General features: G+C 45.1%; 6 protein-coding genes across 19 annotated transcripts in view; 1 reads left to right on the top strand and 5 right to left on the bottom strand.

The window, feature by feature from the left end:
• The window catches only part of cps1 (carbamoyl-phosphate synthase 1, mitochondrial), a 35,082-nt gene extending 31,071 nt beyond the window's left edge, over positions 1-4,011 (bottom strand). Inside the window, exons 1-10 of one of the 3 annotated variants that reach the window (XR_009957001.1) lie at positions 3,672-4,011; positions 2,742-2,851; positions 2,429-2,573; positions 2,219-2,308; positions 2,065-2,121; positions 1,885-1,977; positions 1,706-1,795; positions 879-1,007; positions 661-767; positions 165-306 (exon numbers count right to left, since the gene is read on the bottom strand). Coding sequence is in view for 1 of the 3 variants with exons in the window: in XM_037489089.2 (XP_037344986.2) it covers positions 165-306; positions 661-767; positions 879-1,007; positions 1,706-1,795; positions 1,885-1,977; positions 2,065-2,121; positions 2,219-2,308; positions 2,429-2,573; positions 2,742-2,851; positions 3,672-3,779 (1,071 nt within the window). In the remaining 2 variants the exon portion in view is untranslated. The remainder of the gene's footprint in view (positions 1-164; positions 307-660; positions 768-878; positions 1,008-1,705; positions 1,796-1,884; positions 1,978-2,064; positions 2,122-2,218; positions 2,309-2,428; positions 2,574-2,741; positions 2,852-3,671) is intronic. The other 2 variants (XR_005121577.2, XM_037489089.2) reach the window with 2 other exon arrangements.
• Positions 4,012-10,846: 6,835 nt separating this feature from the next.
• Positions 10,847-15,082, top strand: myl1 (myosin, light chain 1, alkali; skeletal, fast). Its single transcript, XM_037489317.2, has 6 exons — positions 10,847-11,050; positions 11,832-11,859; positions 13,261-13,404; positions 13,949-14,122; positions 14,225-14,302; positions 14,558-15,082. The coding sequence occupies exons 1-6, from the start codon at positions 10,925-10,927 to the stop codon at positions 14,584-14,586; spliced, it is 579 nt and encodes a 192-aa protein (XP_037345214.1). The 5' UTR covers positions 10,847-10,924; the 3' UTR covers positions 14,587-15,082.
• Positions 15,083-16,517: 1,435 nt separating this feature from the next.
• Positions 16,518-71,493, bottom strand: map2 (microtubule-associated protein 2). Of its 10 annotated transcripts, none has more exons than XM_062565075.1 (19): positions 71,340-71,493; positions 70,995-71,070; positions 57,179-57,231; positions 50,139-50,274; positions 43,049-43,312; positions 37,344-37,433; positions 36,983-37,057; positions 34,690-34,905; positions 32,754-33,071; positions 28,435-31,389; positions 28,065-28,307; positions 27,423-27,539; positions 26,538-26,599; positions 24,859-25,000; positions 24,624-24,680; positions 23,998-24,299; positions 18,553-18,634; positions 17,411-17,523; positions 16,518-17,147 (listed from the first exon to the last, which is right to left on the bottom strand). In XM_062565075.1, the coding sequence occupies exons 5-19, from the start codon at positions 43,260-43,262 to the stop codon at positions 16,926-16,928; spliced, it is 5,208 nt and encodes a 1,735-aa protein (XP_062421059.1). In that variant the 5' UTR covers positions 43,263-43,312; positions 50,139-50,274; positions 57,179-57,231; positions 70,995-71,070; positions 71,340-71,493; the 3' UTR covers positions 16,518-16,925. The 10 variants fall into 10 exon arrangements, with proteins under 10 accessions (XP_062421059.1, XP_062421058.1, XP_062421060.1 ...); XM_062565074.1 differs by having other exon boundaries at positions 43,049-43,315; XM_062565077.1 differs by having other exon boundaries at positions 17,009-17,151; positions 43,049-43,315.
• A 1,591-nt stretch (positions 71,494-73,084) lies between these two features.
• Positions 73,085-85,777, bottom strand: kansl1l (KAT8 regulatory NSL complex subunit 1-like). Of its 2 annotated transcripts, none has more exons than XM_037489184.2 (16): positions 85,460-85,777; positions 83,852-84,922; positions 81,101-81,236; positions 80,695-80,847; positions 80,226-80,305; positions 79,705-79,876; positions 78,803-78,959; positions 78,448-78,576; positions 76,697-76,843; positions 76,377-76,474; positions 76,003-76,115; positions 75,641-75,767; positions 75,440-75,549; positions 75,009-75,129; positions 74,021-74,250; positions 73,085-73,558 (listed from the first exon to the last, which is right to left on the bottom strand). In XM_037489184.2, the coding sequence occupies exons 2-15, from the start codon at positions 84,850-84,852 to the stop codon at positions 74,047-74,049; spliced, it is 2,748 nt and encodes a 915-aa protein (XP_037345081.2). In that variant the 5' UTR covers positions 84,853-84,922; positions 85,460-85,777; the 3' UTR covers positions 73,085-73,558; positions 74,021-74,046. The 2 variants fall into 2 exon arrangements, with proteins under 2 accessions (XP_037345081.2, XP_037345080.2); XM_037489183.2 differs by having other exon boundaries at positions 81,101-81,239.
• Positions 85,778-97,597: 11,820 nt separating this feature from the next.
• LOC134132844 (uncharacterized) lies at positions 97,598-110,298 on the bottom strand. 2 transcript variants are annotated; one of them, XM_062565242.1, is made up of 2 exons: positions 102,979-110,298; positions 97,598-99,480 (listed from the first exon to the last, which is right to left on the bottom strand). In XM_062565242.1, the coding sequence occupies exons 1-2, from the start codon at positions 104,453-104,455 to the stop codon at positions 99,413-99,415; spliced, it is 1,545 nt and encodes a 514-aa protein (XP_062421226.1). In that variant the 5' UTR covers positions 104,456-110,298; the 3' UTR covers positions 97,598-99,412. Both variants share the same exon structure in this region; 1 of them encodes a protein (XP_062421226.1).
• A 9,806-nt stretch (positions 110,299-120,104) lies between these two features.
• On the bottom strand, positions 120,105-122,115 carry LOC134132824 (uncharacterized). The gene has a single exon (XM_062565070.1). It carries the CDS (start codon positions 121,592-121,594, stop codon positions 120,641-120,643), a length of 954 nt encoding a protein of 317 aa, XP_062421054.1. The 5' UTR covers positions 121,595-122,115; the 3' UTR covers positions 120,105-120,640.
• Between the last annotated feature and the right edge of the window lie 4,085 nt (positions 122,116-126,200).

Genomic DNA, 126,200 nt, shown 5'->3' on the forward strand with positions numbered 1-126,200 from the left:
TTTTTTCATAAATGTTTTATTTTGAGATTAAAGTGTGTAGACTTTATTTCGCTCAACTACATTTGGTCTTTAGGAGACACATGCTTTTTAAATCCATAAACCCCAAAAAAGGTTAATAATATAAGAAGATTGAAGTAGACTGTGACACGAAAAGTGAAATCAACCTCATTGGTGCCGTCATTGGCGTTGATGAAAAGCGGGCTCCAGCCTGGGGGCAGGGACTCGCTGTCTATGCCGTAGCCGTGGTTCTGCGACGTGATGAAGGCCTGGCCCGTCATCACATTCAGCACCGGCTGGTTCTGGCCTCTGGGGAACCACAGACACAACAACACAACATTATTTTTCATCAGGCTGTGCATTTTGGGTCGGCGAGAGGACTGTGAAACCATCCGGACTGATCAATTGCTGGCCGGGAATGTATAAATAAGCAGCAATTCTTCAGGAATGGAGACTGCAAAGTTAGTAATCAACCATGGATTTAGTAATAATTCAGCTTTGCAGATGTTTTATGAGGAATGGAATGCAGGCTCAGAAGATGCACACAATGCTTTTGGCGAGTAACAATGTAAACCTATGTTTTGTTGTTGTTTAAAAGAAAGTAGACTGGGCACATTTACATCTTCATGAGGATGATTTAGGGGGGGGGGGTGCGTTGTTCACCTGTTGCCCATAGGCAGCTTGTATGACTGGGCTCCGGCAGCCAGAGCAGTGATCTGGTTGCCCATACAGATCCCAAACACGGGCTGCGGTCGATCGCTGTCCAACACCTTCACGGGGCAAAACACATACAAGTGGTGATATCAGTATAATCCTTCTTTAATAAATCTCAAACGTTGTTGATGACACAATTAAAATGTTCAGACTGCATTATGTTCTACCTTGCGGACGTTGTGGATGAGCGTCTTGGCCAAAGACGGATCTCCCGGTCCATTGGAGATGAAGAGGCCGTCATAGTCGAGGCTCTGAAGGTCCTGATCCCACGGCACCAGGTGGACCTCCGCACCCCTCTGCAAAAAGAGACACTTGGATTATTTTTAGAATAGATTTGTTCCTTTGTTCTATCCATCAATTTGTACACATAGCTATAACTAAAATTAAAGATAAATAACAATACGACTTTTAGGAGGTGAACTGTACTCGTTTAGCTAAAACAACCACACAGTCGCTGAAAATATTTACCAAAGTTTTCCAACATCTTTAATTATTATATCAGAATTAGAGAAAGCACATAGTCTTATTTTGTCCAACAAACTTGGTCCACAGAAAACCAAATATGATCGTAACGCAATATCATCAGAATGTCCAGGCCACTCGATACTCAACAGACTCATAAAAGGCAAATCATGGAAGGATTTTTTTTTTTTTTTTTTAATACAGACAACTGCATTAGAAGTCAGCAGGCCGCTTTTCCTTACTTTACAAGCTAAATAACCATCAATAACAACAAACCATTAAATGGAGCATAACATCAAGAGAAGCCCCCTCTCTTCCAGCTAAATGACAAACACCTATTGAAGGGTGTTTTTCTGTAGTTTGTTAACCCTTCCGTTACCATCAGATATTTTCTAGTTAAACTACATATTAACATGTATTCTTTTCTATATTAGGACATTTTTTGCCCCACGATCAGTTTAAACAAATGAAGATGCACAATCATTAACAAGCATGTTTTTTTTTTTTTTAACTCGACATAATTTCTTCTTACCTTAACCAGTAGGCGAATAATGTTATGTTTAATACCGCAATCAACAGCAACCACTTTTATTGGGTTTCCTTTTCCAAAAATTTTGATTTCCTAGGAGGAATGCAGAAAAGAGAAGTTAAACACCATTTTTTTTAAACAGCTGCTTTCTGATGTTAAAAACAATATTTATTATCCGTTACCTTGGTTGAGACCTCTTCTACCAGGTTTTTCAGGTTGGGGTCAAATATCTCAACAGGCTGCCCATCAAACTCGATCTTCCCCAAAGCTGTGCCCTGAAGAGCAATAAGAGGCAAAATGACAGTGAAGGGGGGGTCGACCAGCGTACCTGTGAACGTGTCACACCTTTGTGGTCAGCGCACCTTGTCTCTGATTATCTTGGTCAGCATTCTGGTGTCTATTCCAAACAGCGCAGGGACCTAATAAAAAAAAAAAAAGTTCATTTTGTAATGTGGCAGCAGAATCCTCCTCTTCTCCCTGAGTGTACAACAGATACGGGATTGTGTCACTTCGAACCTTCTCCTCTTGTAGCCATTGTCCCAAAGACTTGACAGAGTTCCAGTGGCTGAACTCATTGCTGTAGTCTTGAACAAGAAGACCCGATACCTAAAACACCAAACCAACAGAAATATATGCAGGGTCAAAGCAGGAATTAAACAGAAATACGTTGCAGCAAAGAGGCCTCCAAAAAGGCTGACACTTCAAAAAGCCTGTGGATTTTACTACCTGGATGCGCTCAGACTCCACATTTTTTCTCAGGCCTAGCTGGTCCAGTTCCTCCGTGTTCGGGACCCCATAATTTCCCACAATAGGGAAGGTCAGGGTCAGAATCTGACCTCTGTAGCTAGGGTCAGTCAGGGCCTCGGGATACCTAAAATCACAGAAACAGCAGGGTGTTATGATGCAAAGCGGCATGTCATTGACTCAGGGCCCATCATAAAAAAAACTTGTTAAACTAAACCTAATCTTTATTTTTTTTCGATGTCTGCATAATTGTGTCTTTCATCCAACAGTAGTTTGACTTTCATCTCGCTCTTACCCCACCAGGCCGGTATTGAAGACGAGTTCCCCAGCCACAGAGGCTTCATGCCCAAAGGAATACCCTTTCATCCTGGTGCCATCCTCCAAGACCAGTTGGGCCGTGTGGGCCTGGAAGTTAAAAGAGATCAGGCAGAGATGTTTAATTCTCCCTAAGAATAACAAAGAATAATTCCCGTCATATGAAGCCAGTTTGGATAGACCAAAGGCAAAAGTTTGAGTGGGGTAGACTTGAGTTTAAGGCGAGACTCTGGGATGCCCTGCTCAGTTTGACCTCGGACCAGTGGCCATCACAAGAGCTGTTAGTAGTCAAGTGACCCCTCGATATGAATCATGCTTGAATAGGAATAAGCACAGCTACATGTTGAGACAGTTGGGAGAAGAGAAAGTCAGATGTTGAGCAGGGCACACCTCAAAGCATGACGCAATTTCCCATGGAATTGGCTCACGTAACTATTCAACAGAATTTGATCAGTTTAGACGCTCACTTATAAACAAGTTACTTCCTGCGTTTCAAGTCAAATAACGCGTAGCACCAGTCAAATTCGGCGTAACGAGACACACCCGAACGTCACCTTTTCCAACTTCTTTAACCGCATTTTCGCTGCGACACGCAGGTGACGATGCGGAGGTTTGCCAACTCCCCAAAACCGCAGCACTAGTTGGAAATAAGGTGAAGCAAGAAACTGTCTCTTGTTCGACAAACACGCCGATAGTGGAAGTGGCTCCAAAAGCAACTTTTGCACGTGTGCGTACGGTCGTAGCATCGCAGAATTTGCATTTATTTTAAGAGGAATTCGGGAGACGCGCAGCCCTCGACGTGGCGTCAACGCCGCCTTCCATATGGAGGGGTTTTTAATCTGTTTTTTTTTGCAAGCCGACAACTGCAGTTTTAGTTTTTTGCTTCTCGCGCGGACACCCGTTCGCTTACCTTCACACTAAAATGTTTAGACACCTGAAGCCCCGGCCACGCGGACGCGTGTGCACATCCTCGTCTCACAGACTTGACAAAGTTGTAGGCTGACAGGATCTTTGTCATGTTCGCCTGAACGACTCTGTGGGTGAAGTTGCGCGGACTTGAATGAGAAGTTTCCAGAAATGAAGAGGATTACGTATTCCCGCTGTGTTTTTTTCTAAAAAAGGGTTCAGGACAATTAGGCTACTTTGTCATTTCATAAGACGGTCCAGGCGAGGTTCGGGGTTGCCCCTCGTGTTGGTAGAGGTGACGCAACTCAGCGTTGGCCGGCGTGGCGCAGTTTTGCTCTACGCACGCGGCGCACGGCCTTCGGATTGGTGCGCGCGAGGGAAACGCCCACTCCGCCAAAGTAGGGATGCACGTGGATTCACGTCAGGTTTAAATGTTACAACGCACTTAAGGGCTGACAAAGTGAAAGTGTTCTCCAGGCTAAACTTCTTGTCTTACACACATCAGTCCATATGAAAATACATTTCGAAAATAAAGTTTATTGTGTACCAAAGTGTCGAATTTATTAAAAATACTCATCGTTATTTTTTTGTATAAGTTTGCCGTTTATTTAGTTTTATACATTATTATTTTGTAGTTGACCTTCTCCTGGACGCTGTCTTTCCTTCTGCTTCCACGATGACAACAATAAACTGTTACACAAAATAGTGTTTACAACCCACATTTTAGGGGCCACTGGAAGGAAGTGCATGCCGGGTGAGAATGAAAGGACCTGCCTGCAGTAAACTTGTGTGTGGTGTTACCACTGCAACAAACTCTTTACAGTTTTTTTTTTTCTTTCTTTGAGGCCAGTTGCCTGCAAAAGAAAAGGCAAACTGACCATGAACAGACTGCCGAGTGGTGGGATTAGAGTTGTGAGTGTATTTGCTGATCGCTGCAAGATCGCTCCTGTGTGGAGAAGGCTGCCCTGACTGTGACTATGCTGGGTTCAGCAGTCTGAACAAAGTGTGTGTGTGTGTGTGTGTGTGTGTGTGTGTGTGTGTGTGTGTGTGTGTGTGTGTGTGTGTGTGTGTGTGTGTGTGTGTGTAATAGGACTTGTGTGGATCAGGAAATACCTCCACAATCCTGAAATCAGACTTGTACAAAGAGACAGGGATGTCACTGAGTTTACTTTCACATATGATAAGTATCCACTTATATTATATTTCTGGTCGACTTCAGTGTTGTGTCGCCCTCTGCACTTTTCCAAAGCCCCTTGTTAACTTCAGATCACATGCAGCTTGGCTCTAAAATTCAGTCCGCACTTGTTCAGTAGATCCGTGGAGCACTGGTGACATCCAGTGGTAATGCATGCTAATAAAAGTTCACAGGGATTTGGGGTCAGCTAACAGGCTCGTGGTGGCACGCTTGGTGCATGGGTGACAGTGCGTCTCGACATGTATGAGTTGCAGTAAGAACTGAGAGGAGTCTAATTTCATTTAGCTGCTGACGTGTCAAGCTTTACGGTTGACATGAATTGTGTATATTTTATCCCACATTAAAGTAAATGATAAGAACCATTACTCTGATCGCTACAAGAGAACTGATCAGTGCTGGTCCACGGCTTTTGTATTAGTAGGCCATTTTTTGTTGGATATAAAACTAAGTATTACCTGATTAACAAAAACTGATAGTGATTATGAACCCGTAAAGGATGGTTAACAGATTTCAACGAGGCAGCTTATTTTTGGTGTTGTCCATAAAATGGGATACAATGAAGTCCATTCTGTTTAATGAGACTTAACCAGGTGATGATGACTGCATATGCAATGTACTATTAGAATATTTAGCTTTTTGGCATTTAAGTGTATTCATGGACATTTTAGATTCTCTGTCCCCACCTAAGTTAGATAAAATATTAACATTGAGCCCACTTTATACTGTTACAGGAAAACAAAAAATAGTAACAAATCCAACAATCTCCATTGTTGGAAGAAATGCACTGTTGGTTTTGCAAGAGACCCACAGAAGTTGAGTGAAGGGGGGAATGTAAAAATAGGAAGTGCATTAAACAATACTGCAGTAGAATAAAGCAAATAAATGTCCTTGCTAACCCATAAACTCTTTGAGATCATTTTTATTAACCATTTTCATTTCAATATACAAATTTTTATTTTCTAAAAGTTGCAGTTGCTGCAGACAAGGAGCACTGGCTACTTACTTTCGACAATGAATCTGATACAGAGGAACATTGCTCCCCCATGATTGGGAGAACCCGAGAAGCCCTTCCGACATACTGCATGGCCCTTTATTTTGGGGGGGGGGGGCTGTGATTAGCCGCCATCTAAATTCCTCCCCCGATTGGCCGCTGCGCGGACTAATGAGCCTCAGTGTCTGTCCTCGGCAGAGAGACCTCACATTGTCTGCGGTTTCAAGAGTGAGATTCAGATGGTGACCGAGCTTAAGAGAGGACGTGAATAGACGCACGAATAGGCTCACTCGCCTTCTGTGTGCCAGGTTTCCAAGCACAGTCTCGGCCCTGAGATGACGGTTGTTTCAAGTATCTATGATGGGGTTTGTTCAGAACCGGATTGGACCGAGATACCAGTTGAAATGTTAAATGTTACATATCATTTTATTTGTGTCATGGTTCATAATGTTGTGGCAGTTGAGAATTGCATTTTGGCCCTTAACCATTGGGTCTTGAAAAAAAAAAATATATGTTTATTTTCCATACCACCTAGAAAGTGAGTGCAACACATTTGAGAACCGAAGGGAAGTGCTGGATTTAAAATGATAGTGAGTTGTGCTAGTAGATGGAAGTAGTATGATGTTGCGCTTTAAATAAGTCCTGTTCTACATACAACCTAATAGATTTTTTTTTTTAATTCTCAAATACTTGTTGCAGCATACCATTCTTGTTTTTTCGTGTGATGACTAACTATACCCTGCAAAGTTGTAAAATGAGGGCTAAGAAATCAGCTGGAGGGAGAAGGAGGAGAATGTCTCTTTAGGCCGGCGTGGGATTCCTTTCCTCTTTGTAGTGGGGGTGGTGTCCCCAGTAAAAAAGGGCAACGGGTAGCTTTGTTTAGCCTGGCCCCTTCTAATTCATCTGTGGCTGGTGGAGGGCTTACAAGAGAGAGAAAGAGGCAAAGACAGCATGCATCAGCCCCCTTAAGGAGCCCTGGCCGTCGCTCTTAGAAATCCCAAGAAACTTCACACCTCTCTGTGGGGACTATAAATAGGCTCCATCTGTGCCCCCAGGCTCAGTTACAGCCTCATTCCTTTTGGTGCGGTTGGAGGGCAGGGAAGGAAGCACGTCGGAGGGTTTGAAAAAGGGGGAGGAGGCTACAGAACCAGAGTCCAAAGTCGACTTTCTAGTCATCACACGTTGGGTGACCTCCTTCTGCACTTCTTGAGGCAAAGGAAGTCCATCGGTGCTCCGTGCCACCACAGCAGCCCTCTCGACGCTCCCGCTCCCCGTGGAGCCAAAATGCCAGTGTCCCCGGGAGCACGGGGCATCTTCGGAATCTCACACCACACCGCAGTCATCACATGATATTTTCTCTTCACATTTCATTAATCAGGCTTAGCATAGAGAAGGTCCCCTATAGGTTGAGACAGGCACCGTCTGTCAGTGCCTGCGTCGTTTCTCTCTCCCAGAATTCAACTGTACAGCTCACGTTTAATGTTGGATTCTTTAGTCCTGATACTGGTTAAATAAAATACAATTATTTCTGACAATTCTGTCAAGTGACGGTGAATTTTAAAGATCGATATGCATTGTAGCAAGCGGGCAAATGCTAAATGCTCATGTTTGCTGATGCTTTAACATCCCAATTTTACTATAATGTTCACTGATGTTTCATCTGATCTTATTCCCAGCTCTACATAATATGCTTGAAAATGTTTGAAACACATGCACGAGGGTAGCTAGAGGTTGACTTTTGTGCATGGAAGGCAAAATGGGTGCCATTACTTAGCGAGTGCAGAACACACTCGATTTCCATTACATTACATTGAGTTTTAAGAAGCAGTGTGGACACGTAGCACAAACACTGCTGTAGTTCAGTTCTAAATAAAAACTCATACCTGGTTGTAGAAAGGGTCAGAAGACCCTCACTTGTAGAGCTCATGATGGTCAGCTGTTAGACCTGACGGCCAAAAAAGGAACACAGGTCAAATAAAGATGAATAGCTCTGACAGCTGTCATTCATGGGCTATAGGCCCTTACTAGGATACGTTTATAATCAGCATTGTTTGAACTTGGACCTATATTTGCATTAATTGTATTGTACTCAGTGGATAATAAACAAGCAAATTCATAAAAATGCAAGCTTAATTCCATCCTAATTCAATTAGCCCTTTATTACCAAACTCTTTTTTTAATATCACTAATGGTAAAACTGCATCTTTTCCCATTGAACAACATTTGTGACGCTGTGATAGTGTCTTTGATCGGCTCGTCCTCACCTTTGGTCCAGAATTGATTAATCATTTTTGATGAACACTTAGTTCAGATCCATATGACTCATATGAGGTGATCCCCTTTTCCCCCAGCATTACTATTTCTATTTCTAAACAGGAACTTTGACCTTTGAAAAGCACTTTTTAAGGCAGGCTAAACTTGTGAGATTTACTTTGCCAACATGGTAGCTTAACATCAGTAATCGTTTCTTTTAAATGGTATCTGTATTGCACCATTTATTTAACTGTTGATGCACACACAATGAGAGCAGCCAAATCTGGAGCTGTTATTGCATTGCAATAAACATGTTGTACTATAATGGTGAGTGTTACCCATGCCTGTGTCTTGGTTGTTAGAGATGTAGGATTTGATCAAATGCAACCAACTATGTTAAAGTGGCTTCACACTGATCTGAGCAAAGCATTTCACCAACAAACTTTCTTTCTTCAAAATGATATCTCCTCTACATCAATGAAACTCCAATTAGAATAGAACTTCAGCGGCGTTGATTTGCACTTTTTTGATTGGGCATGTGATGCTTTGTGAGACAAAAGCTTTAGAAAACATTAAAAAAAGACAGGAAAAACAGCTTCTGACCAGGAAACTTTTAAATTGGGTCTCCTCATTCTGCCGTCACGTTTAGCAGGGCCGCTCACAACGGGGTGGTTGTGGAAAGTGATCTGGGCAACGGCATGTGGCTCTGTTGTGTCCTTAATTGTGCAGTTGAAGCCCCTTAAACCTTTTAAAAGGTCTGACCTCACCTCTCCAGAACCCCTTTCCAAATGGCGACGGTGAATTACAACGCAAAAGGGTGACACGCTTATTCAGAAGGTCAAGATTGTTTACCATAGCTAATGCAACACTTAGAATGACACTTTAGAAAACCTGTTTGTTCAGGTTGCTGGACCTCCAGTAGGACTCCGTAGTGGAGTGACTGCAGCACAGGTGCAAGCACCGGGGCAGAGTTTCCAAAGGGGGAGGGGGGTGATGGCAAGTCAGACTTCGGAGAAGGTGCAGGGGGGGGGGGGGGGGGGGGGTGTCTCGGGTGAGCCCTGATGACAGCTGAGGGACTGAGGCTTTCTCTGGCTTGCCCTCGTGGAGACGGGGTCAGTGAAAGCAGGGGGGGTGGGGGGGGGGGGGTGGATCGCGTGGTCGCCGTAGGGCGGAGGAAATTATGCGGCTCCTTCGTCACTAGGCCCTGTCACGTCGGTGGGGGCATGGCTCCACCGCTGGCACTGGGAGACAAATATAGACAAGAATTAAGGAGACAGAATTGGCACTCTTGGCCTTGTCTGGGTAACTGACATCAGCAGCTGAGAGCTCCACAACATCTCCATGGTCCTGTGCTTTTTACGTCACATCCGTCTTGGGAGTGGGAGCACCAAATTGAACACAGGTGCCGTTCTGACCAACTCAGATTGTCAGCGACTGGAAATGAACAATGACTTATTATTAGATCTCACAGACAACTCTCCCACCACCTGTCCACCTAGAGCCTGGTCCTTTGACAGTGGCTCAAAGTGAAGAAGAAGTTTGATTAGTTTCTTCTTCACAGTTTTTCTTTCCACAAACTTCTATTTGCGTTTGTTGGTTCTTGCTTTTTTCACACTATGGCATCAATACCTATGTACAAAAAGTGATGGTGTCATCAGTGAAGCCAGATATGAGATGCAGAGTACGACATTCAAACACATGTCGTGTTCTACGTGGCTACATCACATGCAGATTTGTTGAGCATCATTGTATCCACATTTTATTCAAATTGACCCCAAATTCAACCTGATGTTAGCTAATATACTTTGTCATTTTGGAAACCCTGGGATATATGCAATATTGCAGGTAACGTTCATTGCAATGCTTGGCTACACAGCGGTTTAAGATGGAGCCTGTGATGAGCAGCAGAGTGCAGTCACGTATGAGTTATACGCCAACCTCGATAATATTAAACCTGAATAGAAAAAAGGGTCTAATCACCATAGGGAAACATATATTGGCATTTTAAAGCTGCTTAAGCTGTCAAAGAGACACATGATTCCTGCAGATCCGGCTTAAAGGATCAAGGTGGATAGAATCATCAAATTAGGCGAGACAACCGTTTAGCAGAAGCTGCCTTAAATTACAATACGTGTCAGATCTGCAATGATAATGGGCATAATTATGAGCATGAAACTCTTCTCCCCTTTTTTGAAAACCCTCTTCATTTCATCTCCAGTATCTTAGTCCTGACTATTCATTGAAACGTTCATTTCTACCTGACAGGGACTGGTGTTTGATGAGCACCTCCACATTTGATCTGGTCTTCACTTTATTTCCAAAGCCTTCTCCCTCTTTCAGAGCTCAATTTAGGCTTTAATGCTTCGTTTCCTTTGAGGGGCTATTAACGATTGAGTTAGTGCTATTCATCAAATGAGATTATAGAGGTGGAAATGGGCCAAACTTTATTCCTCTTTTAACTTTGCAAAAGTGTAACTGTGTTCCACAAGTAAACTTTCACGCCCTTTTTCCAATGTTTTCGTGTTTTTTTTACTGTTGTTTTTTTTAGATATGTGGCGTAAATAAGCACTTTAGTGGGCGGCAGCCGGGTATTCCGTGTTTGGGGAGGGCACACACCCCTTCCCCCCGTCATCCAATCCTTACACGGGGACAGCGCCGCGCAGGGGGTCAAGTGGAAAAAATAGCCTCCCATATATACGCCCCAGGGGTGATACTTGCTCCGAGTCCACTCCACGCTGAGCTACACTCCTCGTGTTGTCATCCGAACCGGGAATTGCCTGTGCGTTAGGAACGAACAGTTCTTCCACCATCAGCTGACATGGCACCCAAGAAGGACCCCAAGGCGCCCGTCAAGAAGGCCGAGCCTGCAGCGGCCCCCGCACCGGCACCGGAGCCCGCTCCCGCTCCCGCAGCGCCCGCCGCTGTCGACCTGTCCGCCGTCAAGGTACGATGACTGACCGTGAACACCTTTGGGACTGGTCCATAGATTTTGCATGACACAAGTCGAGCGGCTTCAGTGGTTTTCCAACAGGGTTCTGGAGGGGGTGGGGGGGGGGGGGGGGATGCGCGGCACAGTCGAGATTTTATTTTTGCATTTCTTTTTCGCACGTTTGAAGGAGGGATGTGACAAAGGTCTGCTTCTGTTGTAGGGGGCAAGGCGGTTGCAGTGCAACTGCAGACCAAATGTAAATCCAAAAAGGATTGGTGTTTGTGGTTAAAATCTAAATTAGATTAGCTTTTTGGGGGGTTTGATGCACATGCATTATAACTTTGCCAAAGCCAGGAAGAAGGAAGCCAACCAGTTATTTTTCTTTGAGAAGATGCATAAGTAAGGAGGTCATCATAGCAGGCGGGTTTGAGGCGGTCGACTGGAACCATGGACAGCTCACCGTGGTCTAGACCACGCCCCCCTCCCACCTCTCACCCTCTCCCCTCTGCCCTTTGGATTGGACTTAAAGAATGGTGACGAATGAATGACGGCTGTGCAGGGTGACACCAAATGTGGACATGTTAATGTAGCTAAAGATGGACCTCCACAGATCAGATGCCACCATGTGAAGTTAATTTTGGCAGAGAGACCAGTTATATCCTTCTCTAGACCGGATTGATTAGTCTACAATACGTATGTAACTGCTTGTAGTTGTGCTGTTGAATAGTTTGCATGTACATGTACTCTGGAATTTGTTTGTCTTGTAGTAATATGGCTGTTTTGTTTTGGCTTCTAGGTGGAATTCAGTCCAGACCAGATTGATGGTACGTACACCTCATTTTGCCCCCCCCCCCCCCTTGCTACCATGTGACACAACATACGGCCCATAAAACTCAATACTTCCTTCCCTTATATATCTCTTCGCCAATTATCCGGACATCTACATATCCATCTGTATTGGAGAGAAAAACAATGTAGATGAGGATGGTCATCATTGTGCATTTGACATGTTTCATATTTCTTGGTTGAAACAGATAAAAACTAATGAATGGTAGTAAAATAATATGTCCCTGCTGAATTGCCTAGTTATACAAGGCAATGTGCAAATCAAGCTTCACCGGGAGGCTGCGGCTGCATTTGTCAGCTTCACACCACATACGGAATGTAGAGTGTTTCCTTTACTGTTTGATCAAAAGAAAAACCCAGGTGCTATTGGACCCATCCGACCCTTGACAGGACACCACCTGACCACACTCGTCATCTGACCAACTGCCTGTTAGGCTGCAGTCAGCATTCCCTACTTTTACTCAGCTCGCCCACACAGGGTCTTGCCTTTAAAAGGAGGGGGCTCATATTCTCAGCTATGTTTATCAATTCCAAGGTGGTCTTTTAAATGGGACCATAGTGCTGCTAAGAGAGACAGAGACAGAGACAGAGGGACAGCTGCGATACAAATAGTAAGCGGTGACAGAGTGGGGCCGTAGTCAGTCCATAATTGCACATCTATAGAGACATACTGGCCCTTTTTAAATGTCGCCCTTACTATAGTTTCCCTTGTCAAGCTGTAGGGAAGCTGCCTCCACCTGGTGGCAGGTGTGCAACAGCAACAGCTATTCTTACTGAAATGTGGGAAATACACATTTAACATAGATACTAGAACAAAATAATATTATTAAGTTTTTTATTTTTGTGTACCCCTTGGAAATAAGATACGTAGAATTGATGTGTTTCAGGTACCTTAGAATGAGTCGGTAACATCTACATTCAGAGCGTCACAATGTTCCTCATTGACAGAATCCTCCGCAAACTGCTTGTCAGTTCTATCAAGAACCAGGTTTGTGGTGTCCGCTCATCACGAGTGGCTTTTGAGGGAGATGGGTGCGCCTTGGCAACTTTATTGCTGGATTTAGAGATTTTTGGAGCTTCTGCAGCTGGCTGCTTTCATCAGAAAGGAGTTGTGGGGGTTTTAAGATGGATGATTTCTTTTTAAATTTAGGGCACTCCGGCGTACTCTAGTTTCTCAAGATTACCAACACTGCCTCAAAATGTGAAATGCTACTGAATAATTTAAAGTCCCTCTAGCTGTTTTATTAATAAAAATGGTACTGTACAAAATTATGACATTACAGGGTTCAGCAGGCCTTTGCACACTCAATTCTGAATACCTTTCACACAGACCGGATTCATTTAGGCAATCATGTATCCTCTTCTCCTCCATTCTGCAGACTACAGGGAGGCCTTCGGTCTGTTTGACAGGGTGGGGGACAACAAGGTGGCTTACATCCAGATCGCTGACATCATGCGCGCTCTGGGACAGAACCCCACCAACAAGGAGGTCGGCAAACTGCTTGGAATGCCCTCCCCTGAAGGTAAAACACATTTACAGCATTTGTTCGAGATTTTTGTTACATAGATTAAAAGCTTTGACTGTACTTGTTTTTTTTGGTGCAACAAAGCCTCTCTTCCAGTCAGGAATGTGTGATGTTGTGCCTAATACTGCATATTTATCAGTGTTTTAATAAAAAATGTGTTCTTCTCGTGTGTCCCTTTGTGTCCCTCTTGATCTGGTATTTGCTCACAGATAGATGTAAATTCTCTGTACCCTTTAAAGTAAAATAGCACCATGACGCTCAATCATTACTGACTGAGCCGGTGTCGAAAATACGCATCAGGATTATAGGTGAGGAGTCAAGAAAGATTTCTGAAGAACTTTATAAATACCTAGTAAAGACAGTAAAGAAGCATCACCTGCAGTAGAAAGGGGCCGGTGTGTAATTGATGCTGTAATTGATGCTATAATTGATGCTGTAATTGACGCTGTGTTGAAAACGGTTTTGTCAACACGTGACGGTCGTTGTCTAGAACCTTCCTGGGTGGAACCGACTGTGATTTCTCTGCCCCTGTCGCCTGCAGACATGGCCAGCAAGAGAGTCGATTTCGAGGGCTTCCTCCCCATGCTCCAGAGCATCATCAACAGCCCCAACAAGGCGGTGCTCGACGACTACGTTGAGGGTCTGCGCGTCTTCGACAAGGAGGGCAACGGCACCGTGATGGGCGCCGAGCTGCGCATCGTCCTCGCCACACTGGGTGAGTACGGCCCGCGGCGCTGACGGGGGGCTCCCGTGTTGCTCCCGTGTTGGTGTGCGTGTGTGTTATTGACACTGGTTTTGCTCTGCGTCTCCCATACAGGAGAGAAGATGAATGAGGCTGAGATCGATGCTCTGATGACAGGACAGGAGGACGAGAACGGCTGTGTCAACTATGAGGGTGAGCCACAGCTTGCAGGGTTACAATTTTCACCTTGACGTTGCGTTTAATGGAAGGTTATCGTTCTCTCTTGATGTCGTCGAGCCACAACATGGCAAATGTTCCACTAAATGTCTCAATAACGACATCAATGAAAGTGCAATGATGTCTTGTAATGTATAAACTGATTAGCTAATGAAGCTGTCGTTCTCCTCGCTCATGCATTTCCCCTCTCTTCTTTTCCTCCCTGTGGGCTGCGCTGGTCTTCATCTGCAGCCTTTGTCAAGCACATCATGTCTGTGTAAGGACACCCGCCGCTGCGGTGGTGAGCATCGTATGTGCAGACCCATGGTGTTGGGACATCCACTCGCTGTTTCCTGTGCCACCTGGGAAGCAGGGGAACAAAGGACTATGAGATGTCATTTCTGAACCCTTTTGTTTTGTTCTACACTTTCTTTTGATTTTTTTGCCAACCGGTGCTTTTTTTTTTTCTTCCCTTCTCCTCCTGCTGTTCGGCAAGCCGTCCTGATTTCCACGAGATTTCCTCATTTTCATTTCACACCGTGTCTCTTTGGGGATTTCTGGTATCACTGGCTTTCAAAGTGGAGCAGTGATGGAGGGGAAGATGGGATAATGACGACCACCCCCCCTCCTTTCATTTGGAGCCTGGCCGACTCCATCTGCCAGTGAAGAGACAAGTTTGCCCCAGGACTGGCTATAAAAAATATATACACTCCTTACCCAACCCTTCCATAGGTCTTAACTTATTGTATCCTCTGCCACAATAAACCTTTCACAAACTCCTATTTCCAAATTTTTGACTCTATTTATCTGATGCTTAATTAACTCAGCCAGATTTGTGTTAAAGTGAAAGTTTTACATTTCTGGAAATATGGGTACAGTTATAAGAAAAGATGTTTACCCCTCTCAAGTCTGTCACACAGCTAATAGTCAATTGCATTTGTGTTGTTTTTTTTAGGTTCAAGAAATGAACTGTATTGATCAGAGACATCTTCTCATCTGACTCAGAAAGCAAATAAAGACATTTCCATAAATGTACCTTCTGATCATTAACATTATCCATTGTAATCCAAATAGAGAACAGTTCGGCAGTATCACCTTTTGTCTTTTTTATTGTCATTAATGATTGTAACCAGTGTCATATCAGCAAGAGAAAAAACTGCGTACATCTACTTGACTTTTTAAATACATTTACAGTTGCTGGGGGTGGAGCAGAAGGCAGGGTGGGGGCACATATAGATGGGGTATGCAGAAAAAAACACAGTAGCAAACAAACATTTGCGGGTGAGGGCAGTAATTTTCGCAGGAGGAAAGGTTTACAACAAATGTCCAAAAAAGAAACTAGATCACCCAAAAACTTTTTCCAAACAGACACTCCCTCGGCCACCTTGAATTGTCTTTTTCGTGGATTTTTCAAAAGATCCCCGCCCCCCCCCCCCCCCCCCCCTCCTCCTCTTTCATCTTACACATATTGCAAACAAAACATCCAGATACGGTAGCATACGTGGTAAAACGGCATTGGATCGGCACCAGACGCACACACACAGACAGATTTCAGAGAAGCCACACGTTCTGCTAAGCTGCGGTGCAACATCAGCCTGTGAGAGCCGAGGAACGAGTTCATCATCTGCAGCTCCAAAGACAGCACACTTTAAGCTGTAAGGTTTGTAGAATTAGCTCCAATGTTTAACACTGTTCTGATGTTTAAACAGGCGTCTTTATTGAACTTCTGAGCAGGCACCAGTGTACGATGCTCCTCAACAGGACCGAGATGCATTCCTTAGCGACACCAAATCAGCTGTCTGACATTGTCACCAAGCGTTACACTGTAAACAACTAATAACTACAAAACATGAACTTGTTTAATCCCTATTCCATAATTGGAAATAACATACTAAAATCCTTTTTTTTCACTTACAAAATAGCCTCTTTTAACATTTGAATCAATACATGCTTGTCATAACATGATCTAGTTATTGCAGTAATGCAATTGTACATGTAGTTTTATAGCCATATTGTCACTTCCTTTTAAAACGTTTTAAGGACATGTAGATGGTAGATGGATTTTTATACATGTTTCTATATATATTTTTAAATATGTTGTATATTGGATGACAAGAATGACTTGCAGTAAGGATGCTCGGTCTGTTAGGGGGTTTGGCGTCCATGCACATTCACCGAGCCAGAGCAACACGTGCTGCGTGGTGTGCCGGCCACATTACTTCTTACTAAATGTAGAAAAAAAGGCTGTAGCTTCTTCAAAACACTGATCCAGGACCAGTTAAGCCAATACCTGGTCCCCCACTCTGTTATGCACCACTACAACTACGACCAGTGCTCAGACTGAACTATTCTACTGAATGTAATATCATTCAAAAAGAGAGGCCAACTAAATTAATCAGAAATAGCATATATTTGAAAATTAAAGAAGAACAAAGCACAGTAGCTCCTAATTTGAGTCTCTACTTAAAGTGGAGTGATGGATCTTGAAGTGGAGGGAAGCTGGTGTTGGCCTCGGGGGGGGGGGGGGGGGGGGGGAGTTGGCAGGAGTAGGTAGAGAAGTTTTGAGGAATCATGGTGAGGATGTCCTGGGTGCAGAGCAGGGATCCAGAGGGCCCAGTGTTCACAAACCCTGCTTGGCCAGAGCTGCGGTGACATCCTCGGCAAGGGTTGCTAACTGAGGCGACTCGATCACGTTGAGACTGCCGCAGGATGATAGGTTGCTGTCCCGATGGTGCCGGGGGGAAACCAAGCTGGACAGGCCTGGTGACTGAACAATGATATCAGCTCCGTGGTCCACTCGTGCTGTGGCGTGGTCACGGAGAATCTGCCCGTGGCTCTCAATCTATCTGGCACGGGCAACGTGAAGAAAGATGGGGATGGGGAAGAAGAGATAAACACTATTTTCACATCACGTAGCGTTACAATTATTTTGTGTATTGTGTCTGAGGTGGTCAGCTTTGGAAAAAACTTGACTCAAGGACTGAATCCTGTGTTACTGACATGGAATAGATACATACCCAATAGTATACATACATACATATACACTAGTACCACAGTCTCCCAAAAAACCTTTAAATCATGGAGCTGCACGGAGGTGACACTCACCGTGACGCGGCTTCCACCAGGAGTATGTTGAGCGTTATCCAGGGAACCCACCTTGGCTTGGGCTTTGTCTTTAAAGTCTAACTTCACAGTCTCTATACGCACGTTACCGCCCCCTGGGGAGAAGAAATGGAAGTGCCAAAAGTGTGCAGGGGAAGAAACTCAGGTTTTCCCATGGATGCCTTAATGCAGAAAGAAATAGTCAAGGGGGTTTAAGGTTTGCTTTGAGCAAAACCGTATTGTGTTGAAACAGATTTCATTGGCAAAGTGAAGGCGTAATGTTGTACTGGAAGAGCGTGCATGCTCAGCAAGCATCTCAGTGAATACAGGTCATACGGTGGATAGACAGAGAGGCACCAGAAGATGGTGCTGCAAGACCTAAAGTAGTCATCACAACATCATTGAGGTGGTTCTTAGATGCTTTACGTGCTTTGTTGACTTTAGGCCTGCAGTGTTTTTGGAACAACAGTAACGTTATTGCTTTCAACACAAGTAACGTTGGGAGGGCCGGTTCGCCTCTAAAAATAGACCAGTGCAGTTGTCCCTAATCCAAAAACCATTTACTGCAGACAGTCTTCTACTGTGGATGGGTGTGTGGGATCATAAACTGACGGGGAAACGAAACATTGTCCTGAGACCTGCCTCCCTGAATGCACGCTGGAGGTCAACGTCATAAACAAAGTGAGCACAGTGTGTGATTCTACAGTTTCTCTCACAGTCAGTGATGGCCCTGTGCAGGCTCGACCCAATCCAGTTCATCAACAATTCATAAGCGTCCCGCTCCACACATTTAGATTAGAAACCCCCAGGAATCACACCACCTCCCACATTTGGCCGTCTGCGGATGGAATTGTATTAGATTGCGCTTCATTACAGCTAAAGTGCATTAAAGTTTATGTCCTGTTTTTATTATTTACAGTTAGGTCTGATACCTAACCTGTGGGAAACCCGGGCCCCATTTAATTTTATATTTAGATACTGATAATGAAATCTGAAACATTCTGCATTGTTTTTATGGTAGTGTTGAGAGAGTACTGGACATCCCTCTATAAACTTGTATCGTGAGGTAGGGGAGTGCAACGGCAACCTCCTGTTCACCCCGGGTGTGACCCCTCAGTACCTCTCAATGAGCGCAGGCTGATTACCTGGCCGATGGTGGATGTTGTCAAGAGAGCCACACTTGGAGGTGACGTGGCTCAGATCAATCTTCTTGTTCTGTATCATCACCTGGAAAAAAAACAAAGTCAGGGAAAGACGAGGTTAAGAGCTCCCAGTTTGCAATGCAGAGGTAAACCCCCCGCTGACCTCAACTCAAGCTTTACATAAATGATCCAAACAGCATCTTTCCCTTTCTCAATTACACAGAGGGATGCAGCACTAAAGTGCAGCTGCTGTTTGAAGAACACAATTGGGTATCAACTTGGAATTAGAGGTTGCCTTCGAACACGGTGATATCTAATTGCATGTAATTATTTGAAGAAAAAAAAGGCATGAAAGCAAAAGGAGAATTCGAGTGACTGTTAAATAACAGTCTTTAAATATTTCTGGTAGTGCAGAACTGCTGGTGTATATTATACCAACAAAACTAATGTGGCTGTAACTTGTTCTTGATAAACATTTTTTTGCATATTTTGAAAACCTGTCGAATAAGCACTATAGCAGTGAGGGAGAGGCAGGGTAAGGAAGGAATGCAAGGGGGCGAGCGGGCGGAGGGGGGGGCAGCCACAGCAGAAGAGGAAATGAGAAGATGCTGTAATGTAGAACGCCCCTGGGATCTAAAGAGGAAGCCACGCAGACGTAAGGGCTGACCCAGCAAACGGACCGCAGCAACAGGTTTTAGACGCAGCACAGTGATGGGGAGCAGATGGAACCGGTCCTCGGGGGAACCACTGGGGACAGGACGGCTCGTCTGGCCCGTGTGTTCAGGACGGCACCCGAGGTGACGCCTGTGTCGGCGTGGGTGAACATCATGCTGCAGGTTGGCTCGTCCCTCCAGCGAACATGTTCATGAAGACATCTTTCGACTGTGTTGTTGCAATATTTTGATCGTAATGATTATATTCACATGACTTGAATCCAAACATAATTTCATGATTCATATTTTGCTATTTCCATGAGAAAAACTATGCTGGTATTAGTTTTTGCACTTTGTACAGTCCGCTATGAGGTACAACAAAATAGACCTACATAATAAGAGATTAATATTTGCTTCAGCCGTCATCCTGTCACATTATTGCAATAAGAGGAACCTAGAGCTTAAATACTAAATACATTTTGAAGTGTTTAAATGAAAACAAAAGTCTTGGTGTTCTTCATCAAAATGTGAATTTAAAAGCTTTCCAACTGCGAATTTGAAACCAGTTCACCATGTACAGTAAACAATTAAACATAATTAAGTAGGTTTTGTTTTGTGTGTTAGGGGCCGGCGATCGATTGATTGTATCTTTTCATGCCCTCTGAAATGCAAGAGGAGCGGATTAATCTCCCGCCTTGACAAATGAACATTACATTTGGCCACCACCCAATTATGACTTTTTCATCTTTCCGACTGTCAATCACCCTTGATAATTACACTACGATGCCATTCCGTCTCCAAAAGAGATCAATTCAAGTGATGCAACTCATCCACAAACCCTCTGTCCTTAGCTTTTAGCTTGGACTTGCCTAGTTGATGTGGAAATAAAACATTCAACAGAACTTATCCAACATAATTTCATTGGCATCACCTTTTCTAAATCTCTTGTAAGATGATGCACGTGCCTACAAGCTGTATGACGACAATAAGCTCTCCGGCTTTGTAAGAGATCGTCATCTTTCGCTTTAGATCATCAACTTTCTGAATAATGTATCATGAAGTGATCACAAAAGTAATTTCAATCAAAACATGAATAACAGGGATCAGTGGGATTTTAGAGCCTCCCCCAATCAGAGTAAATATGATATCAGAGGCACGATGTTATCAATTGCTAGAGGACACATGTGACTCGCATGATAAAAATCTCTACTGGGGAATGCCACGTTGATACAGGGAGTGAGGTAGTGAGGTAGTACCTGCATTGCTGCAGTGATGTGTAAGTGACTAAACAATAAAGCCAGGAGGAAAAAGAAAAGGAAAAGCACTAAAATAAACACAACACAATAGAGAAGGCAGACATTAACACTGAGACAGTGGAACTGGTGGCACACAACTCACGTTTCCACCTCCTGCCGTGTAGCCCCGCCTCTCCAAGGACCCACACCTAGACTGAACATGGCTATAGTCCAGCTTAACATTGGGGATGAGAACCTGCAGGGGCGGAGGTGAGGAATGAGGCAGGACAAGGCCCGGCCTCTTCGCCGTGGCACTTCTCTTGAAAATATCTCTCAAAAAGATTGTATCCTCCCACTGTTTGAATAAGTCCTGAGTTTGTTTGACTGGCGGTTCACCTGTTGTCACCGGGGTAACAAGCATTCAATGAATACAGCTACAGTTTGAAGCTAAAAGACAAGATGGATCCGTGCCACCACCCGGCATCAGCCGGGACTCTTAGTGTCAGCCTGGGGCCTGTTCCAGCTGATCGCCTTCACTCCGGCTCATCCAGAACTCAGTATTTCATGTCAAGGAAATGGCCACCAGTGAACATCCGACAAATGGCAGAGACAATACAAAAGCAAGGCATTTGAATTGATTTTAACGGAATGCCATACCAGCGTCTGATCTCTGGGAGCTAACTACCAAATACATGACAGGACACAAAATGCGGTGTATTACAGGATCACACGGGGGAAACCAAACAAAGACAAATGACCGGAGTGAATTTGCTACTTATTTACACATCGCCACGGAGACGCCCTGCCACAGTTAGAGTGGTTGTGCTGGTCAGTCATGAAGTGACCACAAACTAAGGTACTATGATACTACGCCATCAAGCTACCCGGATCTAGCCAGATTTGCACCGCATAACAACAACTAGTAGCTTGTTGCACGTCACTTAATTGGACCGGGACTAAAGACATAGAGTAGTGACAAGCTGGGATCAAATTGTGGTCCTTTCCCTCTAAGGATCAAGTGAGGTATGACAATTGTCCAAGGCTGACGGGTACATACATTGCCTCCACGGGGAGAGCGCTTCAGATTATCCTGGGAGCCGCATTTTTTCAGTAAGTGAATGAGGTCCAACTTCCTGTTAAAAATATGAATCTATGGAGAAATACAGAGAGATTAAGCAAAAGCTGGGATTGGCTCGATTGACCACACGTAGGGTTCTGATAATATATTGATTGACTACATTAAATATTCAACAATCTACTCTCAATTAATTAAGTAACGTGAAACGAGTCATTTTCCGTATTAGACCGAACTTTGCACACAATAATCACATGGTGAGACCATTCGCAGTGCTCAGGTGTACCAGCAGGTGTTGGGTCCAGGTCACACCGTGTGCCGCCGACAGGCAGAGAGTAACGGAGATGAGGCGAAGCACCAACTTCCAGATCCAGGAGGACTTGCGTTTGGCCTCTGCTGGCATTTTCTGGTCCTTGTGCTTCTATGAGGACAACCATCGGACAGGTCAGTGTCCAGGGAAGGGCTTGATATGGGCCGGGGGGAGGCTTGGATAGGGAACTAGACAGAATGTGGAGCTACAAGGAACTAATAGAGGTCAGGAGAGGATTGTTGCTGCTGCAACGTAAAGATTGCGCCACGATTATGGAAGATTCAACCATCCCTACGGCTAATAAAGCCTAATAGAGGCTAATGAAGGCTAAAAAAGACCAAAACCCACCTGAACGAAGAATCAGGAAATGAGTTTAAGGTGCGACTACATTTCACATTATGTCTTACTTTTGTCTACCATGGGTGACACACGTGAGTAAACGGCTGGTTGCAGTGAATTCAAACACAACACAAGAAGGAGAGTGCACAACTGCTACACATGGCTTACAAGCCTCATCCAGTGGCAAATGAAACCTCCTAATGAGCTCTTCACCTCTGTAAGGTCATATAGCATGCTTCACAACATAAGTAGACTGCATGCACCTTATAGCAGCATCATGTTATAGATTGTTACTCTGTGTCATTTAGTTTATGGCCAAAGAGAAGCGGGGAAATCTGTGTGTGTGTGTCTATAAGTGTGAGCTTGTGAGTGTGCACACAAAAGCTGCCTTCACTGTCTGAAAGCAGGACACTTCTGACACTTCTGCTTCCCAGTTCGATACACACACATAAGGCATTACATGTTTTCTCATATATTGACTGATATATTGATAATGTCACAAAGTGCTGCCCGTGTCTAAAGCATAAAGGACAGACTGTGTAACAGAAGCGCACACAGACAAGGGACACAAAGTCCACCTGACGCGGTGGTCAACCTCTTCCACAGCCACAAAATTAAAGCTCACCTTCCAACGGGTCAACAACTAGACCACCTATGCTCACATTGCATCAGGTGATGACCTTTGGCTGCAAGCCACCCTCCTCCCTCTGCATTGTCTTGGGAAAAGCAAATTATGAGCTGGCACGCTTGCACACACAAACGCACCCGCAAACATGCCCAGAGACGCCGCTTTAAGGACCTCCTTCTCCTGCAGAGGACAGGCATGGCGTTTGGAGCTCGGTGCCTCCCCAGATTTAGTGTCTGACTGCACAGAGCGGCGCAGAGAACTGGCAACGTCATAAAGATGTCAGCTAAATCCTTAAGGACGCCTAATCGGGTCAGGAGTGGAGGCTTGTAAGAGCTGATTGATACAGACACGTTGCTGTTCCCCGCTGCAGCGGACTGACTGCGTGTCAGACTGGAACACAATGTTTGTCCAACTGTGGTGCGACGCGTGCACTCCCAAACACCCTGCTATAAGGAAAACCGTCTGTAAGTGCTGTCTTCAGGATGAATACTTCAGACTCGGGGCTCACAAAAGAGTGCAACACACAGAGCCCTCGTGACAGTTACCCCCAGCTCTCTGCAAATGGACAAATGGCACCTCTTGCTTGGAGCAGCTTTCTATAGTTCTATACAGAAATACCGCACCGACTGAATCAAATCTGATTTAAAGAGGATTACTTAAAGGAGTTTAAGGGTGGTCTTTAATATTCATAACTACTCAAGGCCTTTTGAACCTTGTTTGGGCTTTTCGTACATTTTTGTGTGTCTGTTTTCTTTGTTAAATCATTGTCCTTTTAAACTGGTGAGTCAGGAAGTGATATGGAGACTAACATGGGAAAGGGATAGATTAAATTAAAGAAAGTTTGGTGAGGTACGACAGAGGGTCCACGGGAAGTAATTAGATCATGAAGTCAGACGAAATCATATAAAAACACATTTTACGATACAGTTCAAACCAAAACATTCAACTATGAAATTGTTTCATCGTTTGAAGGACAAGATCTAGGGTTTGTGCTGGTAGGAGATGAATTCAATAGTTCTTCGATTTCTGTATGACTCACAACTTCTCGAATAACCCTCTTTGAGACCATAAGTAAAACATAGACATGAAAGAAAAACAGAAGACATGCAACAAGTAGAGATTGAAATGAATCACAGAGGTGAAAGAAACAAGCAAGCAGGTTCGAGAGGAGCAAAGATTGCGGCGCCACCGAGGAAGAAGAGCGTCACCTGTCCTCCCTTTGGCTGGTACTTGATATTCTCTATGGAGCCGATCTTGGACCGGATGTTTTTGAAGTCGGGCAGCGGCTGGTTGATGATGCGCAGCTGCTTGGGGGTGGTTGCAGGTGACTTGGGCGGGGTGCGCACCACGGCGACCTTCCTCTCCTGGGACATCAAGCTGAGGGAGCGTGGGGTCCCGGGGGTCCTTGAGGACGACGAGTAGCTGGGCGGGGTCCCCGGCGTGATGGCCGTGGAACCGGGAGTGCGCGGGGTGGAGTGGCCGCTGCGGGCCGAACGCGAGCGCACCGGTTCTGTTATTGGTGGGGGAGGGATGAAAAAAACGATGATAGGTTGTAGCCGAAAAAGAAAAGGTGTATCCATTAGGTGCAATTTAGGGATCTTTTTTATTGTTTTTTAATTAGGAATCAGAAAGCTGTCTTGCAGCACTGTATATTTGTAAGGTTGAAAGTGCGGGTCGTTCATTAGCATGAAAGAGTAAATCCTAATTTTTGGCTTTAAAAAGACTATTCCAAGACTCCTATTAAAATAGATTAACTTTACATAGAGTTGCTAGTTAATTGAGGTAATCTTTAAAATGTAATACTATATAGCAATCAATAGAAAATCCCATCTACCTGTCATGCTATGGGTCCGTCCGGTCCGATGCTCTGCCCTCATCTCAGTGGGAAACGCTAAGGGAGAAGGAAAAGATGAGGGGCAGATTCAGGGATTCATAAAATCAATTTAGAACATGAATTATCAGCCATTGGTACAGTTTTTGTCGACACATGCTGGAGGCCGATGTTGGATTTATCTTAACGTAAGTAACAATACTTTGAGAAGTAAGTTGATCAGAGAGCGGCGGCCTACATGTGGGTCTGCGAGGAGCCGTGGAGCTGGAGCTGGTGATGGAGGTGGAGCTCTCTTCGTGGTCATGGAACACCCGGCGACTCAGAATGGAGGCGTGTCGCGGCACCGAGGACCTTTTTGCAGGGCTCCAAGACCCGCCGTCCTTTTTGGGAAACAGACACACGAGGTAACGCCTTCGGCCGGTAGCGGGACGACGATTTATTTAGTAATATTCAACTAAATGATTCACACATGATTTTGTGTTCCTTCCCGAACGCTAGCAGCTTACAGGGGGCCACCGGGCCCGTCGACGTACCTCGGCTACGAGTCTCTGCAATACTGGCGAGCTTTGAGGCTCTGCTGAGGGTGGCCGAGGTCTATCTAATGAGGCGGCCACTCTGGATATAGAGGTGGGGATCTTTGTTAGTGGCGAACGATGGACGTGGCACTGAGATAGCACGGCGATTAGGCCCCCGGCGGGTGAGTGGCATGGCACCGAAACACAGGACACAGGATGAAGAAAGAATGGTGAAAATAAACAACAACATGCATCATCCGTGCACAAGATCCCATCGACTTGGGATGATCTTGTGTGTTAAACCTTTCATTACTGCCCTTCACTCCATTCTGGCAAGCTCATTGCAAACATGTTAAAATATTTCAAATGATGAACAACAAAAATGAAGAAAAAAATGGAGAATATATTAAAGCTCATGCATATTTATGTTATGCATATAAGTTCCAATGTACACTGTAGCAGACTTATTTACGGCTGTAAATAAAATGCTTGAATCGAAAGTGGGCTCAGAGTGGCAGATCCCTCTTACAGTATGCCTTAATGACATGACATTTAAGAAATTGTGTTATTTTAGACACAATAACCGTCATCACCACAGTGGAGGAGTAAAATGCACGACCACAGTGCTGGAGAAATGTCACAGGGTGATGCGACACCCACTCGGTAAAAAGAAAAATGCTCTAAATGGATCTGCCTTGTCTCCCTCTGCAAAGACCCATTAAACGAGGAAACAAAACATTTGAAAAATGAAATCAAAAGCAACTAACAAACATTCTTTCACAAAATAAAAACTAACAGTGGTGTTAATACAGAAATGCAATTCCATGGTTTTCATGCAGGGATTACTTGGGTTTGACAGACAGACGGAAGACAGCATTCGCTTAAACAGTTTGTAATGTGGTTATCGGAATAGATGATAGGGTTTCTCTGCGAGTCACGATACAAAATATGGACCAGCTTATAATAAGACTAAATTCCAATGATAAATATTCTGCCTAATCGATGTGGTGTTTAGTGTTTTCGAGTCACTAAATATGCACAACGGCAACTTGTGTGTTCGTTTCATATTAGTAGCAAGAGGTAAAGATTTAATATCTGTTTTGACTTCATCGTGCATTAATTGCACAGTGTAACAACACGCCTGAAAACCGTCTACAGCATGTTCGTGTTTAACAACCCTTCGTCTCTAAAACTCTTACCGAAATGACAACAAAAGGCCGAGGGACGGCAGACGTAATGTTGGAGACTCCAGTTTCCCAGAGACAGGAGCCATCAGTCGCTGACGTTTAGTTTAGTTTTTTGTCTCCAGGGTCAGTTTGTCCTGATCGATGTTTGTTTAATTGCCCCCCTGCCCAGTAAAAAGCTCAATCCGATATTTCTCATTCCATTATTGTGTACTCACCAATGCTCTGTCGCGAGACTTTCTGGCAACACTCAGAGGCTGACGGGTGTCTAGCAGCCCCTCTGAGAGAAAAACGGAAACAGAAAAAAAACAGAAATATTACAACTAGAGAGCGTTCGACATTCATGCGCTTTGTGTGCTTTAAAATTGAGCACGTTTGCTTTGATTGTACTTGTATAGTCGTAGAAAATACAACTTATCACCAAACCTTGGAGAGCTACATGACAAATCAAATGTTTGAAAGCTGTGCTGAGCAGCAAGACATCGCACAGAGGGATTTTTGTTCATATAAGGAAGCCCTGCAAATACGGTCAAATTGGGGCATGCAGCGGTACACTGAGCTTCCATCATCAGTGACACATAATTCAGACCATGGGGGGGAAATGAAGTGCAAAATGAGTCTTTATTATCATGTCCGTAGAACACCAGTTCCCTGGCAAGCACAGGCTAAAACACAGAGTGAGTGGGAGAGAACAGGTCAGATTTTCTTCTTTGTTATTTCACACCAAACAACTATCAGGAAACCTTGAAATGATCCAAAATATACAATGATGTCACAATGAAATGAAAAAAAAAAAAAACGGCTGAAGCTTGTGGGGAAGATGCATTTAAAGAATCTTAACACCAGCTGAGCATCTGTTTTTTGCTGAGGTTGCAGCAGCGTACCAGAACATGATCATTTCATACTTGGTGTTAAGTTCCTCTTAAAAAAGCAAAGAGACAAAAACAAATGAAAGACATGACACATGTATGACATTTACATTTTATTGTGAAATGAAATACAACAGCAAACGCAAACCATGCTAACCAAAGTAAAACTAAAATGGACGACAAAACCAGCTTGGCGCCGACGGTGGAGGCGAGCGGACCGAGGCCAAGTGTCACCTGTGGCTCTCCTGCGAGGACAGGAGTGGTGCTGCGTGGGGCGGGTCTGGCGGGCGTCTGGTTTCATTGCGCTCCTCTTGGATGGGGATTTGGTTAGTTCGGCCTTCCTGATCACAGCTGCCAGGGGGAACGGGGCCGGTGACAAAAGCAGAGACACAACAAAGAGGCAGAGACTCACAACTTTGTAAACATGGAAGGCTTTTCAGTGGTGGTATTGGCATCTGTCATATGCTAAAAACAACTGGCTCATGGTCTGCACACCTTTTGGCACAAACAGCTGTTTAGAGAAACACTAAATACCTGTATATGTTGTACTTTTAGTGACAATGAACCCCCAGCTTCAGGTTTAACAACATCCAAATTGTTAACATCTTTGAGCCCTGGTTCGGTCGATACTTTGCAACACGGGGCTTTGCACTCATTAGCTAAATAAAGAAGACTATTAGGAATTGAGTCGACATTTGTTAGCAGACTGCTCATGCACACACGATGCTGCTCAACTACGGAGTGGGTCGCATCACAGGCCCTCGAGCAAATCACTTGTTTTCTAAAACTAAAAGAAAGGGGGGCACCTGTCCCATTTACAGTCCCGAGTGTGGTGTCATGCAATAATCATAAACATCCATAAGAAATGACGGGAACCTTTTTTCTTCTGGATATCCTCTCTGGGGATGAAGACAGGTTCTTTGCGGACAGGTTTGCGCTCTGGTGTGGACATTCGTCCCTTAGCCCGACCTCCTTTGGCCTTTGGTTTGACTGTTTTTTCTTGTTTCTCTGTTTTCCTTTGTTGGGTATGCTTGCTCTGGACCACAGCAGGCTTTTTGACTGAGCTGGGCACCTTGGGCAAAGGCTCGATGTGCTCTGTCGCCGTACTCTTATCATCATCTGCAGCGTGGCAAAGGATAAAAGAGAAAGACACGAGGCAACATCACATGTGTGTAAGTGAAGCAGAAGAAAAGGAAAGTTGGGTGGAGGAAAGAACAATAGATCTAAACCACGAACAACGTCTCACCTTGTGTGTCAACCCAGGAGCTGTCCAGGATGGAGTCGTCCATCGTGGTTTCATCTCTGTCGTAGCTCTCTGTCGGGGCTTCAGTGTCTATGGTTTCAGCCTCCTTCCCAGGGGAGGCAGGGGTCTCAAGAACATCTACCACCTCCTCTACGCTTTCAGCCTCCACGTCTGGTTCTTGGACCAACTCCACAGACTCCTCCTCCTCTTCCTCTTCCACTTCTTCTTCTTCCACTTCTTCTTGGTCTTCTTCTACTTCCTCCTCTTTCTGGGAGGCGGCACAAAGAACTTGAGACTCGGGTGAACCGGAGAACCGAACGCTGTGTCCCGGCTCTTCTGCTTCATCGATGGTCTGGACCACGGTGATGAAATCGTCTTCTACTGTCACCACTGATTCGATGGCAGCTCGGGTTTCTGGGATCTCCTTTAACACCGCCGCTGGCCCGGCATCATCTAGCACCTCTTCCCTGCCTTCATCTTGCGCCTTTTCGGCCTCCACAGATTCTTCAGCCTCTTTCGCCACAGGTGGTCCAGCAATTTCTTCCTCTGGTTGCTTCGCCGTCTCCTGAAGCTTCTCTGGAACATTTTTGTCCATCTCAGCAACTTTCTCTTTTCCTTCCTTCTCTTTCAGCTCCATTTCTATCTTTTCTCTGTCTTCCTTCTCTCGCAACTCTTTCTCTACTCTTAGTTTTTCCTCTATTTCTCTCTGCTCTCTTTCCTCTTTCCTTTTTATCTCTTCTTGCTCCATCTTTTCCCTCTCTTCTTTTTCTTTCTTGTCTCTTTCTTCTTTTTCCTTCATCTCTCTCTCCTCTTTCTCCTTTTCTTTCATCTTCTGCTCTTTCTCCTTCCTTTCTGTCTCTTCCTTTAGAATTCTTTCTGCCTCTTCCTTCTCTCTCCTTTCCCTCTCTTCTAACTCTTTCATTTCCTTTTCTTTCTTTTCTGCTTCTTCTCTGATTTTTATCTCAGCCTCTTCTTTCATTTTCTTCTCAGCTGCTTCCTTCTCTAGCTCTTCCCTAATTTTTCTTTCTGACTCCTCTTTTTCTTTGTTGATTCCTAACACTGGTGAAACAGTTCTTTTGGGGGAACCATAGACTTCTCTTTGTTTAAGCTTCGAAGGTGAGAGCACTGGAGAGAGCAGCTTATCATCATCGATGATGCTCTCGACGGACGAAGCGGGTGAAGTTTTGACAGGCCTCGCAATCCGGTCCTTGGCCACACCGGTCAGCTGGTACACATCTTCGGCATCCACCTCCTCATATGCCTCCTGGTGGACCAGCTTCACTTTCTCACGAAGCTCCTGCAGTTCTCTCTCCTCCTCCATACTGAGAGGCCTGTCCTCCATCTCCAGTTTGCGAATCTGCCTCTCGTAGTCGGCGATCTCCGTTTCTGACGCTGAGCCTTCGCCACTCGCTTGTCGCTCAGTGTCGCTAAAGGACCTTCCGCCTTCTTCTAGAGTCACCGTGACCGTTGGTGTCACAAAGGACTCACTGGGCTGAACCAGTGGCATCTCGCTAACAGATTTTTTGGACTCTTCCTCTGCAACCTTGCCCTTCTCTTCAGCAGAATCTTTTCTTTCTGCATTCCTCTGGTCTTTCTCTTCAGTTACATTGGCAATTACGGACGGCTGGCTCGCGTCCTCCAAAGATGTGTCTCTGACCGCTAATTTCCTGGCTTGCTCTGCCACTTTTGCCTCCAGGACTGAGTGGGTGAAGACCTGTGGAGAAATGTTTGTCGGGCTCAACACATCTGCCGGTGATGGCATTGGTCCTGAATATTCACTGAACACACAATAGCCCATCTCTTCCTGCTGGCTTTCATTCCTTCTGGCTCCAGTACCAAGTTCCTCTGAAACAAGGCTGCACAGTGGGTCATCTGTCAAGGCTGAAAAATCAGCCTGAATTGACTTTCTCCTGGTGAATTCTGGTTCGGTGTTTTCTGATGCGAGTCTGGAACGGGTGCCAGCAAGGTCCAGCATCTCAGGTAAGTCTTGCGCCATCACTGTGCCATTTTTATCGGTCCCCTGGAGGGGCTCTGGTGATACTGGCGAATCCGGTTCGGTGCTGGGTTTTGAAACTGGGTCAGAGGTCCTTGGAGGAGATGAGGTATCTGAGGTGACAGAGGCCGCAGTCTCCAGGATAAGAGGAGGCAGGGGTGGAGGATTATTGACGGAGGGTGTAGTAGTGACAGGAAGGTAGTCCGCTGACTCATCTAGACTTCCACTGGTGTAAGACATGATATCTGTGGCCAGTGGGGAGAAGTTCCGAGGTCTGCCTTGGCCACTTGGATCCGTTGCTCCAATTGTAATGTTAAGTGAGTAGCTCCTCTGCTCTAAGGCCAGTTTACCCGGGGAAAGCCTGCATTCATTACTCCTGTCAGGAACTGTGAACACCGTATTGGCTGCTGCTATATTTTCCTTAGGGTTGGGTTTATCCTGAGCTTCAGCTAGTGTGCTGTAACTCATCTCCTGAGGCCTGGCATCGACCATAATCTTCTCTTCTCCAGATCTGCTCAGTTCGTAATAGCCTTCGCCCTTACTTTGGGGAGCCACATCAACCTCCATGGCTGACGTTTCAAAATATGCTGACATGCCAGATCTGTCTGTAGTGTCCCTTGTTGAGTCTTCCCCTTGAACTTTGGGCACCTGTGACAAGGAATCAGGAGGAGCACCGATGCTGCTGATCTCCACCACCTCCACTGACGGCTGTTTCTCTGACACTGTGATTGGCTCGCCATAAGTAGGCTGAAGTGTGAGTGGTCTGGCAGCTTCTTTGGCCTGGCTTTGGACATTGGGAGGATCGAATGATGGCATATCCATGGTGGGGCTCTCTGGTACGTCTCTTTCACCAGCAAAGAACCCTTGCATCTGCGGCTCCTCTGGGCGTTTCTCCGATCCAATGCTGTCTGGGCTCATGGAACCACTTTTCTCGCTTCCCTGCTTGTCTGAGTCCATCTTCAAAGCTGAAAGGACATCTGTAAGTCTGCTGTTTTGATCAACATCGAAAAGTAATGCTTTGGCATGCTGCGAGTGGGGTATTTATTAAGCTAGGGACGAGGAAAGCGGTTATAACAGAAACAGGCAAAGCTCTCCTCAGAAACTTACAGAACAATGACACGGCCATCACGGAAGAAATACGGCGAGATTATTGGGCCCACCAAGTCACGGATGGATCAGAATATGGCATGGTATGTGACGGAACCGGCATGAGGCGACTTCGATGCTGATTTATGGGGAACAAGCAATAGTAGATGGGATGGATATCCATGCGTCTTTTCCAACATCAGATAAAAAAAAACATGGCATTTCTGTCATTCTTTATAGTTACAGTGGAAGCAGCTTAAAGCGAGTTCTGCTTGCCGCTTTTATTATTAATGTTTTTTAGATTTACTGTCATCATGTTTTGCCTCGCCGTCGGCCTTATGATTTTCACTGGCTACTTGAGGTTATAAGCATTTAATTAAAAGCACCTGTGGTTTGACGCCCAATGCGAAACAACTGAAGCTGTGTTTCAAGTAGCGTTTGTAACAGTCAATAAAATTCAGTCTGTTACCTTATATAAGTGAAATATTGTATTAGTAAGATGGTGACATGAATGAGAAAATGAAGTCAAAATAAATTGTGATCAACTTAACTTGGACAGACAAGGCCACTGTAAGAGGTTTCCACTGCACAATGAAATGTAATGACATGTTTTCCAGTATAAATCTATTATTATTAACATACCATTCATTTTGGCTACTGAAAAAGTACTTTAATTTGTCTTTAATGCAAATACTATTGTCATAATAAAGAAGAACCGCTCTATTGAATGACAGAAAAATGCCATTAAAAGAAAACAAACTTTGCTGATATGAATGCATTTTAAGAGACAGTAAAACCAATGAAAGAGGTCCTGCAAATGATGTCCTCATGAGTGACCCATGGTTAGAAAGTATGATTCATGGTTACGAAAAGTGCTCCGCCCTTGCATACCAGCCTCCAGCCACTTGTGAACACAACAAGAAACCTGTAAGCTTAGAGCCGGCGAAAAAAAGCACTGCTACGTTCACTTCATCATACCAATACGAAACAGTGCTGAAAACCACAGAAAGAAAGCGCAGATATAGCACAAAATAAAACCAGGTTAAGTTAAAAAATGTGACTTTTTTCACCAACAAGCCTGTGTTGCCTCGCAGCCACAGCGGAGCACAATGAGGATTACTTGCCATTCCACCTGAATAACAAAGCTTTTGTGCTTATGGGGTTCTTTTTGACATATCTGGTGTTCTCATACAGTGGACAATACAGTAACATGCAGGCAGGGAGAGCAGAGGGCAGGACACACCTGTCTCAGGGCTCCCCCCAGCCTCTGCTTCCTCCTCCTCCTCCTCCTCCTCTCTGTCCAGAGAGCTTTCTGCAGCAGCACTAGCTGCCTCGCCCGGCTCCAGGTCTACATCCTGGGCCTCGTCTACGGCCTCTGCCTGCTTTAAGGGCGCAGCTAGGAGGCTGTCCAGCTCCAGCTCCTCCCCGCTCCACTGCTGCTCATCAAGAGCTTCCTCCGACTCTGCTGCTTCTGCACTCTTCTCCTCCTCCTCCTCCTCCTCCTCCTCTTCCACCTCCACCTCTTCCTCATATTCAGCTGTAAGAGCCTCCACGGTCTCTTCTTCTCAAAAACAGGGTGAGAGGGGGACACATTAAGACTACAGGCAACACAGACTTGGGTTATGTGAGAACACAACTTATGGAGGGACACTTTCAGCTCTGGGAAAAAATGACCTACAATGTATGTTTGTTCACACATATAGGTACATTACACAGATAAAACAGAGTGTAGTGCGTGGGTGGTTGTTTATTTATTTTGTATGCCTTTCTAATGTAGGTATTTAGTGTTCGCTGTGTGCAAAAGAAACCTTCTTCTCCTTCTGTAAAAAATATATATATATATATATTTCCATTTTCAATTTCTCTTTTGATTGACCAACCGTTGTTGACAACTGAGGTTGTTAAAGGAAAGTGAAAACATAAGTGAAGTTGTTACACTTCACGGCCAGTACGGCACTATTGCAAAGGCCATGAGGTGGTCAGGCCATTTCTAAAAGACCATTACAGTAGTGCCTCAGATTCTTCAAATGGCACGGACTGAATTTTTAACCGTGCAATGGACAATGGACAATGCGGGTTGGCATACATCTTTTCTTTGAGCAGCCATTACTGTGTCACATGATGAGTTATTGTATAACTACACAGATTCTATTTAGAAGCTTTATTTAAAGCAATGCTTTGCCTAAATCTTTTGCCGGGGGGGGGGGGGGGTTAAGAATCAGACTACTTTAAAACTATTTATAAAAATGATGGCTTACAAGGCCAAATAAGAATAGGACCGGTGACTGACAGGCAATGTGACATGTGATGTTGTAATGTGTATCGGAGTATTCTTTGGAAGTCGACAAGAGTTATAAATGAAGTAGTTAAGTAGGATTCATGTTGTTAGATGGATAATGTAAGAGGGTTTGAATTGCGTTCGCGCCGTCTGAACGCAAAGACCCTGAACTCCCAGGTGCCCACTAAACTGGATCTTGAGTTTTTTTAAAAGAACCGACGTGGAAAGTTACATGCAGGTGCAAGTGTGTGCGAGTGAGTGGAGCTGAAAGTCTTCCCTGATGCCAAAGTGAATTGGTGACAGTAACTCGGGGTGTGTGGAGAGGGTTTGGTATGGTTCAACTAAGAGGTTGAACAGTAGTTTTAAGAAATAAACCAAAACATAACACTGGGAAATGATTGATGCAGATGAGTTTTTCCACGGAGGTCATCAACAATCTCTGAGTTATTCATGAAAGCCATTTGGACCTTACGTCTGTGCCCCAATACTAAATCTTGGTGGCCATGAGGTCTTACTGAGGAGAGCTGTAATGTATTATGTCCATTGAGTGAAACCTACTTCAGAGACACCAATGCTATGGGACGGACTGAACACCATGGCAACCACGAGTAGCATGTCTTTGGGTGAAATAAATTATTTAAAAAAAGAAAGAAATATGACTGGTGAAACAAAAAAGACAAAACACCACAAGGACACACAAACGCACGCAAGGACGGATGAATAGACGGACCGACGGACGGAGAGAGACAGAAGGACAAGAGGGATGGAGAGGGTAGGAGGTCAAATCACAGAAGTAGAGGAATTCAGCGGCAAAATGAGGAAGGAGAGAAACAGAAAGAGAGAAAGGGGAGGTGGGGGGGGGGGGGGGGGGGATGGCAAAGAGGAACCATGCGTGGTTCACCTTCAATCTGTCTAAAGGCCACGGCCTGCCCTGTGGGCCGAGAGCCCGAGTGCGTCCACTCTGGGCTGAACAATGGGTGATCATAGTACTCCTCGTCGGAGTGGTACGGGTCGTCCTCGGGCACGGAAACTGAGATGGAGGGGGCGAGGAACTTGCACCTCTCCCGAGAATTTTGGAAGCGGCGGAGAGGGCCCGCCTCCTCCTCATCCCCTACATCTACAAACAAGACAGACACAAGGAGAAGAACTGCAGGGAAATCTGGACACAGGGACCGAAAGAGAGGGTGAAGAGGAAGGAAAAGATGGAAAGGAAAACCGAAAAGAAAAGGAAAACTGAATAAATGGAAAACACAACAAAGAATGTCCATCTTAATGCTGATTTTACATTGTCTTTCAATCTATTTTATTTCAGAAAACAGTAATAGAATGCCAATGAAGAGGATTTAGCAATTTCATAAAAATAAAAAAACTCAAAATGAACCCTTTTTAATGCCAATTGAGTGCGCCATGTGCACATGAATTGTGGGTTTTGAAGCATGTCAGAATCTGTTGTGTATATAATAAAAGTTAAAATATTCACGGTTGTGAATGTAGGTGGTAGATCTATTGCAAAGAGTGTGCAATCGTTATATCTATCTGGTTTTAGTTCATCTCTTTAGTTCTAGATGTGAGACGATTCTGGATCGTAACACAGTATATCAGTAGTTATCCTCAAGTTACCACTTAAGATGGACATTTTTTAAGGAGAAAGGGAAGTTAAAGCTTGAGGTGAAAAAATGGCTTCAACAAAACAATTCAAATTTAAAACAAAAACGGAGAGAATCACTAGAGAAGGGGATGCAAGAAGAGGACAAAGCTTGAATGAGAACAAGAGAAACACAACACACGGGACATTGATAAGGAGACAGTGACAAGCAAATCAAATGGGGAGAAGCTTCGGGGGCCCAGCCCTACTCTGCGACAAAGGAAATGACTATATTCCATCATTCGAGGAAGCTAACAATACAAACAGCTTCACGAATGAATGATTCAATCTAAATAAAAGACATACAACACAGACACCGAGACAGTGTAGTTGTAGCAGTGACACAATCATTATCATGTGTGTTTTGTCTCTGGCATCACAGGAAGAAGCACCTCTCCGATAAAAAAAAAAAAACTCAGACACACAGCTAATCCGTTTTTGTTAATCAAAGGGAAACCCATGAGTTAGATTAACACCATCTCTAAGGTTGTGACTAAGCCTTTCAGGAGTGTTTTTAATCATCAATACTAATACAATACAACTCCTTATTACATTCTAGGCTGAGTGAGGAAGACCCAGACAGCACGAGGCAGACTGAGCCTTTAGTTACATTTCTGCACCAAAATCAATGCATTGCTTAAACTACGATCTAGAACATGGAGAACCAAACTGTACCACGCACACATACACACCTTTGTATATGTAGTGTGTGTGAATATTAGTATATAGTATGCCAAGTTTGAGCCCTAATGCTCAGCAACTTACCGAGGTGAGTCAGTTTATCAAGACTACACTGCTACAGTTGTAGTTTCATACGAGCTCATCCTTTTATTGCAAGCTTCCATTCTTTGGGTTCAGCTTCACTCTGTGCGTTTAGCTTGAAGCGAGAAATGTTTACAAGTAATGTTCACGGAGCTAAAATCCTGAGCTGTAGCCCTGTCCACCACAAAAGAAACATGACCAAAAAAAATAAAAATTCAATCACAAGAAAACACAACACCATGATTAAACATGCAAAACAACCCAAAAGACAGACAACCAGTTGGAGGGCTACCTAAATGTGGCTGTCATACGCGTGTTGGAAGTCGATGCATGGACGTTAGAATAGGGAAATGGAAGAAGAGGATGGAAAAAAAAAGAGTTGCACTTGTTGTAGTCAAGGTAGTTGTGCAGGTGGGCGCTCTTTTTCTTTTAGTTATAAACCCGGGATGACAATGGAGATACAAGTTGTATCTGTTCCAGGTGTACGATGAGGAGGAAGCAGTATTCATAAACAAAATCAAAGTCTGAAAAATGGAAAAACGTGTTCCTGCTTTTTTTTAGCAACTCGTTTGTGTACGGGTTTCGTGGACGGGTACCAAAGTGTGCGTTGTCCCCTGTCGGCGCAGCATGTCGTGTTTAAATAGTCCCAGAGCCAACCAATGTCAGTACTCTTGTGTGGTGGCGAACACAAAACTCCAAGGCTTCAGTTGGAGAAAAGAAGGACACCAGAATCTCCTCCATTAGAAGACACACACTGTAAAACACACTTTTCGCATTCTTGGCCTACCTTGTTCCAGAGGACCAAAGTGCTGCGCCGCCGGTGATGGGGGGGGGGAGGGAGGCAAATTTGCGGTGTCTTCAACTTCAAAGGTTAGATGAGGAAAGGGAAGAAACAGTACTAGTCATAAATGATCACATATTGTAACGGACTATCTGGAGTATCTGCTTCCATTCACTTACAATACGTTTTAATGACCAAAAAATGACCAATAGAACCAAATATCTATTCCACACATTTTACTCGGTTGTGAAAACCTAAATCTGCTGTCTTCACCAAAGATAGTTTGATTTTTGTCTTTACCCAAGAGACATTGATGTGAAACATTTAAATAATCAAAAACGCATTTGTGTGTGAAAGTGCGTCTTACCGGACGGCAGCCTTTGGGTCTCCTGCTCTCCCTTCAGTACCGCCACCGCCTCGGCCGTCACTTCCTGCACGATCCGCGCCGACACTTGCTCTGAACGCAGACACACGCGCGCACACACAAAGGGGTCGATCAGCTGATGAGATTCACGACAAAAGAAAACCGTCGAGGGAAGTGGACGAGGTTGGGAGGTTCTAGTTATTTGTGTTGTTTGAATCCCATGAAAAGACTGTTCCAGTGCATCAAGGTGTTTGTACTGGGTGCCTTCCAGGTTCCAATCAATAAAATAACTATGTGAGAATGTCAAGCAGGGTGTTTCCTTCTCCATGTCCACTTTACTTTAGGGTATGTTTTGAATAATGTCATTAAGACCTGAGATGAAAGCCCTGTGAGGGAGCTAAAACTGTAACTGCAGGGATGCTAGGGCTCCTGGTGAAGTCTGAGCGTTGCTATGGGAACCCAGCATCCCTAAACGAGAGCAGACTACAACCTAAACCCTGGTTATTTAGATGCTGCCAAGCAAAATGTGTTGTTTTAGCTTCTTCAAGACTTAATTACAGGCAGAGGAAAGGACAGCGGGTATGACATGCGACAAAGGGCCCCGACCGAAACAGACAATGGAGGTTAGTGCGAGATCAAGTGGGCTAGTTGATGCTGGTGAATATGTTCAGCTGTTTGAGAAGCTGTAGTGGACTGTGCACAGGTAGAAGGCAGATACACTTCCTCTTCTACCTCTTTGTTCTGATCAAGTTGACACTCAGGGGCTGTTTTACTTGCTGACACTCATATAAGTGTACACTGAATTCAGCCTCATGCAAGGAAATGTAAGCAGTATTTAGATATACACTTCACTTCATTGTTCATTGTTGTTGTTAGTGTTAATATTGAGTGTTAATATTGAGAAAGCTATCAATACTGTCTGGCTTTCTGACACCGGTAGGCAACAGCATCTAAAAGAGGACAGCACCAAAAAGGTCCAAACAGTGTGTCAGTTTTAAAGAAAAAAGGTCATTTTGTGACATATATACGCATGTGTTTCCATAAATGGGGCTTTGTGAATTAATGTGCCCAACAGACACGATCAATCCAACTGAACAACAGTTTCTGCAATTAAGCTTGCATGTATCAGCTGAAATATAACACGGAGGGGTCACCTGTCGAGTTCTAGTCCAACCGTGACTCATTGGCATATTAACAGTGGTCATGTAGGATCGGGTGGCAGTTTAATACCTTACTGCTGCTGTTTCAGGACCTCTTTCTATCCGACATCGCCCACACAGCAACACAAACAAGCTGGCAGGCATTCACACATGCAATTACAGACACACACACACACACACACACACACACACACACACACACACTTCTTCCGGGAACGATTATCACAGCCCACTCACCGACTCACAGCAGCCATTTTCCATTTTCCAGAGCATTGTGTAATATACGTGAACCACCTTTTTATATAGAAAATATAGCTGAAAGGCGTTCACCTTAAACATATCAAATGCACGCCACAACAAGGAGTAAATAAAAATAAAATTGTGGAAGCAAAATGTTGCAGTTGAAAATAATCATTAGACGATGTTGAAGTAGAGAAGGAAAGCTTCAGGCTACCCTGTCACTGAAACATTACATAACCGAAAACAACATGGTGATCAGTGGCGGAGCGATGAGGATCGGGGAGAATAACCTAATGAAAAAAGTATGGCTCAACAAAACTAAAAAGAATATTTTCTCTTTCTCTAAAGTTTCTTGAGGTCACAGACTCATGACTCAGGCTTCAATCCAGTCAGGGTTTTAATCAATTTTTTTTCAATAAAACATATTTTTTCCATCTGCATAATTCTTCGTTTCCATTCATTTTCTGAATGTTGGTGATTAGATTGGAGAAATGCAGTCCTTTCTGGATCCATCATGACACAAATTAGGCCATTGTGACATCTATAACATGCATCGAAGTTCAATACGGACAAGAGGAATGTCTCAAAAACTCTATCCTCTTGATGCATATGCCTTGGAATGATAAAAAACTAAATGTAGTCTACCTTCAAAAGCAACACTATAGACATTCACATCAACAGATGCACATTCACAGATCCATCTGTGTAAACAGAGACCTTGCCACATCCACAAAGCTAGCTGCAAGTTTCACAACTAGCCTGGTTCGCTTCTCTCAGCGCTTCTCTGACGAAGCCAATGGAGGACTGCCATACCGTTGGCTTCGACTGGAGTTGGAAGACAAATGCCGCTTTCAGAGACAGAAAGGTTTCATCATACCTGCGTGTCTACGTCTATAATCGACAACAAGAGCTCACACACACCCCGACGCACTCACCCGATGAAGTAAAAGCACGTGTTACCTGCAAGACAGGCCGGCCCGAAGCTGAGAATATGCTCCCGCTCTGAGCAGAGACCTCGACTGGAAGCCCCGAGTCAAAGCAACACACAGCCAGCAAAGCGCACACACACACACACACACACACACACACAGCAGGACTGAGGGGGCAATGAGAGAGCAGCAGTGCCAGTTGGTATGATACTAGTCACCAAAAAAACGTGGTAAGCAAGTAGTTGCCATGGCAACAGACCAGCGGGACGCTAATTTGGGACCTCTCAGCCTTCAGTGGATGGCTGTGGCTGATCGTTCATAGCCATGTTCTTCTTATACCTGCCATAATGAAAGGAAACCCAGAAATTGGCCTGCTGAAACATGGGCCATGTCTTCAACATATTTCTTTTTCCTTTTTTTATATAATCACATTAAACCACAAACTGTCTGTTCATAATCTGTGAAAATGCGAAAATGCAACAAATTAAATAGAAGGTTTTTCACTAAACCCGTTAGCCTTAATATTTATTTATGTAAACTTTACATTTCATTTACCTAATATTTTCTCAATTTTTCATTTTTTATTCTAGCTTCTCTGTATATATGATATCTAGTTTCTTTGATTTGGAAGAATAATAAATCCACCTGTTTTTTGTGTAGTGCTATCCAAATTAAGTGTCGAAGAATAGTGTGTTTGGTATATTAGAGCTTAAAGCCATCTGAGGAAAAGTTGTTATTCAGCCCTCACAATGTTTGTTTGTGTCCATACTTCATTTCTTCAAACCTCCGCTCTTCTGCACTCAATCATACCGATTTAGGCGGATGAGATGAAGGGACTTCAACAACAGAAATCCTGCCCAGCTTTCTTCATAATACGACTAGATAGTTGCTCAACCGCACGGACATCAGTCAGTGCATTAACCCTAAAAAACCCCACAAAGACTCCCTTGATTAATTCCGGCCAATCAATCAACCTCCAGAATTAGCTCTACAGCCCATTACATTATTTCTATTTCAATTAACTCTGTTTCTTTCGGTTTAGCTTTCTCCATCTTTTTTCTCTTGACCACCTCCAGTGTGCAATGACTGTCTTTTTCAACTTTGACTCAATATAAGACAAGAGCGCAATTTCGTGCCTCAATAGCTCCATTTGCGTCTGAAAAGCTTTTCACAGGAAGAGAAGGCCTACAGAGTGCTAACATCAGTTGTTATGTCTTTCAATCTGCCCCAGTTACTGAAAAATAAAAATGTACACTGACTAAAGGCTCTACAGAGAGCCTTGGTTACGCAGCTGTTGTGAACATAATTCACTTTTATGCTGATAATTATACTGCAGTGCATGGCTGTTGGCCTATTTGTTGATTATCCTCTTTCTTGATCCCATGATGTTTTGTGGATGGATGTCACATTTGATGCTGTAAGATAAGAAATCTGTCAACCGGTTCTTGAGGCTGATACATTTACAGGATTGATATAAAGTCAGTTCTACTTGCTGATGAGGACCACGAGGAGGAAGTGGAGGCACACTTTTTAATTCTGGGCTAAAACTAGATCACTGGCTTTCCCTCAGTGAAAAACATATATGTTTCCTTGTTGTTATCTTGATGGTATCAGTTTCATACCATTGCTTTGAAGTTGAAAGGAGGCTATTTACAGCTCTCATATTTTTGATGTGCTAATAATGAGCCAGAGGAACACATGAGGTCTTTGCAGTTTCTTATTATGTTCGACCACTTGGAATTAAAAGTCATAAACAAAAAATAATAGTAACTTTTGGTGGCACCAGAAACACTGCAATAATTGTGCATATACTGTCGGGACCATTCTGAAGCAAAGTAATGCGGGAATACAGCTCACTATCTGTGACTAGTTTACTACAACATTCATCAATATGTGTGTTGCAGTTGAGTATAAAATGAATTATTATGGAATTTAATTGGCTGTATTCATCAGACAAATCTTGCTTTAATGACATTATTACATGTCATTTAGCTGATGCTTTTATCCAAAGCATTGCATTATAACTCTTGCGTTACATTTTTCCTGGGGAGCAATTAGGGGTTGGCTGTCCTGCTCAGGGACACTTCGACATGGACAAGGGCAGCCGGGATTTGATCTGCCAACCTTGCGGCTCCCAGCGCATCACTTTACTCCATGTGCCACCACCGCCTGAAATGGCAGTTGAATTGAATAGAAAGTCAATTTTTCCAAATAAAACTGATGAGAAGGTTTCTACAGGTGAGAAAAAATAGCACTACCAAATATTTACAATATACACAATTCACTGAGCAATTTTCTTTTGTGACTTTTCTGTGCCACAAATCTGGTGCCAGTTAGGTCATCACATGCTAAATGGTTTTGTCTGAGGTAACGTTAAGTTACAAGCAAAAAGATCAAAAGCCCTGGTAAAGTCGATTGTTGGGGAGCCGTTTCCAAGGTTACACCATTGGTAGATTATCGTTCTTTCTTCCAGGGTGCGTTGGGGAGGGGTAAGGGGATAGAGACCAATTTCATGTTAATTATAGCACTTTTATTAACAGTTTGTGAGTCGAGTGAGGACTTGGGAGTGCTGCAAACCCACGCACAACAAGAGACATGACACACACACACACACACACATTATCAGGCACAAACACTCACATACACACATAAAACCACATCGCACTGTCAGAAGTTGTAGACAAAACTCACACATGCCCTAACACTCTTTACACACAAGTAAAGACCAACAAACCTGTACAATGCATGGAAGGATAAAAATATCCGGGCTAATTGTTGGCACTTCAAACACAGCCATCAAATGATGATGATGATGATGATCAATGATGAGAATTGAGAGCACAGAAAACTGTGCGAGGAAATCAGGGTCACAAGTTCAACATGTTCCACCCGTTGGAATTCTGCCTCCAAGGTGATCGAATGCGTGTTTAAAAAAATACAATTAAACAACAACAACAAGGGTGTCTAAAAATACATTAAACTACTTGATATAGTCTTTGAAAGAAAAACAAACTTTTCATAGTATATATATATATGTGTGCATATATATATATGCTAATGTGTGCACACTCATACATGCATACAGAAACAAGCACAACTCACATAGAGCGATTATCAAGAAACACAGACCTAGTCTTTTATCACATTTTGAGCATGCCGCAATTCGGTGTCATTATTATGGGAGCACAAAACATTTACCAAATTAATTCATTAATGGACAAGAAGTCTTTAAGCATGCTAAACTGAGGCTTCTGCTTGCTTTAATACAAACACAACCAGCACTTACTCTATGAGTATTTGATTACCATCTGTGTCCATTCCATCCCTCATATTTGAGTAATGTAAAACAGAAGAACTGAATAGCGTGACAATGTCCTACCTGCAGTTATAGCGGGGGCACCAGTTAGCTCCCCATTGAAACCATTCTCCCTGGCAGAGTAGGGTCCTGTGGCCATGTGGGCCCCACTGGGCTGGCAGGTCCTGTAGGCGGAGGAGGAGGAGAAGCCATTGGCTCCATGGTTGCCTGCGGCCTCCTGCCCCCCTGATGGGTCCCACTGGGGGGCACCGTCTTCTGGCTGTCGACTGTCTGCCATGCTGGTGCTAGCTAGCAGCAGGGGAAGGAGGGCAAGGGTTGGGTTCTCTCCTTCTGGCCGAGACAAGGGAGGGAAAAAAATGGAAAAATCAGTCCGTTTTATCGACAGCAAAGTGCCGTAAAGGGGAGTGAAGGGTGCGCCGGCCGGAGGAGCCTCCGGGATCAGTCACATTCACAAACCTCTTCGGTCAGTCATAATCCCTGGCTGCAGCCTCACTGAGCTTCCCTGTCAATCATTCTGACAGGGCACCTGTGCTTGTGTGAGTTTGTGTGTGGGCTGTTGACAGCACCTGGATTAAACCCTATTGATTTGTTTGTTTTTATTGACTCAAATAGCCAGTGGCCCAGATGGAAATCACAACGGGTTAAAAATGAACAGACGAAAGGTTCGGCTCCGATCAGTTTCAGACAAATACTCACAAAGCCGTTCATAATCCAAACTGTAGATATTCCAAAAACAAAGAATGTCCCGCTGCACACACTTGTGTGAGGGGTGTGTGTGATCCGTACAACAGATATGTCCAACATTGATCAGGACCTGTACATGTACTGTACTTGGAATCCCTTGTTGAAAGCAGATGATTGATCAGAACAGCACGCAAAGGAGATCAAGCAGAAGCAGAGGAATGGAAATATTGATCAAACCCCAGGATCCCTGCGGCGGCACCCGGCAAAAGGAACTCTTGCACCGTACTGGGGAGACGGTGGGCATAACAGATGAACGGGTTTGATGTAGATAAGATCGATACACAAGGTTGTTGATGTGAACACTTTAACTGGGGCTCTGCTCCTCTTCTGTCGATATGGAAAAAAAAAGGCTGGATATGTTTTTTGAGCATTTTTCATTTTCAACTTTTTTTTTTTCAAAGATGGCGTATTTGGAGCCGCCTTGGCCTTCAAGCAATCAAAGCAACCTGGCATTGGTGTGAAAGTGCGGGCGCTGACAGAGAGAGAGGGAGAGAGAGAGAGAGAGAGAGAGAGAGAGAGAGAGAGAGAGAGAGACAAAGTGGGATTGTAGCTGGTGTACATCATGCATTCTCCGGGCAGCCTTTGTAGTCGTGCATCAGGGAACGTGTGAAGGAGCAATTTGTCATTTAAGTCTGCAGTCCACAGAGACTCAAGAGACTGGAGGGAAGTCGGCTGGAGAGAAAACAGGAGTCAATGACTGCAGCCTGGGAACAAGGTACTGCAACAGTGAGCACTAGTCACTGCATTCACAATGCGTTTCATTCTACCGCCCACTCAGAGAAAGGAATAGAATGGAGTTCAATATAATAATAAAAAAAAGATTTACCAAAATAGTATTGAGAAAATAGTGATTCTTATATTATGTATTGTACCAACTCAGTCGCAGTCTTGGTCAAAAACCAAAGTATCAGTTGTTCAGAATGACATTGCCCTCTTTGCCGTTGATTTACTTTGATCTCAGGGTTTTAAGCTATTATATATTTATTTATTTAGAACATGAGCTCATCTGACAAAGTTGACAGGAAAAGTTCGAGAACCACTGCGATAGGATCCCAGGAGGGGGAAGAACAGAAAAGAACTGAGTAGAATATGTGATGCCCGTAAGCCCCTTGCAGCCCGTGTGCATCACAGCCGGGAGTCGGTGGAGCTTTGCATGACTCAGCTCTGAGGGGAGCATCATTGTGAATGAAGCCTCCACAAAGACTCCACAGAACACAACACCTCACCGCCTGAAAGCCCCAGCCGTGCACTTTGCGTCGCTGTCACCTTCCCCGCTGTTGCCTATTTTTCCTGCCACTTCCCCCCCCACCTTGAGCCTCGGTGGAAGAGCACTCTTATTATTACCCTCCATAAAACACTGAGATGAGACGGCTGTCCTCATGTCTCACTGCTGTCCGTCTGAGGATGACGGTCACTTTGTGGCTGATTTCAGACCAGACATTATTATTCTGACTGGTGGGCCCGTTGAGCTGCTGGGATTAGACTATGGTGCGTATATTTGGGAGCAGGGATGAGCACCGTGTGCTATTGAATCAGCCCTACTTGATGAAAAACAATAAAAAAGGGGGAGCCATTTCCGAGCGTTATAAAAAACACTGGGTTTGGGGATTAAGGAGGCATTAGGCAACATTATGATGAGAGAGTACGCCATTGTCATCAGCCAGACACACACCCTGGGGCTGCAATGCAGCACATTATCTCACCTCTACTAATTACTTTGCCGTGGTAATGGTTGGTGCAACGTAAGGAAGCCAGCACGACGGGCAGAGAAGAGAAGAGGAGGCAGCTCATAGAGAAGAGGAACAGAGAGGGTTCATGGGGCAAAGGGCGGGAAAAAAGCACATGGGCAGCTTACTGTAAGTATATTGTCCAGGCAATATACCGTCCTCAAGGCGTTGTGTCCAGGGAATGAGACATGTCACGTTAGAGACAGCAGGTCTGTGGCACTTTGCCAGAGGGACGGTTGATGACCGTACGCTGTCTCTCCATGTGGGGGGGGGGAATGGACTTGAATACAGACAAAGACAGTGCTGCCACTGGACATTTTGTATAGTGACTCATAACTTAATTAAAACCCAGTCACTACAGAAAATGCACATTGAAAAAAAATCACAGCATTAACAGTATATAATGGCCTCAAAAGAGGCTTTGGATAATATAATAAGCTGCGTTTAAATGATGTGCTGCTATATAATGCCTTGTTGAAAGGGTAGGGAAGCCCAGGTAACACCTTTGGGACAAAAAAAAAGTCATATTGGTGCACACCTATGTGACGGCCACCTTGAGCCACTGTCAGAGGAGGCAAACAACTCACTTTTCCAATGAGGCCAAGCTGAGGAGGATATAACTGGTGTTCAGGAAAAGGAAGAGGATTTGCTTTCAAGGCCACACTATTACATACGAACACAAATCCGACAATTCCATTCCCAGGGCCTCTATGTAGCAGCTCTGGCTGAAACATAAAAGTTGTCCATTAGGAGATGGACTGCAATATTTTCAAATGTGACTTGTTGCCCTCATCAGTTAGCAGGAAGAGCTCGGTGACGTTTTTTCAAAGGCCAATAGCACTATCAAATAATAGTGCTTGTTGAGATGGGAATAAAGTACCCAAATGGAAAGAAATACCTATTAGCGCGGAAAGCCAGATGAGAAGCTACAGGATGAATGAGACATTTGTAAACTCAGTTTTAACAGCCATTGGTGCCAGAAACAAGTGTGTTGTGTCTAAATTATTTAAACTGAGAGGCGTGTTGTGTTTTGATGGTTGTATTTTTATTTTTTAGATTAGATCAACTTTATTGTCATTGCACAGTACTGAGACAGCAAAATGCAAGAAAGCAGATAAAGTGCAGAGATCTATATTTGATTTGTGAGAGTGAAGCAAACTAACTGACTAAACACAGTGTCTATCTTTAATCTTAATTGTGTTTTAAAAATACTGTTTGAGAGAATTCATAGATTCAAATGAACCATTTTAGCTGGAAAACAATCAGCAAACAAGAGCTTGAAGATATTAGTGGATTGAAGGCTAATCACAGGTTGTTCCTAAAGAACATCATCCTACAGCAAACTAAAGTATTCATGATCAACTTGGCAGCTGCAAAAATATTCGCTTCTTTTCATTTGTTTTGAGACTGTTGTTACTTTGCCAACCCCAGTATAGACTTTATCACAAGGTGTGTCTCGAAGCGATAAAGTGGGGACTGTCATTAGCATGTGAGCCATAATCATGAAGCTTAAATCATTCATTTGTTGCTTCTGTGGCTTTTATCTGCTGCTTCTTTTCTTTTGTATGACTTTTTAGCATCCTTTCACCTACAAATCTTCATCCCACCTGTTCTTTCTTCTTGCCTCCTCATCTTCCTCCACCTCTTCCCATGCCTGTTCCTCCACCCACTCACTCCTCCTCATCCTCCTCCTCCTCCTCCGCCTCTCGTCAGGCTTCATCCTTCACTTCATTCTGGTCTCTCACTCCCCATCTCCCTCCCACAATCTGAGCACTTTCACGCGCCGCCATCTCATTGTGCGCGTGTGTGCTTGCATGTGTGTGTGCTTGCATGTGTGTGTGTGTTCGCGTGTGCGTGTGTGTGAGTCACACAGATGCTGCAATGCAGCGCTCTCCACCCAGGGCCGTCTCACCGCAGGAGCCGAAGAGCTGAAGAGGAGCTTAGGAATTTAAGACATAGTTCATCAAATTGTGTGTGTGTGTGTGTGTGTGCGTGCGCGCGTGTAGATACTGCACACATACATATGTACAAATGTGTGAGTTTGCAAGATAGTGGGACATGCGTATGTCTGTTTACTGGAACAACTTAACAACAACCACCATCGCATCCACAACCCTCCCGTCAACCCTCATCACTACAACATCGACATGATGGACCTGCCCACGCGCTACGGACCCCCTGGAAGCTGCTAAAGACCCCCTGGTCGCTGCTACAGACCCCCTGATCGCTGCTACAGACGCTTCGAACGCGCACACGGCCTCCGGATCCCACGTTGGCTTTCTGCAGTTACACTTTACCCTTTTCAGAAGAACCACCTGCTTTGAGGTAGAACTGGTAGCAGTCAAGGGCGTAGGTTTGCATATGGTCCCTATAGGGATTAGTCTGGCTACACTGGCTATTTTCAGAATAACTGTTATACTTGTAGGAAAAAGGTGCAATAAATTGGCAGGCCCAAGTTTATGTATTATATATTTAATTAATAAATACATTATTTCATTGCTCAGAAATCCAGCACAGATGATTTGGGCCTAGTACAGCGCCATAAAACCTAAACCAATTACCTACACTAACTTCCAAATAAAGAAATGCATTGCATGTACTTCTCATCAGGTTATTGCAGGTTGAGGAAGCAGCAGCTGGACCATCGGGGCTTCAGGTGAGGTCATTCTTCTGGCATTTAGTTAAGGATCACCGTGCATTAGCAATGGAACTGAAGATTTGCAGTTTAGGGAAAGGTCTAACCAACCGGATTTGTAGAAACCTTGATGAAGCCATTGAACCGTACTTTGAAGTTGACGGGGATATTCTGATTCTGTTCCCATCAACGTGTCCAGTGAGCACCACTAGCTACTGGGAGGCTGTAGGAGCTCTCACGGAAATGTCAAGAGAGGTAAGGGGTCTCTTTGGCCAAGTGGAGAAGCTGATTCTTGATGTTTGTGCCTGTTTGAATCAGTGCCAAGTTACACAAATGTTAATATATGTTAACATAATATCAACTCAGTTTTGTTTTTATTATATGGGGGGCGGCTGATAATTGCGTCTCTACCAATGATGAGACCAAACCTTGGAACCAGGGATACTGGACAGCAAATAAAAAGAGGTTTCCTTTAAATGTTTAATTTTATATTCTACAACTCTGTCAGGGTCAAAACCACATTTGAGGCTGTTCTTTCACTGGAGCAGAGGAAACTGGACTATCGTGTAAAAAAATTGAATAAAGTAGTTCAAGGGCGTATAATTTTATCCACAACAGATGCCTTAGACGATCCGTGACATATTGTGCTGAGTCCCTGCAACATTATTCTCTGGTCAGTAGATCTTCACAGTAAAACAAAAAAGAGATCACCTAAAGGTGTCAGATTGATGTATTGAAACCCCCCTGTCAGTGTTTAGTCTTCACGCAGCATCTTTACATGTAAACCTTCCTAAAACCTGAAACGAAAGCGAGCTCATCAAAAGAAGCCCTCATTAGAGCAGCCTTCAGTGGAGAGGTGGGCCGAAGGTGAACTCTAAATGCAGCTTTAAAGGCTTTTCATCTGACAAATATGCTCACGCAGGATTTGTTTTGAATGAAACATTTTTTTTAAATCGACGTTGAACAGCATAGCAGGTATTATGTTGAGTACTGGATGGGCCCTAAAAATGAGAGGGTTTAACACAGAACCTTTTATTACCCTTTTTCAACATGTCGCTGCCTCATTTTCGGTAGCGACAAATACAGCCCGTTGTTACACTTTAAAGCTGAAATGTCTATTGTTTAGAAGAAAAGAAGTGTTTATTTGTGCCAATTTCAGTCTCGGTCTCAGAAGCTTTCAGCCCTACACATAATTTTTCTGATTGCCCATTGTTGCTGCATTTCTCACACACACACACACACACACACACACACACACACACACACACACACACACACACACACACACATACACTCATTGCACACCAGATGTCCTCTAGAAAGATGTATTTCATTTGTTCTCAGTTATTAAGTTTTAGAGGATTTCTTTCACGTTATTTAAACACTTGTGTATGTAGCATATAATCATTCTATAATATAATCATTATACTGTATAATCATTCAGAAAATCAAATAGCTTCCTCAGGACGGCTAATATTAGTTTGTAAAGCTTTCTATGCGCTGTTTCTGACCCTCACACATAGACGCTTACGCAGATGATGGCAGGAACAAATAAAAACACTCTAATCTGCCCTCCATCTGCAACCTCCCAGTACCTGAAACTCTGTCTTTGTACAACCGCAGAAAACAAAGAGAAGCCATGAAAAGCGTGACTGCCTTTCAGCAGGCCTTGTTGCTGATCATCTCACTAAAGCAGCTCTCCTCCACCCACTCGGTACCCACTTCCCACTCGCAGCTCCTAGCAGCACCGCACCCGCACGTACATCCACCCACGCAGCCATTTCATCTGCGGAGGTAACAGGCCTTCTTTCTGCTTCGCTCTTTCCCTTTCTGACAGGTATTCAGCGCATCTCAGATGTTTAGGATAAATGAAACTGAACAGGCTTACAGTAACACTGCGTGAGGTTTACGTCAATGCTTTATTTCTTATTATCATATCTCAAGCTATGATTTCATCCAGCGGTAGACAAGGAGTCCTAGATGGTCATTCATGCCTTTATGAGAGAGAGAGAGGGAGAGAGAGCATCTTGTTGGTATGCGTAATTACCTGGTGAGGTGATCCTAGATGACGAGTCAAGCTGGATGCAAAGAAATCTCCAGATATGAAGGGTTTGACGTCAGGAGAGTCAGAGGAGTGCTGGAATCCAAGGGAGGTGGGGGGGGGGGCAGCCTCCTGGTCACACCTGTAAATCAGGAAGAAGCACAATGACCCTTTTTTTCCCACATCCACATTTTAGGCCGGACCTTTGGTTCCTGATTCAGGAAACAATGCGGGCGATCACACCAAAAGGAGGAGAGCGAGTTTGTTACGATGTGCAGACTCTCTGCGAGCAGCTCCACACAGAAGAGTCAGAGGTAGAATTCAATCGCACCACAACCTGCAGCCTCCGGAATGACCCTTCAGATGAATAAACACCTCGCCAACAAGAAAAAACTGTGACCGTAGAGGTAGGAGTCGGGGTAGGACGGGTGTACTGATGCAAGCTGTGGGTACCTACCAAACTGACGGCTGAGTATAAGCCGACATGTTAATCAATCATCTGGTGTGTTGCTAATCAACCTCCTTCAGGTTGACTCACACATGTGTCGTTTAAGCACTGAACCCAGATGGAGGCGAGGGTGGGATGGGGCGGAATTGCTAATAATTATTTAAACAAAGATGGGAACAAACAAATTACCAATTGTATTTTATATTGCCACAAGCTCTACAAATCCACAGCAAACTGCAGCTTAGACCAAGAGAAAGAAATCAGCTAACCTGATGAATTACAGATACCATTTCCTAGGGTTTTTCTCCGGAACAGTTGCAGGCCGAAGCTGCACATCTCAGTTTTCCCTCGTGCAGCACTCAAAATGTTTTGATATATATATATATCTATATATATCTATATATATATATATAGATATATATAGATATATATGAATTATAATCAAAATATGTATCTGGGGGAAAAAAGTGAAAAAATAATAGCTCGGAAAATGTTTTCAATATGTTATATTGGAAAAGAAACTCTCAGACAGAAAAATATATTCTACTTTTAACTTTTAATTTCTACACTATGCGATCAGGATGACTCACTACCATCACAACCATGACGAACCAGTGGCCTTTACCTGTTTTTGTCATCACATCAATTTGAAAATAATATTTCTATGAAGGCAAAAAAAAGCCTTTCATTTCGTCTCATTGTCTTTGACAAATGCTGAAAAAACAGCTCGACGCAACAAATTTCGCAGTAAGAAAATGAACTCTTCTCTCGTATTAAGGGTGCTCTTAACTCAATCCTTTCTGGAGTTGTACTTTACAGAGAATAGAGTCAGCAGGGGGACTGCAGTCATATCAGTACCAGCCTGAGGCCTCCGAGCTTAGAAACTAACAATATTTACAAAAGCAGGAGACACATGTTTGTTCTTTGCCTCTGTTCAACAACAGCTGAGGATCCCGAGTGAGTCACTCGTCAGACGGAGACCTTGGACCGGCCTGTATGCGCTCTGCGTAAAGTGCCGTTTGGTTCCCACATGGCACTTTACACCTGGACACAGCTCACCTCGGGCAGAATTGTGCTTTCACAACACTTTGAAATCATCTTTTCGTCAAGGAGAAGATAATTTATGCAAAAAAGGCAGTAGCTTGTTTCTATTATTGTTAGTACTATAGTAACAAATGAGTCACTCCACAGTTTGGATTGTAAAGCAGAAAGAAAAGTCTGCCTAAAGAGTTTGTGCTAAAGCTCGCTGTAAGACGACCCACCCCCCCCCTCCCCGGCATCTACATGACCCATGTAACTTCAATTATGTATGGTCAACAGTTTCCAATAAAAATGCAAATTAAGTACCTTGATGGGAAATGCTTCATAATTAATAGAAGGGGGGAAAAAAAGGCTTTCTGGGGACCGTGGTTGAAAATGTCCGTAAAAGCACCAGTGAGTCAATCCACCTTATCGCATCACTGCTGCTTTTCAGAATTTCTTCTGGATAAAAGCTGTATGCCATTTGTGGTTTGATTCCAACACCACGCATGAGGGGGAGCAAGAGGCCCAGGACCCCTGCCAGATGTGTCCGGATCATTCAAAGACACGATTCCACACAGAGGCACCTGAGGGCATCTCTGGCACTGGAGGTGTGTGAAAACCAACTGGAAGATGTCTCCACAGAGACACAATAACTAGTGAATGTGAATAATTATCCTCCACAGTGAACCACGTTCTGTAGCACGCGCTCAAGGTTATAACACCTTATAACACCTTAAAAGCTAAGCTAGGTTTGTTTTTAACAGAGAAGCATATATACTTCCATTGACTCCATTTGATGAATGTATGAATATCAATATCTGTAAAATCCTTCAAATTGCTGTTGAACTCTTTCATTACAAAACACGGCCTGTGACCAAAGAGAAATGAGCAAAGGCAATAAATATGGAGTCAAATGCCATCACAATTCATTCCAGACGGTTATTATACTTTTTTTAATTATTTATGTGACTGGTAGAGATGCAAATGGAGAATAACAGTAATTTCTCTCCTCCACCAGATGATTACCTCCATCACTTTCCTTGTCCAGGGCAGCAGGGCGGACTGATGTGAGCTAAACGCTACGTCAAACTATTTCTGTAACTTTTGACAGCATAAACTATGTGTATGTCATGCATTGACAGTGCAGCGGTGAGAACAATTCTCCTCGAGTACCAGCAAGAAGCAGCATTGATTCTTCTGTCAGTACACTATTATTATTACTACTACTTCTGTAGATTGGGTGTTGCTCTTGTTTCATTATTATGCTCAATTCAAATTTATTGGCTATTGTTCTGTAACAAGTGAACATAACTCTGGATTATTTTGGATCTGAAATGAAACTAGTGTCAAAACATATTTAAATAGTTTTCATTCAGGTCAGTGTCAAATATATTGTATTGGTAGTCAAACACTATCTGAAAGTTACACTTTGTCTGCAACAGGTAACGTGTTGCATTTAGTTGATAACAAATATGATGCCTTTATAAGCACAGCAAGAAAGACATTCTATAAAGAAATAAGGACACGTCTATCTAGGCTCTGTTCTCCTTCTCCTTTGCAAAGGTCCTTTCTGCGCATTCATTATGCATCCCTGCACTCCTAAACACAAACACAGAGCACACAAACACTGATCAAGCACACACAACACACACAGACACACACACACATGTGATGAAAAGTGCTTTGTTCTGTCTCCTGGGACTGCACCTCCAGCAGCTACCTGTCATCCCATATTTGATTCAGTCTGCAGGGGGTGGTGTGTGTGTGTGTGTGTGTGTGTGTGTGTGTGTGTGTGTGTGTGTGTGTGTGTGTGTGTGTCTCTGCCTGTATGACACGCGTCAGTATCAGCTGACGTTGCCCAAAAACAACATTCATTTCTGCACTTGGCCGGAAAACATTTGATTCATTGCTTAATTTCAAGATTTAAACTAATACAACATTTCTCTTTAAGAGTATTGAGGAGACTCAAAGAACCGATAAGAAAAGAAAATGATGATAGTAAGCTTGAAAATAATTCACGAGTGACCTCAGATAGAGGAGACGAGATTAACCACTGCATGCATGGGCCTTCTAATTCAATAGGAAACAATCGACCCATTCTTAACTCTTTCTCTACACGTGAGCCGCCTGCAAAGAGCCATACCCCAATGTAGCGGATACCTAAAATGAAAAATCTGTGAGATTTAATGGACATTTTCCCAGTGTTTAAGTCGGACAAGGTGATTATTCTTCTCTATTAAACTTTCATTTATCAGCCCTCATTCCTCATTAACCTGCTCCCCCTTAGAGTTAGTGGGTGCCGTGATCTATTGGAAATGTATGAATGTGTGTCAGTGACCGTGTGTGTGTGTGCGTGGGAGTGTGTGTGTGTGGATGTTCACTGTGCAACTTTAAGCTTCAATTATTAAAGAAAGATGAGGCAGCCAGGACAAAGTATCCAAACAACACTACTGGGTATTTAACTTGCTTTTTCACAGCAAGATAAGCAAAACTTTTCCTTTCTTTAATAAGTGTAAGCGTTATTTGCCAAATGCAACTACAAACGTTGGAAAGAACAGATTGTTCCTTGGATTCTATATAATTGTTTTATTGGCGTTGGTTACATTGTGATTTGAGAATCGCTAGTTGGTATTTTTGGCTGAAATGTGTTGAGAGATGAGAGGAGATGGTCCTCAGGTACAGCTTAACATGTCGAAAATACTGCAGTTAATTAAATGGATGAAATAAATATTTGCCAATTTAAGTAAGAGTTTATTGTAAACCGCTGTGTCTCTTTATGGTAAAGAAAATTGCCCACAGGCTTATTGCAGTACTTCTAAATCTTTAAGATTTTATTCTTTCAGTCCGTCCGACTTGGTAAATACCGTCCAACAATAAGACAAAAGTGCCTCCAATGAGGAATATGAATATTTGAGAGTAGAAGTAAGCTTATCTAGCCAATAACTTTTCATGAATTTAATCGTAACCTGCCTAAAGCGACGTCCTTTATCAAAACAGTATTAAACTCAGCTTCTGAGGATATAAACTGAGTAGATGAGTGTAAATATTAACTGGTTTTGTTCTTTAGGAATAAATTACTTAATAGACAGGACCCAGCATCAGTCTATAAGTAGTGGAGCTTTTCTGTGCTCAAAGAGATAGAAGAAGGTTTTCCTGTTTCTTTCAAGTATAAACTGTTGTTTTATGTGAATATGCGCAATGTCATGTATCCATGACAACAAAGAGTGCAAAGGACATTGAAGGCAGTCGGGTAGATGATGTAGATGAAAATGAAACAAGGGACAAAGAGATGAAGAGAGATGCAGAGGAATGGTGGTCAAGAAGAGAGAGTGAGGGAAAGAAGAAAGGAAAGTCTAGTCTGGAGGGGTGGGGGGGGCTGGGCCATTACATCACCGCTGCAGTGGCTGACAACATAAACACATGACTAAGACTCCCTCTCACTACCATCTACAGTAACTGCCATCGAACTGCATATGGTTGAGACTTTCTGCCTTTCTTTTCCTTCATCATCATGTCAATATGTGTCAAAATACTATTCAATTAACATTTAAACTATTTTGAGATTTAATGTTAAATGAGGACATTTAAAAGAGAGATATCACATGAAACCTTAATAGGGCATCATACACAAGAAATAAGTAATATTAGGGTGTTATACATTCACACAGAACATTTGGAATGGGTCTAGTAGCTGATAAGAACCAGACAACCGGATCCCTGTTCAATCATCAGTGTGATGAAGGGGTGAGGAGGAGGAGGAGGAGGAGGAGGAGGAAGAGGAGGAGAAAAGCGAGGCTAAACAAACAGGAGAAGGTCAAACAGACCTGCTGGGAAATGCCAGGAGCGGTTTCCCTCGCGAAGACAGCAGGGGACCGAGAGAGAAAGACGGAGGGAAGACTTCCATGTGTCCACCTCAGATACTGTCACTGTGTATGAATGCACACATTGCTGTTGAACACGTCAGCGCCCTGCAAGGCCACGCTGAATCCCAGTGTGGGTGTGTGTGTAGAAAAAGAGAGGATCCAGTGCAAAGAGCTGCAGAGGGAGCTAAATGATCAATATGTAATGCAGAGTGATATAGTTATAGAGTGACAATGTTGCATGATGATTAATCATTTAAATTATTTCTATTTCAAGAAACACTTGTAGGCCTTTTATGTCTCTTATCTTCTCCAAAGAAACTCTAACGCCAATGTTAGCATATTCCAACAGTAATAAAATCACAGCACATAGATTGAGCAGCTAAGTGGGGGATGACAGACCGAATACTGGTGACCTTTGTACTGATGACCTACATGTAGGTCAAAAACAGCTCCCTTTGTTGTGTTCAATACGTGACTGGGATGCACAGATCTGATCTTTTCAGTCCTGATTTACTGAATTTATATTACTATAATTGTAATAAATCTTACATCAAGAACTTTGTGTAAACGTTTCAAATCATCTTAAAAATGCTGACATTACTGTATAAAATGCTGTATTGGTCATCAGTCTGTCATCCCCAGGTCAGAATTTAAATAGGAATAGAAATTCTAGTATACAATGCATATATTATATATACAAAGATTTGAATAGACCAGCCCCACTGTTATGGGGTAAAGCTATTTGAGTCACGATCAGCCTCTGCATTTCTTCAGAATCACCACCATAATTCTCATATATTTCAAATGTTTACACAACAGCTGCCTGTAGACTCCATATACAGGATGAACCGGTAATGGATAATTATTATATTCAGCCATAACACAGTGGTTAGCTTTTATTTGTTCCTAAACTGAGAGCAAGCTGAGAGCATGCTGTTTTATAAACGTCATTTACTTTGAAATATAATTTGATACAATATTAAAATCAGAAAATATCTGCATAAAGTACTAATATTATAATCAGGTGGAGGTCACCACAATTCTGCAGTGGGCGGCTCACATTACAGCTGAATGTAAGGCTGCCATAATTAGGTTATGGCAGCCTTACTACACATGACCATAAATCATCAGCCTGATCGTGCTGCTTTAACTAAAAGGATCAAAGGGGGAAGAAATCTAAGGTCGGTGAGTCCATCTTTCTTTGGACAATTTTGTACTTCACACTTTCGATTTGACACTCGATTAGACCAGACACCAGCAGTCTATTTGGACGGACCGAATGACGCTAAAGTGTCTCAATCGGTGGGGCTCAATCGGCTGCAAGTGTCTAGACACGTCTGCACGCACGCACACACCGACACACACGCCTCACAAAGCCTGATGTTTTCACCTAAACAAAATGCCTGAACCCTATGACCGATAAAAATGCATATGCCCTGACGTCTTGGATGACTAATAAAAGCATGCAAAAACATAAACCTCGCTGTTACACCCACATTCCTCAGCGTGACAAGGTGAGAGACGGACAGAGAAGCATATGGGACAAAAGAGAGATGCATTTGTTATATCTGTTCTCCACAAAATGTACAACGGGGTCTATATGACAGTGGGACGGTGACGCAGCATCTTTGCAGCAGCCCTCAAGACATATGCAGGGAAGAGAGAGAGAAAGAGAGAGAGAGAGATAACACAAAAGCGAGAGAAAGACTCACCTGGCTAGATGGGATGTGGTCCGCCGCTCAGAGGAAATGCTAACATCCGAGACCTGAATGGGTGAGAGAGGATAAGGGAAAAGAATAGTAGTGATGGGAAGAGAGGGAGAGAGAGAGAGAGGGGGGGGGGGGATTAGAATTGGCTGCTAGTAGTTTGGGAGTGCAGTGACAGGTGGCACCACGGGTTAACACACACACACACACACACACTGTCAGCATATCTTTGTGGCGAATGCAAAGGATGGGTAGAAGGCAGATGTAGTAGTAAGAAGTGGCCGGAGGGGAGTGTACGTCGGAGAGGGGCTTCCAATCAGTTGCAGATCTGAAGGAAGCCCGGTGCAGAGTACACGGGAGGGACAGAGGACGAGACAAAGTGACCACAACAAGAAAGGAAGACCTTATCGGTGCAGGTGTGTGTGTGTGTGTGTGTGTGGGGGGGGGGGGTTGAGGCAACATGCTCATTAGACAGCACCCGGAAAAAAAGAGGTACCATGAATCTCCATTTAAGAGATACACAAGGCCAGACACACACACACACACACACACACACACCAACCACCAACCACCAACCTTGCAGCTCCTAGCACATCACGCTACTCCATGCGCCACTTCACCACCTTCTACCTTGTAAAGGAAAAACAATTTACCTTTTTTTCACACAAAATGTAAAAATCCCCATATGAACTCCCAATTATATTGGAGGGGGTAAACAGCGTGTCTACTTGGGACTATCCTTCTAAGCTTCTCACCTGCAGCCACAAGCCAACTCAAACACAGCACTTTCATTTTCAATCCGAACTCATGTTTGTCTTTTTTTCCCCCCCTCAATTAGGCTGAATCTTGTCCCCCTGAAGGGAAGGGGCTAATAGGATTAGACGAAAACGCCCCACAGGACCAGCAGGGAGGAGCTTTGGGTCTTAGATATACACATAAAGCATGAATGCAGTCCAGCCACAACACCGCCGGTGTAAACAGCTGTAACCATAGAAATATGATGCAAGTAGAGCGGACATGTGGATGTGTCAAAGGCATTATCACTAATATTAAACATACTGCATTAAGCCACAGGGGAAAGGAAAGAATAAGCCTTTGTCTCAGGAAATTGGGTCCAGACACCCTTCTAAAAAAAAGTTGACTATTTCAAATCGCAGAGTGGACATTCCCTTTCAAATGAGCTCAGCCATCAAAGCAGTCAACCGACGTCTGTATGGGGCACTGTGTCCGTAAACACTGAGTTGCAGCACATTGCTGACGCAACCACCAAGTGAGCAGCGTAAAGCGCACAGAGGCCCCTCGGCTGCAACCGAGGAACTGAGACTTTTTTTTGCTATAATCTATTGGTAAAAAAAAAAATGGATTCTCAGACTGTTATGAGTGACACAATTTCCAGCCCCAGCGACACATGTTGCCGCCATGACAAGTAGTCAAATGACAAGTAAATCAGCAGTTGTCCAGGAGAATAAAATCAGAGAGACATGCACTGACTAACTAACGATGATATTGTGTAGTTAGTAAGTTAATTATTTTTTTTTTACAAGGGAAAGGTTTATTCATTGAGAAAAAACCCAAGGGAATGAAACTGATGCAATTCCGATTAGATTTAAATCAAGTTAGTCAAGAAAAAGGAGGAAGACACATGCAAAAACCTAATCCAGTAAATGTCTGCATCTGCAAAATCTCCGAAATGAGATTCGGAAATGAAATTGTCGGAAGAGGACATCAACATCCAAAGCAATAACGTGTGGATTCATTACGATGGATAATTAGCAGAAGGCCAAATTCTTCTGTCTGTGGAAAGTCAAACATTCACTTTGTTAACAGAAGACGGAACTTCTTGTCATTGCATTTCTGTCGCAAATTAATATTGTTACAAACAGTGAGAAATCTGGAATGAAATGAAAAAAAAAATACTGCATTTAAAAAACAGAGTCACCCCGTTCGTGCCCGAGAACCTGGGTCCTAACTCGAAGAGGCCAGCGGGTCTTCTCGGGCCTCTGCGGTGGGTTGTGAACCCACAGAAGTCGCCCTCAGGCGGGCTGAGGTTTGAGGGACGGATGAGACGTTCAGCTTTAGCACACATCCCTCACTACAATTATATTGTTGGTTCATCAATCGTTTCAATTAGATGGTGACTCCATCGGTGTGTAGTTCTTAACACCAATTTCTTAATAACTTGACATGTGTCTGAAGAAAATGGACCTGATGTTGTTTGTCTATAGTATAAATTAATCCAATAACTCAAATACTTTATTTTACTTAACATTTGTTCAAAAGAGTTTGTGGCTTTTTATATTGCCTTCGTATGAAGGGGGTTATTTAAGAGACATTAGTATGTAAAGGATGACATACCTTAAGTTTAAAGGAGCTTTTATTTGAACCGCCTTTCCAAAGTAGACAGTTTTTTCTACATAGTAGTAGTGAAACAGTACATGACTCATGATATCACAACAAATACTGTATCCATAGTGTGTATGTTTTAGAAGCATACACATCGTACTGAAGCACCGTGGTGTTTCCAACGCAGACGACCAAAATAACCCCTACTTTGCATTCGTAAATGGAAAAAGAAAAAGAAATAAACTGGGGGATTAAAAATAAGAGAAAGAGAGGGAAACTCTTTTTTGGAGCCGTTTTAGCACCAAATTATGAAAGCCAATTTCCTCTTTCCTGCTGAACTTTATTGTCAGTTCGAAGGCAAAAAAAAAGGACGAAAAGAGTAAAAGCAATAACGTAGCCTCACCCGCACATTAAAGAACAAATGTCCTTGCTCCAAATTAGATTCCCTCCCTCCCCCTCTCTCTCTCTCTGTCGTCCCTTCCCCCGCGGCCGTGTCCTCTCTGGCCCAGCGGCACTTTTCTCGACGGAGAAGCCGCCATATGTGTCGTCCCGTGAGAAGCGATCGCCCCGAACCGGCGTCAGACGCCTCAGACGGCGGCGCTCTTTGCACCCGAGCAAGCGTTTTTCACAGCTTCTCCTTCCTTTATGGGGGCGCGTGGGCTGCGACATAAACAGCTACGCTCAATTATGCTACCAGGGAGCTAGTGAACATTCCACGAAGCCTGTGGTCTGACGCACAAAAAACACACACCGTGGGCACACATACCTACAGGGCGGTCCAACACACACACACACACATACGGTGGAGACACACACACACACACACTGAGAGCTTATGCTTTCCTCCTTTGGTTGCAGAGTGGGCTGTAAGCTGTAAATTCTGCGGCAGGAACGAGCTTCCGATCAGTGTCGTGCTTTTTACCTTAAAGAGCGGCCATTTTTTCTGACGGGACAAAAGGTTCACTGGCAACCAAAATACACGGAAAAATCCCAGAATCCACGTTTGTGTAAATGTACTCTGTGTTTAATATTGGTGTGTTAAAGGGAAACCGTGGTAACAATACAGACAATACGTGAATGCTATGTTTGACCAGCTCTCACATCTCCATGTTAATGTCGGTATATTTGATGAATGGTACTACATTTGACGTACAGCGTTGTAGGCTAACCTTTGTCTGAAGGTCATTTGAATTTGAACTACTATATTAGTAGTATAAACAAAATATATAACAAAACCTGCGAGCTCAAAGCTGGAAATTGGAAGCTAGCAGCAAAACGGCAACGTTCCACTCGATGTAAATTACACAACTTGTTTTCTGCTCAACAATATATTAATGCTTTTAAACTATGTTGGTGGCCACGCATGGCCAGACGCAAAAACCCTTCTTCACAGCTATTTGCATTACTTTGCCATGAAGTTTTCATGAAGAAGGATACAAACAAAAAAAGAGTTGGAGGTTTCAATCCCATAAACAAATTGGCTGAACTGTTTCGCATGTCGAGAATTAAGTTGACTTTAATTGTTTGTGGGAGGCAGACGGGGCAGAGGTCTGGCCCCCGTCCTCAGAGACCCGTTCCCTGGCGGACATTTTGTCCCTCGCCCTGAATGAAACGCACAGGTGCAATAATTAAGGTGAGCGGTAGATGGATTCCATTCAGCTGCTCCGGCTTCACTGCAACGCAGTCGTGATTTTCCATCTACTCGGTCAGCAAGTTCGAACCCCTAATTTGCCGAAACTGTTGCTGATTACAACACTTCAATGCTGCTGCTGCTGCTGCTGCTGCCGTGGATCTCAGTGACATTTGGGCTGAAAGAAACTAAACCACCGGATATGTTGACCTATGACATTTTCAAATGCATAAACGGTGTCGGTCTGTCGGGTTGAAATGAAAATAATACACAATGTCTGTTGTATTCACGGCTCCACTGGGCCTCACCGTGTGTGTGTGTGTGTGTGTGTGTGTGTGTGTGTGTGTGGGTGTGGGTGTGTGTGTGTGTGGGTGTGTGTGAACATGTGTTTGTGAGGTGCCGGTCGAGGGAAGGGGTGGGGGGTTGCTGTGGGTGGTGATGAGCAGCCGCTCAGTTTCCACGGCAACACCCTAACTCAGTCAGTCTCCATGGCAACTGATAACAGCATTAGCTGATTCGGCCGAAGTGAGGGTTCATATCATGGGGAAGAAAATTGTTTTTGTGGTGGATTTATTTTTATTTTTTTCAAAAATGGCTTTTTGTGACAAGTGAATGTGGGTAGTGACGGCTCCTGGGATACAAAGTGAAACACTGACTCATGACGCAAAACATCTTGGTATATTAACTGTTATTTGAAAGGACACTCGTCTTGAGGCTGCCTCTCAAATCTTTCTGTACTGACTGTTGAATTGTGCAGCAGTCGGTGTTTTCTCACCAGAGCAAATATACAAACTGTGTTAGCCAAAGCTAGCCAGCAACGCAAGCTAAGTGTGATTTTTAAACAAAGCATCCTTTTGTCCATTCACCTCTTTACATAAATGAAATCCCATTGAGTCATCGCTCTGTGCATTCTAAAATTAACTGAATGGGATTCTCAGATGTGATCATTTTGTGAAGAACAAAATAGTGTCAGGCTTGTAACAAGAGTGCAATCGCAGAAAACAGGAATCTTAATTTTGTTTTGTGGGTGGTGCTTTTAATTCCATATTAATTTGAGTTACTGGTGAAGATAAAATAACGTCTGAATCAATTTGGGTCTAACAGAGTAATTGGTCAAGCCCAAAACATTCTATGGAACTTCAAACAATCAATACGCAGTCATCGAAGACATTGAAGCATAACGGCATCTTCACCCCTGAACCATGGGAAATGATCCAATTACCACTAAATACAACTGGGTCTTCCATGTGTGAACTTATGTATGAACATTGGTGTTTTTACTTTACATGATTCAGCTCAGGCATCTTTCTCCTTGTCTCATTGTCCATTCTCAGATACACAGGCAATTACACATTCGACACCATGTATCCGTAATGTTTTTTTTCCAGTAAACCTAGGTTTGATAGTCTCGCAGTTATAACAGGTTGTGTAGTGTAGCGCGCGTTAGTTAGATTTACCATTTACCAATTGCGATCTCAAAATTATTGCAGTCAACTCCACATAACAATTGGATTGCGGGTGCCAGGTTGCCATGGAAACAGAAGAGCCCCTTGATTAAACGTCTGAGCGAGCGCGCACACTTGGCAAATTGGAAATATGCACAGTGAGGGGAACAACGAGAGGGAGAAGAAAAAAAAATCATGCTGCTCCAGCCTTGGATTTCTGAGGCTGTAAGAAACGACCGCGGTTCAAGGTGGTTCCGTCTATTGGATTCCTTTGCACCCCCCACCCCTCACCCCCCCCCCCCCCCCCTCACCCCCCTCTCTTCCATCTCTACAGCCCTTGCTGCTGGGAACACGAGGAAGGATCATAAACCATAAATGAATCAAAATCAAAGAGGAGGAGTGCTTGCTGACAAGAAGCGCACAAGACTGTAAGAGAGCAGCGATCTCTCTGTCCTCCATTGGGGAGAAGCAACACGGCTCAATACGTACAGTTTCAGCAGCAGTTAGGGGCCTGGCTACTCGGATCAAAACTGGACAACTCGACAGTTTGTTAATGCGATCATGGCAGGCGATGTCATAGTTTTATAAAATGTTTCATGTTAGCCTTTTACTCGTTTGCCAACACTCAAACCAGTAATAAAAAACCACATGATGGACGTTTACATTTCATCCAGTTGAGCCAATAACATGGCGTACACATTTTGAAACATTCTTTTCGTTAAAATAAGTATTAAACATCTTTCAATGGGGTAAGTAATTGGTTAAGAATTGATTGTGATTTCATTTCTTTATTGTGTCGCAGTAATGCCCCTTGTCTTGTTCTGAAATTTCTCGAATCAATGCATTTTCTCAGTCTTCTTTTGTGAAAATGAGAAGGTTTCAGTCGTGTCACGGAGTCCTGATCAAAGGTCGGCAGATCATTGGCCTCGTTTATTTTGTTCAGTTCTTGAACTGCAAAAAAATCTTCCCTGATAATAATGATAATGGTGAAATAACACATTTGTAGTTCCAAAATATTTCTGATTAAATACAAAAAAGGACTTTGCGGATTAAATTTCAACATCTCTTCTTAGCCATTTTAACCCTTTATCCCAATCACCAAATTCACCCCAAGACTCATCCCTCCGGAGTTAGGAAACTGTGTGTGTACAGCGTGTGTGTGCGCGCTCTGCCTGTACAGTAATCCCATTCTCTGTTCCACTGGTGTAATCTTGTGATATCCTCCAGTTGTAAGGTCCTCACTCACACTTAATCACGTGTAGAGTATAGCTCTCAATCCTGCTAATCTAATTTTGAGGCCGCTCTTGGTCCAGGTCCTTTTGTATGCCCTCACTTTTAAAGCCTTCCATGGTTTGAATTGAGAATAATTCATATAATGATGACCCATAACCTAAACTGAACATGCCTTGTTAAACTCTAATACAATTAAATATTTAGGTGTATTTTATTTTTTTTATTATGAGAGATGGAGCGATCTCTTTCTAATGTTTGGACTTAATTAAAAGGTAAATAAACTTTGAGAAGCTCTAATCCACATTAAAGGAGGGATTAATGGATCACAATTGATACCCGATACCAATGTGTTTCATTTGAAATTGTTAGAATGCATGTCTGGATGTGAAATACAGATTTCTGCGTTTCATCATCACAATAACAACCAAGAAGGAGGGCCAGTTGTATGAGGAATATTCATATAATAATAATTCATCTGTTTTGTCCTGCAGGATGAAGTGAGCAACGTTGGGACTTTGACAGAAGCTCGGCTCTGTTTCCCCCCTTCCCTCCTATTCTTTGACTGGATGGAGGCCACTTCAGGAGGATGTTTGGACAAGTTCCACAATAACCTCTCATTTGCCACTTCTTCTAGTAAATACAGTCTTTCATATGGGGCGCCGTTTGTAAAATGTTGCACGTTCTAAAATCCTGCGCAGTTTTCATACATTTAGCGTTATCATATAAATAAAAAAAGCAGGACAATATTCACATGTCACTTTTTCAAACATTTAGAGACAAAAATAAATACATGCAACAATGTTTGGCAGTAACACAAAGTTGTTAATAATATAATACATGTATATTATAATAATAATATAAATATTTAATCTAAATATAAATGTTAAATGTAAATGTAAATATAAATGTTAAATGTTATATAAAAATGTTAAATATAAAACTAATTTAGATTTACATTTAACATTTATATATAACATTTAGATTTAACATTTACATTTATATTTAACATTTACATATAGCATTTAACATTTGCATTTACATTTAACATTTATTATTTAACAACTTTGTGTTACTGCCAATCATTGTACTTGGAAAATTTGTTGCATGTATTTACATGATTTTGTCTCTAAATGTTTGAAAAAGTGACATGTGAATTTTGTCCTGCTTTTTTTATTCATATGATAAAGCTAAATATAAAGGATTTTAGAACGTGCAACATTTTACAAACGGCGCCCCATAGTTTCAAGGCAGTTTATTCACATGTCTCTTCTCCGTCAATGAAAAAATATATTTTCCTGTCCCTTTGTTTATTGCCATTTTTTGGTCGAGGAGATTTTAAAGGGGACCGTCTTCGAATTTCTAATGTGATGTTTCTCTGAGGTGTTGATCAGTGGATCCATTCAACATCCACTTTTCTGTTTTGGGCATGTGGACCAAGAACTCATCCCTCTGCCAAGCATTTGCCCTCCAACATCAGCGTGTTATGGTCAATGCCTCCGTCTTCTCCCACAGATGGTTTGACTGAGCCGGTGGTTGAGCACACGTGAAACCAGGTGCTTGATCGAAATAGGGTTTGAGCAGATGGTCAAAGATTAAGGAAGAAAGCGGCTTCACTTGCCCCTGGAGAGTCAACCCGCAGGTCGCTTTAGGAGAAGGAGGAACGCACACAATAATGGATCTGTGGAATGGAACAGCCCAAGTGGACAAATCAGAATAAAAGCTCTGTGGTTTATTTCATAGTGTAGATCCTGCTCTGAGTGGACTACCGGAACAAAGAGTTACATCATCTGGCATCTGTAGGACAGCATAGAGATGTGTGTCTCAATGGGTTATGTGTGCGCGCTTCGCTCTGTGTGTGGGTCTGCGTGCGTGTAGGATTGAGCGTTTAGGGGCGACTTGCATCGTCCCAAGATGAAGCGCGACACTTCAGAACAGTAAGCGAATCCTTTAGGTTGCTTTCTTGGGTCTAACTTGTGAGCTTTCACGGCCCGAAATCCCACAGATCTCCAGAACCGCAGAGCAGACACTTCACAAAGCGTCTGGTGACACAATAAACTGGGTAAGCCAGCACACCAGGCGAGGAAAATAAACACGAATCACATGTTAGCTGCGGCCAAATGATGACTCACCGTTTTGTCCTTTTTTTATTAAAAAATGTACTCTGGCAGTTTTTTTTTCTAATAATCTGGAGGGTAATGACCTTCGATTAACCCCGTTGTTGTTAATGGGACTAAATTCCTCTCCGACCACCCCAGCGTGAACAACCTTTAACACATCTCACGAGCATTTACAACTAAAATTGACTGCCATAATTGCCATTACCCAAGACGTGCGTTTGAAAAGGTGATAATGTGCCGTCCCCTTGAGTGCTCTATGCCTGTATTCTCAATTAGTCAAGCAAGAAAAACAATGATTTTTTTTCCTCTCTCTGCAGCGCTATCATTCAGTCGGCCCTCCGAGGCAGACCTTAGGGGGGCGACGCCATCAGCCTCCGCACTTCATCAAGATAAGCCATTATAAGGAGAAGGGCAGTAATATTAAAGCATTTTTATAAAAAAGTGGGTCCAGATGCATTCATCGTGACAAAGCGAGTTACGTAAGCTTACGAAACTCTTTTTTTTTTTCTTCTTCTATTTAGCTCTGAAAATAGATTATTGCACATTGATTGACCAGATGTGTCTCCGATGGCTGCATAGGCATCAGAAAAAGGGGGTAAGGAAGGCTGGCGCACATTTGGTGACGAGGGACTGATACCCATTTCCTTTTTAGACCCTCGTTGGGAGGATGTAGTGGGTGGTGAGAATAAGGTGGGCACTCTGTGGGAAGATGTCTGTCTCCGGGTCCTCTCGGGGGTCTCGGATCTCCGATAATGAGCCCGGTGAGTCCCGCTGTGCGCACCGCTCACACGTTCAGAAATACCACGGAGGGTTTGCTCGATGCCGTCTCGGTTTGCTAATTTACTGTCTTGTATCAGGCCTATGATTGTTAGGGATGAGGGCGGTTCAGCTGTCAATAAGAGGCCATTCATCTTACGCGTTTCCAACCTTGTGGTTGGTTTCCCAATTATGTGCTACAATATTTGCTTTTCATTCATTTTCAATCATACACTGATTTGTTTTTGCTGAATTATAAAGCGTCAGATGGGGATTTTTTTTGTTGAACCATTTCCAGATGTTCTTCTCACAGAAGTTTTCATCCAACTGATGAGCCATTTGGTACCAAGCACACAGAGCGGCAGCTTTTGCAGCCAATGGCTCCCATACTATTTCCACATATTTATAAACAGTCCAATCCACAAGGGCCCGGCGCTGACAGCCCAACGCCGCCACCGTGAAATCAGCGAAGAGCATTGTGTCACGTCCACATCTTCACTTCACCGTCATGCAAAAAGGGACATTTTAACAAATACAATTGGAATAGAAAAAGCTATTTCTTCCCTCTCCCTATACGAAAGACGACAGGTGCTAGACACATGCAAGCAAGAACTTTCCAACAGGAGAGGAGAATAGTTGGGTGAGCTGTGACTCACCCTCATGTTTTTCTGGGTTCAGCCCACACGTGTTTTTCTATGAGCTCTCGATCGGCTTTGTCGTGTGCCTTTGGCTGCAGGTGATGTGGCTCTGTCCAAACTGCTACTGTATGTCCACTTGTGCACTTGTGACATCAGACTGGTTCCAGAAATAAACTCCCTATTCACAATTGTCCTCGCATCTTATATCCATTTGTTTGTGTGTTTGCTGCCTTTCTTTGCAGCGACACGCTGCGGGAACACGATTCTAAAAGTAAGTTCTGTCACCAAATGTGCACTGATATTCTTCTGTCAGTGAAGAGCGAGTCCACCAACGGGCAATGGCAGCCTGCTACCTCCATGCTGACAGGTGGGTGATTTTACTCGTGAACCACAGCCAAATATGAAAGTTACTTTACTTTGACTTGTCAATAGGACTCAAAAAACTCAAATACTGAGGAGAGCATTATGGAGTCCATCTGCATTTAAATGGCATCTGAAAGGTCCTCTATCCTTTGAGAACACTGGACTAAGGAAACCTTTAAAAATATGTTTAGTCTACTTTCTCATAAAAAGGGTGAGGTGGCCATGACCTGATCATTTAACTTGAATCAATCATCTTCATTACCACTCCAGGTAAGCCATGAATACGCTTATGTTTTCTACTATCAAGTCCTGACTTTACGTTTGCAAATCCAGCTCTGAAGAGCCTACGAACACAGACAATGACCAAAAAGGAGCCCACACACGGGAATTTAAGACGCAATCCTGACTACACGCTCCTCAAATTCTATTATATCGCACAATGACCAAAAAGCCTGGCCTGGTTATTTTGGTTGGAGACATTAAATATTTCCAGCCAGATCATTTACAATCCCAAGCATTTTATCAACGACATGCTAGTCCCTATGGTCCCTGTATTCTACGGTTCCTGACCTTTCCTTGAGGGGAGGTCAACTTCAAGTGCGAATACAAGCGAGTTAACCCTGGATCTCAGTTCCTGGAGTCAAGGCAGTTTGCAGTCACTAGATGACTGAAAGCAATCAGTGGACTGGCTATTTCAGGGTTGGGCAAAATGTGACACCACCTTGACACAGAGCGTGTTCAACACAAAACTTGATAGGGTTTGAGCACCAAATGGCTGCCAAGATTACCAATAAATGGAAATAATTGCCCCTAAGCGTTAGCGTAAGAGCATCTTCTCCCTATTGCATAAGCGAGCTGAGCAACAGGCTAATCTTCCAACAACCTGGAGGACTTCACTCAGGCAGAGAGAGATGTGAGGAGGAGAGAGGGGAGGAGAGAGGGGGGGGGGGGGGGGGGGGCTTGGGGGAGGGTGGCAGGTAGCTGCCAGACATGCTGGGTGGAGTGTATGTTGGTGCTGCTCCCAAAGCTCCCAATGTCTCCCTTCTTTCATACAAAGAGCTTTCATATATTCCCTGCGCGCCTCTCTCTAACACACACACACACACACACACACACACACACACCTTCCCTTTTTGTGTATTTTCGACTGTGTGTGCGGCGGGCCGACTAAGTATCTTTGTAGGATTCAGGATTAGGTCGTCTCACTGACACCCTCGGCTTACGTAAAGCTGACGCACAGAATGCGGCACCAAACCACTGCGACCCGGCCTGCTGCAGCGCTGCCTGACCTCGCCGGCCCCTGGGCCTGGGCCGGGAAATAGTGTGACCATAATCAAATAGTTGATTGTTTCCCTTCGGTAGCCCTCCAACAAATGTATTAGGTAATAACGTATTGGTCGTGTACTGCCGTTAAGCCACTGAATGCTGGCAACATCATATAAATACGGTGAATGTCATTTTTAACGGAGCTTTACTGCAAAAAAGTCATTGGGAGATAAAAAATGTTAATCAGACCCTATTCAACTTTTAGATTCCCTCATTACTGCCAGTTCAACTAAAGGTAGATTTTCAGTATCCAGATTGCAGAATAGCTCAAGTTTAGCTAGTAAGTCTTCTGTTAACGTTTTTAAATCCTGTTTTTCATCTTTTGGTTTATTGTGCTTCACTTAATCTAGATGATTTTATTTAGGTGCCTTATATCCAAAGCCATTCTTCTACGACAATTGGGCTCTATTAGTCCACTCCTAATTACGCTAAGACCCCAGGCTGTGCAAGACACTCAATTTGTGTTTAATCTATTCAGTAGAAAAAAACCTATACATCCACGTCTATCTTCATTAATATTGTACAAATGAATATCCCAATAAACGCACTGATGTAAAAGCAAACAATAGGAACAAGGAAAGTCCAGCTCATCAGAAAACCATCAGTTCTCTGGTTCATCTTCTGATTCTTCCCCCTGATATCTGAATGACGGTCCTCCAACATCCCAATTTAACTAACGGCACACAACACAGGCACTGATTCATTATCTCAGATCGAGTCCACAAATGCAACACCTGCACTTTCAGCTGGCGTCCCTGAGCCTTAATGAGTATTCACTCGCTATCCAATTAGTTCCCAAAAATCAGTAATGTCTACCATGTGCTGTCACAAGGAGTTCCGGGGTGGGTTTGTGGTCCCTTAAGGAACAGACCCATCGCTGTAGTGACCGGCGGTCCACTTCCCCTCTGAGGCCTCACCCCAAACGCATACCTTGTCGATGACATCGAGTTGCACAAAACCTACATTGAGTATTCAGTGCCAAACAGGGTCTTTCTACGGTAGCACACACACACACAATCAATCAATCAATCAAGAGCAGATCCTGTGTGCAACACTTACAGCAGGCAAACAGCAGACCTAATGATTGATATCGATGGGCCGGTCCTCGAGCCTCTCTCCCTTTGGGCGAGGAGGAGCCCCGAGCTGCTTGTCTCATGGTTCATGACTTAATGCACCGCCCCCCCCCAGCATCACCCTGAACGCATCAGGCATTCCAATGTGCCTGCACACTGTGCATGTGACAAAGGGAGATCGATAGCCAGCCTCTTTTATGTAAATGTAATTGAACCAAAAACTGCATGTACTGAATAGGACGTCTATCATGTTTGAGTTCACTGTGTAGCATCCATTTAGTGCGACGTAAACGACCTTTGCTTAATGCTCTGAGGTGGTTTAGCTGCATTTGCTGAGCCGGGGCATGATGCATGTGTCAAAGGAACACATTCCTGTCCTAATGTTTTAACCAGCTTTCACACTTGATTTCGGGATGGTTTCAAATGACACCAGCAGTATTTTACATGTGACCCGAGGTAGTGATGACAATAACAAACATGCACACATACTGCTTTACATTGTGTGTTCAATCAGAGAGGGGCCAGGCCGGCCATATGACTCAGCACCTGTATTTTGCACCTACATTTTTTGCACAGCTCCCAGGCTGTCATTAGACCTGCGTTGTTCAGATTGTATGTCACGATGGCATTTCCATAAGATCTTGATCACAATGCCCCCACCTCCACAGTGACCTCAAGACATGGACATTTCTATAATGTACTGCAGGCACACACACACATACACACATCCCGGTACAGCCTCACACTGCTGCCGCAGCAAGGCGAGAGTCCGCAGTGACCGCAATGTGTAGAGGCTTTAAGTAGCACAATGCAGACATTATCCATTCAATACGTGAATAAAATCAAGCATGGGGGTGAAGAATTGGAAGAATAGCCGAAGGAAATCGATCAGGCTTACCTATGTCAGACATCTGCTTCCCACAGATCTGTTGATCCTCATGCAATTTCAATTGGGGCACATCGCTCATTTAAACCTGGCCGAACACAGAGATGAGACAGTACCATGAGAAGCCGGAATCCAGGACCAGTTCTACTGGAGACGAACAATGCGCCCGTTCTCCAAGCGGGGGGGTGCACCTCATCATTTCAGCTCCAACGCTCGCTGAAATGGTCAGTCAGTGTCGGGTTTAAGTACAACCTCCACCCGTCAACATCACAATCTTTTGTAGAATTATTACCATTAATACATATTATCTAGTCTCATCAATCTGTTCTAGAAATAAAGAAGCCCGTTTTTTTTTACCTGTTCGTTGCCGTGTCTGTGAGAGCAACTCTGGGTCTGTCGGACTCAAGAGGCTCCGCAGCCTGCGTTTACCGTAATGCCTGAACGAGTCACGCCGGGACTTTGTGTGCTGTGCTCGGGTTAGTAATTACGGTGAGGTGCTCCGCCCGTTTTGTTCTGCGGTCAAGCCAGCCTCCAATTCGGAAAACACAGTTAAAGCATGTTATTCGGCAGTGCGTATTGGGTATTACGGTAAGCGACTGAAGGAACTTCATAATAAGACCCATATTTCAAAATAAAAACCACGCGGTAATTATTATTTTGAAAGTTCTATATTACTTTCATTGATTACTATTTATATTTGTTTATATTGTGATATTTTCATTGATTAATATGTAATATACAGACTTATCAATTGACATATTATATAGGCATGTCTTCACATTCACTGGAATTTTGCTGTTGTAAAAATTAAGGTTGTGCATGGACAGATGGAGGAGCATCCATCACTAGATTCGAAATGCACTTGATTGAACACATAACAGTTGTATATAATCCGTTATATAAAATCAGACACATGTTTTATATTCTCCCCTGATATTAAACTCCATCTAATGTAGGGATATTTCATAAGATCTCAAATATGCAAGAGCACCCTCCGGAGAGCAACTGCTGTAGCTACAAATGTAGAAATGTATTATAGTTCTGGTCTTAGTTGCATTGAACATTTTATCACCAGTTTAGTCAGTTTATTCCAGGTAAAACTACCAGATGTTTGAAGCATTCTGTTTTAACGTTGACTTAAACTGGCCTCTGAAAAGAACATGGCCCCCATGTGGCTGCAGAGGCTCATTTGGAGTGCCAGCGATCGGGATCAGACAGATGTGCACCTGCTACAGCAGAGAACAAAGTGGCCGACCACCCTCACTTCCAATGGAGACCTGAGAAAGTCGCTTAGTCACATAACCGGGACAAGGAACCACTCACGGCCGTTTTGTTAAACATCCTATTGAAATACAGCACAGCATTTGCTAATTGAACATGATGTTTTCTAAGAACACAGAAAATACTTTTTACAAACAGAAGTCAAATTAAGATTTTCTATAGAAGAATGTGTAGCAATGGAAAATAAATTGTAGGTAATCAGCTAAATGCTAGTTAATCCTGCCTACTTTTAAGATGCTTATCTTTTTTATGTGATTTAAGTTTCTAATTCTCGGCCCCTTGTCTCATCCATGGTAAAAAAAAATGTAAAAAAAATCAACTGACACACATGCATCAAGATGAGAGTGACCTTGACCACCATCTGCCCATCAGGCCCCCTGGTAGATGAAAGATATTATCAGAGGAGGTCATGCATACGGGATCAAAGTACGAGCTGTTTCACCAAGTCTGTGGCCCTGAAAAGCTCTGACCTCCATAAATGTAAATCTCCCAAATCTCTGTAACGACCTCACATCTGTCTAGGACAGTTAAAGTACACCCTGCAAGACATTTCACACGTGACTGAAATAAATAACAAAAGGCGCCTGGACACTTAGCGTGTCCATTTCTTTAGAGTTGCTCAGTTGGTCAGAAGACATCTAAAACATAAATAGTAGGAAGTGTTATGTATTAATATTTTCTACGAAATGACCGGTGTTCATACCTGTAAATCAGAATTATACTGCTCTTTCATCTAGAGGAAATGAATCGATTTCTTTCTCCCTTGCAGTTACTTTTCTCTCCACTCTCCTCCCTGTGATTGTTACCATTTGAATCAGCAAGACTCTGTAAAATATAGTGGCTGGCAAATGTTTACTAACAAATTTCATAAAAATATATTACAAATATAGCATCAACAGATAAAAAATACTAAAAACAAAAAGTACATGTAAATCAAGTAAAAGTTACATAAATATGTGTATTTTTTTAAGTCTTCATATATTGACTTTGTAAGACAGTTGTGAAAATAAATAGTAAGTGTCATCTACAAACAGTATACAAACCTGAGACTACATTGGAGTTATGCTGGTCACATCTCTTTACATACAGCACCGTTTATATATTAAAACCTGAAAGTGTAGCAGAAGCTACAGTAGTTATGCTTTTAATACGCAATAAGTATTTACAAGTAAACCAATAAAGCAATTAGCATATAAGAAATCAAACATATCAAATCACTGTTCTGGAATGTATTAACTATCCAAATTAAGGTTCCCTCAGCACATTTTCTCCTTGTGGTTCCAGCATGAGGAGACCTGGGAGAAAAATTAAAACAATGAATTAATTGGACAAATATTAACTGTCAAAACCGCCACTTCCTGCATGATCAATATTACTCTGAATGAATGAATTATGCTTTGGTTAATGATAACGGAAACCAAATTAATAAATCAAGTGGGACATTGGAGAGATGAATGCATGCATAGATAACTAAATACAAATTATTGAATGATTGACGAAGAAAATCATTTACTAAACTGAACAAATTAATACTAAGTACTAAGTTTATTAATGGACTTATTAATAATTTCTTACATGTATCTTACATTTTACGTTTTATTATAATGATTACAACTAAATTGTTTATTATTATTATAGTTTTTATAACTTACAAAAGGAAATGATCTTGTAACCTGCCAAATGAATCAACAATGAAAGAATTCGTGAAGCACAAACAAGGTGAATAAATCTGTGAAGTGCGCAATTTCCCAACTCACATGTAGAACCCGAAGGCCCCGCCGCCTCAGCTGCCGCTGGGTGTGCTGCTGCGGCTGAGTCCAGCAGGGGGCAGCGTGGCGCCAGAGGACCGCGCGGGGGACGGACAGGAGGTGGAGGCACAGCCGCGCTGAGGCCACTCTAACGGAGCTCCGTCCAGCTTATCGGAGAGAAGAGCGTCCGCCTCGCCCACGGCCAATGGGAACACTCGTGGCTCCCAGGGGGCCTGAGGCTGCCGGAGGGCAAAGGTCATATCATGGGAATGAGCTAGTTTATTCACATTTTTTACAGTTGAGTATTTGTGTTGTATGTAGCACTTTCAAGAGTATAATACGTTTATCAATAACTCAATTATCTATTGAGTATTACACATGAGGGAAATCCTAATTAGATCCATACAAATGGTGACATAGTGTCCAAAGCTCACTGTCATGAGGCCGAACGGCTCGGATGTCTGTTTAAAAAAGAAATCTAACTGCGGCCCCTGCTTTAATCAAGGATTGAATGGGGGCTGCGGCGCTAAAGAAGCGCACATCAGTGAAGTGGGGGACATTTGTGGTGTGGAGACGGTGGACAGCGACAGCCTGCCTAAGTGGAAACTCATTCCTCCTCTAATCAAAAGGGAAGTGGCACGGAGCACTGCAATCAGGGAATCATCAACTGGGGCCGAGTGGAGAAGTATCTGTGTGGGCTCTCGAGGATGCGTTTAGTCTTTTCAACTCACAGTATGACTCACAGAGAGTATTGATTAGTCTGCAGCGCCAGCTTTGCTACTTTGTACTCTACATTTCTTGTCTGAAGCACAAATAACTGGAATACTGGGGTTGAAGAAATGATAATCTGTGAGCAATGTACATCTGAATCTCCTTTCCTGCTGAAACTGTGAGGTACAAACAGAAAAATTGCTGGGGAGGACTAATCCGTACGGGTTCCCTGCGGTGGCTCCTGAATCGTCACAGTCCGATATTCGTTCGGGGCTTTTGATCTTACCAGCCACTCCTCTGAGCTCTGCTGTTCACCAGAATCCAGCAGAGCACAACCCATCTCCGCGGAGCTCTCCTCTCCCGACGTGCACGCCGCGCCCCAACTGCCCGATAACCTGCTGCCGGATCTGGAGGGACAAAAAGAAAAATCCAAAAACAAGCGCACCCCATGAAACTTCACCAGTGAATGAAGCACAGAGGGGAACAGTGGGCAGTCAGCGAAGCGAGCAGGAATAGGATTTAAAACATCAGCTGTGTCTCTTTGTTAAAAAAAAACTTAAAAACGGGACAAACGCTGCCCGACGTTTCTGATCATCCTCCCTCAACGACCAGACGCACTCCTCGCTTTGGTACCACCTGATGTATAAGTATTCCACCTGACCGTCTAACCTTGCCTTTCTGAGGCCGTGTGAGTATTTTCGTTTTTTGTGTTTCCACCTTTTAGAAAGCCGGCAGCATTTTCTTTTCCCCCACGACCAGCGTAATTTCTCCCTCTGCTCCAAGTGCAGGTGTCTCTGTGCAAACACTTCGTTAGCGAGGTCCTCCACCTGAAAACACACACACACACAATGAAGATGCCACTTTCTTCACAGACCACAACAAACAACACAGCTCCTGTGCCACGGGATGAGGATCTACCTGCTCATCCTCCTCTTCCTCTTCCTCCTCCTCCTCCTCCTGCTGCTGCTGCTGCTGCTGCTGCTGCTGCTCCTCCTCCTCCTCTGCCTCCCTGGTTATCAGAGATGATGCATCAATCTCCCGCCAACTGCAAGGAAAGAAAGACTTAGAGGTGAAGAACAAGGCAGCGTGCTTAATGCCAGTACAAAAATATTGGATAAATAACTAAATGCGTAAGAACAAAGAGGCACGGTGACAAAGGTGATTACAATCCATTCATTTAGTGATTGTGAGAAGCCCGAGTAAATTCCATGTGCTGTTAAAAACATTTTCAAAAAGAAAGAACTGAAAGAGCCGTGTGTGACTGAAGTTTTGTTCCACACCTGGGCGTCAGGATGTCTTTGTACTGCAGCTTTTCCACTTTAGCCAGAGACATGGGGATGACGATGTTGTCGATGTTGTACACACTCTCCCCCTGGCGCTTACGAATGAAGCCCTTACAAGGAAACACGTGTGACAGTTTACGCCGATGACTCGGAAGTGTTTACGTACATCCACAGCACCAGGTTGCCGTGATACAGGTTTTCTGTGGACTGACTAGCTTTTATTTCACAAAGGTGCTTTTGAATTGATTTATTTTGAATCATAAAAGGTCTTTTTTTTTTACCAGTTGAATGTTTTATCCTGACCTGGTTTTAGGACAACGGCTCATTTAGGTCAGGTCTGGGGTAAACGTCACAGTTTGTGCATGCGTTACCTGCGAGGTCTTCTTGCGCGAGAACTGTGTGTAGCTCTCCTCGAACGCTTCATCTGAGGTGTTTGGGTCACAGAACCGGTACAGGACATCTTCTTCGTCTGAATAAAACACATAAATATCGTTGGGCTGAAACAGAGACTCCATTAAAAACACAGCTAGTATCCATAAAAAAGGGTGTATTTATGTAAGACAATATGTCCTCTGGTAATGGTCTTTTTTTTTCTCCCCTGGATGGAGAGTGTTCCCTTTATGCCTCTAATTCCAAACTGATCCACTGTCTATGCGGCGTGCGGGGTCAACACACAGCTGCAGACGCACACCTTCTGTCGGCCTGGGGATGTGTCGTCTCTTCCTCTTCCTCTGGTCGGCTCTGCTGTGTTGACTCTGAGCAGAGCCGTCCGTCCTGATAGGCGACAGACCCAGAACTCTTCCTTTACGACGCCTCGCATGCTGCTTGGATGTGCGACCTATAATGACACACACACACACACACATAGGAATTCCCTTTCATCCTGAAACTGCCTTTCGGTTTCCTCAGGGATTTTACGCTTTGGTTGAAGTGTACAAAAGCTAATGTTTAACCGTTGGTCCTATTCTTTTTGCAGTTGCCCGCCTCTCTGTTTTCTATTTCTGGCTCACACCACCAGCTTTATTTTGCGGTAATCACGGTGCAGCTAAATGCCGAACAAATGTCTCTTCCGATTTGCTGATTAAAAACTTTTTTTTTTAAAAGTACATGGTTGTTTTTTAGGGTCTTGATAGATACCTCTACCTTTTATCAACAACACTGGGCAAAAAAAAAAAGAAGTTAGAAACATGCAGTATGTGCACAGACATAGGCCTGATGACTGGAAACAGCTGCTAGTTTCAATCAGATTTCACAAGGGGAGAAGTTCACAGCCAATGACGGAACTAGAGGGAACAGACGGATGCCTGGAAGCCACCTTTCGTTCCCACAATAAAGTGAATCACAGCGCTCTCCATTCTCACGCTGTACAAACGGCTACCATAGCGAACTATTGAATCATTTGCGTCATCGGCATTTATTATCCGGCTCACATTTCCATCTGCTTTGACTGTTGGTGTAATCTCATTCTACTTTAGCCACAATCGGCTATGATGGTGTTTACGTGACTCCTTTCTCTGACAGACATCATCATTCAAGCTGACAGGCCGATCGACCGAGTGGTGGGCGAGCGACATGTTCAATTGGCCTCCTTTGGGTCTCCTACCTTATTCACTCTCTACCTCTCCCACCTCAGCCATAGTGGTTTTATACTCAACACAAACGGTCCATCTGGTACGTACACGTTCAATCATGGGTCCCCGGGCGAACAGGGGACCCTCTAAAATCGACACAGCATCGCTCGCATTGGGTCATTAAACGACAGTGTGGACAGTCATGGGAGCGAGGAGTACTTAAAGCCCCGGAAGCACAGCTGCCAGACGTCAATGATCATTTACTAGCGTCAGACTAATGAAAAGAGACACATATTGATGTCTGGGGGAATGCAAAAGGATTTAATTTCAACCTGCTTCTGCCTTGGGGCCCCTGGCATGTTAGGAGCCACTCATGATGTTACGCAAGTCAAAACAGGAGCCATTTTAGCTCCAATTCTCCGATTATTTTATGATGACAAGTCATTTGAATCTAAAAAATATATATATTTTAAGATTTGTTAAAATGTTCACAAATTATATTCATAATAACTCTGAATCAATAAATAAACAACGGAGTGTGTATTATAACGAGCAAAAGGGGACCAAAGCACCAACAGTGATGTAGTTACAGCACTTCTAATAACAAAGTTGGGACTGTGATGCTGCGACAGGCAGCGGTTCCTTTGCAATAACATCAAATTACCATCGACATCAAAGACAAAGACCTCAGCGCCGCCCCACCGGCACAAAGAGGATGCAGATCAAAAAGCTGCCGACGCTCCTGTCGGTTCCATGAATAACAAAAGCAAGAGTTTGCGCGTGCTCACGGCGCGTTTTTAGCGGCTCTAGGCGTACTTGTGTGCCCGTGGCGCGGTGTGAGATCGATACCGGTAAAAAGGCAGGCTCTTACGGCTGTGCAGCGGCGTGGAGCTGAATCCGTGCACTCCATCGGTTGGCTGGGCACGGATGAACCACAACGGCCTTTGGGACCACACCTCTCTGGCCGGGAGTCTCCTGGAGTGCTGGGGCCAACGAGTGTCTGGAGGAGGAGGAGGAGGAGGAGGAGGGGCATTGCAAAGTAAGCGCTCAAAATAACTGTCAGGTATTTTCCATCGATGCTTCCGTGCGGCACATCCTGTGGGCTGCAGACGTCGATTTGCAAACAACACCTCAGAGTCAAATGCGAGGCCAAGGGGAAAAAAAACAAAAACACATTGGACTTGACGTGTCAGAGAACAATAGATGATAGAAGTTTTTCATCCTACCGGATGAAAGCGAGCCGCTGGAGGTCCTGGAGGACGGGGCCCGACTGGAGCTGCAGTCTGGGTCGGAGCACAGGACCGAAGGATCGCCAGACGAGCAACACGGACAGGAGGATGACGAGGGAGGAGAGGGGATGGTAGACGCTGGCTTCCTGGAGTCCTGAAACACACACACACACACACACACACACACACACCGTGAGAGGGGGGGAACCGAGGACATGAAATGTTTTTTTCATAAGGTGGTAAAACAAGAGCACACAGTTCCTCTAACAACAGCATCAACGCAGCTTTCTCAAAAACACAAAGCTGTTAAAGAGGTGCTTATATAACAGCTAATCTCCCTCAGGGCTCTATGCTCGAGTGTGTGTGTTCAGTGAGAGGGTGAGGCTCCTCCGCTGCGATGGAGTGGTACGTTAACATGTTCTATGTTTGCATATGAGCTACAGAACAGCTCGGTGGGGGTTAGAGATAAAATGAGGCTTCCACCTAACGTGTTGATCAAAAGGCGCCGCAGATTCAAAGTCCGCTCGGAAAATGTTGGTCATAACAAAGTTAGAAAATAATTATTTTACAATGTTGGGACACTATTGGTTAGTTATTCACACCTCCAGCAGGCACAGTCCAACATAACATGAACAGTTTTTCACACGCACATGTTCATTTAAAGCAAATCCAACAGATTTTGTGGTTCGATTGAAAGCAGGTGTGCGGTTTGAACATTAATTATGTTTAATTTGAGGACCTTTTTGTGTTGTATGGCATTCCAAAACTGAATCCTGCTTTTCACATGGCTCGGAGAATGAAGGAAATTGAATAAGCTAACAAACATTTTTGCCTGCAGAGTTAGTCTGGTGGAAGAAATAGTTAATAATACCAGCTGGACAGACTGCATGTGTGCCTACCTCTACACCGCTGGGCTCGCAGGAGTAGAAGGGGAACAGTTTGGGCTTGTGGTAGGTGACCAGAGGTCGGGTCCGGGCGCACACGCACGACACATTTTTGGAGAGCCTCTTGGTAGCCGGTCTCCTTCTCTTAGAGCCTGCGGGCTCAAACGCGCGGTCTCCTTTCCAACCGCTGCAGGGAGGAGATCGGGTGAGGTCTTGGACATGTCAGCGATAGGACTCGAGCTAAAATGTTTGTCTTAGTTGTTCTAGAGTATTAGAAAACAATACACAAGCAGTCTTAAAGATTGGATAGCTTTTATCTTCAGAGCCAGACCAAGCTCCTTTCCAACTGGTTACGCTGCCTGGAACTCGGATCTGTCATTTATCAAATATACCCATGGTCTACTCCTCCTTAAAGGGTGTCTCGCATAATCTAGCATAACTCAAGAGTCCCATGTCTGATTCAGCTGGAAATGATCTACTCCAGAAGAAGGACTTGCCCTCATATATATGTGTGTGTGTGTGTGTGTGTCCTCTACCTCCTCTTGGGTTGTTTAGATAGCGGTGAAAAGCAGAGGGGAGCCATCAGGCTGTTGACAATCTGGCTGAGCTGAGCACTCTGCAATACAGACATCATCCATATGATGATTGATTAATGAAACTTTAGTGAGAAACAGAACTCATTGCCTGAGCAGCGAGCGGGCAAGCCATCCATCCAAGGAAAGGGATGGACAAACCCCCACATGGTGTTCATACACGGTGGAAGCTTTGATTTTGCTGGTGTGTAAGTGATTACTGTTTGCGGGGAGATTGCCGTGTGACTGTGTGTGTGTTTGAAAGGATCACACAGCACTGGATTCCCAAAGAGGATGCTAGTTTTTTTATTGATGCCATCGTTTCCCCAGGCGTAGCAGACATGCATGTTTGATGAGCTAGCAGAGTTCAAAAGGATTTTCTCCTCCTGCAGCCCATGCAACAGAGGGGTGTGCGCTAGCTCGAGCCTCCCACCTGTCTCTCTATGTTGTGAAGAAGGCGCGTCGGGCTGCAGTGTTCAGCGTCAGCATCCGGGGCCGAGCAGGACAGGCCGGCCATTTCTCTCAGCAGGGTCTGCTGGATCTGTCCGTCTGTCAGCGGCTGGGCCTCCGCGAGCACCACGCCACCCTGGGACACACACAAACCACCGATGGGGGGTCATTACCACAGGGCGTTTTTTTCCTCAGCAACATTTTACTGTTCACAGTGACAACAGTCTCACGAGGGTCGGTGGCATCGCTTTAGTGCCGACTTCATGAAGCTCACCTTCCTCCAGCGTGGTTCAGTCACGGTGCGTTTGATTTGTTCCGGAAAGAGAGCGGGCGCCGACTGAACCGGCGCCTCTATTGATGTGGGCACGGAGGACGTCCGTTTGTCTCACCTTGGCAGAGCGGATATGCTTGTGCAGCTCCACCAGCGCCGGTATCCTCCCCTCCAGGTCGGCCAGACGGAGCTGCAACCAACTCCATCTGCTGCACAGCTCCGCTCGCTCTTGCAGCCACCGCCCCTCACAGCTGCTGCTGGGAGGACGAAAGAGAGGAGGGCACTCAAACCCGTGTGGTGGCATTACAAGTCTTCCGTCAATTAGACCCTCACAAGAAGCTCTTTGGCATTTGGCCGCGAATGGGGAAAGATGCCAAGAGAACGAACGCACTCGCAGACTCCGACTTGTCTGTGAACGGCAAGTGCACTGGGGGGTGGGGGGGGGGGTGGGGCGGGGTTGGCGCGTTGAGAGTTGGTGTGCGGCGACAGAGGGAGGAGAAACACAAAGGAGGGAAGAGGCCACAGATTGTGGGACACAAAGAGAGCACCATTTGCAAATAAAAAAATAAATATATTTGTCATCTTATGAACTATTTCAATCAAGTTGCCTGCCACGTAGCCATGAGAAAGGTGGAGGGGAGGGGGGGGACAAAAGCTTATCTGGGCACAGCTGAATTGTTTGATGTGTACCTATAGTACGTCTCCATGGCACTAGCCCGTTCAGTTTGGCATTGGTCTTGCCGTGTGTGCATGGTTGGCCTCAGCTCGGCAATAGTTGCCATGGCAGTGCTCTTGGACCCCCCCCCCTACTTCAAACACTCAGGGAAAAAGGTTAGGGCCAACTTGCAAGCAGCCATACACTCTGTGGGGGACAGGGGGGGGGGGGGTTGCGAGGTAGCGGTTTTATTACTAGCCTACTATACTACTATTTTTCTAACTTTCAAAATGACTGCTTCTGGTTTAAAGCGGAGATAATACCTGTGTTAAGGAGCCCCCCCACCCCTTCTCTCCAGAGATTATGAATCGGCCCCGCGGCGCTTTCCAACTGTACAATGAGAAAATTCCTGGAATGTTTTTGGCCAAGCAGTGGGCGAGTAAGTGACAGGAGAGGAGAGGAGAGGTTGCCCTGTTACCCACAAACACGCATATTTGTTAACAGAGATTTCAGCACTGCGGAATAACAAATGAGATCTGACAACCCACTGGCTACCCTCCAGAGTGAGGAAGTATCGTCGTGGTTGAATAGAAGACCAGCCCCAACAAGCCGTGCTGGGTTTAAGGGCGATCCGGTTCAGATTGTGTTTCTTTACTTTTGCAGAGGCGTCAGGGTGTGTTCGGCCCTCCCCGTGCCGTGGCGTTGGAAGGAATAACAAACACTCTGAAAGCGTGTGAATGAGCATGGGGGGGGAGGGGGGGGGTGCGACCACGTCACTGCTGTGTGAGGTAACGCGTGGAATGTGAACATGACCTACCCCCCCCCCCCTCCAGCATGGAGATGTCCTTCTCAAGGTGGAACCTTCCATAAAAACTTTACTTTACTAGCCAAGCACATGGCTTTGTTCAATGGACTGGTACGAAAGGCCAGTTGAAGGTTCCTAGAGAACTGAAGCTGGCCAAATTAAAAGACACACACACTTCCTTCTTCCTGTTCTCAGTGGTTATAGAACATATGCCAGATTTGTTAATAGCTCCTGTCTTATTGCCAGGAAACAAACTAAAGTGTTGAAGAACTACGTCTAACTGAGGAAAACGTGGAGGAAAAAACTCCCCAGTGCCACAGCCAGGAAAAAAATCTTTATAAAGAATATGCTTCTTTCACTTATTCCCAGACCGAATCCAGATTGTGTATTCAGGTGAACACGACTATTACAGTCTGTATTTTGCTGTTTTATAGAATGTATTCGTGGACATTTCCCGCAATATCAACAAGAGCAAAGCGAAGACTAAGCAGGATCTAAATTCTCCTTTATGATCATTTTTCTTGATACCGTCTGGTGGGTTCCCTACCGGATGGAACACACAATCAAGATGTGACACAAGTACAGCAGCCAACTTTCCACACACACACACACACAAAAAAAACAATTTTTCTCCAAGAAAACAAGGAGGAGCAAAGTGGCACAGAATGCTTTGGTACAGGCTTGCTGGCATGGCCCAGATGACTTCCTAGCCCGCGGGGCTCAGAGAACCGGCCCGTCTGTTGAACGAATGACTGCAGCACGGGAAGAGAGCGCCTGTTGCGTGCATAGCTGACAAAAATGTCATCACACACTTTGCAACCGGGAGAGACTAAACTTGTGCTAATGACAACCAACATCACCGAGTGAGACATGCGGGCACACACACACACACACACACCGTGGTGGACACGCACTGACCTAAAACTTGTCCCTGAGTGAGCCTTCTCTCCGGCTCCCACGTTACTTCTTTTTTTAATAAAACGGAACACGACTGCTCCAGCTGGAGCCACAGCTGGGTTCAGGCCACTGAATCCCCCACCCACCCCCAGGACGTTTGAACAGGTAGAGGATGATGATGTTTTTCTTCAACACCTGCTGGTTAACTTTGTATTGGACCCTGTTTGAGAGCACACGGTTTACCTAAACTCCACAAGCAAAACCCGTGGTTGAGGGGGTTTCTAAATCCGGCCCTGTGTCGTGTGTTTAGTCAGCTGAAATAACCACCTGTGACACGTATGTTACCGCGGCGTGGCTCCTAAAAATATGCTCCTTCAAAATGAGGAACAGGCTTTAAAGGGACAATGATGAAGTTATCTTTTTTTCTTGAATGATTCAAGAGTGTGACCATGTGATTTCTGCGTTGAGGTGCAAATCCCACATGCAGCCAACTACCTGCTCCTTCTACTCACACAGCTGAAGCCTTGTTTGCCCCGTGGATCTCCTCCTCGTCCTCCTCCTCCTCCTCCGAGCTGCTCGCCGTGGCCTCGGAGTCCAGAGCCTCCTGCAGGCCTCTCAGTATCGCCTCGCTGGAGCGGCTGAACTCCGTGAGCTCCGCGAAGGAGCACGAAGCCGTGGACGCCTCCGACCAGGAAAGACGGGGCTCGCCCCCCGGGAGGTGAGGCGGCCCGCCGGGGAGCGTAGAGTCCGAGCCGCCGAGGGGAACGCCGCCGGGTCGCAGGTGGCTCTTCAGCCCCTCCAGCTGCTGGTTGCAGTGCAGCAGAGCGTGCTCCCCCAGCAGGCCTCGCAGCCTCATCTGAAGCGTCTGAGCACGGCCGTGCAGCCCCACCTGCCTACAGAACTGCTGCTGCTGCTGCTGCTGCAAGGCCGCGTCCAGCTCGGTTCTGGAGGCCGGCCGGTCCGAGCTCCCTCCGCCGCTGCGGGGCCGCAGGCAAGGCGGAGGACGGCGTCCCACTGCGGCCACTTTTGTGTGAGAACACGAGGGAGGAACACTGGTAAAGGCAAGAGAGTGGCGGTGCACATCACCACCATCTGGCCCACGTTGAGGAGCACTATGGCGCCCGAGCAGCAGGCAAGGACCTTGGCTATTGTGCTCGGGGACAGGGGCTAAAAACATGTCCGGTACACCTGGGAAGACGCAGGCCACCTGATGAGAATCAAGCAGGCTCTGGCTGAAGGAAAGCAGGCCGAGAAGGGTAGCGGGGCTGGGGATGAATACCGCTTCACACTGGCTGGACGGCGCCTGAGGACACGGGGGGAGCAGAGGGTCTGCGGGGACGTCCCGGAGGCCCGCGGGGGGACACGGGTCCAGAGAGGGAAACCGGAAAAGGTTCAGCCACATGTTCTGGATGTCTCCGTCATCCGCCGACCCCATGCGAGACTCAGGGTCGGGAGGCGAGGACAGGTGGATCCCGTGGCCATCCTTCAGGATTTTGGTGAGGGCCGGGGCCATTCCTCCTCTCCTCCCCCCTCACCCCACAAAGTTCAGAGCAGAAAGCTTCACAGGGTGCTCCTTCAATGACCTGGATGAAGAACAACATGTGAGTTTCTCCCACTAGAGACATGCTGCAATGCTTTATTATTGTGTGGGGGGGGTGGGGGGTGGGCGTGTACAACAGAAGCAGAGCGGCTGAAGCGAAGAGAAACGGCGCATTAACGTCTACAAGCGGATGTTGACGCATTGTGCGGTTAACGGGTCCAACTCACTGCGCCCTTCTCATCCTTTATCACAATAAAACCCCGCCCCCCCTCCAAATGTTCTTGGATGGCCGGGATTAAAAACGTCACCTAGCATCACTCGGACTGTAGAAAGATAACGTTTTTCCAAAACGTTAAACGTAAAGGCGGGTTGTTTTGAGTCGGGTAACGTTCAGGGGACAGAGGTAACGCTGTAACGTGACGTTACTTCTGTTAAGTGTATAGTTAAATGAAGAGCGAGCGTCACTTAAACAGTGTGACATATAAGTGATACACGAACATTAGCTTAAACGAGTCAAATAACGGACGTTAACCGGCCATGGGGATTTTTTTTTAATAACGTTGACGTGAACGTTACTCACCCGAAGACGAGGTAACGTGAAACCGTTGACTAAACATTGTTTAGTCCAGTAAAAAAATAAAGTTACAGCTCGATAGAACATGAAATCTTTATCGATAATCGCTTTGAGGATCCTTTTCAGGGAAATCAACTCCAACCGATTTGTCTGGCAATCCGACTGGCAGTCCAACGGGGACATGTACTTGGTTGTCCTCTCCTCGGCTTCACTCTCCAACTGCCGAGAGGACGGAGCGCAGCGCACTAACGATGGGCGGGACCAGACGCGTGATGCCTTCACGGCCTCTTCAGAAGCTCCGACTTGGGAGAAATCGGAGTGAACTGTGCTAAACCAAAGTTCCCACTCAGGGAACTCGAGTTGCGTAAAAACGCTGTGGGAACGCCTCTGCGTGACGGCGTCATATAGCACATGTGAAATCTAACCAATGGCGACCAGAGCGCTATAAAGGGACCCGAAGGGCAGGACCATTCATCTCTGTGCCTTCATCTAGTGCGTGCAAAGTTTTTTACTATGTTTTCCACATAGTAATGGCTGAAGCGGTTTGTCCAGTGTGTCTACCCTTGCAACCGTTTATTACGGGCGATGACTCACACGCCTTGTGTGGTGTCTGCCTGGGCATGGAGCACGCTCAGCTAGCCCTTGAGGGGGCTAGTTGTGCAGATTGTGAGCGCGGGACCCAGACGCTCGTTTCCGGCGTCGGAGGCATGCTCCGCGGCTTCCTCTCCCCCGGACAAGACGGCGCTCTCACGTTCTTCCGGCTCCGAGGAGCTGGACGTGGTGAGTGTAGAGGCGCCGAGGCGACTCATTCCCCCGTTGCCGCCAAAGAACTGCTGGAGGTCCTCACACGAGCCGCTGCCAGATTCCATATCAGCTGGCCGGCGGGTAAACAGCAGCCTACTGCTTCCGGGAAGCTGCAGGAGCGGTTTTTACCTTTCCGAAGAGTTCCTCCACGTCGGTGCTTGCCGTTCTTCCTAGACGTCCACACTGAGGTGTCGGCGTCCTGGAGTAGGCCGGTGTCCTCCCGCGTGTACAACCCGCGTACGGCATTGTACTTGTCTTTAGCTGAGGCTAAGCGACATGGCTACGTGAGTAAGCTGGCCGCGGAGGAGGCCCTGGCGGGCCATGTCTACCCCTACGCCGTGTCGCTGAGGTGCTGCCCACCAAGCCTTCGAGGAATACCTCGGCTCTGGTGGGCAAGGCTTACTCGGCGGCGGGGCAAGCGGCTTCCTGCCTGCATACGATGTCGCTTATCCAGGCGTATCAGGCAGAGCTGCTGGCCGACGTGGCCTAGGGGAAGGAGCTAACTCCGGAGGCAGTTTGTGACGCGGCTGACCTCGCGTTGAGAGCCGCGAAGGAGACTGCGAAGTCCGTCGGCCGCTCCATGGGAGCCATGGTGGCGCCTTTGGCTGAGCCACCCCAGCCTCAAGGAGAAGGACAAGGCATTCCTCCTTGATGCCCCTCTTTCCCTGGCAACACTCTTCGAAGGTGCCATTGGGGCCTTTGCGGTGGCGGCCGCCTCGATTTCGGGGCTTGCTACCCACGGTCGTAGACCCCCAGCAGGCTCTGGTGTTGGAGCAAGAAGTACAGACCCTGCTGCGGAAGGGAGTCGTAGAACGAGTTCTCCCTATTACAGCGCTACTTCATTGTTCCAAAGAAGGATGGGGTTTTGCGCCCGATACTGGATCTACGCCGTTTGAACCGTGCTGTTGCGAAGTTGAGCTTCAAGATGCTCACTCTCAAACAGATCGCGCCACAGATCAGGTCCGAGGACTGGTTTGTTACGGTGGACCTCCAGGACACTTACTTCCATATTCCCATCCTCCCACGACACAGGAGGTTCCTGAGGTTCGCTTTTGGGGATAAAGCTTACCAATACAAAGTTCTTCCGTTCGGCCTATCCCTCTCACCCCGTACGTTCACCAAATGCGTGTATTCTGCTCTGGCACTCTTGCGTCTCCAGGGCATCCGTATTCTGAACTACTTAGACAACTGGTTGATTTTAGTGCCATCTGAGCGTCTGGCGGCCCAACATCGAGATGTTGGGTTAGCTGTGATCCTCCTGTGGTCCTTCGGGAAACTCGTTAAGAGCGGCCATGCCGAAGTGGACCAGAGAGACAACTCATTGTCCTCGGTGGTTCACCCTCACGCACCCCGCCCCACTCGGGTTGGATGCTATGGTACAGGCAAGGCCAAGAAGCATGCGCCTGTATGCTTTCCCTCCCGGTTGCTCTGCTCCCAGGGCTTGGAGAGGGTCCGTCAGGACGGCGTCAGCCTACTATTAGTAGCCCTGTTCTGGCCGGCCCAAGTATGGTTCGCGGACCTGATGTCGCTCCTGTCAGGTCCACCGTTGGAGATCCCCATCAGGTCGGACCTGCTGTCTCAGGCGTTAGGTCCATTATCCACCCCCGCCCTGAGTTATGGAAGCTATGGACGTGGCCCTTGAGGGTCCGGTCTCCCGACCAAGGTCCTTAAAGGGCGGTGTGGGGCGACAGCAGACCCAGTTAACTTCCTGGTCAGTTCAGTACTGGAGTTCCTGCATTGTTTTCCCACAGGTTTATCCCCGTCTGCTGTCTAGGTATCTCGCCTCCTGTTGTGGCACCCTGTTCCTACGTTCCTGACGTCGGAACAGGCGTAATCATTCAGAGCCGCAGCAAGGGAGTGGTTGAGGCCATCACACTTGCGTATGAATCGGCCGGCCAGCCCGCACTTTGGCTGTCCGGGGCCATTCTAACTGGGGTATGCCGGCTGCAGAAGCCCTCCTGTCGGGGATCTTACCCTCTCCTTGAGCACAGGTGATCTCGTCTGGGTGTGCGTCTTAAAACTTCACGGTCACTTGCTCATATGGTGAGTGGGTATTGGGTTACCACAGCGTTTCTACGCAGCTCGAGTTCCCTGAGAGGGAACGTCTCTCGGTTACGTATGTAAGGGAACGAGACGCTGCGTAAACTTTCTGCTATACTCCCGGCCTGCCGGTGGCACTTGATTCAGCCTTTCAGAGATGAATGGTCCTGCCCTTCAGGTCCCTTTATAGCGCCCTGGTCCCGGCGTCACCCGCCTATGATGTACCAGTCATTGGTACCCCTCAGAAAACCAGCAGCAGCAACAAAAACAATATACAAGACAAAAATATAATTTACACTCTCCACCTTGAAGGTCTGGAGAGATGTGGTCTTCCTGCTTCTCTTTACCAGGACCAGGTTTTTTGTCAGTACCACTCAACCAGAAGTTGTACTCTCTGTCTGTAATGCACCTCCTTGCTGTTTGTGATCAGTCCTACTGTAGTGGCGCCAGCGGCGGACTTCCCTATAGTGGAAGGGTTTTTGAATCGCTCTTAGTCTGGACTCTTCCTTGCGACCGGTTGTCCTTGGGCCAGCCTACAAGAGGCTCGGACAACAGAGACAACAGACCACAGGATCACTGAGCCACTCAAACTCTTCCACCACGTTAAGGTGGCGATTCACGGAGGAGTTTTTTTTTTTTATGTGGGAAACCCAAGAAGGAGGGGGAAAAACCCACAGGGGAACCCCCAGATGGCAAGTGGGGGGGGGGGGGGGGAAGGTGGGGAGGGAAGGGAAGGTGGGGAGGGAAGGGGAGGGGGGATGGGGGGGGGCGCAGTGTCTTTAGCGTTGTCAACCCCAGGTGATAGTGGGGTTGAAGGGGGGGTTGGAGGGTGTCTTTAGCGCTGTCAACCCCAGGTGATAGTGGGGTTGAAGGGCGGGGGGGGGCAGTGTCTTTAGCTGTCCCCAAGGTGAGGAGGGAAGGGGAGGGGGGATGGAGCTGTCAACCCTAGGTGTTAGTGGGGTTGAAGGGGGGGGGCGCAGTGTCTTTAGCGTTGTCAACCCCAGGTGTTAGTGGGGTTGAAGGGGGGGTGGAGGGTGTCTTTAGCACTGTCAACCCCAGGTGATAGTGGGGTTGAAGGGCGGGGGGGGGGCAGTGTCTTTAGCTGTCCCCACGTTGACTGAAAAGTGAATATTATTTTCATTCGTTCATTCTCTTCGTTGGGCGTTTTCTCTTAGGTTCGGTTTCTACAAAGTTGTTCATACGTCATCACATTGACCGCTTTCCGCTTTTCGTTTGTTGGGATTTCTTCGGTCTGAACGTCAATCTCCATAGGTCCGGGTTCTACAGAGTTGTTCATACGTCATCACATTGGCCGCTTTCCACTTTTCGTTTGTTGGGATTTCTTCGGTCTGAACGTCAATCTCCATAGGTTCGGGTTCTTCAAAGTTGTTCATAAGTCCCTGGGTGAACAGCTTGACCTCTTTCAGGTTTTCCTTTGTTCGGATTTGTTTGGTCTTAATATGTTGCATACGCTCTTTTGTGCTGACGGGATCCTCTAGCGTTTGTCCTTTGCTTATTTGGACGAGGAATTGGCTGGTTACATAAGTCCAAATCTGTGACGACTTTTCTGCGAACGTTCCTTTCCTGATGATGAGTGTCAATTTCATCATAATGCCATGGCTTTTTTTGGGAAATCTCCATGTACCCAATCTCCGTACGTTCTGTTTTTACAGAGTTGTTCATACGTCCCTGGGTGAACACATTGACCGCTTTCCACTTTTCGTTTGTTGGGATTTCTTCGGTCTGAACGTCATTCTCCATAGGTTCGGGTTCTTCAAAGTTAATCATAAGTCCCTGGGAGAACACATTGAGCGCTTTCCACTTTTCGTTTGTTGGGATTTCTTCGGTCTGAACGTCAATCTCCATAGGTTCGGGTTCTTCAAAGTTGTTCATAAGTCCCTGGGTGAACACATTGACCGCTTTCCACTTTTCGTTTGTTGGGATTTCTTCGGTCTGAACGTCAATCTCCATAGGTTCGGGTTCTTCAAAGTTGTTCATAAGTCCCTGGGTGAACACATTGACCGTTTTCCACTTTTCGTTTGTTGGGATTTCTTCGGTCTGAACGTCAATCTCCATAGGTTCGGGTTCTTCAAAGTTGTTCATAAGTCCCTGGGTGAACACATTGACCGCTTTCCACTTTTCGTTTGTTGGGATTTCTTCGGTCTGAACGTCAATCTCCATAGGTTCGGGTTCTTCAAAGTTGTTCATAAGTCCCTGGGTGAACACATTGACCGCTTTCCACTTTTCGTTTGTTGGGATTTCTTCGGTCTGAACGTCAATCTCCATAGGTTCGGGTTCTTCAAAGTTGTTCATAAGTCCCTGGGTGAACACATTGACCGCTTTCCACTTTTCGTTTGTTGGGATTTCTTCGGTCTGAACGTCAATCTCCATAGGTTCGGGTTCTTCAAAGTTGTTCATAAGTCCCTGGGTGAACACATTGACCGCTTTCCACTTTTCGTTTGTTGGGATTTCTTCGGTCTGAACGTCAATCTCCATAGGTTCGGGTTCTTCAAAGTTAATCATAAGTCCCTGGGAGAACACATTGACCGCTTTCCACTTTTCGTTTGTTGGGATTTCTTCGGTCTGAACGTCAATCTCCATAGGTTCGGGTTCTTCAAAGTTGTTCATAAGTCCCTGGGTGAACACATTGACCGCTTTCCACTTTTCGTTTGTTGGGATTTCTTCGGTCTGAACGTCAATCTCCATAGGTTCGGGTTCTTCAAAGTTAATCATAGGTCCCTGGGAGAACACATTGACCGCTTTCCACTTTTCGTTTGTTGGGATTTCTTCGGTCTGAACGTCAATCTCCATAGGTTCGGGTTCTTCAAAGTTGTTCATAAGTCCCTGGGTGAACACATTGATCGCTTTCCACTTTTCGTTTGTTGGGATTTCTTCGGTCTGAACGTCAATCTCCATAGGTTCGGGTTCTTCAAAGTTGTTCATAAGTCCCTGGGTGAACACATTGACCGCTTTCCACTTTTTGTTTGTTGGGATTTCTTCGGTCTGAACGTCAATCTCCATAGGTTCGGGTTCTTCAAAGTTAATCATAAGTCCCTGGGAGAACACATTGACCGCTTTCCACTTTTCGTTTGTTGGGATTTCTTCGGTCTGAACGTCAATCTCCATAGGTTCGGGTTCTTCAAAGTTGTTCATAAGTCCCTGGGTGAACACATTGACCGCTTTCCACTTTTCGTTTGTTGGGATTTCTTCGGTCTGAACGTCAATCTCCGTAGGTTCGGGTTCTTCAAAGTTAATCATAAGTCCCTGGGAGAACACATTGACCGCTTTCCACTTTTCGTTTGTTGGGATTTCTTCAGTCTGAACGTCAATCTCCATAGGTTCGGGTTCTTCAAAGTTGTTCATAAGTCCCTGGGTGAACACATTGACCGCTTTCCACTTTTCGTTTGTTGGGATTTCTTCGGTCTGAACGTCAATCTCCATAGGTTCGGGTTCTTCAAAGTTGTTCATAAGTCCCTGGGTGAACACATTGACCGCTTTCCACTTTTTGTTTGTTGGGATTTCTTCGGTCTGAACGTCAATCTCCATAGGTTCGGGTTCTTCAAAGTTGTTCATAAGTCCCTGGGTGAACACATTGACCGCTTTCCACTTTTCGTTTGTTGGGATTTCTTCGGTCTGAACGTCAATCTCCATAGGTTCGGGTTCTTCAAAGTTGTTCATAAGTCCCTGGGTGAACACATTGACCGCTTTCCACTTTTCGTTTGTTGGGATTTCTTTGGTCTGAACGTCAATCTCCATAGGTTCGGGTTCTTCAAAGTTGTTCATAAGTCCCTGGGTGAACACATTGACCGCTTTCCACTTTTCGTTTGTTGGGATTTCTTCGGTCTGAACGTCAATCTCCATAGGTTCGGGTTCTTCAAAGTTGTTCATAAGTCCCTGGGTGAACACATTGACCGCTTTCCACTTTTCGTTTGTTGGGATTTCTTCGGTCTGAACGTCAATCTCCATAGGTTCGGGTTCTTCAAAGTTGTTCATAAGTCCCTGGGTGAACAGCTTGACCTCTTTCAGGTTTTTCTTTGTTCGGATTTGTTTGGTCTTAATATGTTCTGTTTCTACATAGTTGTTGACGGGTGCATACGCTCTTTTGTGCTGACGGGATCTTCTAGCGTTTGTCCTTTGCTTATTTGGACGAGGAATTGGCTGGTTACATAAGTCCAAATCTGTGACGACTTTTCTGCGAACGTTCCTTTCCTGATGATGAGTGTCAATTTCATCATAATGCCATGGCTTTTTTTGGGAAATCTCCATGTACCCAATCTCCGTACGTTCATTTTTTACAGAGTTGTTCTTATGTCCCTCGGTGAACGCTGTACTTTTTCTTTTGCGATCCATTCTAGCTTTTCAATCAGCTTAATAGAATAGATTGTCCTTTTATTTAAATTCTTACGTAACTCCCTGTAACTGCAACTACAAGTGTTCTCTTGTCAGTAAGGAAAGGAAATGACTTGAGAGATCAGTGTGATGACATCATCACATTCCGTGCACATGACATGTCATGTGACTACCCCCCACTGAAGTTGTAAACCTACTGCATGTGACATCATCACATTCTGTGCATGGAGTTCCATAGAATTCGGCCAATAGGCATGTCCATCGCCACGGTAACAGATATTGAGGATGCTTTTGTGCTTTTTTGAAACCACTTCTCAGTGGTTGGAGTTTTTTATTTCACCTTTGTGCACAAAAGCACCGTTGAATCTATTTTAAAGGACTTAAGTTACTGAATTGTTATGTATGTTGTGTTATTTTGTTGCCTTACACATTTTTTTTGTTCGAATTGAAAAGCAGCTAATTGAATTGAATTTATTGTTCATCCTTCCCGCTGTTCATTCTGTACACATCCATTGTTGGATATCTATTGCAGTCTGTCCATCCCGGGAGAGGGAGCCCTCTTTGGCAGTTTTCCCTGAGGTTTCGTCACTTTTTTTTAATTGAATGTATAAGAATATTTCCCTCTCTGGCATTGTTGTTTTAGTTTAGCATCAAAGCTGTTTTTTTGTGTTAGCATACTGTGATATTGTATACATACACTCACCTAAAGGATTATTAGGAACACCATACTAATACTGTGTTTGACCCCCTTTCGCCTTCAGAACTGCCTTAATTCTACCTGGCATTGATTCAACAAGGTGCTGAAAGCAGTCTTTAGAAATGTTGGCCCATATTGATAGGATAGCATCTTGCAGTTGATGGAGATTTATTGAATGCACATCCAGGGCACGAAGCTCCCGTTCCACCACATCCCAAAGATGCCCTATTGGGTTGAGATCTGGTGACTGTGGGGGCCATTTTAGTACAGTGAACTCATTGTCATGTTCAAGAAACCAATTTGAAATTATTCAAGCTTGGTGACATGGTGCATTATCCTGCTGGAAGTAGCCATCAGAGGATGGGTACATGGTGGCCATAAAGGGATGGACAAGGTCAGAAACAATGCTCAAGTAGGCCGTGGCATTTAAACGATGCCCAATTGGCACTAAGGGGCCTAAAGTGTGCCAAGAAAACATCCCCCACACCATTACACCACCACCAGCAGCCTGCACAGTGGTAACAAGGCATGATGAATCCATGTTCTCATTCTCTTTACGCCAAATTCTGACTCTGACTATCTGAATGTCTCAACAGAAATCGAGACTCATCAGACCAGGCAACATATTTCGTCTGACCTCTAGCATCAACAAGCCATTTTTGCCTACAGGACTGCCGCATACTGGATGATTTTCCCTTTTCACACCATTCTTTGTAAACCCTAGAAATGGTTGTGCGTGAAATTCCCAGTAACTGCGCAGATTGTGAAATATTCAGACCGGCCCGTCTGGCACCAACAACCATGCCACGCTCAAAATAGCTTAAATCACCTTTCTTTCCCATTCTGACATTCAGTTTGGAGTTCAGGAGATTGTCTTGACCAGGACCACACCCCTAAATGCATTGAAGCAACTGCCATGTGATTGGTTGATTAGATAAGTGCATTAATGAGAAATTGAACAGGTGTTCCTAATAATTGTTTAGGTGAGTGGGTCGCAGGTTGTCATTAAGTTGTGATCGCTGACATTTACAATATTCAGAAGTTTTAACTTCCTACAGCATGAATACGAATCACAAAAAATGTTTTACTCTATTCTATTTATTTGATTACACTGCATTCTGCATAGACTTCATACACTGATAACAGGACCTACCACAGTGGCACATGCCCATCAGTAACTAACATTCTAACTAACTAACAGCTAGCAGGCTTCACCCCAGTTTAGTAATTGGCTCTAGTTTTAAACCAAAGAAGGCCTGGGAGGGACTCAGGGTGGGAGAACTACTGACTCTCTTCCACTTGCAGAAACTCTCCACTTCATTTTCCAGTACTGCACATCAAACCCAATCCCCATTTGTACGCATATGTGGAAATCCTCTTTGATGTAATACATTCTTCTGTGGCCAGGGAAGGTAATACAGATGTGTGCTTAGGACTTCAGTGCCAAACACTCACTTCTGTAATAGTGCATGTATTTACACGTTCGTCATATAAAAAAGCGCAGTATGTGGGTGGTGAGTGCTTCATTCTGGTTCCATTTGTCCCCATATAACTCGCTCTAATCACGTTTACAATTGTTTACTCCGCAGTTTCGCCCACCAGCGGACCCGCCCCTGCTAACCCCGATCCGTTGGTCGGTCCGCCCGCAACGACAATCGAGAAGCCAAACCCAGTATATACCAGCAATTCCCTTTTCTCAAATAAACTAATTTAACATTCAAAAATTCAAACATCAATCTCTAGAATTCACTTGCTGTCGCCTAACTGTTTGATTTCTACTTTAATTTAAAACGTTTTTTTCTTTCTTTTTTCTATCTGTTTTGAGTAGATGCCACTTCTCAGTTTACTGGGATTTTTGTAAAATAAATCCTTCCGCCTCTTTAAGACGTTTCTAATGAACAGACAGAAGACACATCTATACATGGATACATCTAACCTGCTCACCATAACCCATTCACTTTCCTCAGCGGATCCTCTGGGGAGAATATTCAGCTCCTCCTCCATCAAATCTGATGAGCATCTGCTCTTTTAAAGACCGTTGCAGCTTTAGGCCCGAGGCGTTCCTTCCACCTCGTACAGGTGCTGATAAGGTTCATGGAAGTCTCCTTTGGTCCAAAGCCTCTTGTCACATGTGACCACTTTGGGAGCTCAATCTGCACGGCCTCTTAGCTCCCAAACAGCATGCCTCAAAACAGGGATGCGGTTTAACAATTTCTTAGATGCAGCAATGCAAAATAAAAATGAACGAGAGCCGTTTTTCCCGAAAAATTAGAATGCAACCAAATGTTTGCGACAAAATGTGCGATAATGGCCGGTGCCTCGTGAGCAGAGAGCGCGGCACCTTTTATACAGACACCACCACGGCCATCCACCCGCTTGTCTTGAAGTTAAGCATTTATAGTTTTTCCTCTTTGAACTTGCACAACAAACTCTTTACTACCTTTTTCTATTTGTTTTAAATACTTTTAATTAATTTACACTAATGCAACTCCGCTAACAATAAACATGCAATACAGCAGTTGTAATGAAAACCTTTGCTATTTCTTTCTCTCCTTGATGGTATATTTTATAGATTTTAGTGACCTGCGTCACATAATGGGCTACTCCTCAACAAGGATTGTGGATAACTTTGTCTCTTTGCCGTCTGCATTCTAATCCAAAGTGAACCAGAAGTATTCTGCATTTTTTTTTTACCCGTCAAACCTACAAGACGTTACACACATTTGGCCGTTGTTCTTTGACATGTCTGCAGGCTTCACTCCCCACAGGTACAACGGCAGTCTCGGCCACAGCTTCGGATCGCACTTTGTGTCTGTCCAATGCGTTTTCTGCTTGGTCTCGAGGATCGATGCGGTCCTCCTCACAATGGTTTCAGCCAGATTCACCTCTCCTCCTCCAGTGGGGGGGGGGGGGGGGTCTGCAGTAGAGATGTGTCGTTCGTGAACGATTCGTTCATTTTGAACGAATCTATACAATGACTCGGAAGTGACAAATCCGCTCAAAGAGCGATTCATTCATTTCTTCATGGCCGCGCATTCGTGACTTCAGTCAAGGAAACAGAAATGGTTCGTCCATTTCCTGACTGGGTTTTCGGGGGCGAGTCTATGGATCATTTTTCACATGACCTGCATTGGTTTAGTAGAAACAGTTACTTCATTCCCTTTCACATGACCACTGTTTTAGAAAGACATTCATTCACAAGTCATACTGACTGCTTTTGTTATTTTCGGGTCGGCGAGTGTCCGCTGTGCCGCCTGCACGTAGCCCGGCGGCGGCATGTAAACAAACACCGACCAGGATGAAAGAAGCGAAATCACGGGGGAGTAAACGGTTTGCAGTTAATGATAAAACAAATCCTAGTGATAGGTCGTTGCACATGTTTGAGTAGAAGCACACTCCGTCTTACCGGCGAGCTCCGTGTCGCGGTCCGCTCCGAGCAGCTGGAAGCCCGCCAGCTGGAGCGCGGAGTCCGGTATCGATCGACGGAGCCACCGTGAAGCACAACACGGGGGAAGTAGAAACATTTCGGCTGATGTTTGGGGGGTGGAGGGGCATTGGTATTTTCTCAATAAAGAATTCGTGGTTACCCCTTGCTTGTAAACAAATATCGTTTGCGTCTTAAAGTGAACCGTTCAGTTTCCTCTCGCTCCCAGTGCTGAGTCTACGCAGGTCACGTGAACAACGAACAACTTACTCGACCGACGACCGAATCGCCTCGCGACCGTGTCTTCGGATTAGCGATTCGTTCGTCTGCCGAGTAAGGGTCTTTGGATCGTTGTTCACGTGACCAGCATAGGCTCAGCACTGGTAGCGAGAGGGAACTGAAAGGATTCGTTCGTTGGCCAACTAGGTCTAAGTACGAGTCTTTGGATCGTTGTTCACGTGACCTGCATTTTTTGTCGAGAAAACTGTTACCTCATTCCCTTTTGCGTGACCGCTGTTTTTAGTATAGAAAGACGTGAATTATATTGGTCACAAGTCATAGTGACCGGTTTTGTTATTTTCACTTTACATTTACACTTACAGTTTAGTGCAGAGCAATTGTTTGATGTGATAATTAAATGCCACTGTGATAATAAATGATCATTTAAATCCTTACAAACCTTCACGTTGCACTGTATTTTTCTTTAAAAAATGTGATCTGCCACACATTCAAGTAAGCAATTCAAGTAAAATGGTATTTTATTATATGGAAAATTCAGTTTAAGACACTTGAATTAGGTCTGTGAACTTTGGGTGACATTGTCCGAGTAAGTGCAGTAAGTTCACAAGTTCACACCAATTGAAAGAGATCAGGTTACGCATGTAGGCCCTTCTGCACTTCATGTTGGTGCCAAAAAAGGGTGGATCTGGCTTTGAAGTACAGCTGTCAGTCATGGCTGTCTCCCCCCCACAGTTTTGCACTCGGTGACTCGCAAGCCATCTAGAAGTTAGTGTGTCCCTTTGAATGAAATGCCAAAATAATCATGATGTAAAATGTTTTTATTGTAACCCAAAATCAATATTGCACCATGCTACATTTATCAATATTTTACTCGCTGCATATAATAAGACACTATATAGAAAACAGTATACAACCGTATGTTGTGCTTATAACAAAACTATATCAATAGACATAAATAAGGTTAAATAAAAATTAAGTTAAATCACACTTGCGACTTTCAGTCGGCTCAGGCCCTAATAATAATAATAATAAGAATTCTTGCAAAAACAATAGGGCTTTCGCCCGACTTTCAGTTGGCTCAGGCCCTAATAATAATAAGAAGAATTCTTGGAAAAACAATAGGGCTTTCGCCTGACTTTCAGTCGGCTCAGGCCCTAATTAAAGCTGCAAGCAGCAATGAACGGGCCTTCGCCTATTCTCGCACGGCGGGGTGGGCAGCGGTCTGCCGGACTCGTGTCGGGAAATCAGAAGGTCGACCTGGGGCGTCGCGTGAACCGGGCCCCTACATGTGACGACCCTCGATCAGGCAGTTGTCACAGACCTTGTCGTACGGAAAGTCATTCGTTTATTGAAGATCACGTTTTTATACAGTCAAGTCACACCCGTTTGAGTCTCTGTAAAACACGGGAGTTGTGGATTCAGTGTCTGGCTTCAGGCGATAACATGACCATGTTTAAAGTGCTCTGTAAGAAGTGGAGAGCGCGTAACGGTTAGCTGTTGGATCTTAAATGTTATTGTTTGATTCTTTAGCTTGATGCAATATCGAAACGTAGGATCACCTTGGATTAGTCGAGGTACAAGGACGACAGCTAACCCCACCTCTTTTGCTCCATCAAGATGTGTTAACTTTTTAACCAAACCCGCTGGATGACGACGTGGCTGTCTTCCTGAAGAGAGCTTTGCTGAATGTAATAATTAATAATACATTGACTAAGATACGCTCCTCCTCCAGGGCTTAATATATTGGTAAGTTCAGTTTGAATCAGTTAAGCCATGTAGAAACTTTGCATTGACCTAAGTCATTAAAATTAAAAAAAGTTTCAAGCCATCCAGGCCTATATGTCGTCAAGACAATTGAGTAGTTGTCCAACAGAGTTATCCTTTTTTGTTTTAAGATTAAAAGCTTAGCTGTTATTACTGCCTAATATAGTTCCAATTGACCAACTACATGAGACATTTCCACACCATAATGACTATCATAAAAAGTATACAACTCTTATTCACATATGAACATTGCACTTTAGAATGTATATTCATTAACTCAGCATGTACCGAAGCATATTCTCATGTAAAAAAACAAAATATGTAAAACATGACTAAATAAATCACTGCCCCTGGATACTGAACAAATATTACATTCTGGATTCATTAAACAGAAGTAGAAGAAGTATTAACATGCCAAGAATCAAACCCTCATCTACTGCACCAGAGGCCAACGCTCTGCAGATGAGCTGTCTGCTCTAATACAAGTACAATTCGAAACGTCACTCAAATAGGATTGGTGCCCCTCTTGCAAAAATACAGCAAATTTTAATACTGAAATGAGAGCTAAAGAAGAAAATAAACGCAGTAGGTCACATAAGTTCTGAGCGGAGAGAAGTAAATAACTTCTTCTCTGGAAGGATCATTTTCCGCTGTGGTCCAGTCGACTTTGCCATGATTGCCCACGCAGACGCCAACCTGTGTAGTGTGCTGGAAGAAAAAAAGGCCAAATTATTACATCCATCGACAGTTACACGATATGTAATGGAACGCTGTTGTAAGAACACGGGAAGAAGTCTTTTACCATTTTGCAGACAGAATGAAATATACATAAAGAAATGCTTTCCTGTCACATGGGCGTGGAGGAGCAGACGGAAGGCAGGACTCAGATGCAGGGGTTTCCGAAACAAAGTGCTCTTTATTCGAACGAAGACCAAACGTGCTCCCACGACGAACGACAGTAGACAATGACGCGACAAAGGACAACTGGCACACAGGGCTTAAATACACAAGGGAGGTGCAGGTGATTGGACACAGGTGGAAACACTCAGGCAATCACGGGACAAGGCAGGAAGTGAAGTTACCCAGGAACACAAGAGACATGAAAACTACAAAATAAGACATAGAGCAGAACCAAACCGTGACAGAACCCCCCCCTCAAGGACCGAATTCTGTTCAAATTCTTCGACTGCATTTTCAATCTCCTTACTGTTTTTTTCATACTTGTCTTTGTTTCGTTTCACAATGTGTTGGACATACTCAGCATAGTCAGAACCTGGTAGTTGGACGCAACCATTTTTATAGAAGGACTCGTACGTGGGGAAATGCGGTCTTTTCAGTTCCAAGTCTGATCGGCGAGGAATGTACAGTTTCAGTAATGTGCCATAAAACTTCTCTGGATATTTTTCCTGTGAGCAGCGGTAAAATCTGATGATAGCAGGCTTATCATTTTTACGCTTTTGCACAAATCCCATCTCACTGAGGAGGGGCAACACATCTTTTCCTTTTTTCTGCTGGCCATAGACAATCCTGCAAGTAGCTGCGAAATCAGCCAAACACATCTGCTCAAACTCTGGTGTTTCTGGTCTGGCTTTGTATTTGTCTGTCAAGATGTCATCCACACATTTACACTTTCTAGAGACGCCGAGACGCCCGTCAGCGCCCGTTCCTGCCCCGAGACGCCCGTCAGCGCCCGTTCCTGCCCTGAGAACCACGCCCCCGTTCCCGGCCCCGCGGCGCCTGACCATGACCCCTCCCTCCCACCCTCTTGGGACCGCCTGGAAGTCGGTCCTTGAAGGGGGGGTGGGGTCAGGGGTTGGGCCGGAGCCCCACGCTACATTACGCCCGGTCGCCAACTCGGCAGGCGCCCCGAGACCCTGAGGCCCGGTCGCCAACCCGGCAGTTCCCCCGAGACCCTGAGGCCCGGTCGCCAACCCGGCAGTTCCCCCGAGACCCTGAGGCCCGGTCGCCGACCCGGCAGGGCCCCCGAGACCCTGAGGCCCGGTCGCCAACCCGGCAGGCCCCCGAGACCCTGAGGTCCGCCGGTCATCCCGGCCGGAGGAATCCGACACCGTGCCGCCGACCCTTGGAGTCCCCTGGGCGGCCGGGGGTTGTCGGGTTCCCCGCCCTCCCTCCCTTGTCTGTTTTTCTAGGTTCCACCCTCCTTTAGGACCGTCTGGAATTCGGTCCTTAAGGGGGGGGTTCTGTCACGGTTTGGCCTCACTTCCTGTTTTAGTTTGAAGTTTCATATCTCTTGTGGTCCTGAGTTAACTTCACTTCCTGCCTTGTCTTGTGATTGCGTGATTGTCTCCACCTGTGTCCAATCACCTGCACCTCCCTTGTGTATTTAAGCCCTGTGTGCCTGTTGTCCCTTGTCGCGTCATTGTCTAATGTCTCCCGTGGTTGGAGCACGTCGGTTTTTTGGTTTATTGATTAAAAGGCACTTTGTCGGAAATCTTGCGTTTGAGTCCTCCCTGCATCCTGCTCCAGCTGCGAGCCTGAGTGTGACAGTCTCCTGTCCATTACAAAGGAAACTTAACATTACAGAGGTCACAAAAGGACATTGTCTCCTGTCCATTACAAAGGAAACTTAACATTACAGAGGTCACAAAAGGACATTGACTCCTGTCCATCACAAAGGAAACTTAACATTACAGAGGACACAGAAGGACGTTGTCTGTTGTCCATCACAAAGGAAACTTAACACTACAGAGGACACTAAAGCACATTGTCTCATGTTCATTACAAAGGAAACTTAACATTACATAGAACACAGGATAAATAAAATGAAATTAATGGGGATAGAAGTGTGGGGATTCAGCTGGTAGGTAAATCAGAAAGTATGTGTTACATGTAGAACACATACTTTCTGATGTGCGTCTGCTACACTAAATGTCAGCAGCTGTGTACAATGCAGTGTACAGCATTTTACATTGTACACAGCTGCTGAAAGAGAGCCCCTCATAATTGTGGACAATAGTATTAAATCAATGTATATAATTATTAGGGCTGTCAAAAATAGCGCGTTAACGGCGTTAATTAGCTGTTTGTTGTTAATTACGTCAATTTTTTTGACGCATTTCACGCATGCGCAGTGTGACAAATTATTCAGGTCCGGAAAGAACCTCTTCTTCTAGGGAATGCACTTCATCCTATACAACACATTACTGCCACCTGCAGGCATATGTCAGGCCGTCAGGTTCAGCAGGTTGTTTGCGCCAGAGACCCGCTCCCCCCCCCCCCCCCCCCCCCGTTCTCGCGCAGCAGAACAGAGAAGAAGAAAAGCTCCGCCCAGCAGAGCAAGAGCAGCGCTGTTCTGAAACATGCGGAGGAAGAGAAACCAATGCGATCTAAATCCTCCCAGGTATGGGAATATTTCACACTGAAATGGGGGTGGTAGCGGATTTCTTTGCAGCGCCAGTCGTTCTAATCGCCGCGCTCGACTTCAAGGTGTAACCTTTATTATTGTTCGGTCTGAAACGGCGCGCCCAGTGACGGGTGGTGCAGCAATATTGTTGTTCGGGTGGAAATCGGGAGAAAGGTCGGTCCGGGAGATTTTCGGGGGGGGCTTTGAAACATCGGGAGGGTTGACATGTCTGGTCATGTCTGGTCATCGCAGGAGCACAAACTCGCAGCAGAGTGGGATAAACTGCAGAGGCTCGAGACCCTTCTAGAGCCATGCAGGGAAATCAGTCTGTAACTTATCAAATAACATTGATTTGATTATTTTCTGGAATGAATTAAAAAATCAAATATCAATAACATATATTTATGTAAAAAATAATAATTATGATAATAATAATGATAATTATGTATCTGTGTCCTGTTATTTATCTTTAGTATGCATTTCAGAAAGAAAAAATGGTTAGGATTCAGGTGTGATTAATCATGATTAATTCACTGAAAATTCTGATTAATTTGATTAAAATTTTTAATCATTTGACACCCCTAATAATTATTAGTTTCAATTAAATCACATTACATTATTTTTTTCTTTAAAACTCAGCTGATACCTTCATGGACCATTAGAGGGCATGACACAATAGACAGGGTTGTGATAACTGTAATAAGTTCTAATCACACCAGAGTGGAGACAGTGTTGTGGTTGCGAGATGAAAATGGGGTCCAGCAGCGTGTTCTTATCGGTGGTTGCATTAGTGATGACTTGTGCATATCCTCTGGACTGGAAGAGCTCAAGGATTGGCTTACCAGTGTTGGAGAAGAGATTCTCGTTGAAATCCCCACAGACAATGATGGGCTGACAGTCCATGATCTCCAATGAGTCCAGAAGGTTCTCCAGGTTGGACAGGAATGATCTCACACTGTAGTCTGGAGGTCTGTACACAGCTGCAATCAGGGCACTCGCTGGGGCTTCTACCTTCAGAGCCACAAACTCAAGATCGGTTACATTATTTACGTACTGTTTCTCACGCACTTGAATGTGGCTTTGCACATAAACAGCAACTCCACCACCACCTCTGTTGGCTATTTGTGGAAAATTTGTGTAAGACAGGTGTCTATTGCGTTTAAACATGTTGTAGCCCTCTAAATGAAGACTCTCTGCAACAAAGGAGCCTTGAAGGTGAGTTTCTGTGAGACACAAAACATCTGCAAGACACAGTTCATGATGGCTCCTGATGTCATTGATGTGAGATGGCAAACCTTCCGTGTTATGGTGAACAATGGTCAGAGTGTCTCGTCTGCTCAATGTCTGTGTCATACAAAGAAGAGGCATCATGTCGTCCAAGTTGACTTGTCTCATGGTCTCGAGTGCTCCAGTGATTTCTGGATTGGCATAGATTTTACTCTCATCCAGATCCAGCATGTGCAGTCCACTGAGAGAGGTCACTCTACTGATAGCTACATAAGCCATGCCAGGTTCAAAAATGTGTTTCAGTGACACTACAGCTGATGTCCTTGTCATACCCTGAACCTTGTGTATGGTACAGGCGAAGGCAAGTCTAACAGGAAACTGTCTGCGTACCACTCCTTTCTGTTTCAGATTATCCTCTGCTCTCTCTATATACACCACATCATCAGGGCCGCCTGATGCTCTATTACGGTAATTCCTTCCAGCAGTTTGATCATCCATCTTAAGGCCGAGCATAGTGACATGTGCAACACCACTCTGTTCTGAGGTTATCACCCTGACTAGTGTAGCAAACGACCCATTCACCAATCCCTGAGACACGTCTATGTTTCTGGTGAGCATGACTCGAGCCCCTTCAGCTAGGTTTAGTGCATCTGGTAACTCGTTTCTGTTTCCTTTGTATGGTTCGGCTTGTCGAGCCATTCTTCCAGTGTGTGGGTCTTTCTTGTAGTCATCTGCATCGATCTTGGTGATATTAGAATGGAGCAGAGCTAATGTTACTGAGTTGTGTGAATCAACCTGTTTATTAGTTGCAAAGATGTGCAGGACATCAGGTGGACAAAGTGATGGTTCAGTGATGGTCTGCGACAACAAGGCTCTGTCTGCTTGAGACAACTCATCTGACTTTCCTTTCACACGGATCCAATTCAACATCTCTGCAAAGGCAACGTCCTTCTGCCGCATTATCTCAGTCAAGGGTGTTGTCTGAAAGTGTTCCTGCCAAAGATCAATCTCACAGGGCTCGTACACACAGAGGGTCTTGGACTGTCGAACTGGTGGCAGCTGATAAAAGTCTCCAATCGCTATTGCTGACATTCCTCCAAAGGGTTTGGGACTACCTATGATCTGTTTCAGTCTTGCATCCACATAAGCAAACAGGGGTTTTTACACCATAGATACTTCATCAATGACAAAGATTTCAGCATTTAAAAGTTCTGATCGGACTTCATCCAGTTGGTTACCAAGTCCTTGAAATGGAGGTTTCAGACTTCGTGGAAGTTTGAGCAGAGAGTGCAGTGTTGATCCTGATATATTAAAGGCTGCAGTTCCAGTGAAAGCTGTCAGCAGGACCGTAGGGTTTGATATGTCCACCTCCTCAGAATGGCTGGGCACTTTGCACAGTATCTTAGATGCTTCTGAGTAGATGCATTTAATCAGATGTGACTTTCCTGTTCCAGCACCACCATTGATGTAAAAGAAAAACTGCTCAGGATTTAGGCCACAGACACGCTTTACGCACCAGTCTCTGACTGCATAGAATACACATGCTTGTTTCTGGTTCAGGTTCTGATACATCTGCCGTAGCAGTGTGGGGTCAAAGGCAGGAGGCTCTCTGATGGCTCGAGCTTCTGTTGCAGCATCAGCCTGATTACTGTATTCTGGAACATTTTCTTGAACACTTTCATGATCTGGCTCTCTTGCCTCCAGTTCTTCGATACATTCCAACCTCTCCACTTCAGATTCTGGAGCCAGATTGCACCATTCATCAATCAGTCCTCTGTTCTGTTCAAATTCTTCGACTGCATTTTCAATCTCCTCACTGTTTTTTTCATACTTGTCTTTGTTTCGTTTCACAATGTGTTGGACATACTCAGCATAGTCAGAACCTGGTAGTTGGACGCAACCATTTTTATAGAAGGACTTGTACGTGGGGAAATGCGGTCTTTTCAGTTCCAAGTCTGATCGGTGAGGAATGTACGGTTTCAGTAATGTGCCATAAAACTTCTCTGGATATTTTTCCTGTGAGCAGCGGTAAAATCTGATGATAGCAGGCTTATCATTTTTACGCTTTTGCACAAATCCCATCTCATTGAGGAGGGGCAACACATCTTTTCCTTTTTTCTGCTGGCCATAGACAATCCTGCAAGTAGCTGCGAAATCAGCCAAACACATCTGCTCAAACTCTGGTGTTTCTGGTCTGGCTTTGTATTTGTCTGTCAAAGATGTCATCCACACATTTACACTTTCTAATGTTGTGTTCTCCAGGTAAGACATGGGGCGACTCACTTTCAGTGCGTTGTCATCCGTAGGTACGAATATGACACCACGTGAACACTTCTTCATGTTTATTCCACATGCTCGAGTCACACGCTCCTGAGCACTGACCTCTCTCTTTTTAGAGTATGCCTGCATGATTTCCCTCATGTCATCACATTCATTGACGTGGTCTCTGGTGGAGTTTTCAATGACTGTTTTGAGGTACTCAGAAAGTCCAGATTCCTTTTTGGTGATGTAGCTGGTGAGATACATGATGCACGAATATGCATTGAGAATATAACTGACATCAATATTGGCATCCCAGGCTTCAAGTAGATGTGGATTATATCCATTTACCCAGCAGTCTTTTGGCTCACGTTTCAAGATCACCGCACTGGATTTGTTAATCACACTGAGGCATCCTTCATACTCTTGGAGTGTTAAGTTGCATTTAGCGAGGAGCTGCTGCAAACTGAGTGAGGCAGTTTCAGGTTCATTCAGCAACAAGTTCAGTGGTTGGAGCTTGGACTTTGCTATTTGCAGTTGCAGTGGAGCAACGCCCTCACCAGGTCTCGATATCATTGTCTTACTGGAAGGTGGTTTAGGAAAACCAAATCTGCAACCCGAGCTGGGACTTCTGAAACATGTCCGTGAGTGTTTTTTGCTGTGCATTTGCACCTCTGTGACCTTCTTGTGTAGTTCAGGTTGTCTGCGTGGATCAGGTAGCTGAGCTGTGATGTATTTGGAAACAAAAGCTGACACAGTCTGATCATCATCCTCCTCAAACACAGGTGCACCTTCTACCCATATGAGACAGTGAATGTGTGGGCTTCCTCTGTGCTGAAACTCAACTCGGTAAAAGTAGTCAACAACTTTGCCAAGAGGCTGTGCAGGAGATAAGAGCAGATCTCTGAATAAGGCCTCAACACGCTTATCAAACATGCGCATTGTTGTCACTGGATTGCTTCTCAGAATGTCACACTTTGCTGACCAGTCGAGCCCTTCAAAATTCACCTCCTCATCTTGTTGTCTTTTTATTGCTTCAATCACTTCAGGCCAACGCATCTCAGCGGCAGAAAATGTACAAAAGAATGTGGGAGTTCCCAACTGTCTGATCATGGCAAAAAGGTCTCGTGTGGTTTTCTCCCAGTAGGCTGGTGTTCCTCTTAGCGGCTGCATGAATCTGACTGCATCTTTGTTCCTCACCAGTTTCTCTACCTCTCGTTTATTCTGCAGCATACCAGAAGTTATATTTCGTCCATCTCGAGTCATTGGCTTTCCTTTCCTCAACTGTATTGTCATGCTGGATGTGGCCAAGTGTATTTCAGTCACAAACTGAGCAAAGAACAAATAGTTTGTGTCTCTGGCAAAACGATCATCAACACAGAAAAGCCTCACTTTGAAATAACTGCTGGGTGTTACTTTCATACGTCTCCCTTCATCCAGTGTGTTTTGACCTGTAGGGAACTGCACAGGGAAAGCCATCGCCTCAAGTTTAGGAGTTTTGAAGAAACTAACTGGACTGTTACTTACTGCAGGGCCAACCGAGTAGATTCCTTCACTGAAACATAAAATCTCCTCTGAAACATCACACGGCTGAAGACATGATTCTAGAGCAAAACCACCGTTAGGCATGTCACCATCCTGTTCTTCTTCATCTCTTTGCTCCTATGGTTGTTCACCATCACAAGACAACATGTCACCTTCCTGTTCTTCATCATCTCTTTGCTCCTCTGGTTGTTCACCATCACAAGACAACATGTCCACATCCTGCTCTCCATCAAGCTCAGTTTCCGTCTCACACAGTGCACTTTTCTCACACATGTCAATTTCCTTTAAATCAGCATCATCATAGTCGTTCTCATCCATAGAGGCATCCTCATCATCATCCTCATCTTGAAGTGTTGGGTCACATAGCTCAGCCTCATCTCTGATAGTGATGTCCTGATATTGTGGATGAATGCGTTTGAGTTAATGCAGCGCCTGCACTAGTTTAGACCAGGTGACCGTCTGGAAGAGCTGATGACCTCTGTAACACAATCGTCTCTTCAGCTTTACTCTCATCACTTGAGACTCACTTCTCAGTCTGGGTAACGCTTCCACTGTTTCCTGCACCTCAGACGGGACACAAACCACATTGCCATGTATCGCTCTCTGTCGTCCTTTGGGAAGAGGAATGATCTTTGCAAACGCTATGCACTTGGCTATGAGATGTCTCTCCAATATGTTGAGGTCACACAGTTCAGGTGGAATGTCAGCGAGCTCCAAGTTGTTGGCTACAGCGAGTGTTGGCATGACTCCATCTTTAAGATGATTGTGGCAGGTGTGACAGATCCACTCGTCCTTTCTCTCATCAGGCACATTGCACTGTTGTTCATCGCTGCACTCATCATCACACACATGGACGTACTTTCCTGTCAGGCATCATGCTACTATGTCTGGATTTCTTACATAGTTTAACCTCTTACAGGGTCTCACTTGGTTTGGAAATGATGCTTTGTGACAGACGGTGCAAACATAAGTGGGACCGGCCTTTATATGGGACCTGAAAACAGACATGGCCTCTTTGATCAAACTGTTGTCACTTTCTTCTGTTGGTTTATTTATCCCTCTGTATTTCCTTTTTATTTTCATGGCACATTTCATGTTCTGCATACTCCAATATGTAGGATTGTTTTTATATTTGTCTTTCATTCGTTGTTTCATTAGTTGTTTGTGTCTCAGTCTGAATGCCTGGTCATGGGCATAACGCTGAATAATATGAGATCTCTTCCTTTCTCTATAATCAATGCTATCTTTATAAAAAGCAGTGAAGTACAGTTTTTTTTCTTTTCTAAACTCAGCATTGTCTCTGTAGCGGTCCGTAAAGTGCTGTTTTTGTTTCTCTCTAAATTCTGGATTATTTCTGTAACGAGAGATCAAGATTTTTTTTTTTTCTGTCTAAAATCAGCATTTTCTTTGTACCTGTTTGAAATGTACTCTTTCCGTTTGTTTTTTAAGTCAACGTTGTCTCTTGTATTATTTATTTTCTTTCGTCTAAATTCCGGATCGTTCTGGTATTGCCTTTTTGAATGAGATATTTTTTCTGCTTTATATGCTTTATTTGAAGCATACCGTTCCCTTTCTTTTCTTTTCTTAATCTCTTTTCTTTGTTGAGTTTTCTCTGAGGTCATTAGTCTGCTCTTCATTTTTCTCCTTTTGTTTTTATTACACTTTGTCAGTTTACATGAGATTCCCTCTAATAGAATATTAGATAAATCACTGGCAACAGTCATTTCTACTGAAGAAGAAATATTTTGTTCATTGAGAGAAGCGTCATGTGATGGAAGCAAAGTGGCTTGACTTGACAGTTGTGGTTCATTCGGGGCATCAGGGAATATGACCTCTTGTTGTCTCACCGATGATGTAAAGATGACGTCACTGTACTCTGCTGTCAATATGTTGTCAGAGAGATCACTGGGAACAGGGTTTATCACTTCAGCAGTTGATTCTGATTCATTGTGAGGAGCATCATGTGTTGTGATGAAGACCTCTGGTTGTTTTACAGCTGGAGTGTGAGGAGTCATTTCAGGTGAAATGGTCTGATCAGTGTCCGTGTTTCTCATTAGAGTAGGTGAGCTTGATTCATCCACAGGGACAGCTGTGGGTCTGCAGTCTGTGTTTGGGAGACCATCGTTCAGGTTGACTGTGTTCATGTTGTAGAACTCCACAGGCTTCAACTCATAGGTACACGAGGACTCTGTGTCCATCATTCTGTGGGACTTCTTGAGCCTGTCAATCATGTCACTGAGACGTGAGAATGTCACCATGACAGCAGTACCTGGTGTGCGTGAACCGGCTGGTAGGGGCAAACCTCTGGCTGTCCTGGAGTGTGGGTCAAAGAAACCATATCTGCCGGACTTGGTTCTGAACACTGCGATACACAAGAGTCTCATCAACAGCAGAGCGTACTTCACATCAGATAACAAGCAGCTGAGTCCTGACTCCAGGTCCAGGAAGCTGTCCACAGCTCCAGGTAAAGGTTCTCCTAATGTGCCGTACCTTGAAAGCTGAGTCATGTTGACATAGTGTGTAGCGCTGCGTGCAGGAACTTCATCAGTGAGCTCATCGGTGGTCAGATAGATGTGATTAGTGACTCGTTTCCTGGTCTCTCTATACATCGTGTTACCTTGTTACCTTTATCCAAAACATGGTCCAGGTCTGCTCTGGTGATGTTTTCATTCTCATGAAGGAATGCAAGAAAGGTCAGTGAGTTAGAGGTGCACTGCCGATTTCTGGATCTGCCATATCTGATAGAAGCCTGGCTGTGGGATGCACGCACATGTTGTTCAGAAGGCTGATCTCCAGGGTCTACGCACTCTGCATTAGAAGGTCCTGCTGCACATGGATCTTTAATGGGTTCTCCTCTCTTTATTGTATTTTCATTAGATACCTCTGGTTCACATGACTCTTCACTTTGACCTGTAAGGTTCACCTGCTTGACATTAGAAGGTCCTGCTGTACATGAGTCATCACTGTGACATCCTCTCTTTACTACGTCTGCATATACCTGTGGTACACGTGACTCATCACTTTGAACCCCCTGTGTCACAGCATGAGACATCATTTCCTCTCCAGTGCTCTCACGACCAACCCATTCTGCTCCTTCAGTCCGTGTTTCACAGGGATTCTCATTGGACCGCTGCCAGCGCGGGCTCTGAGCTTGTGACCTCTTACTCTTCCTTGGCATTGTTGTGTTTCAAAACCACCAATGGTATTGTTTTAAATATAAAGTATGAGAAACGAACGTGACAGGAGGGCTACTATCGCTCAATAAAGTATAGTTTAAATTATGATTTGCATAATCTAGAAAACAACAAGAGCCACCTCTTGTAAATTGTATCAAGTTGAACAAATACTATCGTTATCAGCCATTGTACTGCTGAGAGGATCTGCGCGTCACAGAGCGCTTTCATCTCACCCTGCGCGTGTCTGTTGTTGTTTGTTGACCAATCACTGTCACATTGCACATTTCTCTCCAATGACGAGCCTTCACTCACAGGTTGCTATGTCCGAAGCGGTGAGATCAAAAGGCTTTAGTGAGCATCTTACTGTCTCTGACATAGCAATTTCTTTTTTTCATTGAACTTCCGAGGAGATAAGAGGTAAGGGTTTTTCCTCTCAAATGTGATAATTTGAATACTATTAAGAGGGTTTTTCCTTTCACATGTCATAGTAATGTGAATACTATTAAGAATATCTGAAAAAAATGTAGTAGTCCATATATATTTCAATTACAAAAACCATGAATTTGCTAGTTGTATATCTTGCTCAGAAATATTTTTTCCAAATAGCAGTCATCATTCTCCTGTTTTAGGTCAATTGAAAGCACTCTTAATAGGAAATGATAGGAGAGGTAAGAAGTGAGGGTGAGAGACACTATTATGCTGAAAAGAAACGAAAAGATCTAGATTTAAGCTGGTTTATTCTTATATTATTTCAGAATGGCCTTACATGCCCTGCTGTGGACGAAGCCCCCCACTCCTTATTTCCGACCCCCACCGATCCACTTGTGTGTTGTGGGGGTGGTGGAGCAGAGCAAGGTTGTGGCCTGGGATTTCAATTCCACTGGTGCAAGGCCAGTAACTACAAAAAAAAATATTCTGGCCGCAGTTTCAGATGGGTCGTCTGTGGCAAAGATGGCTTCGTATGAAGAGTTCGGGGGAAAATTTAAAGAGGGTGGGAATTATGTACTGAAGGGTCATTCCTTGAGAGGGCACTCTCCTCCCTACACTCTTATTGTTAATAAGGACACTATGTTCTTTAGAAGTGCTCCAATAATCTTAAAAGAAGATTTAAAGCAGCAGGCGGAGGCCCTCATCCGTCCCCTCTCTGCCCTGACCCCCCTCAGCACCTGCAGGGACGCCAAGGGCTTTCTGACCGTGGAGGGGGAAGTGATTGAAGTAAGTAAGTTTACATTAGAGCTGTGTAAAAAGGGGGAAAATGTAGAAATGTGTGAATAATGGTATGAAATGTGAATTATACCCACAAATCTATCTTGTCCAGCTATCCACAATAAAAAAAATAACCAAGGAAAGGGAGGTATTTCCACTGCTCAACCTTACACTGCAGCAGGTAAGCAATATGGAGAAAGGGAGACACAGAGAGGGACATAGAGACAAACAGGGAAACATAATTGAAATCCAATTTTACTTCACAGGGGGAAACCCGGGTGCCGTTGTGCTTCTGGAGAGAAGTGCCAGTTATGGTGAAGCTCCAGATTGGGACACATATTAAAGTCTCCCATCTGAAAGCTTCCACCTCCAACTACGGATTCACTTTACAATCCACAACATTTTTAACAGTTGAGGTAGGCCTTCTTGGTTGTTGCTGTTGTATCTATTATACATACATTAAATTATCCAAAAAGTCATTTTTAGACTCATTTTTATTCAATCACATCTTCAAAGTACACAAAGCCTGCTGGAGTGATGTTGTAAATGTAAAAACAAATCCTGTCAATGCAGAAAATTTATTGAAGTTAATAGGCAATGCCTATGGAGTTTATTTGGATTAATCAAAAAGGGCAAGGAATACGATCCTTTATTTATTATTTATCATTGAGTTTCTCTCGACAGGAGCTCCACCTAGATAACACGGTGGGTGTGCTCGGGGTGATGGATGTAGATGGCGAGCAAGGCACCCTGAATATGCTTCTAGACAACGGCCGCATGGTCCTTATTCAGGAGGATCTATGGAAGACAGTGGAGGACCACCTTGTAGACCCTCCACTACAAGTTCACATTTCCATGAGTGGAAACCTAGTTTCCAAAATAAGGATTAGCAAATAAATGTTTCACTGTTTAATGTTCCAGAAGATTCTGTTCATAATGTCTTAGTTATTTGGTCTGTTTCTGATTGCATTTTTCTTCCTCTTTGCACTTAATTGTTTATATTTCTATGAATTGTTCTTTCTACCATTAAATATTTATAATATTTAATTGCATTTGTTTATTTGAACAGGCATTTTTATACAATCACATCGTCAGAATACACAAAGGCTGCTGGAGTGATGTTTTGAATGTATTCTGATGGCGTTCAGCAATACATCCTGCGAAATAGTTGTACCCGTCAAAGTAGCAGTTGAAATAACAGTAGTATGAAAAGAATAAGCAGTAGTAGTCATGGAAGCATTGCAGTAGCGGTAACTTACAGAGTACAGGAGTAGTAGTTGTAGCAATAGTTGTAGTATACTAGTAATAGTACTATTAGTGGGATCTGTAATAGCGGTAGTAGTATATGTAGTGTTACGTCTCTCACTCTGCTGTCTAGGGGGTTGCATGAGGGATGTAACAAACCAAAAAGTAAAAACATGGAGAAATCACCTTCTCCTTTATTCCCAGCTCTGACCGCACTTTACACTCAACTTCAAAATCATGACACAACACCCTTAGATTTCTAACGCTGTCACAAAAGGGAAACAGAACGAATGTAAGTACTCATAGTTTTATTAATAGGTTTAATAAAACCTTAGGATAAGACAGATCAACACATAGCAAAAGGGAAAACAAACGAATAGTAACCAAATCGTCAGGAGAGGGCCAGGCCAAAATAACAAAACAAGGCATCCTAAGGATTAAGGTGAGCTACCTTCCCTAACTAACAAAAGGGTAAAACAAAAGACAGTCATCTTACCTCTCTCCCTGACTAACAGAAAAACAAGAGAAAAGTTTAATGAGGCGATCCTCCAAACAAAATGGCACCCAACTCCCTACACTGTTTACATCGTTGGTGGTGAGACAAACTCCACAGACAGGTCGCTACTATCCCCTAAGGGCAACACAAGCTGGGATAGCTCGCGGGGGAAGAATCCGGCCTCCACCTGGTTTCCTTGCTGCCTTATACCCACTGCCAGGCTCCAGCTAATGGACATCAGCTGGGGATCGTTTTGGAGGGCTGCATGGCAGAGAGAGAGAGAGACACAGGAGGAGGGGAGAAAACATCACCAGCACATGCACATAATTGTTTTGAAATTATGGGATTGAGGGGGAGAAAAAGAAAACTGGGAGGAGGGAGGGAGAAAGAGAGGAAGAGGGTAAGGAAAGGAGAGATGTCTGTTGACAGAAAGCATAGCTGCGTCATGTGACTTGTGTATGTATCCACGGCAATGGAGCAGCTGTAGAGAGGGTGGGGTGAGGAGGAGGTCATGTCACTCCAGGGTTGAAATACTAATAGTACTAGTAATATTAGTAGTAGTAAGTCATTTAGTAATAATACCAGTTGAAATACTAGAAGTACTACTAGAAGTACTAGAAATATTAGTAGTGGTTGTAGTACTATTTGAAAGCGCAATAAGTATTTAACGAAACAGCTGAATCCTAAGCTTCATGGCTTAATTACAGATAATCATTGCAGCTTTTATTTTGAAATGATGGTATTGGGGGAGTGGGTGGGGGGGGTTGAGAGACAGAATATATTAATAGGCCTCATCAAACATTACAGTAAGAACTCCCTCCATGGGGGTTGCTTTGAAATGATGAGAGAAGGTGGAGAGAAGGAGGTCATGTCAGGCTGCACTAATCAGCTAATAAGGATCAGCTGTGAGTCACAGAAAGAGCCCCAGCTCGTTGGCGCGGCAACAGAGCAGGTGCTGTTAGCTCACAGACAGTTACTGAGAACCCACACCTCAAACAAATGCTTCCTGGAGCAAAACTATTTGGAGTAGCCAAAAAATAATGACATTTTGAGAGACACAAGACTCTACCGAACGTTTGAGTCTAGTTTTTATGTCTCTATGTGTTTTAAAACTGCTCTACCAGCAGTTTACAAAACATGGACCCTCTCTTGTCTTCTGACTTTCTCCTCACTCTAGCGCGCACTGTAAATTCGAAAAGGACCCCAAAACTAGTGAAACATTATTAGGGGGCGCGGAAGAAATAGAAGAAGATTCAAAAATTCAATAAGTTGAATAAAGATTAGAAGAGCAATACTTGGAATGCATCAATGCATTTCAACAAGTAAACATACTGTAACGTCCGGGCGTGGTGGAATACTTAACACGCTGAGACGAATAGTTGCCGGGCAGAGATCCTTTTATTAGCGAAACATCACAGCGTCCGACACAGTAACTCCAGCTCACTCAGTCAACACTCCCAACAACACAACAACCGGAACTACGTCATGCTCCCCCGGACAGACCCTCCCATGTCCCGTCTGATTGGCCGGAGCGCCGAGAGTGACGCTACCTGACCGAGTCCCCAACAGGGTCGCTACATTACCCTCCCCTTACAAAGGTCCTTGCCCCCAAGGAACTGCTGAAAAATGGAACCATGCACCTACAATCGAACACAGGACAGAACAAAACAGAACACCGCTTTTTTTTTTTTTTTTTTGCAGAAGAATACAGCCACCTCTAAGACCCAAGGTGTATGCTAGCCCTAATTTCCCCTCCCTAAATTCCGCTGTCTCCGAACCGGACCGGAGGCCTTCTCTGTCTTTGCGGCCTCGCCGCCGGGGGGGTCGTGCCCCCTGAACCCGTGGCGATGTCAGGCCCCACCTCACCCCCCAGGAGTCCGTGTCTATCTGTGGGTGGCGACAGGGCCAAGCCGGCTGGAAACTCGGGCCCAACAGCTTCTCCCGTTGTCCCCGAGGCACCTGGCGGGGGCTGCCCCAGGGGAACACCCCGTGAGGACGTCCCTCGGGCACTTGTTGGCAGCGGGGAGGCGACCCCTCTGTACGGGGCGAGCCGGTCCCTATGCAGCACCACTCTCCTGCCTTTGGGCGGTAGCTGCACCCGGTACACAACCTCACCCACCCGCTCCAACACTGTGCAGGGCCCCGCCCATTGACTGTCCAGCTTCAGGCACCGGCCCTTTTTTCGTTGGGGGTTGTAGACCCAGACCAGCTCTCCAGCGCGAAAATGCTTTCCTCTTGTTCTCATGTCATAGTTGCGTTTCTGTCTCACGCCAGCACTCTGCTGCTGCTTACGGGCAAAAACATGAGCTGAATCGAGCCGGTCTTGTAGTCTCCTGGCATATTCTGAGCCTGAGGGGGGCTCTGAGGATTCCGGGGGGCGCCCAAAAGCCATTTCTGCCGGTGTGCGGAGCTCTCTTCCCAGCATCAGCAGGGCGGGAGTACAGGAGGAGGTCTCTTGGACTGCAGAGCGACAAGCCATGAGCACCAGTGGCAAATGCCTGTCCCAGTCTCGCTGGTGTTGTGACGTGAGGATGGCTAGCTGTTGGCCCATAGTGCGATGGAACCTTTCCACAAGTCCGTCACTCTGTGGCCGCAGGGGGGAGGTGCGTGTTTTGTGCATGCCCAGCCGTTCACACATGGTGGCAAACACCCGCGACTCGAAGTTCCTTCCCTGGTCGCTGTGTATGGTCTCCGGCACGCCAAACCGGCTGAACATGCCACCCACAAGGGCCTCAACAACCGTCTCTGCTTCTTGGTCTGGTACAGCGTACGCCTCTGGCCACTTTGTGAAATAGTCTATTGCGGTGAGCACATACCGGTTTCCTCCGTCTGAGCGTGGCAGCGGACCAACCACATCCACAGCCACCCTCTCCATTGGGCCCCCCACGGGGAACTGCTGCAGCGGGGCGTGGGAGCGACTTGAGGGCCCCTTTCGTGCCGTACAGGGGTCACAGCGGCGACAGAAGTCTTCCACGTCCCTTCGGCACTGTCCCCAGTAGAATCCCTGCCGAAGACGCCGCAGTGTCTTTGAGACTCCAAAATGTCCCGCCCCTGCAGCTCCATGCATGGCTTCCAGCACCGAACCCCGCAGGACCTTGGGAACCACCATCTGCCACCTTTCCTCCCCCGTTGCTGGCTCCTTCCATGCCCGTTGGAGCACGCCCTGGCTCAGGCGTAGAGACTCAAACTGTGACCATAACCCTTTGGTTGCCCTGGAGAACACTGCCACCTCCTCCCAGGGGGGGCGCCGCTGTGCCTCCACCCACTGCACTGCCGGTTGTAGGTCCACGTCATGCCTCTGGTGTCGCCTCCATTCTGACAGTTCCACCGTCTGACGATCCTGGATCACAACCTCCTCCAACCGCCGCACGGACGGACCGACTCCCTCCTCCTCTTGCAGTTCCCGCTCGCGGGTCTCTCTCCGGTCGCAGTAGAGGCACCCTCCTGCGGCACAAGGCCGTCGTGAGAGTGCATCGGCATTAGTGTGACGTGTCCCAGCCCGGTGCACCACCTTGAAATTAAACGCTTGGAGCTCCTCCAACCACCTGGCCACCTGCCCCTCTGGCTCCTTGAATGACATGAGCCATTGTAGGGCAGAGTGGTCTGTCCTCACCGTAAAGTTCAGGCCACTTAGGTAGTACTTGAAATGCCGGATTGACAGCACCACCGCCAAGAGCTCCCTGCGGGTGACGCAGTATCTTCGCTCGGCTTTGTTGAACGCCCGGCTGAAGTAAGCCACCACTCGCTCGCCTTCGGGGAAAGGTTGAGAGAGTACTCCGCCGATGCCTGATCCGCTAGCATCCGTGTCCAGCGTGAAGGGCAAGCTGGGGTCGGCTGGGGCTAGCACCGGGGCCTCTACTAGGGCGTACCGCAGGTTGTTGAATGCCGCCTGGCATTTCTCCGTCCAGGAAAACTCTTGGTCCTTTTGCAGCAGATGGAACAGGGGTGCAGCAGTGCCAGCAAACCCCCGCACAAACCTCCTGTAGTATGAGGCCAGGCCAAGAAAGCTCTTCAACTGTTTCTGGTTGGTGGGGGTGGGCCAATCTGCGACGGCCTGCACCTTCTCTCGCATGGTGCCAATGCCTTCGCCACCTACACGGTGCCCCAAAAAAGACACCTCCCTCTGCATGAAATGGCACTTCTCCGGATGCAGTTTCAGGCCTGCCGCTCTTATTTTTTCCAGCACCAACCGCAGCGACGCCAGGGCTTGTTCAAATGTTTTACCATGGACCAGAATGTCATCCAGGTAGACCAGGCACTGCTGCCGGGGGATCCCCGCCAGTACTTTGTCCATCAGTCTTACAAAAGTGGCAGGGGCATTACAAAGTCCAAAACTGAGAACCTTAAACTGCCACAGCCCCCGCCCAGTGCAGAAAGCAGTCTTGGGACGGGCCTCCGGGGCCAGTGGCACCTGGTAATATCCGCTGCGGAGGTCCAAGGACGAAAACCACGACGACCCGGAGACCAGGTCTAGGGACTCGTCAATGCGGGGCAGCGGATAAGAATCCTTCTTGGTCACCCCATTTACTGGCCTGTAGTCCGCACAGAGTCGCCATCCTTTTGTCTTCTTGGGGACCATGACCACTGCTGCTGCCCAGGGACTGTCGGACGGCTCGATGACACCTGCCTGGAGCATGTTGGTGACCGCGTCATCACAAGCCTGTTGACGAGCCATCGGCAGGCGGCGGGGGCGGCACTTGATGGGACGCGCGTCCCCTGTGTCAATCTCATGCTGCACTAGGTGAGTTTGCCCTACTTCATCCTCGCTCTTGGCGAAACTGCCTTGGAAGTCCAGGAGAAGGTGCCACAGCTGCTCCTGCTGCTGCGGCTGCAGGCCGACACAGTTCTTTCTCCACACCTCCTTTATCGCTGCTGGCGCCTCCACTGCACGGCTCATGGTGTGGACGTCCGGGAGAAAGACCCTAGATGACTCGCGTGGGCAGGCGGGGGGGATAGCGTTGCAGGGGACCGTCACCACCGTACTCGCCGCTGGTGTTGGAGGCCCGGGGGGTAGGGACGGGTTGGGGGTGGAGAGCAAGGTGACGGAAGGCCCTCCCTGGAGACTCACTGTGCCTTGCTGTAGATCTAGATGGCAGCCCGTGGCCCTCAAGAAGTCCAAACCCAGAATGCATGGGTCCTGAACTGCAGCTATCCACACCGGGTGGCACACCGTCACCCCTCCCACCGATAAAGACAGCAGACCTCTGCCCTTCATGGGTGCCAGCTCTCCGGTAACAGTGCGAAGTCGCACTGAGGTGGGGTCAAGATGAGTCCAGTCTGTGATCATGTCTGGTCTTACCAGAGTTACTGTCGAACCGGTGTCCACCAGTGCCAAGCAGGGCAGTCCTTCCACGGTAACCGGCACATAGAACGAGTCACCTTCCCCAGTGCGCCCCACCGCCACGACGGGCTCCATGCTGGCGTTGTCATCTTCTGTTGCCGAGGCTCGTGGCGCTGTGGTCGGGGTTACGGCCGGGGTCCGCGTATCCCCTTCTATGCGGACCCCGGGCCGTTTCCCTGGTACTTGTTTGGTTTGGGGCACTCTCTGGCCAAATGCCCTGGTTGCCCGCACCCCCAGCAGACTCTGGGTCGCGGCCGGTGTGATTGTTGTAGTGACACAGCCCTGATCAGTTCAGTCACTTCCGTAACCCACGATGGTTTCTCTGCCTCTGGAGGGACCGCCATCGCCGCCCTGGCCATAGGTGCTCCCTCACTATGGTAGCCTCCAGGCGCTGCACCCCACACATTCTCTCTCTCCGCAGCCAACTCGAAAGCCGCTTGCAATGACTGTGGGTGCTGCAGCTGGACCTGGACACGCAGCTCTGTGGGAACAATTGCCCTGATGAACTGGTCCCGCGCCAGCTCGCTCTGCACTTCAGGGGGCATGTGGGCATAAGCCCTCCGTGACAAACTTTCCACATCGTTTGCCAACGCCCGCAGCGGCTCTCCCGGTCTTCTGCAGCGATTGTTTAGTTCATTCCGCAGGAGTTCGGGTTGCAAACATTGTCCAAAACGCCTCTGGAGCGACCCTACCAGCGCTGGGTAACGACGTCTGTCTTCTGGGCTCAGCAGCAGCAGGCATGACAGCGCATCCCCCGTGAGACACAACGCCAGCTGAAGTGCCTTAGTCTCATTGGACCATTCCCCTGCATGCGACAGCAATTCAAATTGAGCCAGGAAAGCCTCCCATGGCGTCCTACCGTCGTATTTCGGTGTTTTTACCGTAGGGACTGCCGAGCGATGGGCGCCGCCATTGTAGTTTGACGCTACATTCCCCGGAGAAACCGCGGGAAAATCCGCCGCGGGACTGATGCCAGCGTCCCTAGCCATCCTCACTGCAGACTCTCTCAAACGAGCCCTCGCGCCCCTAGTAGCTCCGTCGAAACTTCTGGCCATGTCTTTCGACCACCCGCTAGCTCCCTCCTCCGCTTCTTTCCTCTCTTCCTTTACCGTAATGTAGCCGCTCGTCCCGCCGACACGATCCATGCCCACAGCAGGCTAACCGCTAGCTTTCCACTGGGTTCAACGATATCGTCCGTACGAAGACACTTCTGACACCAATGTAACGTCCGGGCGTGGTGGAATACTTAACACGCTGAGACGAATAGTTGCCGGGCAGAGATCCTTTTATTAGCGAAACATCACAGCGTCCGACACAGTAACTCCAGCTCACTCAGTCAACACTCCCAACAACACAACAACCGGAACTACGTCATGCTCCCCCGGACAGACCCTCCCATGTCCCGTCTGATTGGCCGGAGCGCCGAGAGTGACGCTACCTGACCGAGTCCCCAACAGGGTCGCTACAATACTAACAATCCAGCCATTTTAATGCATACATTAGGTCGTTAATGTATTTTGAGTCTTTTAATATTTTCGACGGATCATGAAGGTAGCATTTGGGATCGTTGACCCTTCTTTTCTACAGTCACTCAGCTTTTTTTTTAAAGGGAAGGATGTCTGAAACGTATCTTTTTTATTAATTTTTTATTATCTTTAATTTTTATGATTGAACATATACATTTCATTATACATATTCTTTTTGAATACATCAGTTACATCTTTTGAAGCTAATTAAATCGGATTTAACGCAAACAAAAAGCAGAAATAGAAAGAATTATTTCAGAAATTCAAATATATAACATAACGATATCCTTTTTTAAAGTTAAGGAGTTGTTTAACTGTTTAAATACTTGAATGAATAGATGCATATTCTAACAAAACGTGTAAGTAGCTCTGACCGCCTACAATAATATTCCAAGCGTCGGGTGCAGTTTGCCTCCATGTAGATTCGTGCGTGTGTTTGGTTCCTCTCAGCAGAGCCCTGGTCCTCTGGTTGGAGCTTCAGTATCATGCTCCTTGATCAGTCTGTTGTACTTGAGGTGCTTTGAAGCACTGAGCTCCTCTGAGCCAGATGTGTGCTGCTCGCTGCCTGAATACAGCCTGACCAGCTCCCAGGTTGAAAAGAGTGGCTGTCATGTACACCATGATCACAGTGGAATCGACTGTTGTAAAACGGATGTTTATATTAGCATTTTGAGGAAAAGTACCATAAATAATCCAAGAAGCAGAGAAAACATACAGAGCTCCCTGCAGGAGGCCGGTGACAGTGACTCTCACCTGATTCCTAAACCTGGGACTGGACACAAGTTGTCCGTTTGCTGCCATGCGACGCATGTGTCCACACAGGTAGAGAACAGTTGAGCCACTAGACATCACCATAACACACAGGCAGAAAACAAAGTGGGTCTTCATGGTGGAAAACACAATCAAAAACATATTTTCTTTAAACCCTTTCCAGAAATCTTTCTCAGGCATGTCATCAACCATTGTGAAATTGTTGCTGCTTAAAAATGCATCAAAATCAGTAAAGATTAAAAGCATGGAAGTAATCTCAAGCAGAGTGTAAATCCTTTCAGTGATCCAAAAGACATAGATGATGGATTTGACATTCTTCTTAATCCAGGTGAAGAGAGCACTGTGTGCAGGTACAATCTGGCTGCAGTAGAAGAAGTTCAGCCAGACTGAGGAGGTCATGCTGGTGGAAACACTGCAGATCATCAGCAGATCAGACCAGAACATCATCGTGAAGTTGAGACCTGACATTTGAGAAAAGCCGTCTGCAACACCTGACCAAATGTATATTATTGTAGAGCCAATCAAAGTCCACAGGAGAAGCTTCAGAGGCTGCTTGATCTTTTCTCCGTGGAGTGGACGGACCATGCAAAAAATGTAAAATGCAATAGTCACCATGTTAAGAACAGCGAGGGGCCCATTTAGTATGGCATAAGTTTGTAAGTCCATCTTTCATCTTTGCTCTCTCCGTTCTGGTGTCGTCTTCTTCGCCTGTAGAGAGCTGACATGTGAAGCCAGTAAGGCTATCCAACTACTTAATGAAACAGAGGGATTTGCATATAATGCAAATCAGAACATGTTAATGAACCGTATTCTTGCTACATTGTGACACTATTTCATAGTTTTATTTAATGGGTTGATTATTGATTTCCAAGATGACTTTATTATTATCTTTACAAAGTTATAAAAATGAATACAATAGAAAGTCATAAAATCTAGTGTAAAAATACAGAAATGGGAAAAGGATCATATGAAGTCAAAGGAACATCTTTAGGCAACATTAGACTAAAGGTTTTAGTTAAAAGCTTATTGAATATGCTAAAGTAAACCAACAATATTCATAATAAGAATAATGAAGAAGAGAAATATGGATCAGACACATTTAATGCATATTATGGATCTTTAATAATGTAATATTCTAAAAAGGTCATTGAGGCAAAACTTTAAAAAGAATTTGATCTAAGTCAGTATTTATTTGTCAGACAGGTATAATTCACGTTCTTGAGTTTATTTTATATGAGTGGTGGATTTGACATAAAAAACATGGAAAGAAAAAATATTGTACAAAGCAATATTCCTGCCAGATTGTAATTGATTTTCTATATATACTGTACAGCATAAATATATTCATAACACAGGTAGACAGGGCTGAACTAGGACAAAAAAGGGCCCTGGCATTTTTGCTCAGACCGGCCCCCCAGAATCGGTCGGACACAACCACCAACCAGTACACTATCCTTGCGGTCTCTGTAGATATGCAGATCTACTGTTCCGTTCCCAAAAACCCATACAAAGCTGAGGACTACTGTAAGTGCCAGTTGATGGACCTCATTGACTTTCATAGTAGTAAAAAAAAAATACTATGGAAATCAATAGGGTCCATCAACTGTCTGATTACCGACATTCTTCAAAATATCTTTCTTTTTGTTTAGCAGAATAAAGAAATTCATACAGGTTTGAAACAACTTGGGGGTGAGTAAATTTTCATTTTTGGATGAACTATCCCTTTAAAGAGCACAAACCCCTCTTTAATATGACACCAAACAACATTTACCTCTAATTGTTGAGATACCTCCCATAAAAAACAAATGTCTCACACAAAACGTCCTGATAATATATATATAAAATTTAAAGTATTCACTTGCCGTAATATTGCATATTGGTGATATTGGAAATTCAGATGAAACATTTGAAAATATCTAGTTAGTTGAATATACAGCTTTCAAAATGCAAAGCGGGTTTTAAACCCCCAAATAACATTACAGAAATTAGAATATCCCAAGTTGCAATTGAATAAGTGAACTATCAACTCTGCTAGCTACAAAAACAGTGCCAAATAGCTTATGCTGTGTTATTTTACTTTAGCTAACTGAGTGGCCATTGCAGTAATTTTTAAGTGACAATTTGACAAATGACAACCGGACACTCAGACTTTATAATAGCAACAACCGACAATGTTGTTGCCTTATTATAATATTCATTAATTGAGGTAACTGCTAAATCGTCATCATCTTGGTTGTGGCCCAGCCAGGTCCACACACACTATCCTCATGCACCCGCCCTGATTAACACCCCCTCCCTGTTCATGGAGCTACCTGCTTGCTTACCGTTTCAATGACACTCTCCTGCTCACTCTGCCCCTCCTGGACTTCACTGTCAGACTCAGACACCTGCTGCACCTTCTCCTCTGCTGCCTGCGAGCCGCAAGCACCGCTATCGCTGTGGCTAGTCACCTCTCCTCCTCCATGTGCTATGTTCACCTGCTGTTTCTGCAACATGTCGTCAGGTACTATAGTAGTTTTGGAAACTCAAGCCACAGCACAAAACATGTCGGTTGTTTTTTAACATGTTGAGGCATCAACCTACGGTGGCCGAGAAGGTTCAGACAAATACAAAAGCAACAACACAACCGCAAACGCCACAACGCAACACAAACGCCACAACACAAAATACAAAAGCCACATCACAACCGCAAATGCCACAACACAACACGAACGCCGCAACGCAACACGAACGGCGCAACACAAAAACGAAAGCGAAAACGGAAGTAGCTGCCCACGGGAGCGAGCGTATTTTGGAGGAACGCCCACGGGAGCGAGCGTATTTTGGAGGAACGGAGCTGGAGGATGCCAGATCGTTTAAGAAGTAAGTGAAACATGATTCCTTGCGGCTACAGTTAAAGTAAGGAATCATGTTTCACTTACTTCTTAAACGATCTGGCATCCTCCAGCTCCGTTGTTACGTGCCGACTGGTTTTTGAACCTACTGGTTTGGCTACGCGTGCGTGTTTGTTTTGCCCCGACAGCGGCAGATGTTGTCTGCCTCGGTCACCTGATCCGTCACACATTCGCAAACATATTGCTGAAAATGTTCAAAATGCATCCCATATCCAATGCAGCGATTATGATTGTATAAGTGAGCACTACATACCTGCCACGTATAAAGAAATAAATAAAAGAACATACGTTTATTAAAAGATCGCCACAACCTGGATTCGAACCCGCAGTCGAGCAAAATAGCAAAACTTTATAAGACGGCGACGCTACGCCGTCGGCCAACCGAGCTGTCAAATACTGCTACTGATTTCACTACTTATCATGAAATTGCAAATCGTCAGTGGCAAGAACATCTTTTGGTTCAGGGTGAGCCAAGACAACTGGTTTTTGGTGGCGCAGCGTGAAATACATAGTTCTGTCAGGTTTTCTAGCACATTGCCCAAGTAGGATTACTCTCTTAATAACATCTAAACGCGTAGCCAAACCAGTAGGTTCAAAAACCAGTCGGCACGTAACAACGGAGCTGGAGGATGCCAGATCGTTTAAGAAGTAAGTGAAACATGATTCCTTACTTTAACTGTAGCCGCAAGGAATCATGTTTCACTTACTTCTTAAACGATCTGGCATCCTCCAGCTCCGTTCCTCCAAAATACGCTCGCTCCCGTGGGCAGCTACTTCCGTTTTCGCTTTCGTGTTGTGTTGCGCCGTTCGTGTTGCGTTGCGGCGTTCGTGTTGCGTTGTGGCATTTGCGGTTGTGATGTGGCTTTTGTATTTTCGTGTTGCGGCGTTCGTGTTGTGTTGTGGCGTTTGCGGTTGTGTTGTTGCTTTTGTATTTGTCTGAACCTTCTCGGCCACCGTATCAACCTCTAGATTTTTTTTTTGGCCCGCAATTTCTCCGCACCCCCCTTGCTCTTACGTTTTTGTTTCTCCATCCTAATCCACACATTTGTTTCTAGCTCTGAGTCACTGAATGCATCTGACTGACACACGGAGAGGGAGGGGTGGAGCCTGCTAAGAGACGATTGGGCCAGCCCAGTGTCAGTATGGAAAAGGAACCAATGGGCCGCTGTCCGTGCTTTATGGGCCGGTCGAAAGCAACAAAGAAAATAATTAAATTAAATTAAATTTTTTATAGGCCTATCGACCGGCCCACAAGTGCGTCGGCCCAGCGGACATTTGCCCGGTATGCCTGATTACCAGTGCAGCCCTGCAGGTGGATGGAATCCAGCGTTTTGATTGGTTGAGAGTGAGTCACGGGGGGGGGGGTGCATTATTGAGCGATAATGTACAGTTGCTGTTCACATTGACCTGAGCGTCCATGTCACTGCGCACTCAAAGTAACACGTTACGCCTAGTTTATGCTGCTGCGTTTTCAGAGAAACGCAAGGACACGCAGACGAGAGCCCCTTGTGAGCCTTTTCACCCCCTCTTGCGTGCTTGCGTGTGTGGACAACTTTTTCTAGACTTGTGGCAATGGTTTGGGTGCTTTTTGTTAAACCAACGGCCTTTCACACACTTTCTCACATCTGCTTTTATTCTAAAGGTGTATTTAATCTAATGCCCTGTTTAATGTTTGTGTTTACATACCATCATTGCAGCTCTTTTTTCTATCATGAATTGCACCACTGTGCGGTGTTATGTTAGAGGACTGCCCACGGGACAAAAAAGAGGACAATTATATCAATTTAGCTCTCTTATTCTAATAAAAGCTTTACACTGTATTCAAATGAGCACTAAAGCAGCAGCACCATAGGGTGCAGCAGGAGCTCCGTGTAGATTCTCTGTGGTGTGTGGACTGGTGGAGAGGTTACAGTTGCCCTGAAAGACGCAGCCTATATCCTTCACCCAATAATCACACTGACATGTGGACATTCATCATCACGGTATCGGCGGCTTCCTCTGATATGAAACTGGCTGGAGAACATTAGCTTAATGTTTGTGACTGTTAACGTCAGACTGGTTGAAGTTACTGTGAAGGAGATTTGCTCTCCAAGAAATACACACATTACACACCTAAAAAAGGACAAAAAATATAATTTTATATTTGGGCAAGGACTAATTAAACAAAGTATGGTGTCTTGAGACACTGCCAACTGGACCTAAGTACCTTAGTAGCGCACCACAAGAGATAGGAGTAAACCCATGCGCAGAGCGCAGATTTATTCAACAAAGGCAAACAGTGGTCAGGCGTAGTCGTGTCCAGTAAACAGGAGAGCGTAGATGGGCAAAGGCACCGTCAGGGATCAGGCAGGCGGGAACGAGGTCTGGGACAAACGAGG

Source organism: Pungitius pungitius, chromosome 10 (genome assembly GCF_949316345.1).
Source record: "Pungitius pungitius chromosome 10, fPunPun2.1, whole genome shotgun sequence".
Classification (NCBI taxonomy): Eukaryota; Metazoa; Chordata; class Actinopteri; order Perciformes; family Gasterosteidae; genus Pungitius; species Pungitius pungitius.

Coding starts and splice junctions, on each gene's coding strand:
- LOC134132844 (XM_062565242.1), bottom strand. CDS start 104,455: ATGTCAGCAATAGCGATTGGAGACTTTTATCAGCTGCCACCAGTTCGA. Junction 99,481..102,978: donor GAATCTCTTCTCCAACACTG/GTAAGCCAATCC, acceptor TTTTTCTTCCAG/CACACTACACAGGTTGGCGT.
- kansl1l (XM_037489183.2), bottom strand. CDS start 84,852: ATGGCCCCGGCCCTCACCAAAATCCTGAAGGATGGCCACGGGATCCAC. Junction 80,848..81,100: donor AGCATATCCGCTCTGCCAAG/GTGAGACAAACG, acceptor TGTGTGTCCCAG/GGTGGCGTGGTGCTCGCGGA. Junction 75,550..75,640: donor AGGAAGAGGAGGATGAGCAG/GTAGATCCTCAT, acceptor GTGTGTTTTCAG/GTGGAGGACCTCGCTAACGA.
- myl1 (XM_037489317.2), top strand. CDS start 10,925: ATGGCACCCAAGAAGGACCCCAAGGCGCCCGTCAAGAAGGCCGAGCCT. Junction 11,051..11,831: donor TCGACCTGTCCGCCGTCAAG/GTACGATGACTG, acceptor TTTGGCTTCTAG/GTGGAATTCAGTCCAGACCA. Junction 13,405..13,948: donor TGGAATGCCCTCCCCTGAAG/GTAAAACACATT, acceptor TGTCGCCTGCAG/ACATGGCCAGCAAGAGAGTC.
- LOC134132824 (XM_062565070.1), bottom strand. CDS start 121,594: ATGGACTTACAAACTTATGCCATACTAAATGGGCCCCTCGCTGTTCTT.
- map2 (XM_062565076.1), bottom strand. CDS start 43,262: ATGGCAGACAGTCGACAGCCAGAAGACGGTGCCCCCCAGTGGGACCCA. Junction 33,072..34,689: donor GGCCTTTAGACAGATTGAAG/GTGAACCACGCA, acceptor GTTTTTGAGAAG/AAGAGACCGTGGAGGCTCTT. Junction 17,148..17,410: donor CTGGTGGAAGCCGCGTCACG/GTGAGTGTCACC, acceptor CGTGCCAGATAG/ATTGAGAGCCACGGGCAGAT.